This window comes from Dama dama, chromosome 14 (assembly GCF_033118175.1).
Source record: "Dama dama isolate Ldn47 chromosome 14, ASM3311817v1, whole genome shotgun sequence".
NCBI lineage: Eukaryota > Metazoa > Chordata > Mammalia > Artiodactyla > Cervidae > Dama > Dama dama.
The window spans coordinates 56,999,694-57,114,152 of NC_083694.1; the positions used below are offsets into that span (position 1 = coordinate 56,999,694).

Sequence of the window (114,459 nt, forward strand, 5' to 3'; positions counted from 1 at the left end):
TAGAAATGAGCAGTCTGTTCATAGCAAGTCAAACAGTGGAACCAAAACGTCATATATTTCTTAGCTAGGCAGAAACTCGTAAGTTTTCTAAAATATATTATACATACTATTTATATGTACAAAAATTTTTCTACTACACTTTATAAAGGCTTGAGAAAGAATATCAAAAAGGAGAAATTGAAAAACAAATGAAATGGGAGCACTGAATATGAAACAGAAAAAGTGAAACAAAACTAGATAAAAGTGCTAGATTTCTAATTTAAAAACACAGGTATGCAACAAGCAACAAAGGTTTACGGCACAGCACAGGAAACTATAGTTAATATCTTGTAATAACCCATAATGGAAAATAATCATAAAATAGTATGTGTGTATACATAACTGAATCTATATATATACATATATTGAATCAGGGCTTCCCCAGGGGCTCAGAGGTAAAGAATCTGTTTTGCAGTGCAGGAGCCACAGAAGATGCGGGTTTGATCCCTGGATCGGGAAGATCCCCTGGAGGAGGGCATGGCGACCCACTCCGGTATTCCTGCCTAGAGCATCCCATGACGAGAGGAGCCTGGTGCGCTGCAGTCCACGGGGTCCCAAAAAGTGGGACGTGACTGAGCACGCACACACACACACACAACTGAACCACCTCGCTGTGCACCTGAAACACTGTAAGCCAACTACACTTCAATAAAATATATACATTAAAAATTCAAAAGCAGAGGGATGGGATGGGGAGGGATGTGGGAGGGGGGTCTGGGCTGGGGGACACATGTACACCCATGGCTGATTCATGTCAATGTATGGCAAAAACCACTACAATATTGTAAAGTAATTAGCCTCCAATTAAATTAATAAAAAAATTCAAATGTTACTTCTAAAAGCAATGAAATCACTCATTTCTTAAAAATTGAAGACCAAGTCAAAGAAGACTAGAATGTTCCCTGTGAGGTTCTATACTTACTCCATTAATGCTGCTTTGGCTCCAAACCTTTTTAGAACTTATTTGGAGATGTCCTCAGAATGAACTTTGAGAGAATGAAGTTTCATTTTACAGTCAGCTCATGTTGGATGGATGGATGGGAAGACACACACATCACTCACCTTATGTATCAGCTGGGTTCCAGATGATCCTCTGGCCATTTCCAAAACTAATCCATCAGAGGATGAGTAGCCGCACTCATAAAGGACCACTCGAAAGAATGTTCCAGGGGATGCTTGCTAAAATCAGCTTCTTTACCTTACAGATACCATTTTATATATATAGAGAGAAAGAAATTATGCTTAAATTACCTATCAGTTAAAATTATGGGAGAAACACTCCAATCACAAGCCTATATTGACAATAAAATATTGCAACCTTTATTTAAAATAAAACACAAGTTGGCAAGCCTTGTGAGACAACAGGCAGACAGCATTCCCCTTTCAAGGGTCTCATTATTTACATCAAGTTTAACACTGTTAGCAGTTCACAGTCAGACAACAGGGTGAAAGTATTAAATTAGAAAAACGAAACACCTGAAAATATATTACAATAACAATTAAGAACGAATACCTGACAACACTGGTAGTGTGACCATGACTGAGTGTTCGCAGTTCAGTCCCACACTGTCTCACCTCGTCCCCTTAGCAACGCACCGGGGGCAGGCCCTCCAGACTTGCTCCTCTGTGCACCCATCACACACACACCTGCAGAGCGTGACCTTTGGTATAAACATTAAACACGTTTTAAAGAATCTGAATCATATGGTTTAAGGACAAAGTTCTATCAACCACCATGAAATGTTCAAATTTATTTTTGCCAAGCGAGCACAACACTGGAGTTTCTCCACTGATAGTCACTACAGAATTAAGATTGCCAAGAAAGAAAAGTGTGGGGTCTACCCAGGGGACAGAGCTCTGAGCATGCACAGACAGCTCAGTCGGCCTGTTCACAGCACACACACTAACCAGGGCACAGCTTCCAGTCACCACAGGGAAATCTGAGCAGCTCCTCCCACTCCCCTCCTTCTTAGTGAGCACGACAACAGTGTATGTACATAATGTGGAACTGCATGTACCCCCTGCACAGATCTGAGATATGGTGGTGTCCAAACATACGCCCTAAAGAACAATAGGATGAGTACCTCATGGGTCCTTCCAGCTGCTGAATACTAATTTCTCTGAAGGACCGTCTAATCAAGGTGACTTCTCAAAGTCTCAGCTAATGTCCTTCATGATGGAGTTCCAAGAGTGGTCACAGTGAAAACCGGTTTGTCAAAAACAGAGGAAGGCTGGTTATCTGGCCCTCATCTATTGGAAACATCTGTCTCGTTGCATTCTTGCCACTCATAAAACATGGCACCCTACTTCTGAATTGTACAGAACAGTATTTGGATTCTCCACCAGTAACTTCTGAATCGAGAATAAATTTGTTTGGCCTATCTATGTTATTACCGTGTTAGAAATGCTGAAAATTATCTTTTGATGTGAAAACTTTACTAACCGGAAGTCCCATTCTCCAATTAAGAGTTTATAGTGCTTAATTACATGATTCGAAAGGCCTATCCTGAGGCTTAGAGGCAAATCTAAGCAAGCTCCAACCAGACAAACTACGCATTTTCTTTCTAAAAGCCCACTGGCATTTCACAGTCCACCTCCCCTGTGTCCTGAAGTTAGCGAGAATTCGCCGAGACCTCAAGCCTTCTGTGTATAATAGCTCAGCAGCTTGAATGACATGGAGGATCCGGAAACCTGCTGCTTTGAGTACAATGGTGAACAGAGAATCTCACAGAACAGACACAGACAGTGTGTACGGCGGCGGGGGGCGGGGGGGGGGGGGGGGGGCGGGCCACGCCACGGCCCTCCAACTTAAAAGGAGACATCCTTTCCCACAGATGGGCTGCAGGTCTGAAGATCTGCATACATGCCACCTGTGACCGCGGGCTGAGGTCACAGAGCAATGGGGAAGGGAAAGGACGTACCTCTTCTAGGAGAGGTCAACTGTTTCAGGTTTGTAATAGTGCACCTTGGAGGGTGGAAAGGGCCCGGTTGAGAGCGTCTTCCCCCCAGCTCACCAAGCAGGTGGAGAAACATGCAGCGTCTACCTAGCCAGCAGCCCATGAGAGAGCAGCCCATCGACTGTGGCTCCGAGCCACCGCCACCAGAACGTTTGCTCCCCCAGTTTTAGTTCAGTAACCGGGCAGAATCAACCTAGCTGAGAAGTCCTTTCCTCTGCAAAACACACGAAACCCATCTCTGAAGGCACAATTCTCTAGGAATGACCTCTGCCACTCCAAGTCAGCCGGGAATCAAGATGCCCGACGCCGGCCCCCTCAGAGGAAAACACCGCTGATCACCTGGGTGATCACAGGCTGGAGTCTTCCCTAACTTCCGAGGGAGATGTGGGTCTAGGACGTGGAGTCAGAAGTGAAGGAAATCCCTTGCACCCTTGTTATCTCAAGACAGAACACACACAGCTCAGCTGGGTGGTGTGAAAAGCAGCAGCCCCAAGGCAGAGAGAGACTCATCTTCTGGGAGCCTGCAGTAAACGCCACAGAAGACAGGCTGGGGCCACGGGGCTCAGAACACACTGGGACAGATGCTCAGGAGCAGGGCGCCGCCCATTCCACAGCCCTGCGATCCGCCCCACCGCCTCCCCCAGGTCACACCGGAGGGCAGAGGATGGCAGTGAGCTTCCGGCTGTCACCGAGCTGCAACAAAGCAGGCAACGGTAACTGTCACTCCAGGCAACGCTGGCTTGCCAAAGAAAAGCCAACCTTTACTTTTAAAAGTCTGGTAGCTAGTAAAACTGGAACTCCTTCCAAAGAATAGAAATTCCCGACTGTTAAAGAGTGGGACAAGTTTCAGAACCAGCCCAAGGCCTCTCCTCTCTGACTGGTGAGGCTCTGGCTAGTAGTGATGTCCTTGTCGGGTCACATGGAAGGTGCGGGCAACCCCAGGGCTGCCTTTCCTTATTTCTCGCCTGTTCCCACACATCCCCGACTGAAGCAGGTTACCAAAAAACTGAGCTACTGGCTTGACAGAAGCTGAGACAGAGATACAGACAGCTGAAGTCTATTAATACATAAGAAGAAATTTATGTCCAGAGACACTTACCTAAAGATGACTGGTCGTTAACAGATGCTTGGGACACAGAGATGGCCCCCAGATCCAGGTAGAATGAGTTAATGCAAGCAAGATGATGAAACCCCAAAATCATCAAGAATAAAAATGTAGACAACCCTGTCAGCTCAACGTGAATGCCTTGGGCGGGGTTGAATGCAGAGCCTGAGGGTAACAGTGACATCAGTAGCAAAAATGGAAGGAAGGAGGAGAGGCCCAAAAGCAGTGAGCTACAACTCAGAAGTGGCCACCAACGCAACTTCCTCTTGAGTATCTTTATAATTTAAGAGGTGAGTTACATTCCGCTACTCCTCTTAGGAGACAAAAAAAAAAAAAAAAAAAAAGGATGATAAATGTCAAGCTCATCTATAACTGGTAGGAAATCCTAGAAAAGTAATTCCCAAAGTGCACTGGTTCTACAGCCATCTGCCCCCACCCCACCCCCCCAAAAAAAAAACAAAACTATACAGGACATAGGTTAAAAAAGACACTGTCAAGGTGACCAGGTAACAAGCCTGCTCCAGCATCTATATTTGGGACGTGGAATGGCTGAGCATGCGGTGGGCAAATGTTCAGGGCTGAGGGAGCCTCACTCTTCTTGAGCCAAGGTCCCTGCAAGAGCTTCTTTGTTCTGGAGTGAGAACATGTTACTAAAGTTTTATAATTAAACCAGAAAGTTGGTCCCTAGTTTTGGGAAGTTATTCAGCACTGAGTTACCATTTTAGCAAAACAGTTAACTACACCTGCACATACTCATTTAGCAGTTTCATACTTATAAATGTGATAAATCACAGAGCTGATTGTTTATATATCTCTATTTTCGGGTCCCTTACACGCAAAAGCTTACAAGTCAATCTTCATCTAAATAGACATTAATTTAGATGTCTAAATTATAGACATCTATATAGACATTATAGATGTCTATGTCTAAATAGACATTAATAATACAACTTTATAGTTATACCAGATACTTTTTCTCAAAGTGCTTTCATACATTATCTCAATTATTAAAATGATACGAAACAATAAAGTTTTTTTGTTTTTAAGAAAAAGGAATGTAGGACTAGTTTTTTTTTTTTTTTTAAGTTGCTACTTCTTCATTACAAAGTGCAGACTGCTGTGTCACTAAGGTCTGTCCAAAAGAATGACCCCATATAATTTTTTAAATTACTGAGTTCTACTGAATGCCTGCTTTGCTAGTGTAGCCATTAGTTAACATTCAAGTCCCTTACGGTCAGAGCGCCAGGAAAGTGTGCTTTACAAATGTGCAGCACCGTGCAAGCGGATTGTCTATCTGAGTCACTATTTTTTGCAGTGTCTCACAAGGCAACAGGAACAGTGGCAAGAACCCACAATGAGAAAGTGAATTAAGAACCACATACTCTAGCCTTGGCTCTGCCACTAATTAACTGCTCTGAGCTAATGGGCAAGTAACTTCAACATCCTCTCTTCCCATTTCCTAAGCTGTGAAGAAAAAAGTCGGAGTGTTGCTGCTGCCGACAGTGGTGGAGAGACTCTCGGCAAACACACTGGTTGAGACGCAGCCCCACGGGGGCTCCACGGGGTGAGGTCAATGCATCAGGATTTTTGTTGGTGTTTTTTTTTTTTTTTTAAACCCCAGGAAAATTTTGTTGCACATCCTTGGCAAAAACTCATTGGATTAAGTGTTAATAACAGTAGTAGTTAACATCTGTGGAGTACTCATTACATGCCAGACACTCAAGCTAAGTATCTTACACACATTATCTCATTTAATCCTTACAACAACCCTGAGGTAGTTACTATTATTATCCCTGCTTTCCAATGAAGAAACTAAGGCCGAGGAAGGTTAAGTGTGACTTGCCTTCTAGACTAGCTTTAGAGTCTGAACTCTTAATCACTTATCTAAACTGTATCCTTAAAGCCCAAAAGCTCCATGACTTTGTTAAATAAGTATGGGTGGTGCCTTAGCAAAGTCAGCATTTTATTAACTGGGCACTATTTTACCAGTCAACTTTCAGCTGAAGTGTACAAAAATTCTAACTTAAACCCTATAATTCAGCTAAAAAAGGGTCTAGTGGAGACCTAATAACCTCAATGTATAGAGGTCACCTGGAAAAACACTGAATAATTTCTCAGGGCCTTTTTTTTTTTTTTTTTTTTTTAAGGCTATATCTCTGAAAGTCGCGATGGAGATCTGTATGAAAATACACACATTTTAATAGTACACAAAGCCTTTTAAGAAAATACTTCATGGAAAGCACAAACGAGATGTATTTTACACAACACTGCATTGTAAGGTAGTAAATCTAAACTGAAATCATATTATCAGTACATGAGAAGATTCAATCTGGGGTAACCCCAAAGGGATGCATACATACAACCACTTTAGAAAGTTTTCATCACCTTGTAGAAGGGCTTTTGCTCCTGCTGTCTGCTTTGTTTTAAACTAGACAGAATTAAACTACATTTTTAGTTTCTAAACGTAGTTTTCTCTGCTTTGAATTCAAATGTTTAAATTTATTTATGGTTAGTTTTTTAAAAATCTGGTCCCTTTCGAGTAGAAAAAGGAAAAAAACCTAAGTTACATTTTTATAGTAAGTTGACAGTGTCTCTTTAACCCGAACCCTGAGCCCTCAACTCCTGAAATTACAGTTAAAGCATCATGTGGATGGAGTGTGCTGCAACAGTCAATGCTACTCTTGACAGTGTTGAGAAAAGAAAAAAAGAATCCATTCGTGGACATACTGAGCACCTACTATGAATGAGACAGAGCCAGGTGCTACCCCTGAGTAAGACCCAGCCCTCACCCTCAAAGACTGCTCTTCGGTGAGAAAACCAGGGAGCTTAAATACACTCAGTAGTGTTCCTCCAAGGCTTATTTTCAGAGCTCTCAAGGAAAGACCCCTTGCTTTAAAAAAAAAGAAAGAAAGAATAAAATCAATCCCCTGAAAAATGATTCTAATCCCTCAACTTGCATCCACAATGACAGGGATAAACTTAAAAAGCAGCATAATAATATTCTAAAGTTTTAGCTTTCCCTGCCCCACCCTTAAAAGGCTAACTGCTAAAACAATTTCAAGTTTATGGAAGTATATGATGAAGGAGAGTGGCAAAGAAGAAGGTGGCCGGAGGATTGCTGGTTTTCAAATCCAAGTTAAAGGGAACTCTTCCAAACATTACAAAGAGATTAGCCAGATCTCTGGTTGCCTGTGTTCCACCAACAAGTAACAGTCAGAGGGATCACCCAACCCCTGAAAGGAATGCCCAATGCTGTCTCCTCCCTGCTTTTTCTTCTCTTGGCCTGGGACTCCTCTGGAACACCCATAGAAAGAATCAATTCCTTTCTTTCTAATGAAAACTAAAATTTCTCCTTGGTCAAAGATGCCAAACTCTGTCCAAAACCATTTTTCCCCTTAGCCTGATTAGTATAATCTCAGCAGTTTTAAATTTCATTATCTGCTACCAAGCAAAGACGATGAAAAAGGAGAATGAAAGATGTGTATTCATACGTAACAATACTGCACTAAAGAGCTTTCCAGAAAGGCTCTCAAAGGGATAACTATACACTTATTTCCAAAACACCCTTGAGAACATGTATCATTACCTCCATTTAACAGATTAAGAGAAGGGGCTATGGGGCTGATGGTGGATCAATGACAGAGCCAGGAAGAAAACTCACTGTTCATCAGTGTTGAATTCCTAACTTCCTAAGTTAATATTCCTTTGGGAAGAAAAAACAATGAGTTTTTAAAAAATATTGCATTCTCTTTGGAGGCAGGAATGGAGGGGGCATAAAGTTTTAAAAAGAGAATGAAGTGGTCACTGGACTTAGACCTGGTATCGAGAGTATTAATAACATCTAACCAATTAGATTTGGTTCTAAATTCAGAAGTGATCCTAATTAACTTCTGTAACAATAACTGAATAGGGGAGGAAAAGGAACCACTAGGTTTCCAGGTTCTAATCGGCATCCCCTGAAAATGACCTGCTCCTTCAATTATGCATCTTTAAATAGAGGTGAAATGAAAAAATAAATATCAAAGAATACTTCCAATATGATCGTTACAAACAAGCACAACAACTGGCAGGGGGAGTCAGTGAAAGAAGAAAAGCATGTGACAATAACTTAGGGTGATTCATTTGAAATCCGCATAGAATGAGAACGCTTCTCCCCACTCTCTACCAGGACTGGGTCTAAGAGGAAGAGGAAAGGTACAGAGAAAGAGTCATTAGGACCAAGCTAGCTTTTCCCCTCAGTCACAGGCCCCTGGGCTGAATGCTGGGTTTCAAGACGACACTCTTTCCCTGGCACTTTAGTTGATAAAGAAACATACACAGCTGCTCAAGTCCTTGGCCAGTATGTCAGTATGCAGGGACTCCCCTGGGAGCCCTGTCCAGGACCATTATCTTCAATAGTGTTCAATGCTGGTTAATGCCCTGAATGCCACCAGGAACAGAGGAAGACAGCCTGCCCAGCAAGGGGCAGAGAAAAACCACCAGAGACCTGCTACGCCTATGGATCACAGATAGGCACCAATGAGCACAAAGCTCATCCTCATCCATTACAAAATCATACACCAGCTGGGAGAAGTGGCTTCTGCTGGGCAGTATACAACGGAGGAGGTGGTTTCAATCTCTCTGAACACACATCCTGGCTTTCTCTACCTCCGGCACCAACTAACACACCGACAGACAACAGGACAGGTGTGTACAGACAGGGCCACGTTTCCTGGTTTTGCATCAAACCATCTGATCTGCAGCTCTTACTGCAGCCATGACCTTGTAGGAGCCAGGCTAACCGCAGCTTCCAACAGCCTTGAACAAACCCTCCTGGCACGTCCCCACCCACTCACTGAGATCAGTACCACTAGTACCTCCTGGAGCGGGGCAAAGTGAGGGCCACAGCCACCCCGCTGCCCAGGCACAGGCCCTGTGGCCTCGCTGGACGGCCCTGTTCGGCCAGCTCGCGTCCCTCCAGGTGAGGACGGGCTGGACTCGGTCCTTCGGAGCTCGACAGGCACATGTCCCTGATGCTTCAGTGCAGCTTCTGATTTGGCCCACGACTGCCCTGCCCCCCATCTATTTTCCCTCTCTCCTATGGAGTTTGCTTTTTGTTATTTTTGAGATGAACCTGTAAACGTGAGAACTCAGAGATCTGAGGTACTTCACAGAAACACACTCAAGTATCAGTCTTCCATTTTCTGAAACAACACAAGTAGAACAAGTCCCTTTCCCTCTCTGCTCAGCAATGTGTGCACCTTCCCACTTGGCTACCAGTGGCTACCTCTGCACCACATCACTGATTTCCTGCACACACGACAATAAGTTGTTAAGGACAGGGTTTGCCCCGGGCACGCCAGCGGCTGTGCAAGACACCTGCAGCTCCTGCAGGCTCAGTTCCAGTTTGCTCACAGCCTCTCGGAAGGCAAATTTGTTGCGAGTTTGGGGGATGCAGTCCACATAGCCTGAGCAGTAGTCGAGCAGCTGGTGGCCAGTGTCCACCAGCTGGCTGTTGGGCACAGGTTCCGTGATTGCACTGGACAGTAGGTCTGCACATTCCAGCAGGGCCTCCTTGCTGATTTTGTCGGCTGAGATTTTCTCGGCCGCCTGTTTGGTTTTTCTCAGAGCCACTTTAGTACCTGCTGTGCCATTGGCCATTTTGGCTGGCGAGATGGAAGATGTGGGCAGAGGCACTTGAGGTGGAGGCATCACAGGCCTCCCAGCTTTCCCACTGATGGGCACCGCCCCTGGAGCCGCCTTTTTCCCCGCCTCCTGTGTTTCTGACTTGGGCTGGACTGCAGTCGGGGCGATCGGCTCTTCCGTGGAGTCTGAGCACACGGACGGATGCTGCAGTAGTCTCATCACTGGTGGTGGGGGTGGGGCACACTTTGGTTTTACCCGGCGGGGTCGGTCCTTGTCTCCAGAGGAAGTGACCTGATGCTCTGATAAGAGCTTGAATTTATTCCCCTGAGAGTCTGTGCCAATGAGCTGCACGTCAGCTGGAGTGTGCTTCAGAGTGGGCGAGATAAGGACGGGCACTTTGTGGTTATGAGTGGTCGGGAGGACCGCAGCAGTCTTGGCTGGAGAAGCCCAGCCGGCCTGCTCGCCATCCTCTGGGACTCCAGCCATGCCGAGTCGTGCCCCACCATTCCTCTCCTTGCTCTTGGGGGCAGCTGCCACTCCAGCCACCCCCAACCCTGGAGAATCCTTCTCTGTAGTGGCTGGATCCCCAGAGGGGGTTCTGAGAGGAAGAGCGGTGCCTCCTCTGGGCAAAAGTTTGGCTTTTGGTCTCTCCCTGGTCGGAGCGGCACCTTCCTCTGATTTTTTTGGAAGCGTGTCATTGGCCCTGTCCACATTCTCTTCTGGCTGAGAAGAGGTGGACACTGTCCTTTCCAGCTGGAGTTTGGACCTCTGGCAGTTCCTGGGAAGGGTCATTGCCATCCTATCCTGCTCTGGAAGCCCTGAGGACATGGAAGATGTAGAGTTTGACCTTGGAAAAGGCTTGGAAGTGTCATCACTGGCTGTGGGTTTACCTGCTCGTAAGCCCAGTGTCTTTTTGATTAAGCGTGGTGTAAAGAAGCCTGTGATGCCAGACCACCCGCCCCCAGCAGCGCCACTGCCCCCACCCCCACCACCGTCGTCAGTACAGAGGTTCCTCTGTGCAAAGCTACCCCCATAGCACTTGGGTGGCGCCAGACTCGCTTCTTGCTGGGCGGGAGTGAGAGAGAACCCTTCAGCATGCTGCAGAGAAGCAACAGATGAGAAGTTACCCGTCAGTTCGTATTTCTTGTGGGGCTGGTTCTCCATTTCTCGAAAGGAGCTGCTGCGTTTGGGGGGTGTGGGAGCGTTTCTCTTTTTCATAAAGGAGCTGAAGAAGCCTCCCTTCCTATCTCTGGTGAAGCATGTCTCTTTGGCATCTTCCAAGAGGCTGCTGGGTGACTTGTCTCTCTGCTTTCGAGGCAGTGCTGGGGACCCACTGGGGGCCTGTGCACTTCTGATGAACCCTGATTTAAAAAAAGCAGAACAGCCAATCAGTATTGTGAAAAGTAAGTGACTCGCCTGAGTTACTAAGGCTGGATTGTGAAGAGTGTTGTTGGCATCTATTAAAAGTCAAGTGTTAGCAGGACTCAGAGAAAACTAATTAATACATTATCATGTCACACTGCTGTTCCAAATGTGATGTGACATATAAATGGAAAAAAATAAACCTGCTGGTTTTTACCTCAGCATCCATCTTTTCTCTAGCAACTACAGCACAACTTGGCTTTACCTATCAGATTCAGTGAAGAAATTTTTGCTAGAACCATAAAGACTGCAACTATTTGAGAATCAGGAGTTGAGGAAATGGAGTGGGAGGCAGAGTTGTGTGATCACGACTACTAACACTGGCAATGCAGGGCCGTGTACTAGAGTGGTAAATTAAGCAGATGCCTGCCACACTTTTCCTTGAGGAAGACGGGCAGGAAAGTGGAAATAAAAGCTTCATACCCCATGGCTCTTTAGACAAGGCAGTTTGTCTCTACCTCCCTAGGCACTCGTACCTGGTGCTGAACTGGAAGCAGAATTTTCTGTGGCATCTTGTGCCCCCTCAATGTTCTCCTTGTTCTCCCCCTGCTTCTTCAGCGTCCGGGTCTTGGAAGGAAGTAGAGGCAATCGGGGCAGATACGGAACCACAGAAGAGGAGGCAGCGGCCCGCCCAAGCTCCTCAGCAACCTCTGTGTGGAGGACAGGGCAATGATAAAAAGAACAATTTCATGACAAAAAAGAAAAAAGGGAGTTTTCTCTTTTCAGAAAAGGCAGACAACTGAGAGGGCCTGAAGAATGGAGTACTAAAATGTGTAAGTGGAGTCACAAAGTATGTTCCCTTGGAGTCTGGGCTTACTTTTGCTCAGCATTCTAGCTGTAGATTCATCCACGTTACTGAATGTGGCGGGGGGTTTTCTTGTTGCTGTGTATTGTTCAAATATGTGAATACACCAAAATTCATCCATTCTCCTCTTAAAGAATGTTGTTTCCGGTTTGGGGCTATTATGAATATACTGCTAGAAACATCCTACTATGCATCTTTGACGGCAACAATGGTATGCACATCTGCTAGATACAGGAGCAGGACCAGTGGGTCACAGGGCCAAACTGCCTTCCCAAACTGGCTGTCCTGATCTGCATGCCCACTAACTTACAGGAAAGTTCTGGTTACTACGCATGCTTGCCAAAGTTTGATGTTTCTTCATCTGATTTTAATTTTAGTGTTCCTGAGGTAGGTGTGTAGTGGCCATTCATTGTTTTATTTTGTACTTCTCTGATGATGGGTGATTTCATATGCTCACCGTTCAATTGGATATCCTTATTTACTAAGTGCTTATTCAGAGGTTGAACAAAGCAAATAGCTATCTGCAGATATTTTTATTTTCAGGTTGTGCCTTGCAAAAAAAAAGGAGGCTAGATACAATTCATTTCATGCCAATGAAGCAAATGAGGCTCCTGAAAATGTGTTCACCCTATTATTAGTAAGCCTCAACTGATTAAAAGTGGCCATGGGTTTTGTGGCTCTTAATAATAAGACAAAGACTCACTTTACTATTCATTCCTGAACAAAAATGAAGTATGGATCAAACTTCGGAATTTTGTAATTTACAACACTTTTGGTAATTATTTTTCAAAATTGATCCCCCACAAGTGTGGGTACATAGCACATAATTAATTCAAGTCATGCCAGTGAGATTCCAATGATATTCAGGATTTGACTCCACATGAACTAAAGGGGAGAGAAAAGTGCTGTGATAGGGAGCTGCTTAATCTGGTCTAGAGGGCAAGCTGTGCCCTCCCCAACCTGTAAAAGTTCCATATATAGAAGGACGAGGATGGAAATACTTGTCATTAAACTCTGGTGGTATACTTTTTCTTTTCTTCTTAGCAAAACACGATAAACCACTAAAGGAAGCAGGAAAAAAATCAATTTGCCTAATTTCTTCTTCAAACATTTTTTAACTTGAACTTAAGTAGTGAGTGCTCTGTTCAATTATGAAGAAAAAGAAAAATTTGAAAAAATATGTATACAAACCTGGAACTACACCAAAATGTCTAGTAGGCAAGTATAACTCAGAATTCTGTGTTTTTAGCTCTCTCAAGGAATAGCCTTTCTATCTTTTTAATTTTATTTATTCAAGTATTTATTTAGTTTTGGCTGCGCTGGGTCTTTGTTGCTGCTCTCAGGCATCCTCTAATTGCGGTGAGTGGCAGCTACTCTCTAGTTGCAGTGTGCGGGCTTCTCACTGTGGAGGCCCCTCTTGTTGCAGAGTATGGGCTCGAGCACACAGGCTTCAGTAATCATGGCGAGTAGACTCAGCTGCCCGGCAACATGTGGAATCTTCCGAGACCAGGGATCGAACTCATGTCCTCTGCATTGGCAGGCAGATTCACAACCACTGGATCACTTGGGAAGTCCAGTCTCTCTCTTCCTAAGAAGTAAGTTTATTTATTTTCTGACTGGGCATTTAATCTATTCAGTATTGATTTTTACTTAGCCTCACCAGGTCTTAGGTGCAGCAGCAGGATCTTTGATCTTCAGTGAGACATGTGGGATCTTTAATTACAGCATGCAAATTCTTAGGTGTGGCACAATGGATCTAGTTTCCTGACCAGGGATCCAACCCGGGTCCCCTGCATTGGGAGCTCACAGTCTTAGCCACTGGACCAGCAGGGAAGTCCCCACAAGTACATTGACTGTTTGACTTCTGCATATAATTTTAAAGAGGCATTATACACAAAAGTAGGAAACTTCTTGTATGTGTCCATATACTTGTTTTCTACATAAGAAAAAGATTCTCACTGTTCATAGCTTAGCTTATTTAACATTCTCATTCTAAACTCCTGTGTCAATATATTTAAGAATATCATTTTAACTATTCAATTATAGGGATGTAATAATTAACATACTGGATACTTAAATGGTCTTTGTTTTTCAGTATTATAAACTACACTCTAATGTAACACCCTTACTGCTAAATCTTTGTTCATACTCCTAAAATATCTCAACATTAAAAATATGAGCTGGAGAGACAAAGATGTTTTTAAAACAGCAAAAGAAAAAAAAGAAAAAGTAAAACAATAACAAAGGCCAAGAATCAATTCAATATCCTGAAATGGAGTCCCAAATTATAAGACACTATCATTTTTGGAATGGTATCATCCCCAGCACCCAGAACTAGCCCCCACCAACAGTAAACCACCAGGTTCTCACCTTCAGAAATGCTAGAGTCATGGAACATGGTTTCAAAAGCTTGATGTGTTTCAGCAAATGAGGGCCTGTCGGCAGGGCTCCACTTCCAGCCTATGTAACCAAAAAAGAACAGTAGTAAAAGCTTCTTGGCAGAAATTAAATATTCAGGGCACACCAGAGGGTGAGTTCCAAGCACTGGGACATGTGCTAGTTAAGCACAGTTAAAGCAAGTCCGTAATGACAGTGAGGCAGCTATTTCTTAGTTTCAGCCCAGAGGTGTGATGAACCCACGTCCTAGGGCCAGTCTTTCTATGCCGTCTCAGCTCCTCTTCCCTCCACTAGAGGGATGCAGAGCAGGTGGGGAGATGGTTTAGAAAAGTCTTCTTCCATTGGAAGAATGAGAAGTAGTAAAACCTGTCTACTTACTCACTCACAATTAGTTGTGCACATTCCAAAACATAACAGTGTATCAGAAAAGGGGAGTTTGGAATTCACATTTGACAAGAGCAGTAGGCAATCAATGCTCAATGAGAAAATAATGAGACTCAAATACATTGCAGTTTAATTCACTACTCACCTCCTACTTTTTCATCTTTAAGTAGTCAGATGCTCTTGTTTACACATCACAGAAGTCACTTTCATGCATTCTCCAGTCTTCAACACTCATTTTGTGTAGCTGACAGCAACCCTCCCCAACCTAATCTCCAAATCCATTTTTTATTATCTTAGCATACATGCAAATGTTTCAGGAAACTGAGTGAGTGTTTGGGCCATGGACAATGATTCTTAGGATTCCAATATGACTCAGTAGTATAGCATACAGTATCCCAACTGGTTGATCAGTGACCAACTCTATGTCATGAGGCTGAATACAATCTTACAACACTGATAGGAAAAATGTTTTCAATTTTGTTAATCATCCTGAATTAAACTACTTCAAAATTAAAATATGCAAGAATACTCACATGCTCTCATAAGTTCATACACCTTAGGGGGACATCCTTCAGGCTGTTCCATTCGATATCCTTTTTCCAGTAGATCATAGACCTGAGACAGGTCGATACCTGGATATGGTGACATTCCATATGTAGCAATTTCCCATAAGAGCACCCCAAACGCTGCAGAAGGGATTTTAAAAAAAGAGCTTTTATGTTTCTTCTGATTTATCATTTATATCATTAGGTAACTTCTCTTTCAAATTTTCACAATGTTACATTAGTAACTCTTATAATTCTTACAAGGTGACTTGTTCTTCTAAGACATTTTCCACAGGAAAGTTTAGGTATAATCTAAAGACAGTTTTCTTTGTTTCCCAACTCTGGGGACTTCCCTGGCGGTCCAGTAGTCAAGACACCAAGCTCTCACAGCAGGGGGTGCGGGTTCAGTCCCTAGTCAGGGAACTAAGGGCCACACAAGATACGACCAAAATAAACACATAAATAAATTCCCCAATGTTTATTTGGATTTCCTTTACAACAAGGGAGAATAATCTAGGACCATATAATAAGTCTGGGGCATAATCAAAACTATTCTTAAAGCAACTTACAATCTATTCAATGAGTTGCACAATTTTTAAGTCACTAATACTAAAGGAAGAATATAAAAATGGACACATTTGAAATCAAATAAAATTCACATGTGAAGAAAGAATTTGCTTGACTCTGTCACAGGTTACTCTTGAGTTTGAGATTGCTGGTAAAACATGATCTGGCATTCCCAACTATGTCTACTGCCCAAAATCCAAACATCCAGACTCGTTCTGTCCCTCAAGTCTCTACTGAATAATATTCCTTTTCAGGACAGCAGAAACAAGATCAGTTACAAGGACAAATTCTAGATAAAACTTCACCATGCCTTCCTTGAAAAGAGGTTACTACTCTGTGTCATAGTGCTCTAGATACAAGCAATAAAGTCTAATGTGGAAAACAGGGAGCTTTATAGAGAGGATCATTAGAACTTTAGTGCAATATAGTATCTAGACTGTAAGTGCTCCCAAGGCAGGGACTTTTTTTTTTTTTAACTTTATTCTTTACAGTTTCTTTCTACAGTAAGTACCCTGCAAATTCCCAGCAGATAGTATTTATTAATAATAAATGCTTGCTGAATAACTGAAGAAGGATGGGTGTAAAGGCAGAGGATACTGATCATATACAAAAAAATCAGCTCTAAAAAATTAAGCATTGATGTGTAAAGAAAATGACGATACACAGAAAAATGTCCCTTCCAACCTTACCCCAGACGTCAGATTTAATTGAGAAGGTATTGTAGGCAAGACTTTCTGGTGCTGTCCATTTAATAGGAAATTTGGCTCCAGCGTGAGCAGTATAGGTGTCTCCAGTCATCAATCTACTTAAGCCAAAGTCAGCCACTTTTACCACGTGGTTTTCTCCCACCAGGCAGTTACGAGCTGCAAGATCCCTGTGGGAAAGAAACCCTACTGTGATTCTATTCAGATGGTTCTGGAAAATGGTCATGAATGCTCTATTATCAGTTCTTTGTGCTACAAGCAGAGTTTGATAAGTAAGTGCTGACAGGTATGGTAGTATTTCACGAAAATTGCTAACATGGTAGAAAGCCACTAATTATACATCTCTTGTAGAATACTCACCAAGAGGCAGTTATGTGATGCCACAATAAAGCAGGCTTCAGAAAACCAGTTCCTATTTATAAATACATTGGGATAGGTTTCAGAGGTGGGTAACAGAGGTTTTAGTTTCTTTACTAAGGCAGAAAACTATTTTTAAAATCAAGCCACTAGATGGAGCAAAATGATCTTGGACTTAGCGTCCTGGGCAAAATAAAGAGCCTTCTGTTCTGAGAACAGCAAAGGCCCTGAGTTAGTACTTTAATCAGAGGACACAGTAGGTTTCTAAGTTGGAAATGACATTACAATGGTCCTTGTGAAAAGAGAAAACTACTTTCCTGAGTTATCTGACATGCATGTCAGCTTCCTGGTTAGTCACAGGTGATAATCGGGTTTTACACACCTATGGATGAAATTCTTCTTCTCTAAATACTCCATTGCAGAAGAGATCTGAGTGGCCATGTAAAGCAGTACAACGGCAGTCACCTCTTCTCTGTTGCATTCTCGGAGATAATCAAGCAAGTTCCCATAAGGCATGTATTCAGTCACAATGTAAAATGGTGGCTCCAAGGTACACACACCTGATAGTTCAAAGAGAGCTTGTTTTATCAGTATATATTTAAACACTCCAACCACTTTGGCAAGAATAACTGACAACTTTTTCAAATCTAGTCCAGCAGTAATCTTTTCCTTTCCTGCCATTTCATTCTCTGAAAAGAACACAGCAACGTTAAGAAGCTGGATGACAGTGAGTTTCTACTTCCAATGATATCATGCTCTGGAAATTCACATGCATTTTGAGAATGCGCCTGTTTGAACAAAGGCAGAGTTACTTGTATTAATTCCATAAGGGGTCAGGACCACCAATACCTCTAGAGTTCTGTATGTGCCCATGATTTCACATCCTCAACGGCCTCCTGCTGACAATGTTTATCTAAAAGTAACAGCAACTGCTGACACGGTAAAGACTATGTGAGTCCAGATTGCAAGGATTTCATTACTGCATAGCAGACTCCCAGTAAAAGTCCAAAAGAAGCGATTTCCTTTGGGATAGTTTGGCTCAATGAACACCCAAAGAAACTGGCCCTATTTTTAAAAAGGGTAATTGTTTCAGTCAAAGAGTTCTCTGTGACCTGAATAGGTGAGAAGCCTATCAATCACTGCAAAGCACTTGGGTGGTCACAATTTTTAATCTGTTTCTTTTCAATAGTCCTTTGCTTAATGTCTCTTTATTTTGTAAAAAATATTTTAGGATAGTTTGGTGTTTAGTATCATTTGCCCAGATCCAAAGTTCAGAATCATTCAATCAGCAGAAGCTGGACAGTTCCATATACTGCAACCAATCCTGGTCACTGTTTCTTGGGTAATTTTAAAACACAGAGACTGCTGATTAAAATAACAGCCATTTATTGAAATAGATTTACACTGAGAGCTTCTGCCATGGTGATACAAAAGGAGGACTGGGGGACAGCAGAGGGCTGGGGGACAAGCATCTTTGAGGAAACCTATGGTTCAGACAAGCTGCCTCACCTAATAGCTGTACCAGGTTAGGATGCTTGATTTCCTTCATCACTGCAGCTTCCTTGAGAAATTCCTCCACCTCCATAGTATCTTCCTGGAAAGGGGGGAAGATAAGAAAGAAAAAGAGGAGAGGGACAAGCCCCCATCTTAATCATTTGAGTCAACTCACACTCCTAAAACTTCAGTTTTAAAAGGGGGTATCTTTTGGATATTTTAGCACTTACTTCAAGAAATTTTATTGCTGCATAGTATGCTCTGTATAAGTCCAATTAAGAAAGAAAAATGTCTCCTTTAATTTATTCAGTATTTGAAACTGAAGTAAAATTTAGTAGGGTAAGTAAAATTCAGCAATCGTGTCCTAGCACAACTGAAACACAAAAGACCTGGAGAGACAATTCAATTCTCTGAAAAGATTCTTTCTGGATAGCTCAAGCCTTTGAAAGAGGAGCCAGAACAATTAGCTGTTTACATATTTGTCTTGCTGACAAATTCCTTAAGGAGCAAGGTACGTCTGCAAGGCTGTGCATACTGGTTCACACTCAGACCAAGAACTTAATAAATGCTTGGTAAAAGAACTGACTACAACTCAGAGGTGAAGAACAGTCCTTAGGAGTCCTCCAGAGTTACTGAGGCATATGAGAAAATCTTCAGAGAATGGGATGAATGACAAAACTTGTAATTCGCTACCAGGATGCTTAAAGGAGAGAGACAGGCTGGCATCAGGAAGAAGACTTGTGTGAATATGAAGAATAAGGTGATCTAATCTCAGGGAGATGGGAGAAGCAAGCAGCAGGGAGACAAAGGACAGAACAAGAGAGTGATTCTCCAACAATGCATGGAGAATTCTGCCCAGCAGGGGTTATTCTGAGGAAGGAAAACAGCTTGCTTTGCTTTCACAAGTTATAATTTGCTTCTAACCTCCCACCAAGATCTGTATCAACAGCCTTCAGAGACAAACCTTCCCCACATGTGGGTTTCACTGCGTTGCAGTGAATAATCTGCCCCTGCATTGTCAGCAATGGCACCAGGGTTAATTATCACAATTTGCTGATGTGCTTGGCACCAGTGGGTGGAAAGTGTTCCAAAGTTAAAGAAGGGCACACTGGTATTTCCAAGTGATTCAGCACAAAAGAAAAAGACTCCTGAAAACTGCAATTCTCAGCAACCCACCTTCAACGTTTTCACAGCAACCGTAAGGCTGTATTTCTTCCAGACGCCAACGTAAACCTCTCCGTACTGACCACCCCCAAGTTTGTGCTTCATGGTAATGTCTGTTCGTTCCATTTCCCATTTGTCATGGATGGGGGACACACCGTAGACTGTAGGCTTATTACACTTGGGCGCCGGATAGTGTAGTGTTGTCACCAGCCCATCAGCCACCGTGGAGTGATGGTGAACAAGCTCGGCCAAAGTGCTGAAGCGGCTCTCAGCAGTTACATACACCTGGTGAGGAGAGCGGAGAAAACTAAACCAACTGAAAGGGGATCCTGATCTCACTGGTCTCAAGATATGAAATAAGCAGCACTATTCACAATAGCCAAAACACGGAAACAACCTAAATGTCCATCGACAGATAAAGAAGATGTGGGGTGTGTGTATGGCAACGGAATATTACTCAGCCATTAAAAAGAACAAAATAATGCCATTCACAGCAACATGAACGCAACTAGAGATGATCATACTACGTGAAGTTAGTCAGAAAGAGAAAGACAAACACTATATGATATCACTTATATGTGGAATCTAAAATACGACACAAATGAACTTATCTATGAAACAGAAAATCACAGACAGAACAGACTGGAGGTTGCCAAGAGGGAGGGGGTCGGGAAAGGGATAGAAGGGGTGCTGGGGACAGCAGATGCAAACTGCTATATACAGAATGGATAAACAAGGTCGTACTTATAGCATGGAGAACTATATTCAATATTCCATGATAAATCATAATAGAAAATAATATAAAAAGAATGTAGATGTATGTATAACTGAATCACTGTGCTGTATAGCACACATTAACACAACACTGGAAACCAACTATACTTCAATTTTTAAAATGCTGATTTAAAAAAAAAAGATGAAAATAAGGCATTATCTTACTGAGACAAATGGAAGAATTATGGAAGAATTTAACCATGATGGTGGGGGGCTGGGTGGAGGGGAGGCAGCCAGAGAACTTCAGTTTAATCTCATTTAAACTACTCTTCTTATGATTCCTAAAGTAGCTAGAGTCTGAAGGGGAAAAGCTTCTATCTCTCTGGATCATCAATGTTAGAAAAAACGCCGCGGGAGGAAAAAAGCCGCCTCTAAGGACCGGTGGTAAAGGCCTTTATTGAGCGGTCGCTCTCGGGCAGAACTCCCGGGGGCGGGTGAGTGAGGAGACAAAGGGAGTCTGCGAGGTATGAGAGGGTGGGGAGGGGTTTTATAGCCAGGGCCGGCGTCCAAGCCAGGTCTTTTCATATAAGGAAGAAAGCGCGGGCTATTGCGGCGGTCAGTGTCCAAGGGCTCTGTGTTGGTACCTGATTGGACCAGGCTGCAGGGGGTCGGTCCCCGGAAGTTTAGCCAGCCTCCGGAATTTGCCTTGCGGCACTTTCCCGGGGCATGCCCCGACCTTTCAATCAAGATCACTGGTCTTCAAATATTTTTAAGCTGAACAACTAAGGAACCCAAATATAGAAGATAAAGAAAGAGAAGTGCTGATTAAGGTAGGTAAGAGGGGACTGGCTTCCTGTAAAATTTATTAACTCCCACCCCAGAATTTTACACAGAACATAATTTGAAAACCACTGATTTTAATTTTTTTGGTAGAGAGAAGGTATTCAAATATCTTATGATTTTTATTTCATTAAGATGCCCTTTTGAGTGTCCAAGCAATTTTTGAAAAAGAGCCACAATTTTATTTCAGAAAGTAAACAAAACAGTAGTTAATTTGTGATAAGCAAGAAGAAGGATAAAGTAGGATAGCAGTCTCTGAGCCTTATCTTCCAAGGGAGCTTGTTTATTTTTTTAAAAAGAGATTTCTAGTGTATAACTCACCCATGATAAACATCTCCCACACAAGAGAATTATAGTATTACCAGCACCCAGCAGCCTCCCTCCTGCCTCCCAGCTATTGACCCCTGCAAAGGTAACCACTCTGCTGACTTCTAACACCTTAGATTAGTTTAGATTGTGAACTGTACCTATGCAAATGGAATCACACAATAAGTATTGTTTTGTGCCTGTTTTCTTTCACCCAACTTTTTTTACTGTGATATAATTCATGTATTTCTCCAAAAAATTCACAATTTCAATTGTGCAATACAGTGATTTTTAATAAATGCATTGACTGTCCAACCATTACCACTATCTAATTTTGGAACATTTTCATCACCCTACAAAGAAACCCCAGACCCATTAGAGGTCATTCCCACTCCCCTCATCCCATTCCTCAGTAATCACGAATCCCTTCTACTCAACTTGATGTGTAAGAGATTCATCTATGACTGTTCTAGAGGGCCAGATAATAAATATTTCAGGGTTGTGGCCACAGTAATTTCTGTTATTACTCAAGTCTGCCGTAATATTGAGAAAGCAGCCATAGACAATACATAAACAAATGGGTGTATCTGCATTCCAATACAATTTTATTTACAAAAGTAGGCAGCCCAGCGGGTCACAGTTTTTCCTAGTCATGTGTGTAGCAGTAGCAGGTTCACTTTGTATGAGATTCCATTTTACAAATATACCCCAGTTTATTAACTCAGTCCACAGCTGGCAGACAGTTGGGTGTTTCTAGTTTCTGGCTACTACACGTAACTCTTCTATGAACACTCCTGAACATGTCTGCTGAACACACAAGCACTCGCTTCTGTTGGGAAGACAACCAGAAGTAGATCTGCTGAGTGGCCCTTATATCATCACTTATCTGATTCTGTTTGGCTTCACGAAGAAAAAATATGTCTTATAAGGTGAGGCAAAGAAAATTAATCATTTACTATTTCCTACCTTTTATCAGCCATTATCTTTTATGGAAATTATCTCACTGAATGCTTCCAATAAAATAGGATGGGAAACTGAGGCTTAAGTAAGGTCACAACATGAATAAATGATGGAGTTACCCAGCAAACCAGATTTGCTTGCTCTAAAGCCTATGCTTTTCCCCTACTATTCATATCACAAAGAGATAAAGAGTGGAAGAAACAATTCAACCTAAATTTATTGTTCACAGTGTGGAAATTCCTTAAAAAACTGGAAATAGAACTGCCATATGACCCAGCAATCCCACTCCTGGGCTTACACACCAAGGAAACTAGATCTGAAAGAGACACGTGTACCCCAATGTTCATCGCAGCACTGTTTATAATAGCCAGGACATGGAAGCAACCTAGATGCCCATCAGCAGACGAACGGATAAGAAAGCTGTGGTACATATACACAATGGAATATTACTCAGCCATTAAAAAGAATTCATTTGAATCAGTTCTAATGAGATGGATGAAACTGGAGCCCATTATACAGAGTGAAGTAAGCCAGAAAGAAAAACACCAATACAGTATACTAATGCATGTATGGTAACGATAACCCTATATGCAAGGCAGAAAAAGAGACACAGATGTATAGAACAGACTTTTGGACTCTATGGGAGAAGGCAAGGGTGGGAAGATCTGAGAGAACAGCATCGAAACATGTATATTATCGAGTGTGAAACAGATCGCCAGTCCAGGTTGGATGCATGAGACAAATGCTTGGGGCTGGTGCACTGGGATGACCCAGAGGGATGGGATGGGGAGGGAGGTGGGAGGGGGGTTCAGGATGGGGAACACATGTAAATCCATGGCTGTTTTATGTCAATGTATGGCAAAAACCACTACAATATTGTGAAGTAATTAGCCTCCAACTAATACAAATAATTGGGAGGAAAAAATAAATAAATAAAATAAAATAAAAAATAAAAATATATTTATTTTTCAAGGACTTCCCTGGTGGTCCAATACTTAAGAATCTACCTTGCAATGCAGGCAATGAGGGTTCAATTCCTGGTCGGGGAACGAAGATCCCCAGGCCACAGAGCAACTTAGCCTGCACGTCATAACTATAAATTTACTGTTCAATAGAAGAACTGACATAAACCTATGCTTTACCGTTTATAAAGTAAGACAGTTCCATTCTAACATAGCCATTCTTATACGGTTGGTGTTTCAAACCTACAAAGTGCTAAATGACTGATTGACCTATTTACATTAACATACATTAATGATCAACATCTGTCTTAGAAGCCTAAAGTTTTACTCTTTAAACTTTCTGGTAGAGATTATTATAATTTTCATAGATACAAGGTTTAATTTATAAAATTCCACACATGTATTGGATGTACATGTGCATATCTGTATACTGATGATGATGGTTACAGTTAACTTATACAGCTGTTTCCTTCATTTTTCACCTTCAAATCTAGCTCATCTTTAAACTCTTAAAAGTAATACTGTTTTTAATTTCCATTACTGTATTGTTTTGAAAAGAGTAATCTCTCTCTCACATGCCAAACAGCTCAAACTCACATCAGTGATTAGTTTCTTTCACGTCAGACATAAAAATTATATTCTTCAGTTATCCTGAACATTGTTTCTAAAGAGCAGGCCCGTCCACATCAGGAGGTGGCTGCGGGCCAGTCTTACCTTGCCATCCGCGGTGGTATTGATCCTGTAGTGATACACACGCCCCTCGTACCTGAGCGAGATTGACAGCTGCCCGGGGCTGCTCTCGCTCTCTCGCACCAGGAAGCTGCCATTGATGAGACTGCTGAGTAGGTACTCTGCTGCACTGCGGGACACAGGTCCATGGTACCAGGAATGTTTCTCCAGGCTGTTCACAGGGGTGATGTAGTTGCTTGGCACCCAGCCTTGGCCATTCTTAGAGCGAACTTCACTCCACTCACCATTCTGGTTGTAACCAAGGACTCGGAGCTTTTCACCTGGCCAGGAGATCATCATAGAGTGAAAGAAAAGATGTAAGACTTTATTTCAAACAGAAGTAGTCTACTGTCAAGCTTGAAGTTCACTGAAAAAATGAATCAAGAACTTTTAAACCAAAACAATTTTTTTTAAAGTAATGAAAATGAATTTTGCTATCATCATAGCCTGATTGATATTTTTAGCTTGTAGCTTAAACAAAAGAAGCATACTTAGAAATGTTTTTCTGGCATTATCGATAGGGTTTCAAAAGCTTTTATACTACAGGAAACTCCATATATGTAACTAAGGTAGCACACAAAGATTAAAAGGTTACTCGAATGTCTGGAATAGGACACGGTCTCACGCCTCAAAAAAAAATGAAATTAATTTTTTCCTCAAAAGAGTCTGCCATAGAACATATATATGGTTCAATGCTAGCAGCAATCAAGGATTAGGGATTAGACATGTAAAACACAAAGTTACTTCTAAATTTCAGTTGGCAACAAGGCTACAAAAACCATCAATGCAAAAATAAAAACCAAAAAAGCACAGACCACAGAGCTATCAGCAATATTTCAGAAAGAAAAGTGAGGAGGTAGGGGTCGGCAGTCAAGACCTCGAAAGCACAACCTTTTCCAGGACTCAAGTTTTAAAATAATTTCCCTCCCATTCCCCATAATGAATGAATCCCCCATCTGCTCCTCTCAAATCAGTGTGTGGCAAAGGAAAGCTGAGTCTGAAGCTGGAGCCTAAGACTCATGTTACTCAGAGTATCTTTGCTATCAATTTCAATGTCCTTGATTTCTCTAATGAAGTTGTGAGTATCAACTTCAGACTCCCTAAACATGCATCCTTCCCCTATACTTGCAGCACAGGCAAAATAGGAAAGGTGAGAGAGATCATTATCAACAAATGATAATTTTAAGAATCCTGAGACTTCCTTGGCAGTCCAGTGGTTAAGACTCTATGCTCCCAATACATAGGGGCATGGATTTGATCCCTGATCTAAGATCCCACATGCTGCATGGCAAGGCCTTACACCCCCGTATCTGAGAGATGCAAGCGTTCCTATCGAGTTCACATCCACCTCTCAGTGTCAGACAACAGAAGAAAGCTGCAGCAATCAAAAGCACACGGCCCAGTACTTATCAAGCAAAGACTGTTGGGGAAAAACTCAACATTATTATTCTACCAGTCATCTAACTTTTTTCAGTGGTCCACAGAAATGTTTGCCATAGTATGACTTTCTATTTGCCCCTACTATCTCACTCAAGACCCTGGGTTTTGAATCATTCAGTGAGAAAAAACACGGGTATGTGCACGTGTGCACACACACAGAAAACATACGCACGTATAGGCAGACAGTGCGTGTACATGTGGTGGAGGCAATGCACAAGTGTGCTGATAAACACTCCCCAATCATATCTGCAGGGAAAATAAATCTTAGAGCTGTCAGAAAAGCTATATAAGACTTGTCAGTCTGCAGCTTTTCTCTAATACTCTTAAGAAAATGAGAAGACTAAGTTCTTTACCAAGTACATTATTCTTCCTTACAAAGAAATGATAATGACAGGTCATCATAATCAGGATATAGTCGAACACTCCAGGTTTTGGGCTATTTGTTTTTCTCTTTTTTGACAGTTAGGAGGAGAATTTTCCACTCGGGAAGTTTTGAGTACCATGAAGATTAACAATGGAATAAACATTGACCCTATTGCCAGAGGAAACCTAATTTTTTAATTCAAGCAAAATATTGCCTTCAAAGAAAGAACTAAAATAAATATTGTTATTTAATTTAAAAAAATATTTTGTCTTTTAAAATAAAAAAATCAGCTTTAGTATGACATTTTATATTAAATTAAAAATAAGAACCTGGATAAAAACCTGGCATTTCATAGGTTTTGGACTATACAGTCCATGGAATTCTCCTGGCCAGAATACTGGAGCAAGTAGCCATTCCCTTCTCCAGGGGATCTTCCCAACTCAGGGATTGAACCCAGGTCTACTGCATTGCCGGCAGAATCTTTATCAGCTAAGCCACCAGGGAAACCCTTAAAAGAAATCACTGTTGATTATAAGATAAACGAATTCCCACTTTTTGAGATGCATACTAGTAGTTGCCATAACTGCTAACTGATGAATCAAAAGACTCTCTTTATCAATGTATCCCTGGTGACTGAGCGATCTTGGAAAATACTGACATAAAAATTATATCTAGGAAAGAACGTTCTGAGTCACCTTCACCAACTTTCCCACTGAAGCACCTTAAAGTAAAAGACTGTGTTGTAGTGCTCGCTTTGGCAGCACATATACTAAAATTGGAACGATACAGAGAAGATTAGCATGGCCCCTGCGTAAGGATGACACAAATTCGTGAAGCGTTCCATGGTTTTTAAAGCAAAATAAATAAATAAATTTAAAAAAAAAAAAGACTGTGTTGTAGCCCAAAGAGACTACCTACCACACAAAGTATAAAATATTTCTGAAGTCCTGTATCCTAAAACTGTGTAAAATTTTCCTCCCATCATAAAACACAGTTCCACACACATACAAATACCATCAAAAGCATGTATACATACCATCATCCCCACTCTGGCACATACATATACCCCAGAAACTCAGTTTTAAGCATTTCTGCTTTTGATGAATCTAGCTGGATTTTAAAAATTGTTGTATAAAAATATTTTATTTCAGGGTAACATTCCTTGAGTGGAGACCTGTCTTCTTAATTTGGTGATCCACTCTCATTTACTATCTCATTTCAAACCTTACAAATAAGAGAAGTATTGTTTGACAAAGAATCATTTACACTTTCACGTAGCTAAAAATTATCCAGAATCTTATTTTTTCCTACTAGGAAGCTTTCATAAATTTGAAAGACAAGAAAAGTATAAGCAGATTATCAATCCAACTCACGTATACAATGACAATGCCCCACACGCCTGTTTCTTTCTCATAAAAATTCCATGTTTTCTGCCCTTGTTCTTAAAACCAATAATGGATGTTTTTTACATGATTATGTTCTTAGTGTTCTCTTTGTTAAGAATTTACTACTGAAAATAGTACTCCTACTCTGTTATGAGTGTTATTGCAATAGAAACCCTTCCTACTAGTCCTTCCACTAACTCACATAAACACAAGTGAGAGATAAGTCGTCCAGGCCAGTGCTGCCCAAAGCAGGGCCACAAGATAAAGATGCTTGTGCCAGAGTGTCAATCACTGGACCACTCTCTTCAGTTTTGTTAGAAAAAAAGAAATGTCAGCTGAACTAAATAATAAGTGTACTTAGCAATGTAGTTGTTTTACATTTTGAGTACAAATTCTTAATCTCAGCGTAGACTGGTAATGAATGGTTCTCAGGAAGTCAGCCCACAAATGACGCTTAGAGGAGTGCTGGGGTCTGGACACTGGACTCCTCTCAGTGAGCCACAGTTCACTGAAAAGAGGTGTACGGTAAACCTTACCTTTGTGGCAAACAGATGCCGGCATATTACCTACAGAACAGAATTCTGAGAAGGAGTCGAGTTTATGCATATATTGTGCGGTGTTCTTTTTCTAAAGTACTTTGTCTCATTTGAACCTTAATAAAAACCCTATGAAGTAGATAGGGTGGCTTTATCCCCATAAAGGTTTTAAAAAGAGAATGAACCAGAGGTATCTGGGCCCAAATTACCTACCTAATTCCAGTCAGAGGCAGAATCCAGAATAGATCCCATCATTTCTTAACCACTAATAAAAACTGAAAAGTGAGAGGATGTTATGCAGAAACTCACCTTTAGTGATGCTGAGTGTATTATCACCACTTGCTACAAAATCATAAAGTGCAACAAAGAGATTAGGGTCACTCTCGGTGGCTCCGAGCAGGTTCTCCTTGGAGCTCCACCTGATGGCTTCGTTCAGGGCCTGGGGTTCAACGTCACAACCGTAGGGGCGGTGCAAGGCTTCTGAAAGACATAGAGAGAAAGGAGTTTACACTGAGTCCAAGAGCTGGAAATTCATTTGAATTCAGTACACAGACAGTATTTTAGCTGTTGGCATTACACTGGTGGCTCCAGCAAGGAACAAAACTATACACGTGGTGTGGAGTCATGGAAAATGAGCAGATGGCATGTCTCCGAAGCAGGAGAGAAATCTACTTGTTGAAAACATAACAAGATAGAGTAAAGAACACAAAATGAGCATTTAGCTGTGATGTTTATGCATGAACCAAAATCAGAGGTAAATGAATAGGAAACACAGTTTCCTCAAAATGAAAGAATAAAAACAACCTCAAAAAGAAATGGCAGTTCATTTTATAAAACATACAAGATATTTTGTCTAGATGATGATGGTTTTAAGAAGGAACAGTTATGTTTTATAAGTGAAGTCCTCCCAAAGTATCTTTCTCCCCTTACTATCTCCATATAAAACAAATTGCAGAAAAGATAACAGGGACTTTAAGAAATATGTATAGATTGTATTAATCCAGGCCCTCCATTTACATATAGAAAATTACAGAAATAATGCTTTTAGAAAAAAAAATCCTAAAATTATCTATCAAACAGAAAAGTGTTTTGGTTTAATACAAAATATTCTTGGCAACCCAAAATACCTTTGTACTACCATGTACAGTCTATAACATAACAGCTTTCCACTGTTAATTGTTTTAATGAAAAAAATTTTTACCTTATTTTCTTTTCGTACACTTTTAATAAAATACTGTAACTTAATTAGGGCTCTAGAAAACACAGCCAGCAATGGACATGATTTATTGAGTTTCTATCACCTGTAATGGTTGAAGCCTTGTAAGACCTGGTTTCTTCTTCAAGGCTTTGTGGTTCCTTGTTTAGTTACACTAAACAAACAGGTGATCCTTATGCCATGTTAGTTCAAGATCACCTGCTTCTCACAGTTCAGGATAATCATACCAAAAATACACTGTTCTTTCAGTAGCAATTTTGTTAGTCACTAAAAATGGGTTTTAGTGGCACTCTGCCACTATGCAACTGCCTCTGTCATATAACAATTCTTTTCTAGTATGTTTCTCTCTCTTCCACTCATTTTTAATTTAAACTTGGTGTTATCATATATGAAGAAGAAAAACCCTTGAATCTGTGGTTTTATTTTCCAATCCAATCCCTCCTCTCCACCTGTACTGCCAATGTCTTAGTTCAGATTCCCAACATCTCTCACCTGGACTACTGCCTCCAGTCTTGTCTCCCTCAAATCCATCCTCCAAACAGCTGGCAAAGTGATCTATTTAAAACAAAAATTTGACCATGTCACTCTTCTTAAGATTCTTCAGTAGTTCACCATCAAGTTAAAAATCTCTTTTAACAAGGCCTTCAAGGTCTCTTATAATCAGATCTCCACCTATTAATACTTCTCTAGCTTCACTTCTCTCCCATTCCACACCTTAAATTTTAAATTTGAACAACCACCATGATGCTTCCTACCTTTTTGCCTTTGTTCACATAGTCCTATCTTCCCAGAATGTGAACTCATCCCACTCTTTTTTCTTTTTTTTTGACAGGCTGACTTCTATTCATTTTAAAAACACTCAACTTCAATGTAACCTCCCCTTGGAAGCTTCACATGCATTACACTTGCTGCAGTAATACCTCCTATTTTTATCCTCAATTTATGTTCATTTCCCCAACTTTTCAATGTGCTTCTCAGCATAAGAACTTTATCTTTTTTCTTGCAAGAGTCACATAGTATGTGTTCAGTAACTTTTGACTAAATGAATAACTAAGTTTCATAAAAATATAAGTGACAGGAAACAATGAGGTGTCTTTTAAACTTAAAATAGCATTAACTAATGTTTTTTAAATGGCTTCATAGCTGTCTATATCCTATGGACAGAAATTCCTCTTGTAGCTCAGATGCTTTCCTAACAGTTTATTTCATTCTTCACATTCCTTCTTCCTCTTAAAAAGAATATGTTTTTTTAAGTTTCACAGCTAATTAAATCATTTTACATTAAGAAAGTTACCACAAACCTGAAGATATGTCCAAATGTACTGAAAAGATAATTTGAAACAGGTATCTTGCTTCTTGTTTAAGCACATAATCACAGTGAATATGAACAGCTGTATTATACACTGAAATAAACTAGGATGACCAAACTTGAAACTCTTTGACGGCTCCCTATCTTAGAATAAAAGCTAAAGTCCTTACGAGGGGCTTTGCCCAATTCATCTTCCTACTCTTCCTTCCCTACTTTACTTCATTCTGAGTACTGGCCTCCCTGTTATTACCTGAACAAGACAGGCATACTCCTACCTCAGGACCTTTGTACTGGCTTTTTCATCTGCCCCAAACAATCTTCCCTAAGCTACTGACACAACATTTCACTCAAATGTTTCCCTCTTGGTATGGCATTCTCTAACCATCCTATTTTAAAATGCATCTGTTCCTGACAACACTTCCACATCCCCTATGTCTCCTTAACTAATTTCTCTCCATTGACATATCACCCCCTAAAATGCAATTTACTTACGTATCATCATGTTCATGTGAGCTATTGCCCCACCTCACTAGAATATTAGTTTTATGGGGAAAGGTATTTTTGTCTGCTTTGTACACTGATAAATTCCAAGCACCCAGAACAGTTACTGCATATAAGAGGCTCTCAAGAACAATTTATTGAATAAATGAATCACACATTCTGCTATACTTACAGAGTATACACTGAGAGGACAAGAGACAAAATTCTGCAGTCAGAAAAGGTTTCAGAGAAAAGAAAGCATTTAAATTGGATGAGCACACTTAAAATGGATTTCGCACTGATGACAGGCGAATGACAGACTGTCAAAATGCAAGGATATGTCTATGACACGTGATTCATCTGTACTGGAGAGGAACTCCATCAAACTCAAAGGAGGATTTTTAAAGGCAAGTCAGCCTCTTAAAACCATGTTATTTGACAAAAGGAGAAAAGAGAATGAGACCTTCAGCACAATTTTATGAAAACTTAAACCATATACACATGCCAAACAATACTGTACATTTCTCAAATATACAAAATAATAAATACAGGAAGACAATTTCTGAGGCCAAAGTGCAAAAAGAACCAGAACTTGGAAAACAATCCTTTTTATTCTCCAATCCCCTTCTTCCCATCTCTGGTTTTTACAGTCTTTTTGGTCAAGTCAAACAATCTTATTTCCTTCCTTTCTTCTTTCTTCCCACTCACTCTTTTGTTCTCACAGAACTAAGGGTCAGTTTCCTGTACAATCTGCCTGCACAGGATATCCACTTAAACACCATCCCACCTACTAGCACCAAACAAAAGAGGAAATTTTCCAAAGACAAGAAACATCCTAACATTTTCTTGAGAATGAACATGTTTTAAATCATAAGGAGTTAAAGAGCTAAATGGAGGTGAAAAAGCTAAGGCATGAAGACAAAAAGGGGAGGGGGGCCTATAGGAAGTAAGTGCCACAGTGTTATCTAGAACATCCAGCCTACGCGCCTTTCCTCGTCAGCTTAAGACAGACAAATCTGGATGATTCAGAGGTACCGCATCTGCCCAAATACAAGCGCACAGGCTGGGAATGTTTTATTTTTGAACAATGTTAAGTGACTACTATATATAAGGTACCTTGGACAGTGAGTTATCCTTCATTAATCACTATTATGGAGGCACATCATGGACTCACGATGAGGCAACAGAAGACTAATTTTTACTTATGGAATATGGAACTCAGAAATAGGTCCCAGCAGAAATACATTATGACTATTAAGAAAAGGTCATTTTTTTCCTACTGATATGCCTGTAGGATACAGTAAAAATAAAGTAAAACTAGAAAGAGCAGCTTGTACAGAAAATTATCAGGATTAAACAAGACTCAAACTCAAATTCACAAATAATTCCTAAATTTAATGTTTAATTTTATTAAAAAACACTTTCACCAATTAGTCATTCAATAAATTTTATCAGTTGAAGTAGAAATTTGTCAGTTATTAATTGGAGAAATTAATAAAAAATTTCAGTTTACCGCATTTCCAGGCATTTTTATGAACACTTACCTTGCCAGAATTCTACTTTGTCTGACTGCATATTCTTAAAAACTAATACCTTTTTTTTTTTTTTTTTGCCATGCCACATGGCTTGAAGGATCTTAGTTCCCCAAGCAGGAGTTAAACCCAGATGGGCCCACGGAAGTGAAAGCATGGCATCTAACCACTAAACCACCAGGCAAATCCCTAAGGAAGCTAATACTTTTTAATACTTCTTTTAAAAACTATGTAGGAAAAAAAAAAAAAAAAAAACTATGTAGGGTAGTTGGATAAATCATTGAATTGTTCTCAATATCAAGCCATACATATCTTAATACTACAAAATACTACACATTATTCATTTATTCTTTCATTACTAAGGCCCTAATAGGGAAAAAACACTTGAAGCTTCACTGGCCAAGAATAAAGACGTTAACAACAATAGCAGTACAAATTTTTTGGAATCTCATTCATGCTTGATTACTGTGGTTATCTACCCTCCCCCAAATGATCACCCCTGTTATCATACCTGTCAAGTTGGGGAGAGCCATTTCTGAGGCCTCACTGCATAGACAGCAAAGCGATGTGTCCTGATCTCTGCCATAACAATTAGGTGGAAGCAGAACTGTCCCAAAGACCATTCCTCTGCCCAGAAGCACGAAAGTTTAACTGTTCTATGTACAGAGGAAGTCTTGGAATTCTACTCTCTGACAAGCAATACCACATGCATGTGACACTTATTCATGTACTCAGTGGCCAGAGGGAACCAACGGCAGGGTAACATTTACAAGTCCAAAGTGGGTGGAGAGTTACCTAAAGGGAAATGTCCAGTAATCAGCAAAACATTGAGTCAGAATGGAGTTACTTCAAACCCTCTGGAACATTTAGAAAAACTAAATAAGTAAAAACCAATACACATGAGTAACAAATGATAAAATACACAGGCGTCAGTGCATGTAGATGGGATTTCATTCCTAGGTGATGATGAAGTGAGACTGTAGAGAAGTTTCCTTGGAGAAAACGTGTTTACAATAAAACACCAAATACACTTTTAAGAGAGGAAACGCCTAACAAGAGTCATCTTTTGCATCACTTAAAGTAGTTCAGGAAACCACAAATCCAAAATTAAAGAAATAGTTACACTCTGATTCATAAGCACAGAAGCCAGGAAATTAAGGCCTTCAGTAAAATTTTGGCTCTATTGCTTAATAACGGTTAAAAACATGGCATGATAGCACTGAAAACTTAAAAGGTTTTGAAAGTAAAAGCCTAATCTTTGTTAATATATAGGAACAAAGTTAAATAAAACTCAAGAGCCTTATAAAAATGAAACTAGTGAAATCTACCAATGATGGACGATTTTAGGGATATAACCTACAAAAATAATTCTAGAATGTCTGTTATTATACAAATATTTGTTAAGTAGCTGTTATGTACCAGACACTGTGCTAGGTTCCAGGTCAACAAAAGTAACAGGGTAAAATTATTGATAGTAAAACTGATATAGCCTTCAATAAAGATTTACAAAAGTTATAATGCAAGCTTAAAAAAAGAATGACTCTGGTGTAGGTAATAATTAACAGTTTTTAAAAAAACAAGCTTAAAGAAACTCAAAGAAAAACTTAAACAAAACTTAACTTTAAATAAACTCAAATTAACCTTTCATGAAGCCAGTACTGTTAACATCATGAGGAAAGTAACAGTTAAATGACTAACGGGTTACCTCAAATTAATGACTCAGAATTTCAAATACCAGGTTGAATTTCTCCTTCCCTAAATTACAAAAAATAAAAGGGAAAGGAGCTCCATAATTCATGTTCTATAGATATCTATATGCTATACCATATGATTTACTATTTAATCAATAAATCTGCTATTTAAATTACCAATAATGAATAGTTACATTTTTAATCCTCCTATATTGTAGCCAGGAGTACAGAGGATGAATGAATAAACAAAATATGGTACACACAATGGAATTTATTCAACCATAAAAAGGAATAAAATTTTTATATATGCTACAATATAGACGGGCCTTGAAAACATTATGCTAAGTGAAATAAGTCAGACACAGAAGGACAATCCCACTTACATGAAATATGTAGAAGCTATTCTAGCTCTGGAAATCTAGTTCTGCACTTGGGTGGCTATGTAACACTGAATGTATGTAAGGCTACTAAACTGTATACCTTAAAATAGTATAAAAGGTAAGTTTTATACTATGTATATTTTCTAATTAAAGTTTTTAAAGTAAAAACTAAGTATTTGACTTCCCTAATGGTTCAGTGGTCAAGAATCCACCTGCCAATGCAGGGAACATGGGTTTGATGCCTGGTGCGGGAAGGTTCCACATGTCAAGGAGCAACTAAGCCCATGAGCCACAATTACGGAAGCCCGCACACCCTAGCGCCTGTGCTCTGCCACAGAAGAAGCCACCACAACGAGAAGCCCGTGCACTGCAACTAGAGAGCAGCTCCTGCTTGCCGTTACTAGAGAAAAGCCCATGAGCAGCAAGGAAGAGCCTGTGTGCTGCAAAGGCCCAGCACAGCTATAAATAAATAAGTATTTCTTCAAAATTTATAAATTTTAAGTACTGACTCTCCAAAGAACTCTGTTATGTAGGTTGTATCTATCATTATCTACCATATTTGAAATTAAAACTGAGAAATTGTAATATTAATTTCAAAATAATAAACTCATGTTAACATTTTATTAAAAATAACTACTCTTGAAGAGAATTAAAAGGTAATAGTAACACTGTCATTTTTTGCAAATATTTTTAATATCTGTCTTGCTGCTGCTGCTTAAAACAAGATAAATGAAGATTCATTCTGCATTTGATCCATTGTGATGTTATTTATGTTGAAGTATATGAAAATCTAACTGTGCACAGATACGGAGGTATAAAAGGAAAAGATATTTTAACAATCTTTCAGATGATGATGGATATTCTTCCCTGATACTACACCAAAACTCAACAAATAGGAGCTCTTTAAAGGCTAACTGTATACTGAAATCTGAAACCAAACAGATAAAATTTTTACAATCTGTCAAACTAAAATTTATTGTTTTATCTTGTACTTGAAATAAGTCTATCTTGTACTCTACTCTGCATTTTTTTAACATCATGTATTGATCATCTGGAAATATATCCACTAAATGTTGGTATGTTCCATTATGTAACTTTGATACATCCTGTTCATTACTATCACCATCAATCTCACCACAAAAGTTTTGAGCACCAGGTAAGTTCTCACAATCACAATGGTGGTTACTAATTTTATAAAATTCTAATTTTTGAGAGCCCAAATCCTACCATTTCCAACAATTCCTGTTTTCTTTGAAATAGCAAATTTACTTCATTCATCTTCGAGAAAATGTCTACCAAATCCCAATTCTGAATGGTTTGTCACTCAATCTTTTAAGTGAAAACAGTGTTCCCAGAAAAAAGCAGCCAGTTCTGTTAGAAACAAATCACAGCTGGACATGGGTCTCTAAAAACAGCCACAGCATCCTGGTGAGCAACAGAGGTGCTCCCTGCATCCTTTCCATTTTGTCACATAGAAGACTAAAAAGACACGTAGCTGAGAACCAAGATTTTTTATAAACATAATCATTTTTACTGCCTCATCAAGGAAATTCTTCGGGCGAGTGTGGCGGTGACAACGCAGTGGTAGCCAGGCGCAGTCTGACATCACTACCCTAACTTCTATTAAGGACCAAGCAGTTTTACCAACTGTGCTTTAGCACCACCAGTGCAAACGTCAACAGAGGGATCTGTTGAACACAATCAAATTTTGAGAACTGCTGCTACAAGGATACACACATAAGTTAATCTGCTTCATTTTATTTTCAATTTTTCAGTTGTGCTTTATACATTTTATTTCATTACATAAAATATTTACATGGTTCCAAAGCTGAATCTACAGAATGAGGCACCCTTCCCTCTATCCTAGTCACTCCTTCCTTAGTCAGTCCAGTCACTCAGTCGTGTCCGACTCTTTGCGACCCCATGAATCGCAGCGCGCCAGTCCTCCCTGTCCATCACCAACTCCCGGAGTTTACTCAAACCCATGCCCATTGAGTCAGTGATGCCAGCCAGCCATCTCATCCTCTCTCGTCCCCTTCTCCTCCTGCCCCCAATCCCTCCCAGCATCAGGGTCTTTTCCAATGAGTCAACTCTTTGCATCAGGTGGCCAAAGTATTGGAGTTTCAGCTTCAGCATCAGTCCTTCCAATGAACACCCAGGACTGATCTCCTTCAGGATGGACTGGTTGGATCTTCTTGCAGTCCAAGGGACTCTCAAGAGTCTTCTCCAACACCACAGTTCAAAAGCATCAATTTTTCGGCGCTCAGCTTTCTTCACAGTCCAACTCTCACATCCATACATGAACACTGGAAAAACCATAGCCTTGACTAGATGGACCTTTGTTGGCAAAGTGATGTCTCTGCTTTTTAATATGCTACCTAGGTTGCTCATAACTTTCCCTCCAAGGAGCAAGCATCTTTTAATTTCATGGCTGCAGTCACCATCTGCAGTGATTTTGGAGCCTAAAAAAATAAAGTCTGACACTGTTTCCACTGTCTCCCCATCTAATTCCCATGAAGTGATGGGGCCAGATGCCATGATCTTAGTTTTCTGAATGTTGAGCTTTAAGCCAACTTTTTCACTCTCCTCTTTCACTTTCATCAAGAGGCTTTTTAGTTCCTTTTCACGTTCTGCCATAAGGGTGGTGTCATCTGCATATCTGAGGTTACTGATATTTCTCCTGGCAATCTTGATTCCAGCTTGTGCTTCTTCCAGCCCAGCGTTTCTCATGATGTACTCTGCATATAAGTTAAATAAGCAGGGTGACAATATACAGCCTTGACATATTCCTTTTCCTATTTGGAAGCAGTCTGTTGTTCCATGTCCAGTTCTAACTGTTGCTTCCTGACCTGCATACAGGTTTCTCAAGAAGCACGTCAGGTGGTCTGGTATTCCCATCTCTTTCAAGATTTTCCACAGTTTATTGTGATCCACACAGTTGAAGGCTTTGGCGTAATCAATAAAGCAGAAATAGATGTTTTTCTGGAACTCTCTTGCTTTTTCAATGATCCAGCGGATGTTGGCAATTTGATCTCTGGCTCCTCTGCCTTTCCTAAAACCAGCTTGAACATCTGGAAGGTTTCCTTCCTTAGAGGAAACCTAGATTTATATGCCTTATTCTTATACTGTTTTAATGTAAATGGATACATGCTCACACCCCCACCCTTCTTCTTCAACAGGAGGATATTTCATACTCTTTCTCCTCTCTGCTCTTCTCACTTGACTGTAAGGTCACTCCACAGTGTCACATAGAAATAGTTCTTTTCCTACATACAGCTGCATAATGTTTCATGCCAAATGCCACACTCTTACATGAGGACAACTGAGAATAAACAGTAAGTTTTTAAATTCTGGATCATGAACGTGAAAAAAATGCCCATTAAGTGCTTCATTCATGAAGTTGGAAAAAAAATAATCAGTGCTGTTTATGTTGTTCAGTTCCTAATTAGCAACTAGATATCTCTATTTATGTTATAAACTTACACACACAAATACAAATCAACAAATATTTTTTGCTAAAGCATGTCGACCCCCCTCTAAATTGCACTATACAATACTGAATAAGGGACCCCTAAAAAAAATTCTCAATAATTCAACACTTTTCTACAAAAGCAACTATTGTCCAGACAATAAGTAATTTCTATTTATTATTTGTGGGTAAGAAAAGAATAGCTACAATGACAGGACATTCAGGAGCTTACATTAACCCTTACATTAAATATTGCTTGTCTGTAGTGACCCAGCTCAAAGGAAAAAGGAAAAGGGAAAAGCCTACACAACTACAATAAAAATTAGGCAAGGTTCATCAAGTCATTAAGGGCACTGAAAGGATATCCAAACAGCTCTGTGGGGAATGAATTTAAATGACAACAGCCATCTAAGTCAGAAAACTATAAAAATTAACAAAAGATACTCTAAAAATATTTTTTTAAAAACTTCATTCTATGCTGCTTTTAATGACCTAAGCCATCTAATACCACCTTTAACATTTTAGAGAATAAATAAAATGAAAGTGCACATGAAAAAATAATCACCAAAAAATGATAAATGAAAACCAGTAACACTAAACACAACAAGCAACAAAATTATTAGTATGATGTGTTCTTTTAAAAATGTTCAGTTTATAAAAGTGATATGTACTCATTGAAAATCTGAGAACTATATATAGACAGCAACACTACCCACTCTATATCCACACTTAATAAATTGTTAAAATATTGGCTCTTTTAATCTATATCATTTCATTCACCCAGTTATTTATTTATTGAGTGGACATGATGTGCAAAGTATCTACTAGGCAGGACACATCAGGTGGTAGGCCAGAAGTAAAGTCCGTTAAGAGACAAATGTAAGAGACTGAAGTAAGGTGGGGAGTTTCACTACTTCACTGCAGGATCACACTTACAAGAGAACTGGAATATTGACAACTTTGAATTTCAAACCTTGAAGCCTAAAAAGAAATGAAAAAACATTATCTCAAGTGCTGAGAGAAAAAAGCTGTCATCCCAAAATTCCATAACCACAGAAAATATTCAGAAATTAAGATGAAATAAAGACTTCTCAGTTGAAGAGAAGAACTCATGACCAGCAGGCCTCCTCTAAAAGAACTGTTAAAAGAAGCTCTTCAGACAGAATGGAAATACCAGAAGGAAACTATTCATTAGGAATAAATAAAGAGAAATGAAAATAGTAAATAGCATATAGACTACTCTTCTCAAGTTCTTTAAAATATGCTTGATGGTTAGAAGCAAAAAGTGTTTACATCATTGCAGGGACTTTTCAATCCATGTAAATATAACAACTGTAACATAAAGAGGGAAGAGAAAGCTGTATGACAGAAAGGCTTCCATATTTTACTTGAGGTGGTAAAATGACTACTTAGTAAGTAGAGTGTCAAAAGTTCAATATGTATACTGAAATCCCTACGGCAACCACTAGAAAACCTATACAAAGAGATATAGCCAAAAACACAACAGATAAAAAAGCAAAACTAAAAAAAAAAAAAAGTGTTAATAATCCAAGAGGGCAAGAAAAGGGAAACAGAGGAACAAACAGAAAAAAATAAAAACGGCAGACCTAAATCCACATATTAATAATTACATTATATGACAACAGCCTAAACACAGATACATGATCCAGCTACAGGCCACTCATTTCAAATATAAGCAGGTTAAACGAGCTGCAGCATAAGCTCTTCCAATGAATATTCAGGGTTGATCTCCTTTACGACTGACTGGCTTAACCTCCGTGCTGTCCAAAAGCCTCTCAAGAGTCTTCTCCAGCACCATAATTCAAAAACATCAATTCTTCAGTGCTCAGCCTTCTTTATGATCCAACTCTCACATCCATCCATACATGACAACTGGAAAAATCATAGCTTTGAGTAGACAGACCTTTGTCGGCAAAGTGATGTCTCTGCTTTTTAATACACCGTCTAGGTTTGTCATAGCTTGCCTTCCAAGAAACAAGCATCTTTTTAATTTCATGGCACCGTCCACAGTGATTTTGGAGCCCAAGAAAATAAAATCTGTCACTGCTTCCACTTTTTCCCCTTTTAAGACAGGGGTACTTTCACTAATATTTCAGGATCTAACGGCAGTCCTTAAAATGTGTTCAATCCCATTATTACTGAGATAAAGAAACAAAGCTATGTAGAAACTAGATGATCTCTAAAGTGGCCATATCGTGCCTGTTATTAACTCTCAACCTCCCAACAGAGCAGCTAACTAACATTCTAAGAAGAAAGAGCATCAATTTCACACTATACTACTTTACTCTCAGCACTCACATCTTTACCTTTCCTTTTGTGACGTCAAGTCTTTAGGAATAAATACTGGCCTCTGATTACAAAAAGACTACAATCCCTAACGTTAACAAGCTTTTTGTTTTTTAAACCCAAGACTTCAGACTCTGTATTATGAAACCTTGTGCTCTGCCAGTTCAAAAGTAAGGTGTCCTTCATCAAGTTATTTAAATATCTCACAATTTTCACCTGTAAAACAGGAAAATAATGGCAAGTACACTACAGCATCCTTAAATAAGATTAAATGCATGTAAAGTGCTTAGTGAACTTGACACCGTAATTTAAAATTTTAGTTCCTCTGTAGTCTAAAAGTGGTGCCTTCCTTGAAAATAAATTCATTGAAAGAATAAATGTGTTGAGCTCAAGCAGGAAGATTTGCATGACTAACAAGAAGTCAAAGGTGGGACTTCCCTGGTGGCCCAGTGGCTAAGACTCTGCAGTCCCAACGCAGGGGGCCCAGGGTTCCATCCCTGGTTGGGGAACTAGATCCCACACACGGCAACTACAGATTCTGCAGCCGCAGCGGAGACTCGGCACAGCAAAAAAAAAAAAGAAGTCAAAGGTACAGAAATAAAAATAAACAACTGATGAGCCCCTAAACTTGTACAAGGTTAACTCTCTTTAGGTCAGTAAGTAATCCCTGATAGCTCTTTGGTAAAGAATCCACCTGCAATGCAGGAGACTCCAGTTCAATTCCTGGGTTGGGAAGATCCTCTGGAGAAGGGATAGGCTATTCACTCTGGTATTCTTGGGCTTCCCTGGTGGCTCAGCTGGTAAAGAATCTGCCCACAATGCAGGAGAGCTGGGTTCGAACCCTGGGTTGGGAAGATCCCCTGGAGAAGGGAAAGGCTACCCACTCCAGTATTCTGGCCTGGAGAATTCCATGGACTACATATATAGTCCATGGGTTTGCAAAGAGTCAAGACATGACTGAGCGACTTTCACCCAAAATAATGTTTATAACTCTACTGCATTACAATTACATGGATTTTTATCATTGGTAATATTTTTTAATGAATGAGGCAATTATAACCCAGCATCATTGGTTCTAATGCTTCTTCTTGGCAGATGCTGCTTGTCCAGTGGTTTTGTCCCAATCTGTCACTGAAGTGTCAGTTTTCAGCCCCCATCTTGGTCCTTTTTTGCCATTTTCAGCCCCTCCAGGGCTTGGAGGACCCAATGGGCCATGTTCCTAAAGCTTTTGCTGAAGCAGCTTGGCCGGGCATGATACCGTATCTGACGGTCCCCCCTCACCCTCAGATCCCGGTCATGAGCCAACCCCGCCTCCACCCCAGAGGTACAGGTGCCATGCTGTGGAAGCAGCTCATGTGTAGAAACCAGTTCTCATTGTAGGGAGCGACCTCTTTATGCTTGGCCAGTGTGATGGAGTCCACCCATTCAAGGACTTGCAGCTTCCCAGACTTCTTAAGGCCACCAGAACTCTGATAAAACACTGCTGGTTCACATCTTTTACGGTAATTCCAGGCATCCTGCGGCCTCTATGCAGCCAGCCAGGAGAAAGCCATCACTGATGCTGTTATCTGGGAGGGAGGAAAAATTGTACGACACAGAAAAATACAAACTACTACTCCCTACAAGTCTGACCCCAGTCCCACCTGACTCAAAGGCAGGGATTGTATGTCTGACTCATAACCATTTTCCTAGAATATATATTTAATATCTGCTGACATATCATTTTTTCCTAATTACAGAAGCAATACTTGCCCATTTTCTAGAATCCAAAATGCACAGTAAGGAAGACAACTTAAGATTTGGAACTTAGCAATAGAAAGAATTTAGTTTGTAAATCTGTTTATTAGGACGTGTGCAAGTTTGATCATTTAGACTTTTCTTCTATGTATTCAGATTCCTAAGATTCAAGATTTATAAAAGCTACATGTTTTATTGATTGATTTCTCTATGCCAGGTCTCTAGCTGCTGCAAGTGGGATCAAGTTCCTTAACCAGGGATCGAACCTGGGCCCCCTGCATTGGAAGGCTGGAGCCTTAGCGTACTGGACCACCAGTGAAGTCCCACGATATGCTTTTTAGAAAGAAATTCAAAGCAACTTTATCAATACCTTTTTCTATACCTTTATAAAGGATAAACAAGGCCTCTGCAATGGCCCACACTCTGTCTGTGGAGTGTGTTTCTCTCTGAATCTGAATAAATCCATTTCTTATATATCACTTTGCCTCTCACTGAATTCTTTCTGCAATGAGACATCAAGAACCTGAGCTTTATTAGACCCTGAAACCAGGTACCATGGGTTTTGGCTAGGTTTGAGTCCCAGCCGCGTGGGTTCAAGTCCCAAACTAGGTTTTGCCGGGGTTCAACTCCCAGCCACATGGCTTTGAGTCCCAAACTCAGTTTTGGCTGGGTTCAAGTCCCAGCACATGGGTTCAAGTCCCAATCTGTGGTAAATCGTTTCAGTGAATGAATAAAAACAGCAGGAGGTAGATGGGTCCCCTCCCACAGGGTAAAGCAACTAGAGAGTCATTTCCTGTGGGTCTGAAACTCGAAGACTAGCAAGAGCAGGACAATTGAGGAAGAGGCTGGGCTATGCCCAGGTAGAAGATAAGAGACCACATATTTCTCATTCTTGAAATCAGGAGACCTCCCCAACCACACATACTGCAGAAAGGCTCCATGGAGGTCAAAGGGGAGTGATGTCAAGAAGTGATCTATCCATATGCCTCTTTGGTAGGATCCATCTTGGATGAAATGCATGCCCACATACGGAAGGATCCTGAGATATATCAAATACGAACTGTAACCAGGCAAATCAAAATGATTGGCCAAAGGAAACCCAGAAAGAAGCACCTCATATGAGTGATTCACATGGTCATGAGGGAGCAACTTTCTCTGATTGGCCAAAGGAAACCCAGAAAGAAGCACCTCATATAAGTGATTCACATGGTCATGAGGGAGCAACTTTCTCTGAGTCCACCCACGTATATTCACATGGTGTACTCATTTTCCCCCCTAATGAAAATAGCTGAGAAAAGAAGAGAAGCAAAAGGCAAAGGAGAAAAGGAAACATATACCCATCTGAATGCAGAGTTCCAAAGAATAGCAAGGAGAGATTTTTTTTAAAAAGCCTTCCCAAAAAAAAAAAAAAAAAAAAAAAGCCTTCCCAAGTAATCAACACAAAGGAATAGAGGAAAACAATAGAATGGGAAAGACAAGGGAAAAAAAAGGATAAACAATTTCAATTTTCAAGGATGAACAAAATTTAAAATGAAACATGTTATAATCCATTCTTAAAGCATTTTATTCATTTTGTGGGCAAAACATCAACTACCCAAAAGTAAAAATAGTCATCATATGGTCTTAAAACCAAATAGCAAAGTTTTCAAAGCCTATTTCAGAAATTAATGAGCTTATAATTTTATTTTTAAATGTCATACTTAATTATGTATTGGTCTCTATGAAAGAGATGTTGAGGTCTCCTCTCTCCCTTCACAGATCTTCATTTTCCTCACAAAACAATTCAAATCTTGACTATCAACTTCACCTTCAAGGAAATGAAGTACTTACTATCAGTTCAGTTCAGTTGCTCAGTCATGTCTGACTCTTTGCGATCCCACGGACTGCAGCCAGCACACCAGGCTTCCCTGTCCATCACCAACTCCCGGAGCTTGCTCAAACTCAGGTCCATCCAGTCGGTGATGCCATCCAACAATCTCATCCTCTGTCGTCCCCTTCTCCTCCTGCCTTCAATCTTTCCCAGCATCTGGGTCTTTTCAAATGAGTCAGTTCTTTGCATCAGGTGGTCCAAAGTACTGGAGTTTCAGCTTCAGCATCAGTCCTTCCAGTGAATATTCAGGACCGATTTCCTCTGGGATGGACTGGTTGGATCTCCTTGCAGCCCAAGGAACTCTCAAGAGTCTTCTCCAACACCACAGTTCAAAAGCATCAATTCTTCGGCACTCAGCTTTCTCTATAGCCCAGCTCTCACATCCAACATGACTACTGGAAAAACCATAGCTTTGACTAGACGGACCTTTGTCAGCAAAGTAATGTCTCTGCTTTTTAATATACTGCCTACGTTGGTCATAGCTTTTTCTTTCATGAAAGCATCCTTTAATTTCATGGCTGCAGTCACCACCTGTATTTATTTTGGACTCCAAAAAATTGCCAAAACCTTGCCCAAAAAACTTGCTATAATTTATTATATTCAGAGATTTTGATTGGGCCACATTTTCTCTATCTACTGTGTTTTTCTCCCATTTTTTATTAGAAGGTATGGTCTTCTCATGCAACTACGGAGGTATGATCTACAGTTTGGTCCTAGCTAACTATTTCTTCAATGGGCTTGAGGGCAAAACTCTTTCCAGTAACAGAAAGTGTATCTTGTCTTGCTTAATTAGTTCCACATGCAGATGTCATTCTTGGAAGAGAAATCTTTCAAGAGAGTTTAAAGGAGTGATAGAAGCAGAACTCAGGGATTGTGCTGTCTCTAAGAGAACTCTTTAATATCTCCCTAATAGCATCCCCTTCTCAATATTTCTCACTTTATCATTTGTCCTTTTTTTGAAGGTATAGCTGTTGTAAGACAGTATTAAGGTATTTGCATTTGGCAAAGAGTCACCCAGTCATTTGCAGATAAGATTCATTAAACAGATACCTGTTTGCATTCAACAATATAATCACTAATGTTTCTCTGTAATAACAACTGTACTGTGCACATAGCAGGCACTCAAGTATTTTTTAATTAATGTTCACAAAACTCCCACCAGCATGTTTTCCATGCGAATTTAAAACGACTCAAAGCAATTCTAGCTCTCTTTATAGTATGATTATTATAAAATAATAGCTACCATTTATGCAACACACATTATAAATTAGGCACTTTTACATACCTTAATTGATATTTTACAATTTATATTAACTATAGCCCCGAAGGACAGGTTTTTGTTATCACCAATGTACAAATGCTCAGAAATGCCAAGTATCTTATTCAAGCTCCAAAGCAAGCTGGTGAAGCCAGGATTTGAAAGTGTAGTCTTGGGGATTCCCTGGTGGTTAGACTCTGAGCTCCCAATGGAGGGAGCATGGGTTCGATCCCTGGTTGGGGAACTAGAATCCCACATGCTATGTGTCTAATAAATAAAAAAATAAAGCAATTTAAAAAAGAAAGTGTAGGTCTTATATAACTCCAAAGCCCATGCTCCTTTTACTATTCGAGGCTGCCTCAATAGAGAGTGGTACAAAAACAACTGAGAAATGTTTTTTTTCTTACCTTCTGGAGAAGAGTTTTAAGACAGCCAGACTCCCCAAGCGGGATAACCTCAACTCGTCTATCTATACATAGAATGACATTTAAAGTCAAACCTAAGAGATGAATCAGAATGACATACATGTGCTTACCAACCAGTCTACTCCAACAAAAGAAACTGGAAATTTCTGGAATTTACTTCCAGCAGCAGAGCAATTGCAAATTTTTCCACAGTCAAGGCACAATAACTCAGAGAAGAGTTAAAAACGTTGTGTAAGTCATGCCAGAACTCAAAATGCGTCAAAACAGAAGATAACCTTTTCTCTAACTGACTAACAGCTTTCATTTCTCCTTTGAAGAATCTTGTATTTAGACCAAAACAGACTGTCTCTTTACTTCTAATTTGTCCTCAAATATGAAAGAATGAGCTGAACAAAAGTTTTTCCTTAACGTACGGCTCATCTCACAAACATCGCAAACAACAACAACAAAAACTGTATATGTGGGTATCATTAGGAAATACTTCTTCGAGCTCTAAAGGTCCTCTAACCTTACCCTTTAGGACACTTGTCACTGCCCTGCAGATAACTTGGTATGTTATCCTTTCATGTGATGTTAAAAAATCAAAAAAGCTGACTTCTCCTCTTTCAGACTGGTGGAGCTAGTTTTCCAATGTCTGTGAAGAGGCGTGTGTATGTGTATATACTACACTCCCTATACTTGAGTCCTGGCTGCAAGCTATTTCCTGCTGGCTGAACTCAGATATTTCCAACGGCCTTAACTAAAAGAAACAAAGACCTTATTCATTATCCTTATTTCAGCAGCACTGGCTGTCCAAAGCAATAGACCTCTCCCTAAAGCATGAATGATTAGAGGTAAGAAGGGAAAAAACATACTTCAAGTTACAAAGTTCTTTTGGTTTAGGACTCATATTAATACATACATACATACATATATATTTGTTCAAATAATCTATAAAAACATACTCAGAATTCAATCCCTATGATTTCATTGCTAAACTCTCCAGCTTAAAACAAGATATCAATAAAATTACAAAATCACTGAAAATTTTTAATGATAATCTTAATAAAGCTCTCTATTAAAGCTATTTTTACTAGAAGATCTGTCTGAAAATACACAGTTCTATGAGTACTACATTAATACTACATATTACATGACTGCCTACTATGACTCAAACTTCATTTTTTTTTCAAACTTCATTCTTATCACCAGCTTAATTTACAACATGGTGTAGCAAAAAACTCTGCTTTACCACCACCACCATCACTACCAATAAGGTCCTTCCAGGTTACAAGATCAAAGATCAGGTGAGAGCTGCAGGGGGAAAAGGAAGAAAGAGAAGGGGGAAAAGGGAAAGAGGGGAGGAAGGGCAGAAAGGAGGGGAAAAGAATACTTTAGAGGTACCCAAAAGATAAAACATTTAACTCTTACAAGCAGGAGCTAGCAGCATTTTTTCACCAGAACACCAGGACCAGGTCAAGAATAGTGGCTTCATGTATTTAAATTAACCCCAAAGTATGACTAATACCAAATTTCCCTGATCAGTTCTGCTAGATTTCCACTAATTCTATCTTGATGGTAGAAGGACAGAATATCGTGCTCACTAATAACATTTATGGGCCTCCCTGGTAGTCCAGTAGTAAAGAATTCACCTGCCAATGCAGGAGACACAGGTTTGATCCCTGAGTGCGAAAGATTCTCTGGAGAAGGAAATGGCAACCCACTCCAGTATTTTTACCTGGAGAATCCAATGGACAGAGGAGCCTGGCAGGTTACATACAGTCCATAGGATCACCAAGGGTCAGACATGACTTAGTGACTGAACAACATTTACAGGATAGATTGAGGAAGAATACAAATCAGATACCAAATATTTTCTAAATGCTGAGCCAAACTATGAGAAAAAGAAATAAAGGACAGGGAAGAATAAGTAAGAGGCTGAAAAAAGCAATGTTATACCAAACCCACAGAAACAAAACTTAAATTCTGGACTTTTGAGCACCACCTCATTTAGGAGCAATTTAGAAAATAGAGAATAGGAGAAAATTAACATCTAACAGTTGATGAATACTTGCTTATCTAAGCCAACCACTTACATCTATTACCACTAATCCTCATCTTAACTCTGATAGAAATATTCAATTTCTCAGGTAAACAGACCACATAATGCAAACTATATGCATTTTTAATTTTAATGTATGACTATACTCAAAGAGACAATTTTGGAGTGAGACTGAAATTCTACCTCTGGCACTTATCAGCCTGGAAACTGAACAATTAATAACTCTGAAAACAAATAAACGCACCCTATTTACAGCTGCAGCAACAAGAAGCAACAGTTAGAACTGGATATGGAACAACAGACTGGTTCCAAATAGAAAAGAAGTATGTCAAGGCTGTATATTGTCACCTGCTTGTTCAACTTATACGCAGACAACATCATGAGAAATGCCGGGCTGGATGAAGCACAAGCTAGAATCAAGATTGCCAGGAGAAATATCAATAACCTCAGATACGCAGATGACACCACCCTTATGGCAGAAAGTGAAGAGGAACTGAAGACCCTCTTGAGGAAAGTGAAAGAGGAGAGTGAAAAAGTTGGCTTAAAACTCAACATTCAGAAAACTAAAATTATGGCATGCGGTCCCGTCACTTCATGGCAAATAGATGGGGAAACAATGGAAACAGTGACAGACTTAAGTTTCTTGGGCTCCAAAATCACTGCAGATGGTGACTGCAGCCATGAAATTAAAAGACGCTTACTCCTTGGAAGAAAAGCTATGACTAAGTAAGGTGGCATATTAAAAAACAAAGACATTACTTTACCAACAGAGGTCCATCTAGTCAAAGCTATGGTTTTTCCAGCAGTCGTAGATGGATGTGAGAGTTGGACCATAAAGAAAGCTCAGTGCCGAAAAATTGATACTTTTGAACTGTGGTGTTGGAGAAGACTCTTGAGAGGCCCTTGGACTGCAAGGAGATCCAACCAGTCCATCCTTAAGGAAATCAGTCCTGAACATTCACTGGAAGGTTTGCCACTGAAGCTCCAACACTCTGGCCACCTGATGCAAAGAACTGACTCACTGGAAAAAACCCTGATGCTGGGAGAGACTGAAGCAGCAGGAGAAGGGGACGACAGAGGATGAGATGGTTGGATGGCATCAGCAACCCGACGGACACGAGTTTGAGCAGGCTCCAGGAGCTGGTGGTGGACAGGGAGGCCTGGCGTGCTGCAGAGAGTCAGACATGACTGAGTGAACTGACTGAGCGCACCATGAAGAGCGCAGACTCTCTGTGTGAATCTAGTTCTGCACTTCACTGTGTGACCTTCGTCAAGCTAACACTTCTGTGCCTGTTTCCGCATCCAAAAAGGAGAGCATGATAGTACCTACTCTTATAGAAGTGGCAGAACACTTAAATGCTATTGTATATAAAGATGCTAAAGCAGTGTCTCATACAAAATAAGAGCTATATAAATAGTTATTTGGTTGATGAAGATGAAAATGCTGATTAGAAGGAATGTATACCAAGCCCTATTTTCAGACCTTAGCAATGAAATTTCTGCCTTTTCTATCAGACTATACTGAATGCTACAATGAAAACTGGTTTCATCCAGTTTAATGTGGTTAAAATGCATACTCTAAGACAGATAATCTCTTAGCAGTGATCCTTAGAACCTGATGTCCAAGACCAATTAATTTTCCAACACATACTAATATTCTGCTAACTTCTTTTCTTCTCACAACTAAAGTAACAGATGGTGTAACAGTAACAGAGCACATGAAGATTATCACATCTTGCTGGTGAAGGAGTGGTGAGTAGTCCTAGACAAGATAGTGACTCAAATGTACTAACAGATTGTTTCATAAATTATCAGCAACAGCTGTTTACAATGGGATTTCTGATTCAGATGATTTCTTGATCTTCTCCCTATGTGTTTAAGAGATCAGTCTGTTTAAGAAAGAGGCTAGACTTCCCACTAAAATCTGGAAGAAAAGGATGTCCACTCTCACCACTTTTATTCAACATAGTATTGGAAGTCCTAGCCATGGTAATCAGACAAGAAAAAGAAATAAAAGGTATCCAAACTGGAAGGGAAGAGGCAAAATTGTCATTTTATGCAGATGACATACTTTATATAGAAAACCCTAAAGACTTCATACAAAAACTACAAGAACTAATAAATTAATTCAGCAAGGTAGCAGAATACAAGATTAACATACAGAAAGTGGCTGTATTTCTTTACATTAACAATGAAATGTCAGAAAGAAAAACTAAAAAGAAAATCCCTTCTGCAATTAAATCAAAAAAATTAAATATCCAGGAACCAACCTGACCAAAGTGGTGAAAGACTTATATGCTGTATAAAACACTGATAAAAGAAAATGAAGATGAGTCAAAAATGGAAAGGCATCCCATGCTCTGAGATTGGAAGAATATTGTTAAAATGGCCATACTACTCAAAGCAATCTAAAGATTCAATGTAATCCCTATCAAATTGCCCATGACATTTTTCACAGAACTAGGACAAATAATATTAAAATTTATATGGCACCACAAATGACCCAAAATTGCCAAAGTAATCCTGAGGGAAAAGAACAAAGCTGGAGGCATAACCCTCCCTGACTTCAGACAATACTACAAAACTACAATAGTCAAAACAGCATGATATTGGCACGAAAACAGACACATAGATCAATGGAACGTAACAGAGACCCTGGAAATAAACTCACACACCTAAAATCAATCTTTAACAAAAGAGGCAAGAATATACAATGATGAAAAGGTGGTCTCTTTGGCAAGTGGAGTTGGGAAAGCTAAACGGACATATGTAAATCAATGAAGATAGAACACCCCCTCATACCATATACAAGAATAAACTCAAATTGGCTTAAGAATAAACTCAAAATGGCTTAAAGACAAATATAAGACAAGATGCCATAAAACTCCTAGAAGAGACCATAGATAAACTTTATCTGACATAAATCATAGCAATGTTTTCTTAGGTCAGTCTCCCAAGTCAGAAGTAGTAAAAGCAAAAATAAATGTGACCTAATCAAACTTAAACAGCAAAGGGAAACTATAAACAAAAAGACAACCTATGTACTGGGAGAAAATATTTGCAAGCAATGGGGCCAACAAAGGATTTAATTTCCAAAATATACAAACAACTCAAATAGGTCAATATCAAAAAACAAACAACCCAATCAAAAAATGGACAGAAGACCTAAATAGACATTTCTTCAAAGAAGACAAACAGATAGTTATAGTTACATGAAAAGATGCTCAACACTGCTAATTATTAGAGAAATGCAAATCAAAATCACAATGAGGTATCACCTCACACTGGTCAGAATGCCCATCATTAAATAAAAAGTCTACCAAAAAAAAAAAAATCTACAAATAATAAATGCTGGAGAGGGTGTGGAAGAAAGGGAACCCTTCTACACTGTTGGTGGGAATGTAAATTGGTACAGCCAATATGGAGAACACTATAGAGGTTTCTTAAAAGACTAAAAATATAGCTACCATATGATCCAGCAACCCCACTTCTAGGCACATATCTGCAGAAAACTAATTCCAAAGATACAGGCACCCCAAAGTTCACAACAGCACTATTTACAATAGACAAGACATGGAAGCAACCTAACTGTCCATCAACAGATGAATGGATAAAGAAGATGTGATATTGAAAACAGCAAAATAATGCCTTTTGCAGCAATATGGATTGACCTAGAGATTATCATACTAAATGAAGTAAGTCAGAGAAAAACACCATATGATATCACTTATATGTGGAATATAAAAAAAATGATACACATGAACTTATTTACAAAACAGAAACAGACTCTCAGAAAGCAAAGTTATGGCTACTAACAGGGAAGGGGGCAAAATATATTAGGAGCATGGTATTAACAGATACACGCTACTATACATGAAATAGATAAATAAGGTTCTACTGTATAGCGCAGGGAATTAATTATACTAAAGTATCTTGTAATAACCTATTATGGAAAAGAATCTGAAAATATATATGAATATATATATACACACACATATATATATTGATGTATGCATACACAAAGACAGAATCACTTTGCTATTGATCAGGAATTAACACAACACTTTAAGTCATCTATATTTCAAAACTATGGTGGGAACTCTGCCTATCCCTCCAAAATTTGCCATTTTAGATTGTTCTTCTGAGTATCATAACCTTGCAGTCTTCCTGGAATTACATTTGCACCAACCTAATATTTAAAGGTCAACTGCATAATGATAGAGAACAGACCAGTGGTTGCCAGGGTACAGGACTGGAAGAAAGACGTGACTACAGAGAAATTGCGCAAGAAAGTTTTTTGAAATGATGTAATTGTTCTGATTATTGGATTACACAAATCTGCAGAGGTTAAAATCACAGAACTGTAAAAGAAACAAACAAACAAAAAAAGAACAATTTTACTATGTGATGATTTTAAAAATAAAGAGAAAAGGAAAAAAAATGGAGCTGAAGCATATACATTTTCATACCAGTTATGAAAATAAAAAGTCATGCCATATCACAGAACACTAAATTTTAGAAATATCTACAAATGAGAATTTGCAGCTTAACTTGAGAATCTAAAATTTCCACACTTAGATGTAAATAAATACCTTTCGGTTAAGAATTGTGATAAAAGTTTAGAGAAAATAACCTGCCTAAACACACAAAATTTGTGGAATTCAGCATTCCAAGATCTTTGCATGTTAACAGAAATGCATCACTGCCAATGTTATTTAAGCAGAAGATAATGAAATATGTGAGGGATGAAAGGCATGTGCCAATCCTCTTTCCCTCATGGAATTCTCAAAGTCAGTGTAACTAACACCTGGTACAATGACTTGAATGCAAGCTCAGCGCTAACATTCCTAGGGAGGGACTCACAAACAAACCTAGATCATTCCTAAAGATCTACAATACAATCCTCTGTAATCCAAGGAGTCAGCTGTTTCACTGAGACTAGGGAAGCATGCAACAACTGCTCACATACACTCACACACACACACACACACACACACACATATTTCTGCATGGAATGTATATGATGTCTGTGCCCACACAAACAAAATAATTCAATCCACAGGAAATTCTAACTCTCAATATTAATTCAATGTATTACTTATTCAAATATTTATCAAACATACACTTTGCACCAAGCACAATAAAAACCACCTGAGATGTATCTGTAAATTGGAAATGTGAAATCTGGGCCTCATCTATTACCTCCAGTTTAAAGACATACAAGTCATTTTTCTATCAACCATCTAAAGTAAAGTGAATGAGGATGAAGGCGTCCAAAACAAAGCAATTAATGACAGCAAACTGCATATCACATGATGGAAACTGAAAAAGAAAATTAGTGTGACCCCGGGGTTTCCATTTGTTCTTTGTGCGGTGGAGGGTATATACGCATGAAATGAAGTGCTAAGGAAACTCACGTATGAAAGGTAAGCAAGGACCAAATCTTGGAGAACACTGAATGCCATACCAAGAATTTCAGATTTCTCTTGCTGGCAATTAGAAGCCATTAATAGCAGTAAAAATTTCAAGAATTTTTCTTCCAGACAAATAATTTCATTCATTTTTCGGCTGTGGTGGGTCTTCCTTGCTGCACGGGCTTTTCTCCAGCTGTGGCAAGCAGGGGCTACTCTCTAGTTTCGGTGCAGGGGCTTCTCACTGCAGTGTCTTGTTGCTGAGCACAGGCTCTAGGGCATGCAGGCTTCCGCAGTTGCAGCTCCCAGGCTTTCGAGCACTGGCTCAGTAGCTGCAGCACACGGGCTTAGCTGTCTGTGGCATGTGGGGTCTCCTCAGATGAGGGATCAAACCTGTGTCTACTGCATTGGCACGTGGATTCTCAACCACTGAGCCACCAGGGAAGCCCCTAAATATGGATTCTGAATTATGGAGAAAGGAACAGTTAAACCAAGGAAATAGATAATATACACTAGGTCACTGAACAAACAGCTAAACAGTGTTTCTCTAGCTTCAATAAAACATATTCATTTATTAACTTTTTCCCAAGGGATTCAAAAAAAACATCCTCTACTGTTTACTCACTGGAAAAACCCTAATGCTGGGAAAGACTGAGGGCAAGAGGTGAGGGGGCGACCAGGGATGAGATGGTTGGATGGCATCACTGACTCACTGGACATGCTGCTGCTGCTGCTAAGTCACTTTAGTCGTGTCCGACTCTGTGCGACCCCATAGACGGCAGCCCATCAGGCTCCTTCGTCCCTGGGATTCTCCAGGCCAGAACACTGGAGCGGGTTGCCATTTCCTTCTCCAATGCATGAAAGTGAAAAGTGAAAGTGAAGTCGCTCAGTTGCATCCAACTCTCCGAGACCCCATGGACTGCAGCCTACCAGGCTCCTCCGTCCATGGGATTTTCCAGGCAAGAGTACTGAGTTTGAGCAAACTCAAAGAGATAGTGAAGGACAGGGAAGCTTGGCATGCTGCAGTTCATGGGGTCACAGAGAGTCAGACATGACTTGGCGACTGAACAACAACAAAATTTACAAATAGTAAAAATCCTTTTTAACACACATTGCTGGGCTTCCCAGGTGGCACCAGTCACCTGGGAAGAACCTGCCTGAAACACAAGAGACTTAAGAGACACAGGTTTGATCCCTAGGACAGGAAGATCCCCGTGAGGAGGGCATGGCAACCCACTCCAGTATTCATGCCTGGAGAATCCCATGGTCAGAGGAGCCTGGAAGGCTACAGTCCATAGGATCACAGAGTCATACAGGACTAAAGCAACTTAGCATGATGCAAGCAGGCTAGCATTCATACTGTTTTATGAAATTAAAGATTGAGGACTGATGTTAACTGAAAAACTGCCCTTATTCTAACATTCAAATTACATGTAAATAAGAGAATGACCAAGGTACTCCCTAGATAAAAATTCTTTAATTGTGGCTCAACAACATCTCTTTCAGGCTCTAATTCCACAACCTTAGTTTAGGCCACCTTCATTCTTCACCTAAGTTTTTGCCATGGTCTCTCTAACATCTATCTAAAATGCACAAATAGCCAAAGATGATTTTTTCTTCTAGAGCACAGGAAAATCTGATCACATAACTGCTCTGCTTAAAACCTTCCAATGATTTCCCCACACTGCATTCAAGTTAAAGTCTAATCTCCCTCACACGGCATAAAAGCTTCTTCTGTGGGGACCTAGGCCTTATTCTACTACCCATTCTCTTTCTGGTAAATAGCTGGCCTCTCATATTATACTTGTGACATACCCAACTCTCTAATTCCCCAAACCCTCTTTTATTTTGTCAAATATTATTCCCTCACCCCCTAATACTGTGGCCCACTGCCTCTTCCCAGATTTTGCCTAGCTAACTTCTACAGGTTCCAATCTCAAACTCTCAGAAATTCTAGTAAATAAAGTCCACGGACATGAGAGAAAGTATCTCATTAAAAGATGCACAAAATAGGGCTTCCCTGGTGGCTCAGTGGAAAAGAATCCGCCTGCCAATGCAGGAGACACAGGCTGGATCAATGGTTTGGGAGGATCCCACATGCCATGGAGCAACTACGTCCGTGTGCCACAACTATTAAGACTGTGCCCTACAGCCTGGGACCCGCAACGACTGGAGCCTGTGCGCTCTAGAGCCCGTGCTCTGCAACCAGAGAAGCCACCACAAGGAAGAGTGCGTGTATCACAGCTAGAGCAGCACCCCCCACCCCCACCCCCCCACTGCTAGAGAAAAGCCTGCACAGCAGCAAAGGCCCAGCACAGCCAAAAACAAATTTTAAAAAATTATCTTTTTTTAATGCACAAAGTAGGTTGGACTACTATTCCCAACTTTTCAGTTCCTCCCTGTTACAAAAATATACATCCAAATCTTTGGCCCAAAGACTTGGCAGTTATCTACCACTAGAATGTTGTTGCTGTTCAGTCACTCAGTCGTGTCCGACTCTCTGTGACCCCATGGACTGCAGCACACCAGGCTTCCCTGTCCTCCACCATCTCCCAGAGCTTGCTCAAACTCATGTCCACTGAGTCAGTGATGCCATCCAACCATCGCACCCTCTGTCGTCCCCTTCTCGTCCCGCCTTCAATCTTTCCCAGCATCAGGGTTTTTCCCAATGAGTCAGTTCTTTGCATCAGGTGGCCAAAGTACTGGAGTTTCAGCCTCAGCATCAGTCCTTCCAATGAATATTCAGGACTGACTTCCTTTAGGATTGACTGGTTTGATCTCCTTGCAGTCCAAGGACTCTCAAGAGTCTTCTCCAACACCACCATCAATTCTTCAGCACTTAGCTTTCTTTATGGTCCAACTCTCACATCCATATATGACCACTGGAAAAACCACAGCTTTGACTATATGGAGCTTTGTTGGCAAAGTAATGTCTTGCTTTTAAATATGCTGTCTAGGTTTGTCACAGCTTTTCTTCCACTAGAATAGAGAGAGAATATTTCCCTGCCCCACTGAGGTTGGGCTTGGTCATACAACTTTCGTGGCCCAACCGTGCAGGCAGTAGCCAACTGTGAAGTAAGAGCCCTAACGGCCTTCATGTGTGCTTCGCACCCCGCTGGGGTTTCCACTATCCTCACGAGGAGACTGAGACATGCAGAGCAAACCTAGGAGTTTGGAGCCAAATCCAGCTGAACCCACCAAAACTCAGCTGAGATCAACCAAAGCCCAGCTAGCCCAGAGACTCATCAGAGAAAAAGAAATGCTGTTTTAAACCACTGAAAATTTCAGATTATTTGTTACACAGCATTTTTGCAGCAATAGCTGATACAATGTATTTCCAATAAAATCTTACTTTTAAATATCAAAAATGTATATTGTTTTGATTATGTACTAACAGGCTTCCCTCATGGCTCAGTGGTAAAGAATCTTCCTGCAATGCAGGAGACCTGGGTTCGATCCCTGGGTCAGGAAGATACCCTGGAGAAGAGAATGGCAACCCACTCCACTATTCTTGCCTGGAGAATTCCACGGACAAAGGAGCCTGGCAGGCTACTGTCCATGTGGTCACAAAGAGTTGGACATGACTGAGCAACTAACACACTTATGTACTAACAGGTTAGAATCCTAAATCAAGCATACAATTTTTTAAACACAGAGAAACTAAAAGACATCCAGTTTCAATTTATATACCTATCTTAGATGCAGATAACTATGGTATGATTTTGGATGGTCAGTAAAATGCACCATTAGGATAAAATTCAATGAGGGAAGTAGGACAGAAATACAAATCCAAAGAAAAGAATAACCAGCACCTTTCAGCTGTTAGATGGTAATGCTAAGTGATAAATCACTGTGATATTTAGATTCTTTTTTAAAAAAAATGTAGGTTTTATTTTAAAATATCATTATTTATAACACATCAAAAATCATATAATCAGCAATATTTAAACTTGGGATGAAAAAATTTTTTAGATGTCACCCAAAACATGTGCAAGAGAGTACACATCTATTTTCCTTTCTTTTGGGGTACAGTTCTATTAATTTACGACATGTATAGATTCATGTGACCAACACCTGTTTGTATCAGATACATACACCTCCCTCATACTATTCCTTTACAGTTACATTCTCTAACCTAGATTCTCCAAAAGTCCTTTTAGGAAACATGTGAACAAAAAAGTGAGAAAAAACTGCTATATGACAGTAACTAGCCTGACTTACTCATCCAGTAAATTTGGCTTCAAATTTTCAGCCAAATTCTAGTTCATTTACTAATATTAACCATGCCAAAAATATCCAATAAGTAACAGTAAAAACTACTCTGGGGACCAAATAATCAAGCAGTCAAAACTGAGTTGGTTAATATACTGACACTCAGGGTTCACTACAGTTGAGACAAGTTTTTCCACATAGTCACAGGGGATGACACAGATGAACTTAAACTGGAAACTATTCTTATCTTTAAACAGGTTTGCTTGCTTATACTGAGTATTAAAATACGTTTGAGTTAGGAAATTTTCTCCTATTTTCTGCTTGCCTGAATTTTTCAGAAAGTTGAGACTTAGATAAATATCACTTCAAAACAGCAATTTCAGATGAAAATCAAAGTATAATACAAATGAGATAAAACCTTTTGCACACATATGGAATCTAACCAGTCTCTCAAAACACCAAGCATCTCAGGAGAAGGATCAAAAGCCAAAACCAAGGGACTTTAAACAATTATGAAAAATATAAGCGGGAAAAAGTCAAATACAGAAAATAAAGTAGTTCCTGTTGAATTACTTAAGAACACTGATTTCATTCTAACTCTATAAAAAATCTGGTAATAAGGTAATTATTTTATTCATTAAGACCAAACATTACATAGTACCTCTCTTAAAAAAAAAAATACACAATACAAATCCCCAACATAGTTGTATTTGAGAACAAAGAATTAAGTGGAAAGTGGAAACTTCAGTAATCTGTTAGCATTGATTAATACATACAGAAATCCTCATTCACTCAAATTTTTGTACTATTCTGTTCAAGGGACTGTAATTGTGATATAACATAAATGACAAAACCATCAAGAAATAGTTTGAAGCATATTCTAGAAAACAGCTGATATAATCAGAGTAACATAAAAAATTTTAAAGCTACAAAAGCCTTCAATGACTTTTTAGAAACAACCTTTTCCTTTGCACAAAATAATATTAAGAATGAAGGCAGAGGACCTATAGATCATAAGAAGATTAAAGATACATAGCAATTACATTAGACATGATATGTTCTATCAATTATTTAAAATATCCTTGGGATAAATAGGACTTATCTGGATACTAATTAAAAAAAGAATGACATCTGAACCTAATGGGATATGTGACTGACTATACAGAAGCAAAACAAATGTTTTTCAAAAGAATAAATTACGATCACACTCAAAAAAACCCCTGAAGCATGATACTGCTATTTACAAGGAGATAAAAGATTCAAATAAATTAGTAAAATGGAATTTTTATTACAGTTTCCCCTTAGTAATCGTTTATGTGTGTGCATGTGTGTATTCATATCTAATTTCAGATAAGTAAGAAAAAATTCCCTTTTTTTGTTTTGTTTTGTGTTCTGACCTGGGTATATGCCTTAAACACAGCTGTGAAGCACCACGTCACTGCCAACATGTCCTCTTCCTTTGTTTCTGACTTTCCCTCCCCTCCCCTGCATGCCCTGGGAACATACCTACTCCCCTACTCCTACCTCCTCATCTTGGATCAAGGAATAAGCAACTTAGCCCATCTCTACTACCTGCAGACACCCAAAACCTTTCCAGTACTGTAGTTTTGTTGTTCAGTCAGTCATGTCTGACTCTTTGTGACCCCATGGACTGCAGCACGCCCCAGGCTTCCCTGTATCACTATCTCCCAGAGTTTACTCAAACTCATGTCCATTGAGTCGGTGATGTCATCCAACCATCTCATCCTCTGTCAGCCCCTTCTCCTCCTGCCCTCAATCTTTCCCAGCATCAGGGTCTTTTCCAATGAGTCAGTTCTTTGCATCAGGTGGTCAAAGTACTGGAGTTTCTGCTTCAGCATCAGTGTTTCCAATGAATATTCAGGACTGATTTCCTTTAGGATTGACTGGCTGGATCTCTTTGCTGTCCCAGGGACTCTCAAGAGTCTTCTCCAGCACCACAATTCAAAAGCATCAATTCTTTGGTGCTCAGCCTTCTTTATGGTCCAACTCTCATAGAAGCACCTGACTAGTGAAAAAATCATAGCTTTGACTAGACGAACCTTTGTCAGCAAAGTGATGTCTCTGCTTTTTAATACGCTGTCTAGATTAGTCATCCTTCCAAGAAGCAACTGTCTTTTAATTTCAAGCCTGCAGTCACCATCTGCAGTGATTTTGGAGCCTGAGAAAATAAAGTCTGTCACTGCTTCCATTTTTCCCCCATCTATTTGCCAGCAAGTGATGGGACTAGATGCCATGATCTTAGTTTTCTGGATGTTGCATTTTAAACCAGCTTTTCCACTCTCCTCTTTCACCTGCATCAAGAGGCTCTTTAGTTCCTCTTTGCTTTCTGCCATTAGGATGGTGTCATCTGCATATATGAGGTTATTGATATTTCTATATCAAGTACTATAGTTTGTTTCTCTTTGATATTCCCCCCTGAAATCCCGTGCTTATGTACACCTTATGTACATCAGTTTGAAAATTTTATAAATATACATAAATATTACACTTAATCAGTCCACATATAGTCCTATAACCTTCTATAATTTTTTTTTAATGTCCCTCAACTTTTCTATTGACTAAGCAAAAAGGAGACGGCAGAGAAGTAAGAGAGATTATCTCTTGACCTTCTCTTAGTGCTTTTCCCTTTGGCTACTCCCTGTGAAATTTCTTAGAGCATTTTTAGAAAATATAAAGGATAGGGGGTTCTTGGGGGATTTGTCTGTCTGTGGGTTTTGGCACAAATAGGCAAAGCAAAAAACATGCATGGCCACAGCAACAACAGGAAGTTAGGGATGCCAAAACCAGAGAGAAAAAGAAGAGAGACAGAATGCTAGGCCAGGCTGATATTAGATGTTGAGCCAGCTCCTTTACCCTATTCCGTTTGCTCCTTGAAATTAGCCTTCTGTTTCATGACTAGCCTCAGAAAAGAAAAGCCACTACCAATCACTTGGAGCTGGTAAAGGCTAGACTTCCACAGCCAAGGATATTTCAGTAGTAAAAGCTTAGCAAATATCTGGTGGCTTATTTAGAACATAAGAACAGACAAATCTGAAGCTACCTAAAAGAAATAAATTAGTTATTTGAAGAGAAGCGGGAGGTACTCTCCCTAGATGGATGTCCTTAAGAAATCTAGTTCTTACTTTTAATCTCTTAGCAGACAAACATCCTAGGAAGCTTTACTACTGTCTGGCATGCTCTCCTGTAAGTCTAATAAATGAGAATGTGAGCTCATGCCCTAGCCAGTAAAACATAAAAGCTGATGAAAGAAATGATGAAGCAAATTAATTTAAAGGAGATTATTACAGGCTAGAAAAATTCTTACCAGTCTGCACAATCAAAAGAGGTTATAAGAAACAGACTGAAATCAATCATAGCTCCTTTTTCTATATGCATTAAAGAGTTCTTAAAATTCTGAGTCTGTTACTTTGGGAGATGAAGGCAAATATCTGGATAACCAAGTGCTATTCAAAAAAACAAAACCCTTATTAGGCTATTATTAAAAGCAGCTCATTTTTAACGTTGCTACATTTTCCTGTTTTAAAAAAAAAAATACAAGTAGTTGATCATTTTTTCAAAGTAAAACTCTAGATTTTGATGAACCAAATTTAGGACTGAGTATATCAATAGGAAAAAAAAAATCTGTAACTTAACACCCTGGGGAAAAGGAAGGGACTAGTGAGGTGCAGGTCTATGTTACTATCAAGAAGAACAAGGATTTAGAGAGATTTGAAAACAAACAAACAAATAAAAAGTGGTTGCAGGCTGGGCTGCTACACTAAGCATCTTGATTATTTCAAAGATGCCCTGAGATCCAACCCAACCCTTTGGCTTCTGCCAAAGCAGCACAGAAACAGCCAAGTCAAGTTCCAAGAATAGCCATGACATACCATCCCCTTCCCACTACAGTCTTTGGGGGTATCTTGTCCTGGGACTAACAGCACTATCAGAAGGGCAATGAGCTGTTAACACTGCTTCCTTCTTTATCCACTGAAACCAAAACAAACAGGAAAATTAAGGAACCTTGGATTTAATAGCAATAAATTCATTTAATTTATTTTTCTTTCTTTTTTTGGCTGCGCCATGCAGCTTGGAAGATCTTAGTTTCCCAACCAGGGATCGAACCTGTGCCCTCAGCAATGCAAGTATGCAGTCCTAACCACTGAGCCACCAGGGAATTCCTAATTCATGTAATTGAATAGCAATTACTTCACATAATTCACTGGGGGAGCAAGAATACACTAACACTGTGACCTCTCTCACAAACCTGGTTTTTCTGGGGCTACCTGGAAAACAGGTACTAAAAATCAACTTGTAAAATACTTAAGTATACAAGACAGCCCTTTTCCTGAAAAGGTGGAGTAAACTGTATATTAACAGGTTACATAACCACTTTAAAAATGAGCTATTGGTCAGGGAATAAGAGCTACTCCCTGTTCAATCATCAGTAACCGAGGGAAAAATTCTTCCTAAAACTTCTTTACCTTAACTCATTATGGCCTATTAGAGTGTCATGGCCTTCTAACAGAATGTCCCTCACACAGGATCCAAGACTTCTGGCCTCCCTACTCATTATATGTGTAATACACTCTGGTATGTAACTGCAGAGCTATGTGTAAATATAGTTGTGTGTGTTTTAAGTTCAGTTTTCCTTGATGCCTTTCTCCCCTTTATTTCAAGCTTCTATTAGGCATCTAGAGATAATTATCTACATGCAAATGATGCTACATTCTTAAAAGTAACCTGCTTTCTTATCAGTGATAGAAAATACTTATAAAATACTCAATACAGTGAGAAGTATCTAAGACCCGGATAGAACCTGGGTCTCCTACACTGGCACGTGGATTCTCTAAAACTGAGCCACCTGAGAATCCCCAGAAGAAATTTTACAGATTATCTAACTCAAGCACCGTTTTTAAGGATGAAGAAACTGAAATACAAACAGAAATTACCAGAGTCATCCAAAGTAATATATTACTAGTTAAGTGGGATACCCAGGTGGTGCAATGGTAAAGAATATGCCTGTCAGTGCAGGAGACACAAGAGACATGGGTTCAATCCCCGAGTCAGGAAAATCTCCTGGAGAAGGAAATGGCAACCCACTCCAGTATTCTTGCCTGGAAAATCTCATGGACAGAGGAGTCTGGTGGGCTACAGTCCATGGGGGTCACAAACAGTCAGACATAACAGAACAGCAGGAATGGCACAGTAAAGGCCTTATAGGGAACTATCTCCTAAGGATGAACCCCAGTGCACTTCAGGTAAAGATATAAAATGGTCAGCTTCCAAATAAGCTTATTGAAGAACCACCAAAATGTTTTAACATTGATTTATCACAGGTCCCAGCAATTCCACTCCCTGTGGAGTGGTTTGCCACGCCCTCCTCCAGGGAATCTTCCTGACCCAGGGATCGAACCCATGTCTTGTATGTATCCTACCAGGCTGGTTCTTTACCACTAGCGCCACCTGGGAAGCCCTTTTAATTACCCAAATAAATCTAAATAAATTTGGGATTTCACAGTTGCTATTTATATAATAAATATTTATGGTACCTAGATTCATGCCAAAAATTCCAAGACATTTTTAGTATGCTCATAGTCTCCTTGAATATTGTTTCACCTAATGATTTCACAACTAAATTTAGGAACAGATAGAGCCAAAATTTATGGTAGAATGATTAAGATTCTGGACTCTAAAAAAGGAAGAACATCTAAAGTAAAGCCTTCTTGAAAGAACAAATGATGTATCACCCACTAAGTCTTAAATTCTAAGGAATATCCAGATGACACAACTTTTGACATCAAGAATAGAAAGGAAAGCAACACTGACAAAAAGAGGGTGGAAATTAAGAAACACAAATGCATCAAAACAGTTACATCTTAAGTAGGAACAATTTAATGGGTCACCAATTTAAAATTCACAAACTCAGGTGTACTGATCTAGAAGGGTAAGGCTTACATAGTCTTGTTCAATGATTTAAACAGCTCAAATAATTCCTCCACATGAAGATGAAGTCTGCAATTCTAATCTTCCTAACATCTCTTCCCATAATAAGCAATCATATTACACTAATTGTGACTTAAGACATATACTCACTGGAATACCGATTACTTCACAAGTCAAGTGTCAAAGCAACTTTCACTTTGGGAAGGCAAATTTAAAAGCCAGGAACATTCAATATATAATGCTACAAAATGTAAATATTAGGAAACAAGAGCAACAGCTATCTTAAAACACTTTCTGTAACAGAAAGTACCTGTGAAGATTAAGTAAAGAGCTAGGGAGTAATAATAAGGTAAATAAGACATGATCCTTGGCCCTCAAGAATCTCACATGTTAGTGAGAGAAATAAAAAAGTAACTCAGTGGCCACATACAGAGATGTGGCCTGAATGTTTTGGTATCACAGAGCAAGAGTGCTGACTAGTGTAGCCAAAAGCAGAGAAAGCCTCTTAAAAGAGGATTCTTGGCCTGAGTCTTGAAAGGAAAGCCAAGAGTCAGCCCTGGAATAAAAGTTACACATTGGCATGTAAAAAAGTACAACTGAGATACATGCATAGGTATATATGTACACAGACATGTATTTTTTTTTCCATTCTTTCAAGAAGTATTTTTAGACTACCTACTACTTGCCAGGCATAGACCATCTTTCAAGAACAACTTGTATTTTAGCATGGCTGAAGCCTAGACAGCATGCATGAATCTTGGCAGGCACAAGATTATGAAAGCCTTGGATGCTCTGCTGAGGAGTTTAGACCTCATCTTGAAGATGGTAAGAAATGAAAGCAAGCTGCTAAGGAACTGACAAGATCAGAGTTCGATACACTCTGATTCAGGCTGTCCTATACGATCTCTCTGAAGAGCTGGCATGAAGGTTTCATGGGGAAAAAAGGAGCTGATATGATCCACGTTTCAAAGATACCATATGAGCATCAGGAGTTAAGGTCTACTACTTCTCTTGTTCTGTCATCAGACTCCACTCTGATAGGGTAAAAAGTTTCCGTACCAATAGTAGATGGAAGAGTGGTAACAGAGGAAAGCGGAGTCCCTCTGGCCAAAGTGCATTAAGAGTCATTCACAGAGAACTACTCACTTTAAATAGAATATCGTATTAACAAAATAAAACCAGAGCATATTAAAACATTTGATAAAATGGTAGATTTTACGTTGTATTTTGCCACAACTGTTTTTTCATTTATTTTTATTAGTTGGAGGCTAATTACTTTACAATATTGTAGTGGCTTTTGCCATATATTGACATGAATCAGCCATAGATTTGCCACAATTTAAAACAACTTTTTAAAAAAGAGAAGAAAAAAATCTGTAATTTAGACACTCAATTTTTTCTACTCTGGCAAACATTTTTACAAAAATGTATAAACGCATGAGTTCATATTATGGTTAATTCCCTCATCCTTCCTTCAAAGTTTAAAAACTCTTCAAAGTCTGGACCCCATCACAATGCTAAATGTGTAAGATCACCGAGAAAAAAAATATGATTTTTACTATCTTACTGCGGAAAAGAGAATCATATCGCAAACAGACCCCATCCAATAACCCACTACCCTTTCCTAGAGACTTCCCATGGTGCAAACTGCCACCATAAAGAATGCACACGGATTTGGGCAGACACATTCTCACAGCACAGCTGTCTGTCCAGGCATGCTGCTGAAAGAACAGTACATTCCTATTTGTCCTGTCCCCCACCCACCTTAAAACCCCTTACAAAAGGGAGTTTAAACAAAAACTGTCTTATTTAAGTGTTTCATGTATGTGTGTGTGCTCAGTAAGATCAGTTAGGTAATAACAGTAGCAATGAACCCCTCTAACATCACCTTTATGCCTAAGTTAGTCTCTGAAGATTCCTTAAGAGGAAAATAATTTTTTTATGTATATTTCTCAAAAATCTTCACTGAAGACTGCCATTTACGTTCTAACAGAAAATAACAAGTCACCAACTTTCAGAAAATGGACACAGTATGGTAGAGGAGAAAGTACTGAGTCAGAGCCAGAGTAATAGAGTCTGAGTCCTAGGCAGCCAACTGACTGGCTTTGTGACCTTGGGGAAACTGTCCAGCCTCTCTCAACTTGAGTTTGTTCGTCTATATAACATGCTTACACTACCCACATCATAGGGTTGCTGTGAGGATCAAAGAATTAAATGTACCCTTACCTCAGTCACACACTGCAATGCACCCTTCTCAACTATCTCAATTTCATGCAACCCCTTCTGAATACAGATTCTATCTTATTAAACTCATTCCTTCCAGTTGTTGTTCCCTAAGTCATGTCCAACTCTTTGCAACCCCATGGACTGCAGCATGCCAGGCTTCCCTGTTCTTCACTGTCTCCCAGAGTTTGCTCAAACTTATGTCCACTGAGTCGGTGATGCCATCCAACCATCTCATCCTCTGTCGCCCTCTTCTCCTCCTGCCTTCAATCTATCTCAGCATCAGGGTCTTTTCCAATAAGTTGGCTCTTCCGATGAGGTGACCAAAGTATTGGAGTTTTTAGCTTCAGCATCAGTCCTTCCAATGAATATCCAGGACTAATTTCCTTTAGGATTGACTGGTTTGATCTCCCTGCTGTCCAAGGGACATCCAAGAGTCTCCTCCAGCACCACATTTCAAAAGCATCAATTCTTTGGCACTCAGCCTTCTTTATGGTCCAACTCTCACATCTGTACATGACTACTGGAAAACCCATAGCTTTGACTAGACGGACCTTTGTTGGCAAAGTAATGTCTCTGCTTTTTAATATTCTGTCTAGGTTTGTCACAGCTTTCCTTCCAAGGAGCAGTGTCTTTTAATTTCATGGCTGCAATCACTGTCCAGAGTGATTCTGGAGCCCAAGTCACTGTTTCCACTACACTACATTCAGAATTGAGAAGATAAAACTTACAAACCAAAAAGATAAAAATTACATTTAAGTCAGCTTCTTAGATATGCTACTATAAGAAAACCATTGCATCAAAAGGCATCAAAATGTTTAAGGGCCAGGAAAAATGTTTCAAAAGTAGGAAAGTAATAGAATGACTATATTTTTAAACCATTAAAACTGATATGAGTTTAATAATAATACCACTAGTGCTAAATATAACCACTCTGCCATTAAACTGATTTACTGTATAACAAACAATCCTTTTTTTAGTTTCAGAAACTTTTTGACTACATATTTGTTATGTGTTGTTTTTACTGGAAACTACCTACAGGGCAATATTTTACTGTATCTGCTAATAATTCCAACTTATTGTTGTAGTGTATTTTCCCGTTAAAATCTTTCAAGTAAAAAGGATAGGTACAGGTGTTTCTCCTACAGTAGTTTTCAAAACTCAAACTGGATATGACTAATCAAGGAACACAATTATATCACATAGATATAAACATATCATATATCTATTCACTGTTGTTTAGTCGCTAAGTCATTTCCAACTCTTTTGCAACTTCATGGAGCCTGCCAGGCTCCCCTGCCCACGGGATTTCACGGTGAAGAATACTAGAGTGGGTTGCCATTTCCTTCTCCAGGGGATCTTTGGGACCCAGGGATCAAACATGGCCCTCCTGCATTGCAGGCAGATTCTTTACCACTGAGCCAACTGGGAAGCCCATTACATACAGCTATTGGTTAAAATTCACTATCAAAGAAAACAATGTGCATCACCTTCAAGACTCAGGTGCTGGGTGCTTAAAGAACGAAGTGATCTCTCCTTTGCCACTTAATAGTTGTGACTTTTCCCACCAATCATTAATTTTATAACCAATGTTGGCTATGCACACCTTGCTCAAGGAAAGCAATTTCATTCACAACACTTCCACAAAGAGCACATTTCAGTTATAAGCAGCTTCCATTTTTTCCTCCACTGTGGCTGGAATCATTAGATATACCACTTTACATACCAACAGGCGGCTTTAGGGTTCAATATTTATGCATATTTTAACAGCCTCATTACCTCAAAGTTTTGGAAACTGTAAATATCTTCTTAGGAATTAACAAAGTTTGTTTCTACATATCTGCAAATATTTGGCTTGCTAAATAATATCAACAAAATTTTAAGGATAAAGGTTTTTAAAATTTTAAATTATAAAGATATGCTCTCCATTTTTTAAACAATTAAGCACATTAAAATGCTACTAAAAACATCCTTAGCTACTTGTCAAATCAAGTGTTTCAATGATTCTTATGAGCCAAACCATTCAATCTACTTGCAGTTACCTATACCTCAAAAAAATAATGACTCTCCTAAAATATGCCATAAATCTGCCTATAAAGCTAAACTGATCCTTCTTATTAAGATTAGTAAGGCCTTCTACGCTTTTAACAAAAAAATGTCTGCTTATACACTGTAAATTTAACTCTTCTAAATAAATTTAGCAATACAAAATTTTAATTCAAATCAAAATAAGAAAGCAATAAACACAACCAGAAAGCTGGAAGTTAAGATTAAAAGGTTTGGATACTATATTCCTACAAAGTACAATTGACTTCCAATTGTAGGAAGACAATTAAGGCTGTCAGCATCTCAATGTAAAGAGAGCACCTTTGTATGTATGCACAAACCACTCAAGATAATCACAAAATGCAATTTAACAACAAAAAATAACTCCTGTCTTTATTAATGTACAACTGAAAGTCAGAAATCGTAATGCAAAACAAACATAAGTAAAACTTACAGAAGAGCACTGAATCAAAAATCAGAAGACATAAGGTATAATCTTTCCTCCATCATAGATATGAAAATCTACTGTTTCCATTTCCCCATCTGCAAAGTTAAGGTTGGCAAAGGAAGAGATCATCCTAAGGTTATTTTCAGCTTAAACCTTATTAATTCCATGAACCAAACTGAGGCTATGTCTTATTTTAACTTAAATAGAAATAAAAATAAAAATAAATTATTACATAATTGGAGTTAAAGGTAGCCTTTTACTATCTGAAAGATAGCAGCTGTAGATATAGAGTATGTCAAAAATAAAAACTCATAAAAACGTGTGAGAACTTACTAATAAAAATATATACTACTTCTCTGGATAAAGTCCCTTCGGTAAGTACTTTTAAAAAATCTGAGCTTATCGTCTAAACCATCAACTTGAAACTCTCAATAGCTATTTTATCAGTCTTAGGAATCCTATACTGCTAAGTCATTTCAGTCATATACAACTCTTTGCGACCCCATGGACTGTAACCATCCAGGCTGCTCTGTCCCCGGGATTCTCCAAAGGTAATCCTATACAAGGAATCCTATGTAAGGAGATAAAATTACTATAGGAATCCTAGACAAGGAGATAAAATCACTAGAAATTAAGACTAGAGACACTTATCAATGTCTTTGTAGGCTGTAACTACATAATGTGTAAAGTAACAGTTTTGGAACTCGCTTCCAGAGATCTTTGTTGAGTGTGTGTCAGTCGCTCAGTCGGGTCCGACTCCCTGCGACCCCATGGACTGCAGGACGCCAGGCCTCCCTGTCCATCACCAACTTCCGGGGCCTACTCAAATTCACGTCCATCGAGTGCCATCCAGCCATCTCATCCTCTGTCGTCCCCTTCTCCTCTCACCTTCAATCTTCCCAGCAACAGCGTCTTTTCCAATGAGTCGGTTTTTCGCATCAAGTGGCCAAAGTATTGGAGCTTCAGCATCAGTCCTTCCAATGAGTAGTTATGAACTGATTTGCTTTAGGATGGACTGGTTGGATCTCCTTGTAGTCCAAGGGACTATCAAGAGTCTTCTCCAGCACCACAGTTCAAAAGCATCAATTCTTCGGTGCTCAGATTTCTATATAGCCCAACTCTCACATCCACACACGACTACTGGAAAAACCATAGCTTTGACTAGACAGACCTTTGTTGGCAAAGTAATGTCTCTGCTTTTTAATATGCTGTCTAGGTTTGTCATAGCTTTCCAAAGAGCAAACATCTTTTAATTTCATGGCTGCAGTCACCATCTGCAGTGATTTTGGAGCACAAGAAAATTAAGTCTGTCACTGTTTCCATTGTTTCCCCATCTATTTGCCACGAAGTGATGGGACCGCATACCATAATCTTAGTTTTCTGAATGTTGAGTTTTAAGCCAACTTTTTCACTCTCCTCTTTCACTTTCATCAAGAGGCTCTTTAGTTCATCTTCGCTCTCTGCTGTGAGGGTGGTGTCATCTGCGTATCTGAGGTTATTGATATTTCTCCCAGCAATCTTGATTTCAGCTTGTGCTTCATCCACTCCAGCATTTGGCATGATACACTCTGCATATAAGTTAAATAAGCAGGGTGAAAATATACAGCCTGGAGATACTCCTTTCCCGACATGGAACCAGTCTATTGTCCCATGTCCAGTTCTAACTGTTGCTTCTTGACCTGCATACAGATTTCTTAGGAGCCAGGTCAGGTGGTCTGGTATTCCCATCTCTTGATCAATTTTCCACAGTTTGTTGTGATCCACACAGTCAAAGGCTTTGGCATAGTCAATAAAGCAAAAGTAGATGTTTTTCTAGAATTCTCTTGCTTTTTCGATGATCCAACAGATGTTTGCAATTTGATCTCTGGTTCCTCTGCCTTTTCTAAATCCAGCTTGAACATCTGGAAGTTCACAGTTCACATACTGTTGAATCCTGGCTTGGAGAATTTTGAGCATTATTTGCTAGCATGTGAGATGAGTGCAATTGTGTGGTAGTTTGAACATTCTTTGGCATTGCCTTTCTTTGGGATTGGGATTAAAACTGAACTTTTCCAGTCCTGTGGCCACTGCTTAGTTTCCCAAATTTGCTGGCATATTGAGTGCAGCACGTTCATAGAATCATCTTTTAGGATTTGAAACAGCTCAACTGGAATTCCATCACTTCCACTAGCCTTGTTGTAGTGATGCTTCCTAAGGCCCACCTGACTTCGCATTCCAGGATGTCTGGCTCTAGGTGAGTGATCACGCTGTCGTGGTTAATATGGGTTCTGAAGATCTTTATTATATAGTTCTTCTGTGTATTCTTGCCACCTCTTCTTAATATCTTCTGCTTCTGATAGGTCCATATCATCTCTGTCCTTTACTGTGCCCATCTTTGCATGAAATGTTCCCTTGGTATCTCTAATTTTCTTGAAGGCTCTCTTGTCTTTTCCATTTTATTGTTTTCCTCTATTTCTTTGCATTGGATCATTGAGGAAGGCCTTCTTATCTCTCCTTGCTATTCTTTGGAACTCTGCATTCAAATGGGTGTATCTTTCCTTTTCTCCTTCGCCTTTAGCTTCTCTTCTTTTCACAGCTATTTCTAAGGCCTCCTCAGACAACTATTTTGCCTTTTTGCATTTCTTTTTCTTGGGGATGGTCTTGATCCCTGCCTCTTGTACAATGTCACAAACCTCTGCCCATAGTTCTTCAGGCACTCTGTCTATCAGATCTAATCCCTTCAATCTATGTGTCACTTCCACTGTATAATCCTAAGGGATTTGATTTAGGTCATACCTGAATGGTCTAGTGGTTTTTCCCACTTTCTTCAATTTTAAGTCTGAATTTGGCAATAAGGAGTTCATGATCTGAGCCAGAGTCAGCTCCCCGGGCTTGTTTTTGCTGACTGTATAGAGCTTCTCCATCTTTGGCTATAAAGAGTATAATCAATCTGATTTCAGTATTGACCATCTGGTGATGTCCATGTGTAGAGTCTTTTGTGTTGTTTGAAGAGGGTGTTTGCTACGACCAGTGCATTCTCTTGGCAAAACTCTATTAGCCTTTGCCCTGCTTCATTCTGTACTCCAAGGCAAAATTTGCCTGTTACTCCAGGTTGCTCTTGACTTGCCACTTTTGCACTCCAGTCCCCTATAATGAAGAGAACATCTTTTTTGGGTGTTAGTTCTAGAAGATCTTATAGGTCTTCATAGAACTGTTCAACCTCAGCCTCACTGGTCAGGGAATAGCCTTGGATTACTGTGATACTGAATGGTTTGTGTTGGAAACAAACAGAGATCATTCAGAGAGACAGCAGGGAGCTGTCCAGAAGAGAGCTTAGTACCCGGGCCAGGAACTTAACCTGGGGAGCCTGTGAGAACAAAGTTTCAGTTTTATTCCACATGACAAACACCAGCTATCTAGCCCAGGGCTCCATCTATCTCATATCTCAATTTCAACGTAGTCCCCTAAACTTGACTGGATCCAGAGATTCCTTATTTAAAAGTTTTCATAAACTCTCAATATACTGGCTTTCCCTTTAACTTTCATACTCTATTCCTCTTCTCCTTCCAACATTAACTATTTATGTATGCTTCACAATGTCTGTTTTGCTTTTGTATTTCCTACATCTTTACCATGTCTGATCTTTACATCTCCCTTATCCATGATTTCATTTCTGATTCAACATGCCTTTATTTATCCAGTTAGATATTAAGTGTTCTGAGATCCTCAAATCTCCTTTGATACAACTCTTTCCCACAATATCAAACAAGGCAGGTTTGCCAGAAAATTGAGGTATATTACTCAGTCACTTGAAAGTTTAAATTTTACATGTTGACATTTTTATACTCCATCTATTTTCACCACCAGCAACCTACTTGCTTAAAGTCTAAGAATTTTGACTTTTAAATACTTTTTAGCATATTGATACATGCTGAAGAAACCAAAACAGCTTCAAATTCAAAATGTCACCTAATCAAACTGGAGAGGAAAAAACAGCACTCAATATTTGGCAAAACTCTGCAACATAGCCTTTTTTGGAAGGCCTAAGAAAAAAACTTACCATATATTGTAATATTACTACAAAAGCTAATGGAGGTTCTTTGGGGAATCTTACCATGTTTCTTTAAGATGCAAGTGGTGCTTGGGGATCTATACAAACAAATTTAAATTATTACAGAGTTTAACTATAATATCTAAAGTTACCATTTAAAAATAACTATTCATTATGCATTCACTTTTCTTTCCTTATCCTATTATTCAACCTAGAAGTCAAATCCCAGAGAGAAATGATACCAAACTAAATTTGATAAAGGTCACTGTATCTAGTACATTGCTGCATATTCTATGGCTATTTCAGACTCATAACTAGTCTCTCTGTTTTCACCTCTTCTCCCAAGAGTTTATTCTCCACAGAGCAGACAAACTGAACCTTTTTTTTTTTTTAATTTGACTGTGCCAGATCTTAGTTGCAGCATGTGGGATCTACTTCCCTGATCAGGGATCAAACCTGGGCCCCTGCATTGGGAGCATGGAGCCTTAGCCACTGGACTAACAGGGACGTCCCCAGACTGAACCATTTAAAATCTAACCCCCCTACCCCAATAGATTCCCATCCTACACATAACTTTTACCTCCCTTCTCCCCTACGTATCTCCTAGCATTCTCCCCCACCACCAGTCCTGTCTAGCCAGTCTAGCCTCCTCTGCCATCCTCGAAGGATAAAAACCTCTGCTTTACAAATGTCCTTCAAAATTTTGTCTCTGATGGTCTTCTTTCTGGAATACTTCTCCTGAAAGTCCTAAGTCTCAATCCTTCAGATCATTCAATTCTCTACTGAAATGTCACCTTTAGACAGGCTGGGACCCGGGACCCTTTGCTGCAGTGCTGCAATGCTTGTACCTGGACAAACCAATAACTGCACTCATGCCCAGTCGGTGCAAACTCTGGACAAAAGATGCAAAAAGGCCCCAAAACCCTACTGTAACTTCTGAAGAACCAAGAGCTAAAAGAGGATGTTGAAAGCAAAAGCAGGGGACTGAGCAGGCCCCCCTGCACTCACCACCACCAGAGAAGTGGGCAAAACACCTAAGTCACACCTCTGGCCCAACCCTTGGACAAATCCCTATGCTCACTCCATATAAAGAACAAGCTTGCCACCTTCCCACCACCACCACCACAAGTGAGCAACCAAGCAAGGGAACCTTTTGTTTTCACCCCCCCCCCCCCCACCTCCTTCCTGCAGCAGAGCCCTCAACAAAGGCTCTGGTCTGGCCTCTCTAGTTGATTTCTATTGATAGGGGAAGGCCAAGAGTTCTGGTTGGTATCAACACTACCAGAAGCTTTCCCCTGACCACCCTATCCAAACCTGCCTGTCCCCTATCACTCTGTCCTTTTACCCAGCTTTATTTTTCTCTCAGAACTCATGATATAGTAAATTAATATTTAGAGCCTGTCTCTACCCCCGGGGTCGCAAACAATCGGAGACGACTGAGTGACAACTGAACTGAACTACCCACTACAATACAATCTCCAAGAAGGCAGGCAGTTTCACTTTTTCAATGCCGTATTACCAGTACCAAGATAGTGCAAATATTAACAGTAGTCAGCCCACCATATCCAAGGGTTAGACATTGACAAGATTCAACCAACCACGGATGGAAATATTTGGGGGGGAGGGGTGAACCATTAGTTCACTTCAGTCAGTCAGTCCTGTTCGACTCTTTGCAACCCCATGAACTGCAGCATGCCAGCCAGGCCTCCCTGTCCATCACCAACTGCCAGAGTTTACTCAAACTCATGTCCATTGAGTCGGTGATGCCATCCAGCCATCTCATCCTCTGTCGTCCCCTGCTCCTCCCACCTCCAATCTTTCCCAGCATCAGGATCTTTTCAAATGAAAAGGGTGAACCATACAGTTCCAGAAAAGCAAAACTTGAATCTGCAACATGCTAGCATCTATTTACAAAGCATTTACACTGTATTCACAGGTTCCAGGTATTTTCACCATGACACACTTTGTGGCAAGCAGTTTTGCCAAACAACTAATTGGCCGTAAGACCACGTTGCATTAAAAGATAAACTGATCAACAGTTCTGGATTCATTACACTAGAAAATGATAACCTATCGGTTTCTTTCAAATCTTTTGGTGGGCATAGTCATCCTTTCCACCCAACAAAACCAAAAGTTTACCAAGCTATGGCAAATACCAAAGAGGTGGTTAATAATTCACATCAGTCTTCAAGAGCATTAATTATTAATTCCTCAGCTAATTTAGATACAACAGCTTGTTCTGTAATGCCATCTTTACCAGTATATCACTTGATATTAGACGCTAGAGCCAAAAGAAGACTCAAGTTACTCCTATCCCCCCAAAAAGAAATGGTTATGTGATTCTTGATGAGTGTAAGTTTCTTGAAAATGGTGAAAACTTGTTATTTAATAGTGAAGAATGTGATGCAGACAGAATTTTGGTATTTGGCACTTAGATTAGCTTAAATGATCTGGTAAAATATAAGGATGGACATGTGATGGAATGGTTAGATGTAGTCTAGATGAACACTACCAGTTTTATGTTACATGTATTGTAAAGAAATAGCCATCTCCCTTGTCCATTATATTTCCAGGGAGACCTGAAGAGACTTAACAGCAAATTTTTTTATAGTGTAAAGAACTTACATTCAACATTATATCCTATATCCTTAATGATGACTTTGAGAAAGAAGTATTGCTTTCTTCCCAATACATCTGAATACAACTATAACAATGAATCTTACCTCATTTCACATAATATTCAAGTACTTTTGTATTTTCACTTTTCATAATAGGAGTATTACTGCTTTTAAATTTTTGTTTTCAATTTTTCACATTTCATTAGGCCCTTTTTAACGTCTCTTTTCTTTTTTTGCTATTTTATCATTTGAGGCAAAATTATTTTATGGTCAAGTAGTTGTGTGGTGAAACTGCAGCAAAACTCTCTGCAGCAAAGATTTTTAGGGTGAAAATACTGTACACAGTATTGACAACTACCTACACAGCATCTACAATGAACTAGGTATTATAATTAGTCACAAAATAATTTAAAGTATACAGAGGGCATGTGCAGGTTATATGCAAATACTACACCATTTTATAAAAGAAGCTTAAGCATCCTCAGATTTTGTCATCTGCAGAGGATCCTAGAACCCTGCAGATGCTGAGGGATAACTGTAAATGAAAAATTTAAACATCTGAGTCTAAAATCCATGCTATCGACTTTAATTATTCATGCATGCCAAAGAAGTCCTTTAAATAATAAATGTTAAAAGTGTATTTAAACTGGGAATATTGATTGCCTCTAGAGAAGAGAACTGGATGGCTGAAGAGAGAGAGATACAGGACAGTTAAATCTTTATCTCTTAGGTCTTGAACTGTATTAACGTGTTAACACTGTATTAGTGTGTCAACTTTTCATTTATCAATGTATTAATTTCAATCTTGAACTATATTAATATGTTAACTTTCTATTAATTTTAATAACATTTTAACAGCTGATAGTAATACTAACGCTGGGTAACAGTCTAGAGGGGTGGAAGGTGGAAGAGATGGAAGGCAGGTTCAAGAGGGAGGGACATATGTATACCTATGGCTGATTCATGCTGATGTTTGGTAGAAATTAACATTCTGTAAAGTAATTATCCTTCAATTAAAAATAAATTAACTAAATATATATACATATTAATGCTGGAATAACATAACCTTCCCAGTTTATTCTGCATTTTCAAGATGTGGAACACTAATGGTAAAAGTATGACATTCTTCATGTCCTAGGATAGTTTAATAAGATCCTTCAGGAATTTCTCAGAGCACAAGTTTTATGTTCCTTCTTAAATGTTCCCTTACTCTTGAATCATATTAACTAATCCTCTTACTCTAGTATCACTAGCAAGCTGTTAACTACATTCACTAGTTCATTCAGACAGGGTAAAACAGCCATCAAACCACTAAGTGTGGTAATGCCTTTACTAAGTAAGTAACTATGCGCAGAGTCGGACAGGACTGAGCGACTGAACTGAACTGAAGTAACTATGAGGTTGTTTGCCAAGGACACTGTTACCAGAAATTTTGTCACCAGGACAGCAGTAACCAAGAACATTCTAAGGTATGCTCCAGTATTGTTACTTAGTTGCTAAAGTCGTGTCCGACTCTTTTGCGACTCCATGGACTACAGCCCACCAGGCTCCTCTGTCCATGGGATTTCCCAGGCAAGAATACTGGAGTGGGTTGCCATTTCCTTCTCCTGGAAATCTTCCCCACCCAGGGATCGAACCTGTGTCTCTCATGTCTCCTGCACTTGCAGGCAGATTCTTTACCACTGAGCCACTGGGGAAACCTAACCAGATGCATAACTAAAAGGCTTGATCATCCCAACACTCTCTAGCTCTCTCCCCATTTTGCCAGGGGTATAAAGATAAAAGAAAATACAGTGCAATCCTTCTATACAACACTGTTATCATCATAATATCCTATCAAATTATCACCCAAGCTCATATTAAAACAAATTCTCAGTAATTTCTATACCACTTTCAATTTCATTGGAGAAATATATATACTTGCTCTTATTCCAGATTGCCTTTCTATTTTCAAATCATGCTATCACGATTTCACCCATTTGTTATACTTATAAATAGAAGAAATCAGATGAACTGATGAGTTAAATCTGACAAGTCACTTTAAAGAATCTATGTTCAGGGACTTCCCTGGTGGTCCACTTGTTAAGACTTTGCCTTCCAAAGCAGGAGGGGGAGGTTCTATCCCAATCAGGGAACTAAGATGCTACATGCCTCCAGGGTGAAAAAAGCAAAACATAAAACAGAAGCAATACTGTAACAAATTCAATAAAGACTTTAAAAAGGGTCCGCATCCAAAAAAAAATCTTTAAAAAAAAACTATAAAAAAAGAATCTATGTTCAAGGTACATAGGAATGAATTTCATGCTTTGTAGAAAACTCATACAATCACATCACACAAAAATCAAAAAATGGCTCAGGAAAAACAAATAATAAATTTTTTGTTAACTGAAGTATTTTCTGAAACACTAAGTGTGATAACTTTTTCTTAATAAACACAAAAGAGTCTAAATTATCTTTTTGACTCTTTGCTAACTTAAAAATGGAACTCAACTTTTTATACATTTTTCTTTAAGGCAATAAGTAATTGCATCGAGTCTCCTTAAATTACTAAAAAGAAATCAAGTTAATATTAAACTCTGCTGAATTTCTTTAACAGTAGCATAAATTACCCTCTGCATTACATGCAACTAAGGTAGCATTTTATACTTGCTAAAATGTATGTTATTATAATGATACAATGGAGAAAACTATAACAAATTAAAACCAAGTATCAGCTTTTCTGACCTTCCAAGGAAGAACACAACTTACAAAATAAATTAGAACCATTACTTTCCTGTACTAAGGATGAAAATATAGCCAGTTTTTCTAAAGTGCTCAAAGTCTAAGACAACACCATCTGAAAAAGCAGCTGACGAATCACATTATGAATTTCCACACTATAAAAAAATGCAGGAAATTCCATAATCTCAATTATACATGGCGTCTGAAATAGTCAAACTCAGAAGCAGAGAACAGAATGGTTGTTGTGCAGGCAAGGTGGAGGGAATAGGGAGATGTTGGTCAAAGAGTACAACATTTCAATTATGCAAGGTGAATAAACTCTGGAGATCTAATGTACAGCATAAGGACTGGGGTTAAAAATGTATTTGTATACCTGAAATCTGCTAGGACAGTAGGTCTTTAGTGTCTTTACCACAAAAGAAAGAAAGAAAATAACCTTGTGAGGTGCTGGATGTGTTAATTAGCTCGACTGCACTGCTTATTTCACAATGTAAACATCAAAACATCATGCGTGTTTTATCATGAACATACACTAAAACACAGCATACAATTTGATGCCTTAATTAAATATGCACAATTTTCATTTGTCAATTATACTTTAATAAAGCTGAAATGCTGCAAATTCTTCCAAAGATGATTATTAATGTCAAATTAATAACCCAAACCAGTCCTAAAAAGTGTATTCTCTTTAAATGTAAGCAAACAGGAAAGTAATAATTTTATTAAGAGATAATTTTCAAACTAACGTAGCAACTCAATTTTCTTCTTAAGTACTGGAGTATCCCCTAGTGGACTGGTGAGGAACAGGTTTTTTTTTTTGGTTATTGAATTAAATTTTTACGTATTTGATTATAACAAATTCACTAACAATCCTACCTGAAAAGCATATTTTTTCCCACAGTCAAAGCAAAACTTTTTACCTTTTTTTTAAATTTCACAATTGTGAATTCAATGGGGGCCCTGCAAGACAGAATCAAATTTGTTTCTTGATAAAACATTGTTTCCACTGTTTCAAGTATAGTTTCCTTCAACAACTGTTACATAAAATGAGCATCAATTTAGAAATTCAAAATCAATCTCCTTTAACAGTTTCCTAATAATACAATTTAATACAAAGGAAGTTTATTAGGAAAATTACTTGGAAGGAGATTGCCAAGCCCATGGCCAAGCAGGGTATCTGAAGCCTCAGGCTTTGTCTTCAGCAGTATTTTGCAGTGATTTCATGGGAGTAACCCATGACATAGCTGAAGTGTTTGTGGGCCATTTCAACATACGACAAATATAATTCAAGATACCGTAAAAAGGAGAGCAGCCAAGGTGGCAGGGTAGAAGGACCCTAAGCTCATCTCCTTTCAGGAGCACACCAAAATCACAACTGCAGAACAACCATTAATGACAAAAACAGGAACTTGCTAGAAGATCCTCTACAACTAAAGACATAAAGAAGGAACCACAAGAAGACAAGTAGGAGGGATGGGCCTGCAATATAATTAAATCCCATACCCTCCCACCCCTGGGTGGGGAACCCACAAGCTGCAGAATAAAGAGATTCTCCCACAAAAGTGAGAATTCTGAGTCCCGTACCAGACCGCTCATCCCAAGGGTTCAGCACCAGGAAAAGGAGCTCCCAGAGCATACAGCTTTGAGGGCCAGCAGGGCCTGATGGCAGGAGCTCCACAAAATTAGAGGAAATTAAGACTTCACTCTTAAAATATCTCATGCACCAGAACCAAGGGCAAAAGCAATAAATGGATGGCAGCCTGGACCAGACCTACCTGCTGGTCTTAGAGGGTCCCCTGAAGAGGCAGGAGAGCCAGCTGTGGCTCATCGTAGGGACATAGACACTGGTAGCAGACACACCAGGGAGAACTCATCTGAGTGAGCTCTCCTGGAGGCTGACACCTTGGCACCAAGACGTGGCCCCACCCAACAGCCTTTAGGTTCCAGTGCTAGACCACCTCAGGCCAAACAAACTGGGCAGGCACACAGTCTCACCCATCATCAGACAGGCTGCCTAAGACTTCCTAAGCCCACAACTGCCTCGAGACACACCCCTAGACATGGCCCTACCCACCAGAAGGCCAAGACCCAACTCCACCCACCAGTGGGCAGGCACCAGCCCCTCCTGCCAGGAAGCCTGCACAAGACCAACTTCACTCACCAGGGGGCAGACATTAGGGCCAAGAAAACTACAGTTCAGCAGCCTGCAGACCGAATCCAGCAACTCAGGCCAGACACTAGCCCGAAACCAGCTGGTGCCTGGTCCTTGGGTGACAAGAGGGGAGTGCACTGCTAGGACGCTTAGGACATCTCCCACAGAGGGTCACCTTTCCAAGGTCGAGAAACCTATTACACAGGTTACAAGCCTACTACACACCTATTACACACATATGTATGGTATATTTATTATGATATATGTAATATGGTTATTACATATGTAACAACTAACCTATTACATATATTTTTACGTATGTACAAACATACATAAACAACAATTTAGGCAAAATGAGGCAACAGTAATATGTTTCAGATAAAGGAACAAGAGAAAAACCCAAAGAACTAAGGGACAATCTACCAGAGAAAGAGTTCACAGTAATGATCATAAAGATGATCAAAGAACTCAGGAGGTTCTGTCAGTGATGCTATCTAACCATCTCATCTTATCCTTTTGCCTCTTCAATCTTTCCCAGCACCAGGGTCTTTTCCAGTAAAGTGAGAGTAATGATTTTAAGTGAAGAAACAAAAGACATTTCAAAAAAGATAAACAGAAAAAAAAAAGAGACCAACAGAGACTTCCCTGGTGGTCCAGTGGTTAAGAATCCACCTGTCAACGCAGGGGACAGAGGTTCAATAGGTGGCCTGGGAAGATCCCAGATGCCTCGAAGCAGCTAAGCCCATGCACCCCAACTCCTGAGCCCACACTCTGCAACAAGAGAAGACACCGAGATGAGACTCCACACATCACAATGCAGAACAGCCCCACCGCCTCCACTGCAGAAAGCCCGGGCGCAGCAACTAAGACCCAGTGCAGCCAAAAGTAAGTAAGTAAATTTTTTTAAAAAGGCCAACAATTCAACAAAAAACATCTCCTTTATTTTCGGACAAAAGACTTGAATAGACATGTCTCCTCAGAAGATATATAAATGGACAATAAGCACATGCAAAGATGCTCAACATCATTAATCACTGCTGCTGCTAAGTCGCTTCAGTCTGTCCAACTCTGTGCGACCCTATAGATGGCAGCCCACCAGGCTCCCCATCCCTGGGATTCTCCAGGCAAGAACACTGAGTGGGGTGCCATTTCCTTCTCCATCATTAATCACTAGGTAAGCGTAAACTGAAACCACAATGACGTTAATACCTCACATCTATTAGGATGGCTGTGCTGTGCTCAGTCACTTCAGACGTGTCTGACTCTTTGTGACTCCATGGACTGTAGCTGACCAGGCTCCTCTTTCTATGGGATTTTCCAGGTAAGAATACTAGAGTGGGTTGCCATTTCCTTCTCCAGGGGGTCCTCCTAATCCAGAGACTGAACCTGCATCTCCTGCACTGCCAGGATTCTTCACCACCGAACCACTGGGGAAGCCCCTATTATCATATTACAGTGAACTCATTCTTAATCTGAAGTACCTATCCAAATTACCAGGCAGGGTGTTTTTCCTCGGTTTAGCAGGAACACATTTTTTTTCTTTTTAATATTCTATAGGTGATTTTGATACATACTTCTAGTTAAGCAGAGGAAGCAAAGGAGGAAAAGGCAGAAAAGGAAGGGGGCAATATAATAAAACAAACGAGACGTAACATTAACAACCTGAGATGGACTTCGCTGGTGGCTCAGTGGTAAAGACTCTGCCTGCCAATGTGAAGACACGGGTTCGAGCCCTGATCTGGGAAGACCCCACATGCCACGGAGCAACTAAGCCCGTGTGCCACAGCTACTGAGCCTGCGTGCCCGAGAGCCCGTGCTCCACAACAAGAGAAATCACCTCAATGAGAAGCCCGAGTACCACAACTAGAGAGTAGCCCCCACTCTCCGCAACTGGAGAAAAGCCTGAGCAGCAAAGAAGATCCAGCACACCCAAAAATAAATAAATAATTTAAAAAAAAAAAAAAAACATTAACAACGAGGGAAACAGGGCAAAGAGTAAAAGAGTTCTTAATTTTTTCTTGTAATTATTCTATAATCATAACTTTCAAAATAAAAAGTTATAAAAAAAACAAAAACACATATATACCAGAATTACACGATTCTATTTTAGATGCCATTATTTCTAAACACTGATTCTAAAAATTCTAATAGGAAATCATGCCTATAAATTAGTCAAAACTGTCCTATTATCACCAGGGAGTATTCATGAGAGATCAGAGATTGGATGTGTTTAATCAGTTACTGAAACTTGCTAACACTCAAGTGTCAACTAATTCACGACAACCTCACCACAAAGGTACAGAAAAACATTCATCAAGTTGCTAGGCCTCCTCTCATCCCTTCTTGACTTTGCACTTAAAATATTCTAGTTTTTAAACTATGAAAAGTTCCCGAGTGACTTTGAAGGTAAATTTAAAACTCCATATTCTAAAACTTAATGATTCTTCTCTCCTCACTAACCTTCCTACCCAATCTCCCATCAAACCAGTAAGAGAAAAACAAGCTTCACCCTTCACTTCACTCTCTCCTTTCTCCCCTTTAAATTTCTCCAATCTCTCTAAATCTTGAAAAGCAGGAAAAGTAGACTAACAATTTTTAAAGTCATTTATGTGCAACACATAGTGGTAGAAGCTTTGTATACATTATCTTGTTTAATAATCAAGCCACCCACACAGCCAGTATTATCATCCTCATTTTATAATGAGGAAATAAGCAAGTTCAAACAATTCACACAATTAATAAACCACAATTCTGACTGAAATCTGTCTAGCTTCAAGATCCCTGTGCTTTTTATATCATAGTGCATTGCATCATACTTGTCTCATTTTAAGTTCTCCTTTTAGAATAAAATTTCTATGAGGTATAGAACCTTAGCAAATAGCCTGCCATCAAGATCCATTTTCACAATAATAGAACCTTGGACAGAAGTTTCTCAGTCATAGATTAAGAGTTTTTTCCCTCTCCTGCAGACCCCCAAATTACTTTTAACTTCACTTGTTCTATCTACTACCCCATTTAGACACATGTGCTCAGTCATTTACTCGTGTCCAACTCTTTGTGACCCCACAGGCTCCTCTGTACATGGGGTTTTCCGGGTAAGAACTGGCGTGGGTTGCCATTCCCTTCCCCAGGGGATCTTCCTGACCCAGGGATCAAATCCACGTCTCTGCATTGGCAGATGGATTCTTTACCACTGAGCCACCGGAGAAGCCCTATTTAGACATAAAAAACAAAAAAAGACATTTCTTGCTCGCTTCCATGTAGAAGCTTTTTCCATGAGCACGGTACAATCCAGTTTAAATTTCTCTGACCCACTGCTGTGTTGGAGGGTGGGCAGTGGTACCCAAGATCACTCCCAGGTTCAATGATTCACAAGGATGACTCAGCACACAGTTGTGCTTATAGTGATGATTTACTGAAGTGAATGGATACAGAGCAAAATCAACAAAGAGAAAAGCCAGATGGAGTGAAGACTGCGAAACCAGGTACACATTTCCAAGAGTCTTCTCCCAGGGGAGTCACAAGAGACACACGGCTCCTCCAGTCATGAGTTTTAACAATATGTGAAAATACTGTCCACAAAGTAATAAACTCCTTAGAGGTTCAGTATCCAAGGTTTTTCTTAGGACTGGTCACGTAGACACCCTCTACCTACTTCGTAGGGCTCCCAGAAGGAAACTAGGTGTTTAGCATAAACCACATTGTCTGTGCTAACAGTTTAGACAATGAACTACTCTTCATAGCTCTTGGAATGGTGGAAATAAACCCTCTCAAAATCCAAGTTACCAGACACCAGCCAAGAGCCAACCTTGCAGGCAGGGGTTCTAAGGATCATCATGTCAGGTCGGCTATGTCAGTTTTTTCTGTACCACTTAGACGTTCTCTTTGCAAACAATGCTTTGCTGTTTTGTTTTTGGTGATCCCTGCTTTCTATCCAAAATGTGTCCCCGTTTCCTATCATTTTAACTAAAATTTCCTTTCCTGAGATTTATATTTTTTAATAACTTATCAGCTACCTATGCCCAACTTTTAAAATTCTTTTACAAGCCACAAGTATATGAGATACATAATGTTAATTAAATTCTGTATCTATCCTAAAGGAGAATATTTGTGAGAAAAAAAATCCTTTTAAGGCTTAAAGACAGTTAAGTTACTCTTAGCACATTGGGACAATTATTCGATGCAATTTGATATCGCTGATCGTTTATACTGCAACAGACCCAGTAACTGTAACACTTTAGGAAGAAAAGAAAAAAGGAAGCCTCAGTTCCATTACATTTCCACACTCTGCCATGTATAGTAACAAGTGAGCTGCTAACCCTGTAGGAGTGCTATTCTTTTATAAATCACCGCCTAAAAACTAGACAGTAAACCCACGCTTCCTTCTTCTTGAAAGAAGTTAAACAACTCATGACATTTTGAAAGGAATAGAACATAACCTTGCTGTCCTCCTCCACATTTTTATTTTCGAGCCAGTTCCTCAGACTAAGTATGTGCTATTCAAAATAAAATTAAGATCATAAGAATATCTTACGTTAGCTTAAAAAGGGGAAAGGTTTTTAAATACACATATAGAAAGCCACACTTTCTTAGTTTTGGTTTATATCAGCAAATTAAGCAACGCTGGACTGCAAGTGACTTAGTGACTGATCTGTATCCTGATCTGTACCTTGAAATAGTTGCTGAAATGCCTTATGCTTTTTTCTCTACAGTCTCTCCCATTAATGTTTCCTGGCCTTAAATATACTTAATATGAGCTCCAAAGAATACAGAAGAGGGCTTCAATGAAGAACGTATCTAAGGAAACAGGAATAACAAAAATCTAAGAGAAAAGCATGAAAGTTAAATAATGTAATAAGGATAAATAAAACAGAAAGAGAAACAAATTTACAAGTTTTGAAATATATAAAGTGAAAAAATAATTAACAAAAAAATTTCATGTATGTTTTATATACAGCTTTTCTGGTGGCTCAATGGTAAAGAACCTGCCTGCCAATGCAGGAAACCAGGTTCAATCCCTAGGTCGGGGAGATTCCCTGGAGAAGGAAATGGCAACCCACTCCAGTATTCTCGCCTGGGAAATCCCATGGACAGAAAAGCCTGGTGGACTACAGTTCATGGGGTCGCAAGAGTCGGACACAACTGAATGACTAAACACACACATCTTATATACTATTTAGTTAACAACACAAACTATGAAAACAAAGTTTAAAAGGATACACACCAGAACAGGAAGGTGGGTTTGGGGTTTATTTTACTTCTTGCTCATGTTCTTTCTTTTCTATGATGAAATACGCCACTTTTACAGTAAGAAGCAAACTAATTTTTTTTCCTTTCCCCTTAGAGAAATGAAGGAAATGAGTAGTAAATATATGGCTTTTCACCCCCTTTTCTAGTTTAAAGATGAAGCAAGATATCTGTAATAAATGAACATTTTATACTTGTACAAATAACATAGGTTAACTGTCTTAGATCATTCTTCACTTTCATTATCTTCCCCAAAATTATCCTCCTCAAAGTAAACTTTTTTCCTTTCTGTATTCATTGCAAACAACAACAAAAAAACCTACATTCATATTATTGTTAAAAAGCTGTAACACCGAAGTTCATGCATTAAGAGAGACAGTTTGGTACACTGGAAAGCACAGTGGGCTAGAATAAGTCTTACATTACAGTCCAGCTCTGGCCGTGTCACTTAAACATTATTTAATTAATGTAAATAGGATGTAAGAGGATTCTTTTGTGGTAGGTTGTCTTCAAGATATTTCTCTTTATACAGTATCTGCTAACTGTAAAAAATTTTGTCAAATAATATAGACATAGAGTTGAAAGTGGAAGTTCTTTTTACATCTCCATTCCCACAACCAAAGAGCCGGAGAAGATACGAAGATGCTTTTCTAACAGACCAGCTGATAACATCTGTTTTATTCACAGCTGTCTGGACCAAAGGAAACTCCCCTGAATCTGACTAACAGACTCAGAGATTAAAGATTTTGAGCTCAGCATAGTTACTTGATAGAAATTTGGGTTTTCTCTCTAAAGGAAAGGCTTAGTGTGTTGCATTATATTCTTGCCTGGGAAATCCCACAGACAGAGGAGCTTGGCGGGCTACAGTCCACAGGGTTGCAAAAGAGTTGGCGACTTAGCGACTAAACAACAAAAAATGTGTTGCATATAACACAAAGAATGACCTAATACTTAGCAACCAACAGAGCAAACTAAGGTAGTTATTATTGCTCTCCATCCTCCCAGGCACATAGCAAAACTGCACCTTCCTCATCCCCATGGCATGATGTGATGACAAACGACTTGCTCTGGTCAATGAAATATAAGCAGAAATGATGTATGCCTCTTCTGGTTTTTAAAGTTTCCACTAGTACTTGATTCAACAATCTCTCCTTCCCTCTGCAATGCAATTGCCAGCATTCTAGAATGATGGTATAAGACTGGCAGCCTGGGTCTCTGGGTGACAAAAGTGAAGTCGCTCAGTCTTGTCCGACTCTTTGCGACCCCATACCGTAGCCTATCAGGCTTCTCCATCCATGGGACTTTTCCAGGCAAGAGTTCTGGAGTGGGTTGCCATTTCCTTCTCCAGAGGATCTTCCCAACCCAGGGATCAAACCCAGGTCTCCTGCACTGCAGGCAGACACTTTACTGTCTGAGCCACCAGGCAAGCTCAGAACAGGTAGAATCCCTCTCCCACCTCCGCCAAGACCCCCTCCCCCAGTACACACAGTGATCTTCACTGAATACGCAGTGTCAACGACAAACTTTTGACGTGTTAATCTCCTAAGATTGGGGTGGGGAGAAGCTATTACTAACCCATAACCTAGTCTATCCTAACTAAACAAACCAACTGACTCTAACGTTAATACAAAAAAATAAAATAAAAGCAAGCAGGAATTGCCAGTAATATTCTGCAAATACAGAGAAATGAACTAGCCCAACTGGATGGTAGAAACAATAAAGAGCTAATACTTACATAGCACTAATAACATGTCAAACATTATTCCTAAGCACTTTGCTTATATATCCATAAGCACTTTATTAATTCATTTATTCTTTATAACAACCTTACTAGATAAGTATTATCATCTCCATTTTACAAATAAGGACACTGAATTACAGGCATAAGTTAAGTAACTTGCCCAAGATCACACAGTTAAGGAAGTAAAGATTTAAAGCAAGGCAGTTTAGCACAAAAGTCTATGTATTCTTAACCGTCATGCTATAATGCACATTATAAAAACACAATAATTAAAGCAGTGTGATACTGACACATAATTAGGCAAATCAGAAAGAACAGAAAATCCAGAAACAAAACCAAATGCACACAGAATTTTAGTATACAAAAAGGTAAACACAGTTATTCAATAAGTGGCTATTCTGAAATCCCTATATCCTGTCAGCAATTCCAATTCAAGGCTTTTATTCTATAGCTATTCCTAGCATACGTTTAAAATGATATACATTTTTCATTACAGTACTGTTTTAAAACAATTAAATAATTCAACCATACAATGAAAAGCCATGCATTAAAAAAAAAAAAAAAAAAGCAAGCTCTTTATTTATTAACATGGCACAATCTCTAAGACAAATTAAGTAGGAGGGGTAGGAGTGAGATGCAAAACAGTCTACACAATATGCTTCCACTGGTCTTAAAAAAAAAAAAGACTGGGGGGATACACATGCATGCATACACACACACACACACACACCTCTGAAATATACACAAGAAACTGGTGGTTTGGATTGCCAAAATCTGACAGGTCGAGGAAAACGTGGTCGCAGAAACACTTCTGCACCATTTGATTTTTGAACTATATAAAGGTACTGAGCATTCAATAAATAAATAAATGACTTAAATCTTACAAGAGAAAAAGACTGAGCCATTCAGCAGCAGGGACAAATGCCAAAAGAATACACTGAGAGCTGTCATGATGAAGAAGCTGAGCAGCCATTACACTCCATACACCACGAGCTGAAACAGAGAAAGCCAGCTGGAAGAAAGAAAAACTGAACAGATGTACAGAGCAAAAAAAAAGTTGTCAAAACCTTAGAGCCCCTAAAAGAGAAAGATGGAGTATGCAGTCTTGATTTCTAATGGTTTACTAGCTTCAGTTTCCATTAGGCCCAGATCTACAATGATTCCCATCAATGGAGTGTCATGATCCCCAGAGTACCCACATACAACACATGTTTCCACTGGGGTTCACTCCACTGCTTCACCATTTCCTTTTTTTTTTCCCTTAAACTCCTACAACTATTCTATTCATATGAATGACAAGGCATTTCAGGAAAATTTTGAAGTGCCCTCTGTGAGAGAGGAAAGAAAGACTGATCTAACTGAAGAGCTAGAAATATCCAATCAGAATGCTGATAACTGTACCAAAATAAAACTATACAAAATACTTACCTATATATCCAGAAGCACTGAAATCTAGTAATTATACCTAGAAGAAGAAACCTAAATATAATATACTACTTGGTATTAAGGTATCAAAATTATCTCAGTCTTAACATTACCGTAATTGTTAAGTACATTAACCAACAAACATGTTAGAAAGGCAACTTTAAAAAAACATACTAAGCTATGCTTAGTCACTCAGTCGTGTCCGACTCTTTGTAACTCCATGGACTGTACCCACCAGGCTCCTCTGTTCATGGGGATTCTTTAGGCAAGAATACTGGAGTGGGTTGCCATGCCCTCCTCCAGAGGATCTTCCCAGCCTAGGGATCAAACTCAAATCTCCTCCATTGTAGGCGGGTTCTTTACCATCTGAGCCACCAGGGAAACCCAATTTTTCAGGACTTAAGATTTATCACATTCCCTCTAGACATTTTTACATATAATAATTATTTAATTCTCATAACTCTATGAGGCAGGGACTATTACACATGACTATTTTACAGATGAGGAAACAGATACATATAAAAAATTCAGAACCCTAAGAGACCTTAGAAACTATGTATTACCCCAGCAAGCTATCTATTTTCCACTCATGTCAAAATATTGGTATGTTAAATCATAAATTTAATCCAGGATTTAAACCTACATAGTCCAACACCAGCAACCACAATATTAACAGCATGCTTATAAACGGCACTGACTGCTGTATAGTTATCAAAAGCACTCAACTAGAAAATCCAAAAGTGTCAACAACTACAAGAGTGAAAACTGTTTATATCCAGATGAGGGAGCAGACAAAAAGTCATTCCTGGTAGGATAAATAATCTCTTAAATATGATTTTTTAGAAAACTATTTTCCTGTTAAAAATAATTACCTAGCTTTCTTTTATTAGTATTTCTTTTAAACTCAATTCTATAAAATACCTAAGGAGGCACAAACAAGTACACAAAGACTAGTCTCAAAATAAACAAAATGGTAATATTTATTAATCCTTGATAAAGTGAACTACATACGTTATATTGTATTTTTCCTTCTATTTTATTTTCATGAAAGCTCTGTGAAGACAGTGGAGCATCAGTGTAGAGTATATTTCCCCCTAGGTGCAGCAGAAACTTGGGAAAACCACAAAAGTTAAGTCAGGCTCTGCTTCTTATCAGTTATGTGGCCTTAAGGTAAGTAACATACTTACTCCCTCTCAGCTAAATGCCTTCATATGTAAAACCAGGAAATATGTAGAGCTTCCAAGGTTGTGTTGAGGATTAAGTGATATCATAGAATAAAGGGTCTGGGACACAAGCACCCAATCCTTTCCCAACGCTATCATGTTACTATTAAAGCACAATGGTTAGGAGAATAACATAAAGAGTTAGACATGTCTTACTATAAGACCTGTTTTCATTATTTGCCAAGGACTAATGAGATAACATCTGAAGCATGAAGTTTGGCACATAAATACTGACTATTATTACAGAAAATACTACCAAAAGCAAAGATTAACTAGAAACTAAACCTAGAAAGATAAAAACTAGACTCTAATTTTTTGTGCTCTTCTACTAAGCTGCATGTCCATGATCAACTTGTTTCATGTACCTAAGCATTAGTTTATCTACCTGTAAATTAAATACATCAGAATACTGAGAATTCCCTGGCAGTCCAGTGGTTAGAACTCCACGTTATCACTGTCAAGGGCCCAGGTTTCAACCCCTGATCAGGGAACTAAGATCATGCAAGCCGTGCAGTGTTCCCTCCCAAAAAAAAAAGTATATTCTACCTATGCCTGTCTGGCTACCAAATTCATAATTCATAAATTTTATCTTAAACCAACGAACATCCTCACATATATATACACTCACCCTCAAGGAAAAGAAATCAGCAGGAGATGGAGAAATTTAGAGATTCAGAGTAATGACCAAAAACAGCAAGTTCTACAGTGCCAGTTTAAGATTTTAGTAAGAAACATATTAATATCAAATACTTTAAATGAGAAAAAAAATATTTTAAAAAGAAACACCTAAAATAATGAAAAACAGTTTAAATTTATAGTTGCTACAAAAAACTGGAAATACTTTACAGACATTTTCAGGACCTGTCTAGCTCACAAGGCTTTTCTGAAACATCCTTCTCATACAGTGGTAGGCCCAGAACAGTCAAATACACTCTAGATCAGGAGTTCTCAATCAAGGGTGACTTTACCTCCAAGGGAATTTTGGCAATATCTAGAGATATTTTTTGGTTGTTACAGTTAGATGGTGAGTGGTACTGTCTGTCATTCAGCTGATAGGGCCAAAGCCACTGCTAAATTCAATGCACAGGGCAACTTCCACAAAGGATCATTCAACCTGAAATGTCAATGTTACAGAGGTGATCTGACCTCCAATCACAGTAGTGATTCCAATCCTGAGAATCTGCAACTGAGACTAAGAAGTCTCAGTTTAATATGAACCATCCTTTTGATCAGAAAAGATTACAAAAAAAAAAAAAAGGAAATCATCGTATGAATTAAATGTCTAAGAGATTAATAAAGTGAGCAAACAGGAGACAAAACAAGAGACAGAATAAATAAATACTGCCTGAGATTTTAGCAGCCTTCCACTTCCTGCTTCTGGGCCAGCCTAACTACATTCCTGTCCTTGAGTCTCCACTATCTCCACACAAATTTTCTGTGTGTTACATAACCTGCAGTTGGTCTTTCCCACTTGTAACCAAGAGTCTTATCCACAGAAAACTGCTAAGGGAAAAGAAGTAACTACAGACAGTATGTAATACCTATAGTTCAACATAAGTAAATCAAAAATAAATTTGATGAAACTTTATAATAGTAAAAAAAAAAATGGTGAGGTATTGAAAAAAGATCAATAAGAACTAACCTATAAATATAAGGAAAACAGGGAAAATAGGGCAAATAATGTGGAAACCAGGGAAAAGAGTCAAAATTTCCTAAACTAGAAGGACAACCAAAAACCAAAGACAGGTGGTGCGTTACATAAAAATTGAGAAAAAAAAAAAAAATTTGAGAAATAATCATTTAAGACAAACTTCTTGAGCATCTATGTACCAAGCTCTTAATCTTTAGGAGGAAGAATTTTATAGAACTCAATAGCATAAAAACAGTTCAATTAAAAGATGGGCAGAGGCCTTCCCTGGTGGCACAGAGGATGGGAATCCACCTGCCAACGCAGGGAACACGGGTTCAGTCTCTCGTCCAGGAAGATCCTACATGCCCCAGAGCAACTAAGCCCCTGTGCCACAGTACTGAGTCTGTGTGCCTTAACTACTGAGCCCCAGTGCTGCAACTACTGAAGCTGGTCTGTGCTCTGCAACAAGAGAAGCCACCTCAGTGAGGAGCCCGTGCATCACAACTAGAGGGTAGCACCTACTCTCTGCAACTAGAGAAAGCCTGCATGCAATAACATGCATGCAGTGCAACCAAAAAAATTAAGAAAGTACAAAAATTGAAATGGGCAGGGAATTCCCTGGTGGTCCCAGTGGTTAGGACTTTGTGCTTCACTGATGAGAGCATGGGTTCAATCCCTGGACCTAAGATCCCACAAGCTGCACCATGAGGCCAAAAAAAGAAAGAAAAAAATTAATTGAAAATGGGCAGAGAATCTGAATAGACATTTTTTCAAAGGAGACATACAAGTGGCCAACAGGTATATGAAAAGGTGCTCAACATCACTGTCACCAGGGAAATGCAAATCAAAACCACAAAGAACTATCACCCCATTCTGGTTAGAATGGCTATCATTTAACCCCACCCCCAGCCCCTGCAAAAAAAAAAAGCCACCAAAAAAAGCTCAAGAGATATCAATGATTGGCAAGAAAGCTGAGAAAAAGGAGCCGTTCTGCACTGTTAGTGGCAATGTAAACTGGTGCAACCACCAGTTTAGAGTATAGAGGTTCCTCAAAAAATTAAAAACAGAACTACCATAGGAGCCAATGATCCGACTTCTGGGTTTATATCCAAAGGAACTGAAAACAAGATTTTGAAGGTATATCTGCACTCCCATGTTCACTAAGCATTATTCACAATAGCCATGACAGAATACAACCTAAGTGTCCATCAAGAGATGAATGGATAAATACGTGTGTATGTATATTCACACAACAGAATACTTCAGCCACGAGAAAGAAGGAAATCTTGCCATTTCCAACAACTTGGATGAATTTTGAGAGCATTACACTAAGTGAAATAAGTCTGAACAGAAAAAGGCAAATATTGTATGATATCACTTATATGTGGAAATCTAAAAAAGCTGCACTCAGAGAAGCAAGAGAGAAAAGGGATGCTTAACAGGGGCTAAGAAGTAGGGGAATGAGGAGACATTGGTCAAAGGGTACAAACTTCCAGTTATAAAATTAACAAGTTTTGAAGATCTAATATACACCAGCAGGACTTCCCTGGTGGTCCAGTGGCTAAGACTCGGCACTCCCAATGCAAGGGGCCTGGGTTCCATACCTGGTCAGGGAACTAGCTCCCACATGCTACAACTAAGACCTGGTGCAGCCAAATAAATAAAAATTAATTAAAAAATATATATATATACACTCCAGCATAGTGATTATAATAATACCATACTATATATTTGAAAACTGCTAAGAGTAGATTTTACATGTTCTCACCACAAAAAAGAAATAGTAATTATGTGACTTGATGGAAGTGTTATTAGATAATGTTATAATGGTAATCACATTACAATACATAAAAGTATCAACAGCTGTATATGTACCTTAAACTTACATAATGTTAATTATATCCCAATAAGCTAGAGGAAAAAAAAGAGGAAGATATTTTTAAAATAAAAAGATTTTATATGCTAAGAAAAAAGAATAAACAGATAAATATAAAAGGATAACCATGACCCCAGACTTGAGAAGGTAACAGCCTGGTAGAAAATTTAACAGAGCTAAAGCCATCCTGACACATGCCATGGTCAAGATGACTTTTCTCTTTGACAACAGCTAATAATCTCAAGAAACCAATAACTTGAAATAATTAAATCAAAGAACTTACAAATCCAATTTTGATTAGAATTTTCCCAAACAACAGGATTAACTTCCCTTGTGGTTCAGCTGGTAAAGAATCCACCTGCAATGTGGGAGACCTGAGTTCAATCCCTGGGTTGGGAAGATCCTCCGGAGGAGGGAAAGACTCCAGTATTCTGGCCTGGAGAATTCCATGGACCGTATAGTTCATGGGGTCGCAAAGAGTTGGACATGACTGAGCGACTTCCACTTCACTTCAAAATAGAAAACGAAAAATAGAATGATAAAGACAGAATGAAAACATTATGATATCCTAAGACTTGAAAGTGTAGTTAAGCTAAAAATAGGGTAGTAAAAGGAAAAACATACTCTGGATAAGGAAGACAAATTCAAAGTAACTTTTATACCAATCAGTAACTGCAAAGAAAACCCAAAGCACCCTAAGTGAACAATGCAAAAAAAAAAAAAAAATACCTCTCTCTACCTGCTGAATGCATCAACTCATTTAAATTTATCGAGCATCAACTTTGTGCCTGCCACTGCTCTGGTGGTGGACAAGGTCAAGTTCCTGCTCTCATAGAGCCTATCATTTAAAGCAAGACTGTCCAGCAGAAAAGGAAGCCACAAATGTAAGCAAAAATATTTTACATATTATGGCAGCTAAATTAAATTTTTTAATCATTAAATTTTAATAATCTAATCTGGCATATAAAACACTATCATGTCAACATGTAATGAACAAAAAATATTAATGTGATATTTTATATTCTTGTTTACATACTGAGTTTTCTGAATGTAGTGTTATTTTAACACAGCTCTTCTCAATTAGGACAAAGAACATTTGCTGAACAGTCACATGTGGCTAGTAGCTGCCATACTGGACACTGACGACCTGGGAAGTGGGGTGGGGCTGCTTTTTTTCCCCCCCAAATCTTGTCATATTCTTTGACTATTTATAAACTGTCCGCATATATTTCTCTGATAAAAATAACTAAAAAGAGCTTTCTGGTCAGAGCAAATAGCAACTCCAACCATCTATTTTATGCAAAACTGGAAACAACCTACCATCAATATGAAAACTGAATAAACTGTGGTATATAATGGAATACTGAACTATATTATTTCAACATGGATATATCTCAGAATCACACAGGATTAAAAATAAAGTTGCAAGATGATATGTCTGGCATAGCATTTATGTAAATCTTTCAAACATACAAAGTTACAAACTGGTGATCACACACAAACACATTCTATAGATAATTACAAGTGGAATAAAATCCAACTATGTGGAAGGGAAGGAAAAACACCGTCAGGGTAGTGTCAACCTCAGGATAAAGAAAGAAGAATGGGTTTGAGAAGGTCTGCAAAGTGTATTCAATTAAAGCGTCACTGTCATTTTTTTTTTTAATGTGACATAACATTAACAATTGTTAAATCCAGGTGATGGGTACCTGGACATTCTGCTATATGAACTTTTCTGTATGTTTGAAATACTTCCTTTTAAAAAAAATGCTTTCTTCACATTTTATTTCTATTTCTGAATAGACCAGAGTTTATTGGTATCAGAAAGTTAACTTCTGATAAAAATACATATTTATCAAAGAAAATATTCTTTCCTCATACCTCCTTAAAAGTTAAATCTCAGTTTCACAGAATTAAACACAGCACAAGAATCTGGTCTTAGAATTATCTAACGGATTATCAAAGTTAAAAATACATATATTGATTCAAAAGCTAAACACAAGTCCCAATGCAATCTGGAGAGAATCTGGAACTCCTCTGTAGCATCCATAAAACACATCTTTTCACAGCTAAAAGGTTTACATTTACCAAAAATCAATGCTCAGAGGTCTCAACTACTGATGTAGCTACTGACTATGAAATTGTCAACATTAGGAATGTATTTACCAAACTTAATATCCTCCTCAGTGCAAACATATACAATAAATTACACACTTTATTCTAGATGCTAGTCACAAATGACATTTTTTTCTACAACATGTGGAGAAATAACAGTGTGAAATAACACCTATATATGCTTTAGATATATGTACTATATATAGGCTTCCCTCGTGACTCACTGGTAAAGTATCCAACTGCCAATGCAGGAGACACGGGTTCAATCCCTGGGTTGGGAAGATCCCCTGGAGAAGAAAATGGCAACCCACTCCAGTATTCTTGCCTGGGAAATCCCACAAACAGAAGAGTCTGGCACATTATAGTCCACGGGGTCACAAAGAGTCAGACGCAACTAAGCAACTGAGCACACACACGTACCTCTTTACAGAATTTTATACAATTAAAAATGCAAATTTCAAAATAAAAGAAAGCTACTATAACAAAAACCTTCAAGTATCAACCTTTCTTCCCCATAAGAAACAGATGGGTGATAAGAATTGTGCCGGTTAGCACTGTTAGTTTTAGAAAATGTTTTCTGAGTAATTACCTGGAACCACAAGATGCTAAATGGCACTCTTTAAGTCCTAACTCAGTATTATTTTAATTTGCTGGAATTAGCATAGAGAAAGGAATATGTTACCAAATTGCCTGTGTACATACTGTATATTAAGCCAGAACAGAACATTTTCTTTGACCTTGACCACATCAAGTGAAAGGTTTCTAGACCCTCCCTCTCCTTGGAAAGCAAGCCAGGGAATATAAACTGCCTGGGCCTGCTGGTGAGCTTTGTGTTCTGCTGGATCAAAAGCCAAAACTGGCAGAGTTCACTACAGAGGAGCCTGCAATCCCACCACCATAGACTCAGCACATTTATACCATGAAGCAAAGAGACAGAAAAGGCTCGATATAGTTCTTCTTTTTTTAAGCAACCAAAATTATACTTGGCATGGTATTATATTTAATAGGTATTAATCTGTACATTTGAGTGAAAGTTCAATTGAAAATAACTGAACTGAGAAATCACTATAATTAGTATAATAATCACAAGTTTATTGACTAAAATTATACCCTCAACCCAAAAATGCAGAGATTAATAACCAAGAGATATTTTACAAAATATGTACTTCTCCACACACAGACGCACAAAACAAGGCTAGTTTTTTAACTGTCTCATCAGTATCTACTCAAGCAGCATCATTCTTCGGGACAGCAACTCTGCCTAAATTATACCTAAAAGTTCTCTTTGCAACATTAGCACAGGCAATTACTCTTAACTGAACATAGAAATATAGAAAACACTCTGGAATGTTACATTAATTTTTTCAAAAAAAATTGTCATGTTACCTAAAAAGGAGAAACATCCTTATAAGTTGTATATTGCAATGATAAACTCAACAGATCACTCTAAGTGGCTATAAACATACCAATACAAAGAGAAAAGGAGAGGTATAATCTATCAGTGGGGGCGGGGGTGTCAGTCTTTAAATAAGAAATGTTAGTAATACTAAAGCTAAACAAAAAAAAAAACCTAAATCTAGAGGTTGAGCCAGTAGTTCAACACTATCATGAGATTGCAAACTGCACTGTGATCGCCTACTGCTCCCTCTGTTAGACCATGATAGCCAAGTCTCAATCCGTAGTCACAGAGTCAATATACAGATCTAAAGCTGGTCTCCTGTGTGCTCAGTCGCATCCGACTCTGCGATCCCATGGACTGCCAGACTCCTCTGTTCCTGGGATTTTCCAGGCAAGAATACTGGGATCGGTTGCCATTCCCTTCTCCAGGGGATCCTCCCAACCCAGGAGTCGAATCCTTGTCTCCTGTACTGGCAGGTGGACTCTTTACCACTGAGCCACTTGGGAAGCCTAACCCTGGTCCACCATGCTGAAAATCTCATCACTGGTCTCAAGATAGATGGGGTAAAAAGAAAAAACTAATAATCCTCCCATACACACACACATACAAATACATACGTACATAAACACAAACCTCAAAAGGAAACCAGGCACCACCATACCTTAACTGTAGAATCACAAATAGGTATCCCATCTTTGGCCTCTAATCTTTTTCAATTTGGACAAGCAGGATTTTATGGAGTTTAAGTGACCAAAAAAAAAAATAAAAACCACCTGATATTAAATACTTAGAACATGCTTGTCACACAGCAGCACTCAATAAGTGGCGATTATTTCTTCACAGCTTCTTCCAGGGACTAGGGCCCACTCTAGGTCTGTCAGCAGAACCATATGTCTCTTCCCTCCTTTTTTCCTGACACAAAATTCTTTCAAAAGTGCATCTCTCAACAGAATTTCAACATATAAACTTTTAGAGATTAAAAAAAAAAAAAAAAGGTTGAGGCCAAAGCATCTTTTCCTGACACAAAAAGGTGGTATAAGACCAGTGGACACTTGCATGTGGACACTAGACTTGGAACAAATGGATTTATAAACCAATTATAAGTAGAAGAGTCAATACATTATGCCTTCTGACAACTGACAATCTTTAAATTGCTTTTGATCCACCACTCCTCTTACTCTCACATTACCAACAGCTCCCAATGTGGGGCCCCAACCAGCAGCGTCCAGCAACACCCGAAAATTTGTGAGAAATGCAAGTTCTCAAATCCCACCTCAGACCTAAATAAGAAACAGAGTGGGACCCAGCAATCTGGGTCTCCACACAAAAGTCTGAGAACAGCTCTATATAATTTGGTGAAGTATCAACAGTGAAACTTCAAATTTATCTATTGCAGAAGAAATCTGTTAAGATTCATGAGGCTAACATTAAGTAAGGAGACACAAAAAGGTCTTAAAAGATGTTAGATGAAGGAGATTACAATATAAAAAGTCATTATATATTAACTAGCAAATAAATGTGCCAGCTTGAAATGAGGTCTCAACCTAAACTTTACATTTGCCTTGGCTTTTATTTCTGGTTCAACTTCTCTGAAGGAAGAAAAACCAGTACAAAGAGAGTAAGAAAGAACCAAAAAACCCATCATCCTAAGAGGATAACATTTAACCTCAAGGAAGGCAGGCCTAAGGAGATTTCAGAGTCCCAAAACTTCCCTATCTTTTTGCTGCTTTCTTAAAGTCCCTTAATAATCAAGGGTCACTTGAGAGAAAAACAGACTTAAAATGTAAATACTAAGAAAAAAAACAAATAAAATGTAAATACTAAGACAATTCTACACTTCAGAATGCTTTACGATAGCTTACATTTTCACATGAGACTCATAATATTCACAATCATTTTGAGGTAAATAACAGTGCCAACAACAAAACTACTGTTTATTACTTACGAGCCTTACAAAATTTTTTTTAATTCAACTGTTATGGTTGGAGTTATAACCACTTACTAATGTAAGACACGGCAACATCTGAATCCAATTCTACCTAATTTTAAAACTTATGTTCTTTAAATCTCTACACAATGGCAAGATGTGGAGGCAAAGGCTTGAGTTTCAGCACCATAACATAAAGAGCTGTGTGCTGAAATACTTGGGAAGTCACTCAATTCTCTTTACTTTGCATCTATAAAATGGGAAGATTAGTATCTGTCCTCATCTATTTCAGAGTACAGTTGTTGATCCTTGAACAACGTGGGGGTTGGAGTACCTACCCTCCAAGAAGTCAAAACCCACTTATAAGTTTACAGGTGGGTCCTCCACATCTGGGGTTGGCATCTGTGGATTCAACCTATCGCAATAAAACTACAGTACATATTTATTGAAAGAAATCTGCCTACATGTGGACTCTCGAAGTTTAAACCCATGTATTTCAAGGGCCAATTATAATTGTAAAGATCAAAATAAGATAAAGGACATAAAAGGTGTTCATAAGCTCTTTAAAAAACTACACAAATATAAATTATCATCATCCTTACTGACATTGATAGAAAAGAGTGAAGAGAGGAAAGAAAATGATACAGCATAGGGATAAGAAGCGGGAAAGATACCGGTTTTTCTTTCGTTTGGCTTTTATTTCCTTATTAAAGCAAGTTGAAGACCCTTAAGGAGACACTTCAGATTTCAAAATTTACCTGTGACCTTACTGTCAATTGGGCTGTAATAAAAGAATCTGTGCCACAAATTATTGTTACTTTTCTAAAAATACACACACATACAACTATATACTTGTATCTTACACAGATATGGAGGTTAATAAAAATGTAACAGCTGACTTACTTTTAAAAAGTTTAGTTCTCGTAAGAATCAGTGACCACTATACTAGGTCACCGTAGTTAAAATTCCCTTGCAAACAACCTTCCTGTTCTTTTCTACTGTATCATTTTCAACCTGTGGTGCTTACGTCTTTCATTCTACAAATAATAAAACATGAACTACAGATCCTAAATAAATAAATGAGACCACTTAAAATGAGCCTGATTTAAAAAGGGAAAAATTTTATTATTCAAAACTTCACAACTTAAGGTTTATTTTTAATAGCATTTACAGCAAATGAGTGAGAGAAGAAAGTAAAGTTGAAGTGAAATCACTCAATTGTTGCAAGGTATGTCAGATATTAAAAAAAGGAATGTATTCAACCCTAGATTACCAATCATGAAATGTCAGGTCACTGAAAAGGTTCAATAACAGAGTTCAGAAAAGTCGCAGTACTCACCTCTTTCATACCAAAAACAGCCCAACTATTTTTATTCCTTCTACATTACTTCACAAAAAGCATTTTCAGCAAAGCAAGTTATTATAACAACTTACATTTTAATAAAAAAAACTATTCTCAAAAAAAAAAACTATTCTCATTTTCAATGAGAAAATACCGAAAAATCATGGACTCTGGTAAAGCATTTCTATAATGTACACACATTTCTGACTACATACAATATTTAATCTACATTTAAACCTACATGTAAACTCAACAGTCTGTCAGGCCTAGCTTTCATATATGAAATTATGTGCTAATACACCAATACTGAAATTCAAGACAGTGATTTGCACACTGGTTGCCAGGTTTTTTGTGTAAATGTCAAACAATAGGTCCACTAAGCAGCTTCTGAATCTAACTCAATTTATTCATTCACACCAGAATTTATTATGTGTCTCTAAGCACTGGTTCTCACCTAGGCGCAATCCAGCAGTGTCTGGAAACATTTCTGGTTGTTACAACAGGAGAGGGTGGGGATTACCAGAAAGAGGTGCTACTGGCCTCTCATTAGTAGAGGCCAAGAATGATGCTAAACATATTGCAAAACACAGGACAGCTCCCAAAATTAAGGATTATCCACCTCAAAATGTCAATACTGCACAAGTTGAGAAACTCTGAGCTATAGAAGTTTATAAATACCCATCTGTCTAAAAATAGTACTCACTTCTTTGTTTACCTATTATTTGCCAATTCTGTTCTTTACATACTAGTCTCTGGCAACAAATTTACCATGTTCCCATCTTTTCAATCAACTTCTAACTTCCATACTTGTCAATAAAACCAATTTCAAAATCTTCTGTCTTTGATTCATCCTTATTTTTAATAATAGGAGGAGGAGGAATGGCCAGACCAAAACACATGCAGCCCTTACTACATGCCAAGCATATTCTAAGTGCCTTGCATACATTAACTCATTAACCTAGGTACTATTATTACCAGGTATTCTTATTATACTCATTTTACAAATGAAGAATCCAAGGCACAAAAACGTTAAATGACTTGACCAGGGTTACAGATAATAAGCAGTCAAGTCAGGTTTCAAATCCAGACAGAATGGCTCCAGAGTTCATAACCTTAAGTATTCCAAAGTCATCTCTCTTCTTTCATCCTCTATATCAGATCATAAAATCCTTAAGATCCACAAAGGACAGGGACCTTGTTATGGTCACAGCAGCATCCCCAGAGTCCAGTACATAATAGGTGCTCAAAAAACTTGTTTGCTGAATGAAGTATCTCTCAAACTCACCCCATCTGTTTTCATTGCCTCCACTCAAGGCCAAGTCTCTGAGCACCTCATACTTAGGTTTCTTTACATATCCTATTTACTAACCAATCAAGTGGAAGGATATAAACTCCTCTGCCACATTTTGAATAACTCAGTCCATAACCCAACGTAATCAAAGTCTTCTTCCCACTGCTTCTCAATTAGAATCATAATATCTTAAGAGTCAGAAGATACCTTGGAGATCATCTAATCTAACATTTAACAAGAAACCCAAGGACAGTAAGTGGCTAAATCACCCAGCCAGGTGAAGCCAGGATCAGTTCCTGCAATTTTTGTTCAAGGAGTCACTCCTGGAAGATTTACTTCATTCATGACAGATGTCTGCTCACTATTTCATCAACAAAATAAGTTCATTTCAATTGTCCACACTTAAGTTGTTTCTCCTGCACAGCCTGCCCCTTTTCTTGCTCCATAGATCCAAATCCTATCCACCCTTCAAAATCTCTTCCTATTCCCTTCTTCATGACCTCTTCCTTCTCAGAAAATCTTAGGTCTTGAATAGAAACTAAAGGAAGAGGATCACCATTGCCTACAGCGCCAAGTTTAATACATACTGACACCTTCCACAATGCAAAGCTACGTGAATCATTTCTTCCCTGAAAACTACTTACCCATTCTTTCCTCCTGCAATGCAGGAAGTGATTTCAATAAAGACTAATTTATATGGCACCTTCATAAAATGTTCATCTCTCTGGAAGAGAGGCTCACTCGCATCTTTAATAGTAGACATGTAACACTTGAATGGCCCAAATCACCTCTCTCTCTCTTTTTAAGAAACTCAGCTTGTTCACAAAATCCAAACCCAGAACTCTGATAAAACTCACCATCTCTTTCTCTGTGTAAGACCATTTGTCTTCACTTCCTCCAAAACTCCATTTCTAAGGAACACTTCACATTTCCTTCCTCTTCTTCCCTACACTATGCAGAAAAGAACAACCTTCTTTTCTCTTTTATTATTTTCCTTATGCCTGTTCAGTGAAAGTCCAGTTTGCTGCCGCAGCCAACCTCAACTATCCAGTCCTTTATATGGAAGTCACATCTATTTCTTCAGCCTCCCTCAGATCTCAGGGTATCTCAACTCCATGAAGGTCAGCTTTTTCCCTTCTTCCTTTAGACAAGTGGCCTCAAAAGGTGTGGGTGCAGCTAAGACCAGTGCAAAAAAGTCCATTCTTTCCTGGACTGCAGGAAAGAATATATTAGAACTCTTGTTATATTTATTTTTTCATCTCATCCTTTCTTAAATTCTGCTTCTGTGTACATTTGTAAGTTACATATTAGTACAGTGGGACAAACATAAATTCTTGGAGTATATGATCAAGATATATTAAAAATTGGAGTTGGAGACAACTTAAAAATACCTTGATATGAGGCCAAAGTAATAGGTTCCAGGCCATAGAGAGAATATGTTTGTATACATGCACACGATAGGCAGAAAAACTCTTGTTCCTACCCAAAGTCCTAAGTATGCCCACCAGCGTCAAACCCCTGCCAGCCATCTCAGAATTGAGTTCTACTCAAAAAGAGCAGAACAGAGGATGGTCTGGCAAAACCCTTCACTTCCACTTTGAAAAATAAAAAAAATTCAAATGCTGAGTTACTATCCTTACCTTTCCCATAGAAGGGGACTTTAGGGCAGTGTTCACGATCCTAACACCGCTCATTGCCTGGCTGGTACGTCTACTTCCCAGGCCACTACCTCCTGAGACTCAGTTCCTATTTCCCAATCCCTCAAGGCACAATTCACGGTCCCCTCGCTAACAACCGATTTATGCTAACACCTGGATTAAGCTCACACCTCGCTTCAGTCTCCTCTCCCCTAAGGATACCATGCACCGTCCCCCCCGACCCCCGAGCCGCACAGTCGTGTCCAGTGTAGACGACAGTCCATCCAAGATCCCTAAGACCACTTCTCTTTCCTCCTCCGCCCCCGGGAGCTGCCAGCCAGGCTGGAGACGGGAGGGGGGAGGGGTGTGACTCGCCTCCCGTGACTGGCCCAGATGGCAGCCGATTCCGCCCCCACTCTCGGGCACCCCTCCACCCGCTCGACCCCCTAGGGCTGCCTGTCTGCCTCCCACCCCGCCCCAACTCCACCTCCGGCCTCCCCCACGCCCTCACGCCGGCTCCCGGACACACTCACCATGCTGGGTGAAGATATTGAAGCCGGCCTCTGCGGTGCGCCCCACCAGGTCCCGCCTGCGACCGGAGGGCCTGGCTGCGCTGCTGCCCCGGATCCCGCGGGGTTGCGACTGCTGAAGCCCCGGAGCCTCCCCGACGCGGCCCACCTGCTGCCCCATCCCAGCGCTCGCTTACTCCCGCGCCCCCGACGACCCCTGGTCACATTCCTCCTCGGCTCCGGCCTCGGGGTTCCAGGCGCTGCTCCGGCCTCTCCTTCCCAACCCAGGCCCCGGCCCTGAGCGGTCCGGCCGCCTGCGGCTCCGCACCCGACTTCTCACAGCAGGCGCCGCGCTGCCTCCCGACGCCTCACAGGTTCTCCTTTTCCCTTCCCATCCCGCGGCTCCGCGCCCCCAATGCTGCCGCTGCCGCCGCCATCTTTAAACCACCGAGCACTGGGAGAGCGTGGGACAGAGCGTCTCCTGCCCGCAACCCGACCAGTCATCTCCGCTACTCAGAGGGCGGGCTTCCCGGCGGCCCCGCCCCGCCCCGCCCCGCCCCGCCCCTCCCGTGCGCCCCCGCCTCCTCGCAGGGTGGGTTCACCCCCACCGCCACCCCCAGTACCCACCTCTTTGGCACGTCTACAGCTGCTTCAGGTCTTTCTGCCCTTCTGTTCTTTCGCTGCAGCTCGGCCTCCCACGTCCGAATCCACCTTAGCCGACCCCTCCCAAGTTCGGTTCAACGCGCTTACTGCCTTTTGGGGGGTCGGTCGGTTTAAAGGTTTCCCTGTCCCACCTCCACCTGTCAAATCAATCAGTTGCCCTGAGCGCCCCAGGTGCACAGTTCTTTAGCCGACTCAGCTGGGACGGAAAACACAAGAAGTTTGATGCTTGCCATCCAGGTGAGGCTGTCTAAAATACCCTGGAGGATTCCTTTAAACACCCGTGTCAACAGCAGACATACAGTCAAAATTAAATGATATAAAATTTATGTGAACATAATAAAGTACATTATTTCATTGTAATTTTTTGAGATTATTTCATTGTAATTTTTTTGAAATTATTTCATGATGGAAAGTTGCACTCACCTTGGTTGTCTGTACTCTACAATCTCATTGGGGAAGCAGTTATAACCCGACTCCTCCTATTATATTATCATGAAGTCCTCTTGAACTTCCTTACCATCTAACAACGTATGTGTTTCTATTACCCTTACGTCGCTTGTCAGTAAAGCTAATCTTCACACCGGCATCCTTTATATACAGTGCACGTGGTCAGATCTTCTTCTGATGACAAAGGAGAAAAATAAAATTATCTTTGACCCTGTTTCTGGGTCAGAACTTACTTATCTTTTGCCTAAATTGTCTAAAGAGAGTGACTCAGACAGAAAAGAGAAATGTTTTCAAAGCGCAGGCACGCAGACATATATTTGTGTCTTCACTTATCTCCCCCTCACTGCACACTCTTGCATCTTAATATTCAGTTTTTTACATTCTTAAAAGTACTTGATAATTATTTTTAGCTATTCAATTAGCTTCCCTGTGTCCTTTATTAAAAGTATCAGTTATTGGAGGTAACTTACTGAAAATTTGCTTGAAAGCAGAGTATAGGAATTATTGCAAAGACCAACAAAACAACCATTGGGAAAATAAGGTCCAGGGGGAAGGGTGGATGAGCTCTCCTTCACATATCTTTCATAGAACAGGATGAAATATGAACCATTAACAATAGAAGCTCTATGAAATTATTCCACTGCCATCCAGAGTATCACCAGAAATAGCTGAAATTGCCCACCAAATGGCAAAAGAAACACTGTGCTTTAGCACTGGATACAATATGAATTTTTCATTTGGATCAAAGTTTTCCTGTGTTTAAATACTTTTTTTTTCTTTTAATTCCCAAAGTGTTTGCAAAAAAAAAAAAAAAAGAAATCACTGATAAGGGATAAAGGTGATCATAGAGCCAGAATGTGTTTTGTTGTTTGATTTTTATTATCTAAGAGAATGTCACTTGGAGACGGGTCTGGGTTCTCTGCTATTTCTTTAACAGTATGCAATGCATGGGTATAGTATAGTGCAGTGTTTAAGGACAGGCACTTAAGCCAGACTGCTTGAGTTCAAAACTGAGCTCTGATTACTTGTTAGCTTTTTGTTCTTAGGCAAATATTTAACCTCTTTGTGCATCAGTTCCTTATCTGTGATGTGATGGTGATAGCAATAGTAACTACCTTATAGGGCTGTTGTGAGAATTAAATTGGTTAATGTAAAATAAGGCACTTAAAACAGTATTTGGCATATAAAAAGCACTATTAGTACAAAAAAAAAAGTAATGTTTTCAGAAGTTCATCAAATTTCCAGGCCTAATTTTTTCAAATGTTACATGCTTAGATCAAGGAACAAATTCTACAGTATTTATTCAGGTGAGCCACCCACCGCCACCACCTGACACCTTGCATTTAACTAAAAACAAAAACACCAATCTACCAATAAAAACACATGGAATCATATATCACTTTATTAGGCATCCCTACCTGATCATCACCAGTACCTGCACATGCGAACTATTATATGTGAAATACTACTTTTGTTTAGCATGTGAAGATTCCTCTACCATAGATTATTAAGATCCTGCCTAGACTTAGGCAAGGGCTTCCCAGGTGGCTCAGTGGTCAAGAATCTGCCTGTCAATAAAGGAGATGCATGAGATGCGGGTTCGATCCTTGGGTTGGGAAGATGCCAGTGGAGGAGTGGGCAACCCACTCCAGTATTCTTGCCTGGAGAATCCCATGGACAGAGGAGCTTAGCGGACTGTAGTCCATGGGATTGAAAAAAGTCAGACACGATGGAGCACAAAACTGAGGCAAATATAAGAGATACTTTTCAAAGTGAAATGGGAATTTTCAGAATGGGGGTGAGGAGCAATAGACCAGGGAGAAACCTACTTACTTAGGTGTGGGACACTATTTCATCTCAATAAAATCAAACCCAAGTGACTCACCTGAGAATTACACACTTGAAACAATTGAGACAATTAAAACAATCCCAAGTAGTACTAGCTCAAGCTGAATTGAGGGCAGCTGCGAACTCCAGGCAGGTGCAAAAGCCAGATGAAGACCAGGCAGGTACAGAAACCAGATGAAAAAAAGGTAGAGTGCATGGTGCACAGTAGCATAGGGACAGCCTCACCTGAGCAATGGCCAGGACATGGCACGAAAAATCAAACCCATCATCATCAACAAGGCACACTGAAGACAAAGATACTCATCTTTACCTTCCCTGTAATAGAAGTAATACCACAATTTTCAGAAGCAAGGAACGGGTAGGCAGTGCCTCACTGACTCCTGTCTTGACTGATCTGGATTTCCAGAGTATTGCCAGTCTTACATTATCTCCCATATTAGTCCATATTGCTTTCTCTACATTTGTATGAATATCTGGGTCATCTTTCTGCTGGATTCTCCTGCTACTAGCCTTTTTTTTAGAGATTCCTCACCTTTAGCACCAAACAATTCACTAAAACAAAAATACCCATTCCTGTCATTGCTTTGACTGTGCTTCCCCTCCCCTTTATAACGTACAAGGTCTAAAATTTTCACCTGATGTTTCAAAATTATTTCCCAGGATACCCTGGGTTATAATTGCCTAATGTTCATCAGCTCCTGTTCCTCAAACCCTCAACCCTTCTATGGTAGGCATGTATATTTTATTCAATAAGTCTACTTTAGGATTTCTTCCTTTTTAGCTCTGATTTTTACAATGCTCAGGGTTTCCCTAATAGCTCAGTTGGTAAGGAATCTGCCTGCAATGCAGAATACCCCAGTTTGATCTCTGGGTTGGGAAGATCCCCTGGAGAAGTGGTAGGCTACCCACCTTGGGTTTCCCTTGTGGCTCAGCTGGTAAAGAATCTGCCTGCAATGTGGGAGACCTGGTTTCAATCCCTGGGTTGAGAAGATCCCCTGGAGAAGAGGAAGGCTCTCCACTCCAGCGTTCTGGCCTACATTCTCCATGGAATGTAAAGTCCATGGGGTCACAAAGAGCTGGACATGACTGAATGACTTTCACTTCACTTTTGCAATACTCAGATTCTCCGCAATATGGTACTGAAGTGACTCCCTTTGCAGTAATCAGGACTTGAATTTACAATCTCCAAAATCTACTCAGATCTTGCCTCCTTCTTAGGAAAATCTCAGACTTATCCATAGACACACAATAGTTTCACTGTACCCTACTCAGCCTATACCTAAAACAGCCACAGCTGATAATGATTATTTGCCTGTAAAATTCAATTACCTTCCTCTACTTTCCTCCAAGTGTTTCTCAAGTGGAACTAGTGATAAAGAACCCGCCTGCCAGTGCAGGAGATGTGAGATATGCAGGTTGTGAGTTCAATCCCTGGGTGGGTAAGATCCCCTGGAAGAGGGCATGGCAACCCACTCCAGTATTCTTGCCTGGAGAATCCCATGGCCAGAGGAGCCTGGCAGGTTACCATCCTTAGGGTTGCACAGAGTCGGACACAACTGAAGTGATTTAGCACGCGTGCACGCGTATCCCCCAAATATGTTTAATTTTGACACATGGCTCAATGTCATAGGGTTGGAAAGAACCTCAGAGATCATCTAGGATAATCTTCTGGAATTCCTGGTACAGTAAGTCCAGTGAGGATGCCCATGTATTTCAAAGAATTCTAATTGTCAAAAAGTTCTTCCTAAAGACAAAATGACACATGCCACCCTGAAATTTCCACCTGTTTCACCCCTAGTCCTAGTTCTACCCAGTAACTGCACAGATTAAGTTTCATTTTTCTTCTGCATAACAGCCCTTCAAATATTTGGCAGCTGTCGTGTTTCTCGAAATCTTTTCTTTTACCTATATAATGCATATACTTGTATAGTTATATTAACCTCTGTCTATATAATCTACATGGACTCAAAATGTTTATGTAGATAAATTGGAAGAAAAATGTAATTTCATATGCAGAATTTTTCATTTTTTTCAGCTTTATTGAGATTTAAGTGACATACGACATTGTTTAAGGTGTCCAGTGTGTTGATTTGATGCACGTATATTGCAAAATGATTACCACCATAGAGTTAGTTAACGCCTCCAGCGGGTGTATAATTACTATTTCTCTTTTTATATAATATTTATTTATTTATTTTTGGTTGCACTGGGTCTTTGCTGCTGTGTGTGGGCTTTCTCTAGTTGTGGTGAGTGGGGGCTACTCTTCGCTGCGGTGCACGGGCTTCTCATTGCAGTGCATTCTCTTATTGCAGAGCACACGTTCTAGGTGTCAGGCGAGTGTCTGCTCCTCGGTTTTTGTCTGGTCACAGCAAAGATTTGGAGTGATGGACATTAAAGCCCCCTCGGCGGGTCACAGCTCTCGGGTCTTGGACAGACCGTGTTATAGCTCTCAGGTCTCCAACGGACCGTGTTATAGCTCTTAGAGAAATCAGTGTTACAGCTCTATTTTATTTAGATAATAGCAGGAAAATCCATCTTCAAGGCATGAGGGCACGTAGATCCAAAGACACGAAGAGAAGAGCGCCCCAGCGCGCAGGAGCGAGAGCGAGCTAGCTTTGGCTCCTCTTTTTATATGTTATTTCTCTCCCTGGGCCTGTCCTATGTAAACTGGGCCAGCCAGGAGTGCTGTTTGTTTTACCTGAGGTTCTCACTCCAGTCCTCTGACCTTCCTTTGTTCTATTTTCGCGGACTTTTTCCTTCCAGGTCTTTTAGCCACCGCCATTCTGGACTCCTTTTCCCTGTTATAACTACCTAACATAGGCATGCAGGTTTCAGCAGCTGCAACCCGCAGACTCAGTAGCTGTGGCTGCCCAGCTCTAGAACACAGGTTCAGTAGTTGTGTTTGGGCTTAGTTGCGCAGTGGCATGTGGAATCTTCCCAAATAGGGGATGGAACCCATGTCCCCTGCATTGGCAGGTGCATTCTTATCCACTGTACCACCAGAGAAGTCCTACCTTTTTTTTTTTTTTTCTGTTATAAGAACATTTAAATCTTTCTTCACAACTTTCAAGTATATAATACAGTATTATTAGCTATAATAACCATGCTGTACATTAGATCCCAAAACTTATTCACCCTGTAGGTGGAAGTTACTCATGCTTGCTCCTTGCAAGAAAAGCTATGACCAACCTAGACAGCATGTTAAAAAGCAGAGACATTACTTTACCAACAAAGGTCCGTCTAGTCAAAGCTATGGTTTTTCCAGTAGTCATGTATGGATATGAGAGTTGAACTATAAAGAAAACTGAGCGCCGAAGAATTGATGCTTTTGAACTGTGGTATTGGAGAAGACTCTTGAGAGTCCCTGGGACTACAAGGAGGTCAAACCAGTCCATCCTAAAGGAAATCAGTCATGAATATTCATTGGATGGACTGATGCTGAAGCTGAAACTCCAATAGTTTGGCCACCTGATGCGAAGAACTGACTCATTGGAAAACACCCTGATGCTAGGAAAGATCGAGGGCAGAGGGAGAAGGGGACGACAGAGGGTGAGATGGTTGGATGGCATCACCAAGTCGATGGACATGAGTTTGAGGAAGCTCTGGGAGTTGGTGATGGACAGGAAAGCCTAGCATGCTGTAGTCCATGGGGTCGCAAAGAGTCGGACATGACTGAGCGACTGAACAAAACTGAACTGAAGTGGAAGTTTGTACATTTGACCAATAGCAATCCTCCTCTCCGCTCTACCCCCAGCCCCTGCTAACCACCATTCTAGACACTGTTTTTATGAGTTTGGCTTTTCAAGATTCCACATATAATGATACCATACAGTAATCTTCTTTCTCTGTCTGATTTACTTCACTTAACACACTTCCCTCAAGGTCAATTCATGTTGTTACAAATAGCACGATTTTCTTCTTTTTCATAAATAAAATTCTATTGTATATATAGGCAAACCTTATTTTACTTCACTTTATTGTGCTTCCCAGATACTGTTTTAAAAAAAAGCAAAACTGAAGGTTTGTGGCAATCCGACATCACACAAGCCTGTTGGCACCGTTTCCCAGTAGCATTTGCTGACTTTGTGTCTCTGTGTCACACTTTAGTAGTTCTGCCAACATTTCAATTTTTCTCATTATTATCATATTTGTTATGGTGATCTGTGATTCAGATCTTTGATGTCACTACTCTGACTTGCTGAGAGCATAAATGATGATTAGCATTTTCAGTAACAAAGTATTTTTTAATTAAGGTATGTACATTGTGGCATTTTAAAGACATAGTGCTATTGCACATTTGGTAGACACTAGCAGAATGTAAACATAAATTTTCACATGCATTAGGAAACCAAAAAATTCGTTCGACTCATTTTATTGCAATATTTGCTTTATTGAAGTGGTTGGGAAATGAACCCACAATATGCTCAAAGTATGCCTGTATCTATCACATCTCTTTTATCTGTTCCTTTTAAGCTGTTTATGTATGCAGCACTTTGAGTTTTAAGTGTGGTTTGTCTCTGCCTCATTGTATTAAATCTTTAAAGGCCTAGAGAGTGCCAAATACCATTCCATTTACAGATCAACATTTTAAAAGTTTTTTTGGATGTCAGTGAGGAGGAGGATTCTTATCTGGCCGGAATAGAATTGTTATTCTCTTTGAAGATAAAGAGATGGATTAAATGACCTCTTGTTCCTTTCAGTCCCAGGGGTCTATAATTCAATATTGCTTTGATTTTAAAACTTTATAAATTATTAAGAGACTATCTAAAACAATTGGCAAAATGCTATATAAATTATCACTAGTAGCAATAATATCTATTCATTTTAGATTAATAAATCAGCACCACTTCTTTTCTATGGTAATAATGAAATAACTGACTAGACAATCCATTTAACAGGTAGCCTATCACTAACTAGTGTAGTGGAACTGAGCCCAGTTTAGAATTTATGTGAAATGGGTTTTTTTTTTTCCAGTTACATATTGCTGAATAAGAAGCTATCCCAAAACCCAATGGCTTAAAACAACAGTGATTTTTTTACTTCTTGCAATTTGTGTGAATTATCTGAATAGTTCTGCTGATTTCACCTAAGCTCACTCACGTAGCAGCATTTGGCTAGAGCCTCAGCCAAGCTGCAAGGTTGGCAATGGCCTCACTCACATATCTGGCAGGTGGTGCTACTGTCTCAGTTTTCTTCTACTGGCCTCTTGTTGTGGGTTGAATTACACCTCCCTCCCTATTCATATGTTAGAGCCCGAACCCCCAGTGCCTCACAGAGTGACTGTACTTGAGGATAGGGTCTTTTTTTAAATGAACGGGTCAGAACACTTTTTATTTACTTATTTATAGCTGTGCTAGGTCTTCATTGCTATACAGCCTTTTCTCTAGTTGCAGAAAGCAGGGGCCACTCTCAAGTTGTGGTGTGCAGGCTTCTCATTGAAATGGTTTCTCTTGTTGTGGAGCATGGGTTCTAAGGCACGTGGGCTTCAGTTGTTGGGGTTCCTGGGCTCTGGAGTACAGGCTCAGTAGTTGTAGCACACCGGCTTAGTTGCTCCGCGGCATATGGGATCTTCCTGGATCAGGGATCAAACCCATGTCTCCTGCATTGGCAGGCCTATTCTTTACCACTGAGCCAAAGGTTCAGGATAAGGTCTTTAAAGAGGTAAGCAAGTTAAAATGAAGCCCTAAGGGTGGGTCCTAACCCACTATGGCTGATGTCCTTATAAGAGGAAGTTTGAATACAGACACACAAAGGAAAGAGTATGTATAGACACAGGGGGAAGACAGTGTAGACTTAAAAAAAAATATTCACAACACAAAAGTTGAGAGTTATCTTTTATTTGGTGGGAATTTTTAGGACTTCAAGCCTGGGAGGCAGCATCTCCAGTAACCCTGAAAGAACTGCTCTGAAGAGGTGAGAGGTGAGAGGGGAGCCAGGATATGTAGAAACTTTGCAACAAAGGGCAGGTAGTATGAAAATCAAACGATTTTTGGAGAAGGCAATGGCACCCCACTCCAGTACTCTTGCCTGGAAAATCCCATGGACGGAGGAGCCTGGTATAGGCTACAGTCCATGGGGTCAAAAAAAAAAAAAAAAAAAAGATTTTTGTAAATTAAAGAAAATCAGATTTCACAAGTTAGGGAATTTAGCGTTTTCCTATGTATGGAAAGATGTAAGAGTCGGGGCTCACTGAAATCATTCCTTTGACATGCACCTTAGCTGTCTGGGGCCAATATCCCGTGTTTCACACCCTGAGTTTCCTCAGGGCTCACCAGAGGGACTGGCTGCAGTCTGATGGCTGCTAAATGGCAGGTATTCTTTCCCTCCTGAGTGTCCTCGGGGTTCACTGGCTCACAGTGGAGGGCTGCAATTGCTGGTGACTGTGACATCCCTGATTACTGATATGGCAGGAAATATTTCATTTCTTAATAGCCATTCGCAAACCAAACAGAGGTTTCTGAAGAAATCAACCCTGGGATTTCCCTGGTGGTCCAGCAGTTGACATGCCACACTTCCCATGCAGGCGGCATGGGTTTGACCCCTGGTCAGGGAACTGGGATCCCACATGGCACACAGCACAAAAAAAAAATTTAAGAAAAGAATAAGGAAAAAAACCCCAATCCTACTGAAACCTTGATCTCAGACTTCCAGCCTCCAGAAGATTGAGAAAATAAATACCTGTTAACTAACCCATTCTGTGGTATTTTGTTAGGGCAAAGTCTTAGCAAACTAATGTAAACAATCTAACCTATTGGAGAATGAGGTTAGGGCTGTTGTAACAAAGTATCAAAGGATGACTTAACACTATTTTATTTTGTCATGGTTCTTGAGGTTAAAAGTCCAAGATCAAGATGTCAGCAGGGTTGGTTCCTTCTGAAGACTATGAGGGAGACTGTTCTCTGCTTCTGTCCTAGCTTCTTACGATCTCCTAGTAATTTTTGGTGTTCCTTGGCACCTAGCATCATCCCATCTCAGCCTAGGAGTCACTTCCTCCCAGAAGCCTTAACATGCTAGAATAGATGTCCCTTCTCTGAGCCCACATTAACCCTTACCTATGCCCCAGGATTTAGAAGTTACCTGTTTAGAGTTGTTGAAGTTAGTATGAAGGACAAACTGGGCCATGTGTAAACTGAAACCCATTTTTGAAGCAGTACCTGTCAATACATATACTTGGTTCCTAAAAACAGTATACATACTGTGTATACAATTCATATATTCTTTTATCCAGCAATTCCTAAAAATTACACAGATACATGTTCACGTATGGTTACAGTATTGTTTTTAATTGTGAAAAATTGAACCCAGAGTAACTGTTCATTAACATAGAAATGGTTAATGTAATACTAAACACTGGGTGAAAAAAAAGAATGAAATAGGTATATAGGGCTTAAAAAGATCTCCAAAGTTTATTGGGGGAAAAAAAAAAAAAAAACCGCAAGACACAGAATAACATGAAAGTTTCTCTGGATGGGTATGGGAAGAATTATCAGAAAGGAAATGGTGGGTGGGGGGGTACCAGAAGTGCTACCAGTTTGTTTGGGCTAACTTCAGCATTTGCTATGATGTATGCCTTCCTTCTGAAGACTCCTCTCTCAATTTCCTTATCTATAATATGAGGTTAATATTAATGTATACCTTCAGAGGTTGTATGAGGAGTTAATATATGTGAATCTCTCAGAATAACACAAAATTGCTTCACTCTTCACCCCTCCCCAAAATGACTGGTCTAGGGATAGTCAGTTGACCCAAGCGTGGCCAATTACAGTCCTTCCCTGGCCATTTTGGAATTGGAATTGAGAGGGGCTAGCCTTTCTTTGAGAACTTGGACTGTGAGAGTGTGATATGCAAGATGTTTCGGCAGCCATGTTTCCCCCTCATTTGGAGCACAGAAGAACAGGGAATTGATATGCAGAGGGAAAAGCAAGCATTTATATTTATAATCCATTTTTTGCTTAAGTTTGAGATTTTTTGTTGTTGTTGTAATCCTAATCAATACAGCCAATACAAATGCCGTGCTTCAATCTTTTTTATTTAATGTGTATCACTCATACATGGGCCTGCCAAGAATCTGCCTGCCAGTGTGTGAGACACAAGAGACACGGGCTCTATCCCTGGGTTGGGAAGATCCCCTGGAGGAGGAAATGGCAACCTACTCCAGTATTCTTGCCTGGGAAATCCCATGGACAGAGTAGCCTCATGGGCTACAGTCCATGGGATTGCAAGGAGTTGGACATGACTGAGAAGAAACACACATTCATACATAAAAGGCAGGTTGGAGAATGATGTCTATAAAGCAGGTAAATTATGATACTCCATTAGGATCTTTCCCATCATGTTAATGTTTTGAAGTGACTGATAATAAACTTTTAGCAATAAATGAAGACTTAAAAAAAAAAAAAGCTGACAATTTCATAGAAATGCCATCCTTTATTGTACACACAAATGTCTTCCTCTAGTGAATAAGTGATTATTGACTTCAAAACTACTATATTTTCCCCTGAGTTATCTAGAAAGGCTGCAAGTGCAGATGAAGAAGCTGCAAAGATATTTTCGCATGTTTTCCATAAGAGGGCTTGACACACTTTCCTTAGCTTCCTTGTTTCTTCCCCAGCTTCCTAACTGTATCTCTAGTGACTCTGCTTTCTGCAAAATAAGCAAGCTGGGTTTATTTCTCAATGTTCCCTCTGCCTAAAATGTAGTACTTTTTTCAGGTTGACTGGCTAAGTCCTACTTGTCTCTTAGCCCAAGTCTTAGACTTTCCAACCCCTAATCTAGGTTAGATTACCTCGCCTTCAAACTCCTATGCGCTTCCAAAG

The 114,459-nt window shown here is 39.5% G+C and overlaps 1 protein-coding gene and 1 non-coding gene across 9 annotated transcripts; one reads left to right on the top strand and one right to left on the bottom strand.

Annotated features, from left to right (window-relative positions):
* Positions 1–6,334: 6,334 nt before the first annotated feature.
* On the bottom strand, positions 6,335–103,171 carry ABL2 (ABL proto-oncogene 2, non-receptor tyrosine kinase). 8 transcript variants are annotated; one of them, XM_061160821.1, is made up of 13 exons: positions 102,710–103,171; positions 29,510–29,572; positions 28,111–28,281; positions 24,062–24,357; positions 19,578–19,850; positions 18,417–18,501; positions 17,290–17,467; positions 16,536–16,720; positions 15,268–15,420; positions 14,324–14,413; positions 11,625–11,798; positions 10,854–11,087; positions 6,335–10,544 (listed from the first exon to the last, which is right to left on the bottom strand). In XM_061160821.1, exons 1-13 carry the CDS (start codon positions 102,864–102,866, stop codon positions 9,364–9,366), a joined length of 3,240 nt encoding a protein of 1,079 aa, XP_061016804.1. In that variant the 5' UTR covers positions 102,867–103,171; the 3' UTR covers positions 6,335–9,363. The 8 variants fall into 8 exon arrangements, with proteins under 8 accessions (XP_061016804.1, XP_061016805.1, XP_061016806.1 ...); XM_061160822.1 differs by lacking the exon at positions 102,710–103,171 and adding an exon at positions 32,850–33,016; XM_061160823.1 differs by lacking the exon at positions 29,510–29,572.
* LOC133069791 (U6 spliceosomal RNA) lies at positions 26,626–26,730 on the top strand. Its single transcript, XR_009696004.1, has one exon. It is a non-coding gene; the product is annotated as a U6 spliceosomal RNA (small nuclear RNA).
* Positions 103,172–114,459: the final 11,288 nt, after the last annotated feature.

Excerpts from the sequence above, each read along its gene's own strand:
- ABL2 (XM_061160816.1), bottom strand. The coding sequence starts at position 102,866 with ATGGGGCAGCAGGTGGGCCGCGTCGGGGAGGCTCCGGGGCTTCAGCAG. Across the intron at positions 29,573-102,709 it reads CAATATCTTCACCCAGCATG|ATCACTTTGCCAGCTGTTTG; the intron begins GTGAGTGTGTCC and ends TGTTTTAAATAG. Across the intron at positions 19,851-24,061 it reads ATACCACCGCGGATGGCAAG|GTGTATGTAACTGCTGAGAG; the intron begins GTAAGACTGGCC and ends TCTCCTCACCAG.